Below are 141,173 nucleotides of genomic sequence, written 5' to 3'. Positions count from 1 at the left end.
GGCCTAGGTGGGGGCATCTCCTCATAAATGCTACACTTGTTGTAATGTCTAATGATCCAATGCTGATGTACGATCCCTGACAAATAAACACTGAAATAAAAACATAAATACAATTACAAAGCTGGAATTCATATTTGACTGATTCAAGTTAACAGAAAACAGTCCTGCTATTCCAAGAATAGGAGCATTAAATATTAATATATGCACACTAACATGTAGTGTGAGGGTATGTAATAGCAGAGAGCACACACAGACACATGGACCAACGTACACACCCATTTATGTTAATGTTCTTATTCCAAGATAGGCGTGTCTTTTTAAACCGTTTCCAATTCCAAAAGGCCTTTAATGGTTTCAGCTTTTCCTCCTTCAGCTGCCATGAGCTCAGAGAGTCCAAGTCCTCGTGTTTGTCTCGTGTGTTTACTCAGGAGGCCTTTCGTCACACTTGTCCACGTCTCCGCGTGTCCATTTAAGCAAGCCAGTCGTCGCTGCCAAAGTAGGAATGGGCTGGCAGGAATCTGTTTAATAACTGCTGTTGCAGTGCAATCGACGGACCTCACTTCATTATCCACTGGAGCAGGGCTTCTCGATTATATTACATTCTTCTTATTGTCTCTTCGTTATGCTGTTAAAGCATTCTTAAAGATTTCAATACATTACTGGGGGGTGGGGCACAAGCATTGGCGGCTTTCTGTTGTATAGGCTGGTGTTGGGGCCTGGGATGGTGTGTGAGAGACCCCCTTCCGGGTGTCATTATATGCCAAGTCACGAGATTAAAGGACCATGTATGAGATTAAAGGTGCTGATTATCAGATGCTGCTGATAGCGGGTAGCTTTGTGTACAGGCTGTACAGGAAGTGCCATGAACCAATGGGGCCTCACAGCCTTCTGCTTCACTTAATGGTTCATCAGTAAAGCCTCGAAATGCTGCCATCTTCTGTAGATTTTAATATATTACAAACTCTAATAAAAATCTGGGACTGTAGACAGTAAACAACCAGGCCGATGCGTGTGTGATGGAATAGTTCAGAATGGAACATACTAAAAGTCTCTTCCTGAACTATTCCATATTCTTGTAAATTTAATGAAAATAAATTCATAACTTTTTTATGTATTTGTATTTTTTTGTTTTTAATTCCAGTGCTTTTTTGCTCACTCAGAATTTTAAAAGCGGGATGTAATGTAATTGTTGCTGACAAAGGACCCAATGCAAGTAAAAGATTTAGGGAGTTATGATAGTGTGGTCTTTGTGTGGAGTCTATTTCATGTGTATATATCATTTGCTCCTACAGTGAATATTTATTTAATGACATAACTCATTTAATTAATTCACACCTTATTGTGAGAAAGCAATTCAAAAATATCCCCATACAGGGAAAGACTTTCTTTTTCTAGCAGGCTCCGTCTGGAAAAGGATATCGGTATATTACATCATGTTAATGCGGAATAATAGAATAGAATAGAAAGCCTTTATTGTCATTGCATTATTGGTGCACATACCAGAATAAAAATATTTTCAAAGTGTAAGCCTTTGAACATTTGCTCATGAATGCTCAGTTTCCATTGTGATTTTTGGTGAGTGAATTGATTGCATAGTTTACAAAATATGAATTTTGGAGAAAAAAACAACAAGTAAATGGAAAAAATCCAGATTTGTTTTGGGATCCAAATCACTCTCAAAATTTAAAATCTGAAGATGAGACTCAAGATCCATTCAGCAGATTTTCTATCATCCTGTTGCTAACAAACAGACAAACGCACACCAGCAAAAACACAACCTCCTTGGGAGAGGTAATTACAAAACTGTCCCATTTCATTTTGCTTTTTACAATTATGAAATGTATGATTTTGGATCCTAAGGTAAAAACCGGAAACACATTGTCTGATTTAATATAACCTGCATACGAGGAGTTATCCAGGAAAATCTAGCAGCTTTCCAGAATCTGAGCTGGACCCTGCAGCACTCGAATACTGTTATTTCGAGACAGGAGCACAGTAATTATCATGGTTCCTCCAAATATGAACAACCAGGGAGATAAGAGGATGGACCCTCTGCTCTCTGGCTCTGGTACCATCCTGGTTCTGAAAGGCTGAGCCACCCGGTCCCACTGGGTGAGGATAGCCTGACGCGCTCCAGCCCACTGTCCAGGTCCAGTGAGACGATACTGATATGGAGTGCAGGGACCAAAGAAGATCTTTGCCCAGAGCACAGGATCTCTCAGTAGCAGCGTCAGGAGATTTGGGCGAACACCCACCTGTGATTGAAATCTGTCATGTTTGTGTGTCCTGCATAATCCACAAAGAGTAACACAGCTTTAGGTGGAACTGAACCTACCTGCTCTGCTACATATTCCATGTAAGGGAGGTAATCTATCTGTGGAGTAGCTTTCCTTCCTTTAGAAGGAAAGCTAAGAAATTGAAGAGCTTATTTGATTTGGTTTCATTATTAAGACATATATTAGTCAAAAACCTGTTATCTACAGGAAGAGCATGAATGCCCAGCCTGCTCCATGTAAATAATGTGATGGTAATGTACCGTTTTAGGGTTCTTTTACTGTCAGACTCAATGACCTCCAGCATTTTCTTCTTTGATGGGAGACGACACAGCCCTTAAAGAGACAAAGACACCAACTAACATGGCTGGCTTTTTGATCCTAATGGTTTCTGTGGGTAGACTCAAAATTACTCACCAGTAAACACCTTGACAGCCCACCGGGCCTGCATTTCCACAGTAGTCATGATTGGCCCATTTGTTTTAAAGAGACCCATGATGGCCAGTGTAGGTTGTAATAGAGTAGGAGGAAACAATGTCCTGAAAAAAAAAAAAACAAGAGTTATAATTTAAAATTATATTATACGAAAGACATTTCAGATACAAATAAATAAATACCTGCAGCAAAATGCATGTCAAAGGTCAACTTTATTATCCCACAAGGGGAAATTCACTTGGCCATACATGTCTCACAGATAATATATATATATTTTTTAGATATACCTGTATAGTAATGGACAACAAGTTGTTCTTTAACCATTTATTTCAGGCCCAAACAGTATCTTTAGGCTTCAGCTAAAGAGACTCGAGTGAACAGGAGGTGCCTCCTCCTCCTGCGCTGACTTTGTCTCAGCAAACTCTGCTATGTCGCCTTGACATTTGCCTCATCTGGGTAAATTTGATTTCAAGTCGGGATTGTGAAAGATTGTGGTTTGTTGGAGTTTAACAACACATCACCAGAATTTGTACTTACTTGAACAAAGGCAACTCTCCGTGAGGCCCCTCAGATAGAGCTGGAGGCAAGAATGGGAATCCTGAATTATAACCAGTACAGAAGATGACATAGTCAATGCTGCCCTCCTCAGTGCCATCATCAAAGACAACTCCAGAGTCCTTGAAGCCCTTCAGATTGTGCTTCAGAATTACAGCTCCAGTTAGGATTTGACCAACAAGGTCTGAGTTGATCAAAGGGCTCTTGTCATAAAACCTGGGAATGATCGAAGATAGGTCCGAATAAACCATCTGTCTGCAACAACGACATTGAAATGACTATCATTTTATTAGCTATTTGTCACCCATACAATGTTTAAATAAACAGTGATAAAAATGGAGGTTGGTAAGTTTAGTGACATAGATAAGTTTGATTATGGCTTCTTATTTATTCCTTTTGAAGTGGTTTCAAGGCGAATGACCTCATAACTATAATATTTGTTGTGACTGAAGCTTGTCTGATTAAGATCCATCTCTTAGTGAGGACAAACGTTCTGGTGATGTAGGATAACGCATTGCTTATTGCTGTGTCTTCCTTATGCTTCACAAATACCATTTAGAAACACAAGTCTGATATGAACAAAATGATTTGAATTCAGGTTGGGTCACGAAGACATTTGAAACCAGATAGAAATGCCCAGAAGTGCATGTAGGATGGTTGAGGGAGACAAAAATCAAAAGATCAGCAATGCTTCATATCGCAGTGTTCTTGTGTGTCTGACGCCTTCCGTCCTGACCCTGACGCACGATTTTCCGCGGTGACGCACAGTGTCTTATCATCTACCCAACAATCATGACTGAAACTGAGCATATGCTACAATGCCAATCGTTATGATCGTTCTGGAGCGTATTTCAATTACAATAAGTCTAGTCATGTCTCCAAAAGAGTTAATGACACTCAATCCTCACAAAGAAGAGGAACCGCCTGAAAACGAAATTATTTCATTTGTAAATCCACCCTTGATGCTGCTGTTTGTGGTACATTTTTATATTCCTACATTTTAATTTTCTTTTTTTTTATGTTTCATGTTGCTCGTTGGCACTGAATAAAAATCCTAGTTTTGAAAATCCTTTTCACTGACAGTGGCAATAAAATCCATTCCGATTCTGAACGTGAGCACACAAGATAAGCTGATGAGGCTGGAATAATGAAGCAGAACTTTAAAAAGCACAGTAAAGCACATTAGCCTTTGGACCCTGAGGTTCATCCTCCTCTACGTGTGTCACCTGTGTTTGGGCTGCAGGCCATAAAGCCGGTGGTCACAGTGTTGGTTCAGGGCTCTCTCTGTTAACCAGTTGACCACAGAGCTGGGAAGGAGCTTTTTGATCATGGTGTTGAACCTGGTGATATATATCAAGTCCGCAGGTAGACCATTACTAGACATTCTGCCAACCACCCAGGCCCCCTTGCGTGTGCTGAGAAATGTCTGCAAGACAAGTAGCATTAAGATCGACACTAGAAGATGATCACAATATAAGCTTTGAACACAGACATTAAAAAACGCAGTCGTACATTTGTTAATTTCATTCGGTTACCTTCTCCGCCGATCTGCTGACCTCGACAGCAATGTCTCCTCCAGAATTACCGATCCCAATCACGACTACCCGCTTTCCTCTGAAGGCATCGGCATCTTTATATTCCCAGCTGTGAAAGCACTTGCCAGGAAATGTCTCATGCCCTTAGGAGATTGAGGCGATGCATTGAAGACAAAACATAAAATTGAGACGTATTCTAAAGCAAATCATTCAGTTACATTTCTGATGTTCTTTTGTTCATACCTGGAAATTCTGATAGAGGGAAGGCCATGCGTGTGAAATGGCCCGTACACACCATAACCGCATCGAAGACGTGGCTTTCTTCTTCTCCATCCCTGTTAATGGTCACTATGTCCCACTGACCAGACAGAACGGAATCTGATCTCTGCGTGATTCTCTTTACTGTCGTCTGAACCACACACACACACACACACACTTAGTATTCCCACTTTCCATGTTAAACTGACACGATGAAACTGGAAAATGGAATAACCTTGAAGCGCACGTGTCTGAGCAGGTCAAAGTGCTCTGCATAGAGCCTGAAGTATTGCAACAGCTGGGAGTGGCGCATATAATTTGGATATTCAGCCGGCATGGGGAAATCGCTGAAGCACATCATCTCTTTGGAGGTATTGACCACCAAGGAGTGATAGACGGTGGCTCGCCCTGGTCCAGGCGTCTCATGTGGATGAGACAAAAGCAGAAACAGAGGTCAGTTACTCAACAGCAGCTCGTCCTCATGGCTTATAAATGTTGCATGAATAAAAGAATTGTGCCGTTTAAGCGGAAAACCTGAAGCTCAGTAGCCAAGTACCTTGAAAAGATCTGCTAGAGCAGCGCCCCCCCCCCCCCGGAGATTCTTCCTGCCACAGACCGGTTTCATGACTTACAATTTATCCATGGACCGGGAGGTTATTAAAATTAAAAATAGTAAATATAATCGCTAAAGCTTATTAAACAATTATTACGCCAATAGCTACTCACCATAACGCACACATTTGTTGAAATTGTGGTCTTAATAATTGTTACTGTACTTCGTGTTCACATTTTTTTTTTTCCCTTTTAAATAATTCCACGGGCAGCAGGATGCCTGATCTATGTGCCGAAGTCGCGCGTAAGGCTTCCTTATCTTGTTTGCCTGTCTGTCACCACATATGGTGCAGAGCGGACTTGGTTGCATGAGTCACCTGTTGATAAACATGTATTTTAAATATGTCTCTGTGGTATTGTCTGGAAAAAGAAGCTCTCGGAAAACATTATTTTACTCATTTGCAGTAGTTTACGGGATAATTTCTGAGTAACGTGTTACGTGACCAAGACAAGCGCCATGTGAAGATTCACAGGTGAATGGCATGACGAAAACCTAGTCGTTTTTCAAAATAAAACACCCGTCAGACGCTAATAATCACAACAACCGAACTGATATAAATGAGTCGACCCGGTAACAAATGCCTCACAGACTGGTACTGGGCTGTGGCCCGGAGGTTGGGGGGGGGGGGCCCTGTGCTAGAGAATTTGAATGCAGTACTGGTGTTGATCCCTATACAGGGACCATCACATCATAGACAAATAAAGTAATACACAGTACACTATTCTGGTGCTTAACACAGAATTGTAACTCGGCTCCAGAATAAATCACCAGATTATTATGGGGTATACTCTTTAGAACATTGCTGCTACTCACCTTAAAATTCCAGACGCCACCAATGTCATCACTGCTTTCAAAGCAGACGGGCTGCAAGCCCTCATCGACACAGGTCTTGAGACAGGTGAGACCAGAACAGCCTGCGCCAATCACCGCTACCCGCTGCACCATTTTAGGTTCTGTAGGGATTGGCATGAAGAATTATTAAACTGCACCGAACACTAGACTCCTACAACATCCTCAGCAAGGTCCGACAGATGCTCAAGGACCTCAGCCTCCTCATAGCCAGCGATACAAATACGGTCGAGTGCAGACTAATTGCCTTCATTGCATGCTGATGACTAACGTTATCTTTTATCGGCATTAAGCCTGAATTAAAAAAAACTCTAGCCAGTTAAAACATCAGGAAAGCACAACGGTAAAACAAGCGCAGCTGCGCGTTCCAGATGTGCACACGGAAAGAATGACCATCCATACACTAAAATAGTGCACTAACTAAGACTCACTATTAGTTCATCCAACTCGATCAGAAAGTTGACTCAAAGTGAATGTAATGGGTGAATGTAATAGTGAATGTAATAGTGTGCAGCGCAGTGCTACCTCGAGGTGGCGCTGCACACTATTTAAACAGCTGTGTTAATCAGGAACAGGTGTGCCGCCCGGGGGCGTTGGTAATGGCTGGGCCTACGCTGTTTTCCTGCTGAGTGTTTTTATGGATAAAGGATGTGATGTTTTAATGGTAAGGCTCGGTCGTATGTGTTTTTGTGATAAGACTTGTTGGATGCCGTCAGGGGTTGGTGATTCCTGGAAAACATATTGAATAAACCTGTGTGGGAAGGCGTTCGGGACGCGCAGGTATTGTTTAGTTGTTTTAGGGTTTTAATATTAAAACCAGTTTTGAGTGTGTTTGTGATTTTGTATTTGTCCTGCCATCCTTGTGATTTGCTTATGTTTGTTAGTCCGTCCTAGTAGTGACGCCATACATCTGTAAAGGACGGACTAACTCCTTATTTTTATGTTTGTTTGTTTTGTGTGTGTCGGTCACTCCCCTAAATACGGTTCAGTCTGGTTAGGGGGATCTATTATTTGGGATCTAGTTTCTTGCAGTGTACTGTTTAAGTTTTGAATGTTGGCCTGCCATATGGTGTAACAGATCTCCATCACATCGGCTGAAGCAGTGACAGTGAGGGAACCAGACCATTTTTGTTTGTGCCAATAAATACTAAATATTACATTTATTTGGGATCCTCTTTTTATTTTGCATCTCGATACCGTATCATTTAGTTTCTACTTTTATTAGATATCACATGCAACTTCGTACTTAGATAGTTATTGTGGCTTATAGGAGTTAAAAGTAATCCAGACACCACAGTAGGCCAAGTCGATGGGGTTAAAACACTTAAGACGCGCAGGCAGAACTTAATTGGCACAGACCTCGACAGTTCTACTTGCTCCAGATCGCGTAGAGAACATGCTTGGGGACTTGGTTGCCAATAAATACCTCAATGCACAGTTCTGATCTTTCCGACATGTCTCATCACATCTGCTGCATCCTGCGGCAAACAAAAAGTTTCTTCCCACCACCGCAACCGGCACCGCGCAGGTGAGCGCGGAATAATAAAAGCTCCACTCCCGCGGTGCCACGCCCAATCACCGTGGCGTGGATGCGCGTACACCAAGCGCGTACACGTGCAACACAAAATTAAATCACACCGGAGAAACCACCAAATACAACAACACTCATGACCACACAAACAGAGAGCTTGGGTTTGGACAACTTTACAGGCCCCCCCGCAACGTTATCGATCAGCTGTACAGACCCAAACTAATGACGTCACCAGTACGCGCAACAGTTTCTCTCCTGGTCCAGAAACTCACTCGAGCTTCCCCAGAGCGGCCGCACGCAATGGACGTTATTAGTATTTCGGTGGCTTATAAGTGTAATCACGATGCGGTGGCGGTTAAACTTTATTACTGCTGCGCGTCTCAACAAATTGTGATGACATAACGAACGTGAAGCCAATGTTTCCTATTGCTCTCAGCACAGCAAAATAAGTTATTCGTATCGTTCAACACTATCTATCTCCGTTTTGTTTTTAGTTTGAGTTAGTTTCCCTGAATGCGTCTCTGCATGCGTAAAATGTTTTTTTTTAATCTTTTATCAGACGTTGATCAGCAGAGCACGACAGAAAAACAATACCTGTCTTGTTGGCATCTGGAAAAACTACTCTCACCTTCTTCAGTCGGACGATTGTGGGCCGTGCAGGTCAATGCTAGAACGCATTCGGGGGTTTCATGCGTAATGCTTTGGCAACAACACGACGACCAAGCCTTCGTGCAAGGGGCGGACTGAGATCTGTGGGAGGGTCTGCGCTGATTCGGGAGGGAGGTTGAAGATAACTTGGCGGAACAAAAGCCAAAGATAAGATGTGCAGATTCGGAATGTCATTTGAAAAGTGGCGCAAGCGCTTCTGCGCATGCGTGGACGATCAACGGGAGTGTGCTTTCTGCTGTCTGGTCTGAAAACTCTTGGCATTCGAGACTTTCATTTCGTCACCCAGACCTTGGGTGCGTGAGGAACAGAACATTCAGCGTTAATCACATTAACTGGAGAATATTCAGAAGCATAATTTCAAGTGATCTGACTACATTAAACTATCTTAACAGTGAAAGAACCTAAATGTTACATGATTAAGCACATATCTGAGCAAATATAATTATTGGACTAGGATGATTATATGATTATGGTTTAACAAAGTATATTTATATATATAAATAAATTATACGGTTGAGTAAATATCTTAACGGCGCTTGCTAAATTCCACTACCATGTTTCCTGCAATACAAGAGGGAACAGAACCTACAATCATCATGATGGAACTTGTCCTGAAGCACAATGTCGGTCCCTGCTGGCCCCACTTTGATGGTTGTCACTGCTGCTTTCACATGTTGGATGAGCGGGGAGTAACTGGGAATAACAACATTCAGGTCAGGTGATGACAGGTTCACAGCATATCCAGGGCGAATGAGAGGATGGGCATCATCAAAGCCAAACACTGCTATTGTGTTTTATTTCCTACAAAATTCAATAGAGAAAACCTCCTGTTTGGTTTAGTTTCGAGAGACTTTTATTGAATCCAAAACAGAATACATTACTTTAAACATTTACTTTTTTTTTTTTTTTTATTCAATTTACAAACTACCACATTACATTTTTCTACTTAAAGTGAATCTCTGTGGGATATTTCAAACGGTCACTTATCGCGCAAGGTTGGCTCTGCTCAGGGTTCAAACAAAATCACAGTCTGTCTGCAAATCTGTCCATCGAGACGTGACACTTGTTCTCCGTTTAATTGTAACGGATTACAATTAGATAAATCAAATAACCCTTAATGGAAAATGGAGTGCATGATGGTCCAATGTAATCAATGACCATATAAGGCAGGTGCACATACACTGAGAATAAAGTCTGGACAGGAAACGCACAATATATTTTACCATGTATAGCAGTAAAAAAAGATTGTTGTGAAATAGTGCAGTGGGATTCATGTTCACCCACAATATGTAACAGCTGAACAAACAAAATCCCTTTTTTTTTTCTTCTTATAAATATGGTGTTTTTCAACCCTGGGGGAAGCAAGTGACATGTGGAATGTGCAAAATCTTAATTGTAATCACTGTGAGAAAAAAAAAACTTTCTCCAAGGCTTCTGTATCAACATGTAAAACATCAAAATCAACCATAACAATCATTTGGATACAGCATTCACAGAGTTGGTCAAAGAGTTCACAGAATTTTAAACAGAATGGTAATGGAATAAAAATGCTGGCAGCTACCACCCCTCACTCGTGGGCCATTTTTTGTTAGCCTTCTTTGAAGATCACAGGTCGAAACCTCTCTGTGAGGTAGGATTATAATCTGTGCCTAAACCAGAGCCTCAAGACGACAGCTGCAGGATGCTTTCGAAGTTAAATGCCAGGCTACAGAAGAACAATATCGTCTTTTATAACCTCTCTTCTCTACTCAAATGACAATCTCCCCTCTTTATATCTCTAAAAGATCAAATGTGTGCAGGCGAGTTTACAACAAAGTTTGAAACCGCCGCGTTCCTTCTTCTCTTATCAAGCAAACTGTCCCAGCATCCCTTGCAGGGTTTGAGACGAGAGCCACAGCATCTCCACGAGGTTATACTGGCAGTACCCCATCCAGAAGCCAAACATCACGTCAGTCACGTTGTGCCTGCCCAGCATCACCCTGCTCAGTCCAACCAGCCCAGCCCACAGCAAGACCAGAACCCTGAGCGGGGCAGCCAGCACCAGGTGAGCCAGCAGGAAGCGGCCGCACATGGCGGCACGGGTGGCGTGGCCGGACGGAAAGGAGTAGCGGTCCACGGAAAAGGTGGCAAACATATCCATACGGTTGTGGGCCGGGCGCCGGCGACGCACGACTGCCTTCACAATGGCGACCAGGACCAGGTCCAACAGCAGGCCTGAAGCGGATGAAGCGGATGAAGACAAATTACAGTAATAAGAACTCTGCAAAGATAATGGACTTTATCAGCAGTATTTATATTTATCTTTCTAGGGGGGGGGGCTGCAGGCTCATTATGCATTCATTCAGTCAGGACAGAATAATGTATTATTGGATTACATCTCTTTCTTATGCTTATGCGTGCTGTCCGAGGCACATTTCTAGAATTCCAATCCATGCTCCTGACGCCCTCTAGCAACGTTCCCCCTAAGATGCGCTCGTGCGCAATTACGCACAGCTGATACGGTCTTCGAGCAGCGAAAATCTACGTTGCGCGCACACACACACACACACAAAAAATCCAACCTAAATTGAAAATAACAAACGCGTAAACACTCATTCCGTGCTATTTACGCACGGAGCTCCATCTAACAAAGACGGAGCGGCGGCGTACCCATGAGCAGGTTGAGCATGACCTCCTGCCCCGCGGCGCTGTCGCTCTTGTACAGGCAGTAGGCGCTGCCGGCCAGCCAAGGGATGCCGTGGCCCGAAATCTCGATCAGCTTCATCAGCGGGCGGACGCTGCCGCAGGACGCGTCCTCGGAGGCGCACACGCCGAGGCTCTTGGACATCCACAGGTCGATGGCGAGCAAGGAGCTGAGCGCGACGCGGACGAACGACGGGTTGAGCCGGATGCCGTCCTCCTCTGGCACCGCCTGGCCGCTCGCCGAGCCCGTGGAGGAGCTGGAGCCCCGGCGCCGGGTCGGGCTCTCCGAGGCTCGCAGCCGAGCGGCGGTGGTGTCGGAGCCTTGGCGGTGGAGAAGGTGCGGAGGGGAAGACCGGCCCAATGGCTTCGTTAGCGACATGAACTCGTAGCGGCCGTTTGCGCCTCCGAGCACCGGGCTGCCTCCACTGCGCACGGGGGTTTTAGCTTTCGGGGAAGGCATTTTGGTCTGTTAATCCAACGACGCAGACACCAAAGGTCCCCCGCAGTGCCGCTGGGGGTTGTCGTTCCTCCTGCGCTCAGCTGTTGTACGTTTCACAATTCATGTCACGTCCGTGAGCAGCGAGTTGAGTCACCATCTTTGATGTTCCAGTCTCAAAGCTCCCTGGGAAATGGTGTTTTTCCCGAAAGCATGATTACGCACGACGGTCTTGTTATTATTATTATTATTAAAACTGTAGGACTATTTCACCCATAATAGCAGTTTATCAGGGTTTCTATAGACAGACAATAATTGTTAGTAAGGCCAGAATTGTACATTTGTGACACAATAAAGTGATTATATAGTTTTACTGCTGCTAATACACGTCTGTGGATCCACTCCGGATCAATGTTCCCTCTAATTAGAGGGAACGTAGCTCCTGATGCTGTTTTTGTGACGTGTTCTGTACTCATATGTTCATTCATGTACTATTTCTATTTAATATCAAAGCGCCAAACGGAACAGCGCTCCGAATCTCGTTGTTAATAAAGGCTTTCTATTCTATTATTCTATTTCCATGTTTTGGTAGCTCTTTTCAAGACTCGTTTTCCATCCCAAAAACAATCGCAATATAATCAGAATCTGCTCAATGTATTTATTGAGTTGTATATTTACGTATATATACTTTAAACAATAAAACAAAAACTAATAATAATGCACTTTGCTGCCCTTGTCCGCGGTGATTCAAGGTCCCGCCCTTCTCTAACTCGGATTGGTTTGACTTGCCATCGTTACACCAACCGGAACCAAACTTCGCGCACATGCGTAATCTAGCCAATCCATTCATCGAATCTAACCAATACTGGCCAATGAGGGGCGGGCTGTTCCTCAGAATCGTAGAAGAAGAATTTGGGTTCACCGTAAACCACTTGAGTCTGACCAGCTGAGCCGGTGCGACCATGCCGGGGCTTCTCTTGGGGGACGCGTTACCGAACTTCGAGGCTGAAACCACCATCGGCACGATCAAGTTCCACGACTTCCTGGGCACCTCGTAAGTGCGCACTGCGCAGGCTCCTCGTGGAGACAGCGCGCTGGAAACGCTTTGTTTGTTTCATTCTGCGTAAAGACGACAAGCATTTATTGTTTCACCTTACGGGTGTTAAGTTGCGTTCTGCGTGACTGTCCGGTGGGAGTTGTTTTACGCGCTTCGCAGGGGTGCACTAAGAGAAAATGATTCAATGTCATGGTGAACGTCACGCCGCATGTTTGTAGCCTGTGTTCATTCATAATTAGGGATTGCTGCGATGGTTTAAGAACGTTTCTGGAGCTTCCGTGGCTCCAACATTTACGCACTGCTCCACTCTCACGTGGCAATGTTCTTCCTCTCAGCCTGGCATAGAATGAATGAAGAAAATCCATCCAAATTTAAATCCCTTAAATTTATTCTCGCCACATGTTTAATTATTGCCTCGTCTCCCCTTTCCCAACTTTTGACTGCTGTCAATTCCTGTAATCGGCTCTAAGACATAATATGAAGCTTGTGTTACCCCCCTAAGTGATCCGTGTTGTGCTTTTTCATGAGTGGCCATTGACTTTATTTAAGGTCAGCCAAAATGAAGCTGTTAAGTTGACCCTCCGGATGAATAACATGACCGACTGCAGGTGGGAGGCATACAGCAGCTGGAGACGCCTGCTGCTGGCAGAGCCACTGAGGATCTTCAGTCAATAAGAGCTCTATTTCCTGGGTTTGCATGCTTTTTTCTTTCTCTTTGGGAACACAAATGTGGAAATTGTGATTTTAAAAACATCAAATTAAACAAGGTTGACTCGTAACCTTCAGCTGAGTTAGAACTGTGCATCCTTTTGCTCAAATTTACAGTGATTAGTTCAAATAAAATGCTAATAATTATCCCCAATAGACGAGCAATTTTCTCGTTAAGGGTTTTCTGGTACGCGACGGAACCGATCTTGCCCACTCTGCTTCATCGTGGTATTAGACTGAAAACAGTCCCGTGTGTGAGCTGCTAACGGTGTGACCAATGTTTTAAGCCGGTGCTGCAAGACTGTTGAAGCCCAAAAAGCGTTGCTAATTAGAAGACCGTCGTAATAGTGCGGCGTCATTGTGATTTGGCACTAACTAATGCAATCAGTTACACAAGCATGATTCAGCTGAATTAGAAACCCTTGGATTCAAGGCATAACATGACAGCAGGGCTCGTCTGTTGGCTGTCTCTCCCCTGGTCGGCTCATCGGTGGGATGGGGGCAATCGGGACAAAGCCTGGCTTGTTTGTGTGAACAAACTGGAGCTGTGCTCCATTGTTCCTGCTGTTCTGTCCGTTCTAGGGTCAGAGAATCTAAATGGTCTTGTGTAACATGCTGCAACAATTTACTGCAGCTGCTGTTTAATTTAGTTCCACTTGCTTTGAATCTTGACCTTATTTACGTTTCCTGGATTTTCGTAAATCTGGATTAGCCAGCATAACTGGCTCAAGATTCGAAACCGATAGGCTGCAACTGTTTGGTGACAAATATTGGCAATGGCAGTCTAAAGAGTCACACAATGCCTCTCCTCTCCTCGGTGGTAAGAGTTGCTCTAATGTCAGAGGCCACCGTTTCTGACTGTCCTGTTTCTGGTCACATGCAGTGTCCGTGTCCAGGATGTGGTGCCGTTGAGAAAACTGGGGTTATCTCAGTCTAATCTGACCTTCCGCTCACTCTATAATCAGGTGATCGCATTGCAAGGCTTTAGTTGGCAGTGAAGCTGCTCTGCAACGCTCTGAAGAAGAGTCACGCGTCATGTGAGGCAGAGTCTCGTGCTTCCAGGGTGACTTCCAGAAAAATCCGTTCTGGTGATGCTTGCGTGTCTCATGTTTTTGCTGCATACACCTGCTGATCCAACCTCCTTAACTGGTAGCCCCGGGGTGGGAAATGCGCTCCTGCACAGAGATGCAATAGCACAGTGGCTCACCTAAAATTATTCATGCTCTGCATTCAATTCTGTTATGGAAGCAAGAAGACGGGTTTATTTTATTTAATCTCATTTCATTGACTCAAACATTTTCCCGGAAGTGAATGTCATTCCAGACTACGCACTCTGATCTTTGATGTAATGTCTTGCTGAAATGAGGGTCATCCGATGACATGAACACGGACCTCAGTGCTGCATTTTGTGTTTTTATTTTTCTTCTGGAGATGGGGTATCCTGTTCTCCCACCCGAGAGACTTCACTCCAGTCTGCACCACTGAGCTCGCCCGTGCCGCCAGGCTCTGCGGCGAGTTTGAGAAACGCGGCGTGAAGATGATTGCCTTGAGCATCGACAGTGTTGAGGATCACAAAGCGTGGAGCAAGGTTGGAAATGCAGACACACTTCTTATTGGCAGCACTGTTTAGTTTCAGGGGTAATGAGAGAGTCTTATGAAACCGGTTGGGCAACTGTGGAGTAGAGTGACTAATTTATGCACTTTGTAAAATGTATTTGCTCACTCTGTTGAGCCAGTAATGTCATGCTTTATTTAAATGTATTATGTGTAGCATGAAGAGGACATTAAACTGTTTTGCCATGCAACAGTGACGATAACTGAACTTGACCCTCTCTCCTCCTAAAGTCACTGTACCATTGTGCCATTTAATCTTTAACTGATTATGACCTTTGTTCTGCACTTTGAGCTGAATTCAGTCTTTAAAAGCAAACCATAAACACAAGAGGGCTGTAAAAAGTGAAGTTAGAAGTATCTGAGCTGAATGAATCAGTAAACAAAAATGTGTTTTTCATGTGGCTTGAATGTCTGATGTTAACCATTCACCCCTTTTGTCCATTTTAAGTACAATTATTCAAATGTATAATTGGACTGGATATAATAAATTATTTTACTTCCCTGAATTAAATTGTATAGCTACGTAATTCGATCCAGTGGTGGCTAAAACTTGCTTTTCTTATCTCTGAATAGTGTTTCATTGTGCTAAAGTAGAAAGCTGCTGAATAAAGTTCACTGTAGTTTCAACAACGCCCTTCTCATTCAAACCCGGGGAATCAGGATGCACTTTCCAGAACAAGTAACAACAGAAGCTAATTGATAGCTGTCCCAGGAGGTGACTTACTTATAAGTCCAGCTGCCGGGAAAGGTTTCAGACGGTGCAACAATGTGAAAGACGTACAATTTAGTTTCCGTGTTTGTGTTGAACCGTTGCTCGTCTCATCTAATGCAAAACTGAAAATCACTCTTCAAACCTGTGCTGCAATGATGTCAGGTTGAAAACTGTCATTCATTTATTTTCCACCGCTTTCTCGCTATGTGGGTCACGGGAGTTGCTGGAGCCTATCCCCCCTTGCTATTGGCAGAGGCAGGGTACACTCCAAATGCAGGGCCCCCCCCACACACACATACACGCGCACAAATATGGCTCGAACCCGCTACCTTCTTGCTGTGAGGTGACAGCACTAACCACTCCGCCACCGTGCCGCCTTTAAAGACAAAAATGTCAAAGCACAATTATGAATGCAACATGTAGCTTTGAAAGCTAACTGTGTCCGCTCCACTGTCTAGGATGTGATGGCATACAGCGGTGAGCCCGACAGGCCTCTGCCCTACCCCATCATCGCTGATAACAAGAGGGAGCTGTCTGTCCAGCTGGGCATGTTGGACCCAGATGAGAAGGACCAGCAAGGAATGCCTCTCACTGCCCGCTGTGTGAGAAACCGATCCTACATCATGACGTTATACGTTTACAGGAGAAGCATGTTGTTGGTTTTGTGCAGAACTGACCTCCATCCACTTTAGGTCTTTGTGATTGGCCCTGACAAGAAGCTGAAGCTGTCGATCCTCTACCCGGCGACTACAGGAAGGAACTTTGACGAGCTGCTTCGAGTCATCGACTCCCTGCAACTCACCGCTCAGAAGCAGGTCGCCACGCCTGTCGACTGGAAGGTAAACCGATCAGCCGTTTGTTCGTCAGTAGCGTGTGAGAACTAGGAAACGAAGCGCGAGACCCCATAAACGGATATTAAAAGGGACGTTACCTCATTTTAATTATTGTCGTTACTTAATGTTTCACGATCGCACCGGACAAAATCCCTAATCTGTGAAAAATAAACCGATTCTGATTCTGACCAGTGTGCAAATCTTTATCGTACTGGACAGATTAGGAGCTTTTAGTACACGTTAATGTAGAGTATAATATTGATGTGGCCAAGTCTTAAGAAAACACAAGCAAATGAAGAAAACTTCTGAATCAATTTGATAGCGCGTACAACATTTAGAAAACTCACTGCAAACAGCGCAACAATAAACCAAGCTGCAACACCGCAATGGAGGTGTTTCCAGAGGACATGCAAAAGCACTTTATAAATGGTTTAACTTGCAACTCCAACAACGGCAAATGTTCTAATCACTAAATGATGAGGGAGGTTGCGTCGGAGGAAAGCCATCCGAGTTGGAAGTCACTCTTTTTTTGTTTGGGTAGCTAATACCGTTGACTGACATCCAGCACCAGAAACATTTAGAAAGTGAGCTACAAGTTTTATTTGGGCTTAATAAAATGGATTAAATGTGCTTTTTAAGTGGCCGCTGGAAAACACTGTCATGGTTTTGTAGCTTTTGCCACTGAAAGTAGGATGACCCTGTCCAAAGTACAAACGAAACCACCCTCTCAGTAATCGTAAAACCGAGGGTGTGTCTAACTGATGACATGGACCCAGAGACCTTTTGTTAATCTCTTGAGGGACAATTCCTACTTCAGCTTCGTCTGGTTGTAACCTAGTGTACCGGTACATATGCCATTGGTTGCAGTCCTTTCATTCAAGTCTATATATAACATTTCTTATTTTCCAAAATATCAAGCTGTCCTCTTGCATTAATTCCTTTTCCCCTTCTTGAGTTTTCCCTTTAATTTTCCACTGTTGGATACAAATGTGGCAGTGAGAGAAAACTAGCCACGCTGGCCATCTCAGGAAATTGGACTGCCAAGTTTAAAAGTAAAATGTTCAAACTCCTCTCTACAATTTAAGGAACGATATCTTAAAATGACCTTTGTGAAATCCCAATTAGAATTAAATAATTTTCTTATTCACTTTAGCTGTACAGTGGTCCGTAATACTGTTCGAGAACCGAGGTTCCACTATTACTTTGATTTATCAGACGGACTTGTGCAGTCATATCCAAGTACACTGAACACGGAGCCACATGCTGCTGCAGCATAATCGTGATCATAGAAGTCTTCACAACTCTGCAATCAACTCGTGTCTGTCCTTGTCTCGTTATAGTGTGGTGACAAAGTCATGGTCGTTCCCTCGGTCTCTGAGGCCAAGGCCGTCGAGCTGTTCTCCAATGGTGTGACCACTAAAGAGGTGCCTTCCGGGAAGACGTACTTGCGCTTTACCCAAGTATGAAGTCACACTTAAGAAGAACACTGTAGTTAATGGCTCTTTGACCTGCTAACAATTGAGTAAAACATGGAGGTGACTGCTTTGTCTCCAGCATTGAATCGGGAGGATTTAAAGTTGTAAAGTGCCTTGCTTGCCTTCCTCCAATAAACAGTTATAAGTCATGCCCTTTCAGTCTGAGTCTTTCCACCTTTAGCAGTTTCATCCGAGGCACTTGGTAAACTCTTTATACCACCGAGTGTCCTCCTATACTTCCTTTAGTGCGTTTGTAGCTTGGTGCCAGTAGGTGGCAGTATGACAGCATTGTCTGACAGGGCCCATCTGTTTAAGTGGCTGTAACAGGGCCTGGTACCACATTGACTGACAGGAGTAGTTCATTTACGTTCCTGTTAATTAAACAGTTGATGGGTCACATCAGGGCGAGCCTGTTCTCGTTTGCTTATGCAGGTATTTCAAGGACGGAGGCTTCATTTTTTATTTATTTTTGCCAACTCTGCATTCTGTGCCGCTGACCCAGTCATCTAAATGTCTTAATGTAGCTTTCATTAATCTTTCAAATTGATGGCCCTGTTTGTTCAATGTCTCGTGTTGAAGGCCCTTTCTAAATGCCATTATCCTAATGAAACCCACCAGTGGGATGGATGTGGTAGTAGAAAGTAACCAAGTAGGCAAAACCTTCTGAAGTTCTGTACTAAGGTACTTGGGTCCAACTCTATCTTACTTTATATCATGTCATACACAAAAACGCTGAACTCCTGGGTTTGCTTATTGGAAAGTTACTGGTTTGTATTTATTTTTTATTTAGATAAGAATGAAATGCAATTTAGACTAAAACCTTTTTCCAGACCTTTTTGTTAAACTTATAGACTTGCACTGCTCGATGTCTAGGACTAGGTTGTCCCAGACTTCAGATTTCTGAGCTCATGGCTTTCTAAAAATACTGTCTAAAACCCATTACGATTAATGACCAGAGCAGTAACACATTACATACCATCAAGCATGCATTATGGTGATTAACAGATTTGTCTGTACTTCAGTTCATCTGAGTGAAAACAAAATACTTGCCTAAATAAAGGAAATGCATGCGTTATCGTCACTGTATGCAGACGGAAGAGATGCGCCGTTCCTGCTCCACTAAACGCATCTCAGCAAGTCAGCCTGAACTAGAGACGAGACACTGACGCCAGGGCTCGGGTGTAAGTTTCCTCAGTTATTCAACCCTCAAAACTGTAGCCGCGGCTCGTATTGATTACAGGGGTCTGAAGGTGAGCACTGATCTCGCGCACACGCATTTCTATCTCTGCATTCAGTCTGAGTCGGAGGAATGCTGAGGTCAAAGAGAGAAGATGGGACTCTTTGAATGAGGCGGCGTGTGCGGAGCCAGATAAAATGTCTTTGGTCCCTCCTACTTTTCGATCTTGACATGCACACAATGTGTTGTGGAATGTTACCCCCCCCCCGCCCCCGAGTTCACTTAGAACATTTAATGAAAGATACGGAAACATCACTGTACTTGAGATAATATTTGGGTTCCATCAGAGTGCTGAGCTTATGTGTATTCATTTATTTCTGAAAGTGGCTGAAATCTTCATAAGAAGTTGATGACATCTGAAATGTGAGATGATAGTACACGCATTCATCAGCTAATCCTTGCTCTCCACCTCCTCAGTCTCTTTACTGGTGGCTGTTTTGTCCTCGGGAGCTGTCCAAAATAACACGCACCAAACCGATCAAATGCATTGCTCGAATTCCGGCCTACAATAGCCTGTGCCAGAGCATGAGAAGTGCTTTGGGTGTCAAACGCTGGTTTAATCATCCAGTGCCAAACAGCCCCCCCCCCCCCCCCTCCCCTCACCAGCACTACAAGTAAAAGAACACCAACCAGGGCCTGGTCCCACGGGGTAGCGCACCAGATGCTCATCACACCGACACACGAGGCTGATCGAGTCGTAAACATTGGTCTGAGAGGATTGGCCTCCCACTAGAAGGGATACCCTTGAGAGAATTTGTACTCACTAAACAAGTTGTGCTATTGGCTCCTCCATTAACATTCTTGCTGAGGCTAAAACAAAGAGTGCTGGTACCACTCCGTTCTGTGTACTAAATATGCAGCTACAGCCAGCTTTCAGTTAGTTTTGCTCAGCAATAGTATTGAAAACTGCTGGAAGCAGCTGTTCTGGCTCTGGGGAAGTGCTAACAAAGTCATCACCTGCTCGTATGAAGCTGATTTATCAGTGCAGAAAACAAGGATGCCAATAATAAATTGTAGTTTGCCATGGTATCGGAGGACGGGATTAGAGGAAGACGCACAACCAGGAAATGCTTGACATTTTGATTTCGAGAGTAAATCAAGGTAATTGTTTATTGAAAACTTGCTGCAGGTGCAAAACGTGTGCAAAAAATAAATAAATCTAATTTAGCAAATCAAGTCTTTGGTCCTGCAGGATTGACTGAAAATCAGGATCTCATCAATGCACTGGACCACAAATGCTTAATGGCAAACAGTTCATCCAGATCCCAGCCGGGATTCCAATGCATGTATTACCTTTGCTACTCCTTCAAGGTGTTTGACGTAAAGAGCTAACCGTATGAAACATGCTCCGGTGTATGTTTCTGTGTATGTGGGGTTATTCGTGAGCATGTGCTTGCAGTGGAAGAGGTTATTATTCCCATGCTGTGTGCCAGGCATTGAAGCTGCCTGTGACCTGCGGGTTAACAAGCCAGAGACCAGAGGAGCAACGGAACACACATGCAAACGTGCTCGCACACATGTTGAGCTATGGCTTGATGCTTTCCAGACGTGCCCTCTCTTTCTCTCCCACATCGCCTGGCACTTTTGTCCCCCCTCTCCCCACATCTCCCAAAAACGCACAGAATCTAGTACCTCCCCCATCTCACTCAACCCTGCTTATCAAAGTTTTTGCTGCAGCTTTTCTTCCCCGTGCACAGACAAAACACGGCACAGCCAAGTTCCAGTTGTTTCCTCATCATTCAAAGTGCCGTTTGTTCCTTTTTTATGGTCCAAATGGGGAGAACTTCAGGTCCTTTCTGTATAACGGCTCATCAAGCGTGACAAATACAGAAATGCTGACAGTCAAATGGGAAAACCCGAACGAGTGAGTTGATCTCTGGCTTTGTCTGCAGTTCAAGGAGTATTAGCTGCGTCGCAGTCGACATTCACTGTTGAGCTTTCCTCAAGGCGTCGAAGCATAGGCCAGTGGGCCTCTGGACAGACGCGCGGACACACAACTAGCACACGGAGGCGAAGACATAACGATAAAAGTGATGAAAGTGTATGATCTGAGTGCCTAGATAAATGCCATTGTTTTGATGGCACCTCGTAAATACAACATCCAGACAGGCTATTACTGGAGAGCGGGTTAGGGCCCGCTAGTGATGACCGAGACGGTACAAGTGCAATCACTCTCTGTGCTTATCTTTATCTCTCTCTATCAATATTTCTGTCTTTTTTACTCGCTTTTTGCTCCCCCGTTCTCTCTATTAGAAGACACATTGATCAGCAGCCGCTGGCACATCACCTGAGTAATGGCTAAGGGTGTCTGGGCTTTAAGGCAACCTCAGTAGAGCGCCAACAGCTTTATCACTGCGACAAGGCAAATGGCTGTTCTTCTAATAAGACGTACCTGCGTGTGTGCGTGTGGTTTCTGTGTGAGCGCACAATCGCCGTGTTTTATCTTTAAAAGGAGACGTCAAAACACAAACCAGGAAAGATCACCAGAAGCGCCACAAAGCACAGCGCTACTAGACGCTTAATAATTAGTCATATCTTCATCGTATGCAAGCATGTGTTTTCGTATTCCATTATTTGAACACTTTTACTCAGATTATTTGTTCTTTTTTTTAATATAAATTTTTTCATTCAGCTAGTTTTTCCACTTGCTTGCTGATATTCAGATGAAATATACGTAAAAATAAAGCGACTGCCACATTTGTGTGTACAGGCGTGGCACCGTTGGATTTTCTTGTGTGTGTGTGTGCGTGTGTGTGTTGTGGTGGACAAAGTAAAGGACAAAGAGGGAGAGGTCTGGTGGAAGCTACGGAGGTGAGGAGGGAGAAGACGGATGAAGATGGCAAAAGAGGAGAGTCAGGAAGATTGAGAAACTATACCAGAGGTGACTCGAGGCTGCCATAGCAACTGTCTAGGCTTTGGATGATTCTCCCCATGCCATAATGGGCTAGTTTGGAGCATAATGAAACCAGTCTGGCTTTCCTGGCTCTCACACCCAGGGTTATGCGCACGCACACACACACACACACCCTCTCACACACCCCGAGCTGAGACAGTCACACATGTTTTGCTTTAGTACTTGTTTATGTTGATCCAACAGTGGGAGTGCAGGGCCATGGTTACCGATCAATTAAAGTCGTGATCATAAAACTTGTAAATAAACACTAGCAGGCTAGCAGAAAGAGAAAGGCAAAGGAAGACGGAGAGAGAGAGAGAGAGAGAGCGCTGTAATAACACAGATACGCCTGCCTGTTCCTGAAAAAGGGTTTCATAGTCAAAAAGAATACCAAGGTTCTTAAAGTGTTAGCACGAAACCCAAACGTTTAAATGACAGGCAGAAGACACCAAGCCTTCGCCTCACACAGCGGTGGGTCCCGGGGTTCAGACATCGTGTTCGGATGTAGGGGGCTTTGGGGGCTTCACCTCACCGGGGATCAGTGATTTTTCTGGGTTACATGCTTTCAATAAGTGTGCTTATAAAACTCTGTGTTCTAATGGGGCTTTAAGCCAGCATGTGCTACACATGGAGAGGAATAAGTCTGTTTGAAAATATTCAAGTGTGTATGCGAGTTAATATCTCCTCCGTCTGAATATAATGAGCTCCCTTGGGCCTCCCTCACCTTCGCCCCTCCTCCTAGCACCTCCGTTGCTCCCTTCCCTTTACCTTTTCCCTAAACTTGGCCTTATTAACCCTTTTCTCCCCCCCGCCCCCATGTGTTTATTTGAATGGGGGATGGCGGGGAGGAAAGGTGACTTGACCGCCTGTACACTTGTTTATTTACACATGGGCAGGGGAAAGGATCTGAGGAAGAGGAAATGGGGAGGTGGGGTTGTGAGAATGCGTTGGTACGACTTGTGTTTTGGCTCCAACAAACGGCCACGTTTGTCTGCTGGGAACGAAAACATTGGGTCAGTGACTTCACACCTTGCACTGACCCGTTGGCCACGATGCTGAGATCAGATTTGTCACCGACATGCTGAACATGAAGGTGCTGATGATGGCTGCTCATCGCCTCCAGTCTGACCTGGAGCTTTAGGGGATCAAGGGTCAGGCATTGCCCTTTGCTGCTTGTTGTTGTTGAGGAAGAAAAAGTACAAACAAAAATACAAGCTTTGCAGTTGTAGGTCAGGAAGTTCAGTCTTTGTGGACACATCTTTGTTTTTCATTTTGGAATCCTTCCTTTCAAATGCCATAAATAAATTCTTACCTGTTTGTTTTTTCATGCTCATAAAAATGAATTGGAAGGAGGAAATCTTACGCAAGTTACCTGCTGCAGCGCTGCTGACGGGCGACTTTTGTCTGCCTTAAAATTAAAACGGAGACCCTGGGTTGCTGTTGGGTCGGTGGGCGTCGCCTCACCGGTGACATCCGAGCTTACAGTATCTGTGACACTGAATAACAGACCGAAAGTCAAATATTTGCTCTCTGTGCTTGGATTATAGACCAGCCCACCTGATTCAGCGGCAGCAGGTGCAAGAAATGTAAAAAATGTGACCTGCTCAAGTGATTAGACCCAAAGACATTCTTTGCCTCTGCGCCATTTGTTCGACTGAAAGAGGACCACAGATCCTTCTGAATGCCACAGCTATCCAAGGGTTACAAATGTGTGTACAAGCCCAGTAGAAATATTGGTGGCATAGAGATGGACATGATTACATCTTAAAGGGGGCAGGGTTTTTTTTTTTTGTTGGGGACTTTTCATTCTTGCAAACAACTTGAGTCAAGCTTCAAGGGGTTAAGGAGTTGTAGCTGCAACAGGGATTTCCCTGCTGCACGACCCCATCTGCCCTCTTATCACCTGCCCAAGTACTCTGCCTCTCATAAGGCGATTAGTGCCAGTCTTCCACCTGATCTCTGAGTCAAACCGCACCCGCGATGATGACATCACAGCCATGCTGTCAAGGGATTTGACACAAAAACTACCGTAGTGAAAATGAGGCAGGGCAAATTCCCATGACTCTCCACAATTCCCTCTTTTGCTACCAATTGATTACTTTTTGACAGGGCAAGCTATTTTAGACAGTCAGGTTTACCGAGAAAGGAGAGAGGAATGAAAAGATTCATCCAGCCTGAAAAAAGAAAGCATTTACCTGTGGGAATGTATGTTACAGGCTAAAAAGGACACTGGGGGAACCTTCAGAAAGACAACAAAGCAGGAATAGAATAGAGGTGCATGGAGGGGAATAGCAGACAGAAAAGCTCTGACGTCTTTTCAAGCGTTTCACAGCGTTGTTTTAAGCCCCAGAGTCGCTGCCAGGTTGCAGTTCTGTTTGCCACTTCCTGCACAGTGAGGCTTTGTGATCCTGGTCCTCAGAGGCGCTGAGGGCTGCTACAGCTGGCCTGCACAGGCCCAGGCTTTCTCAGGTTAGGTCACTGATAATCAGGCATGGTTGGCTGGATTGGATAGATAGAGGGTCTTTTTTCACATTTTTTTTTACTGTCCAAAATAGCAACTAAGATCCAACTTGATAGCATTTACAGAACACTCCAGGCAAAAGCCACACTGCTCCAGCATTTTAACAGCAAACAGAGCCCATTTTAAAGAGAGGCCTTTATTTTATTGCATTCACTATGGTGACTTTTCTACTGGGAGCTCTAAATACAGGAGAAACAATACGGTACTGTATGATTTTGAATGGTGTTACATATACAAGTACTACTACACTGTGTTGAAAGAGTCACGCTTGGAAACTCAGAGTACTAAACATTTAATATGGAAGGAAAGTAGCATTCTAATCACAAGTACCCTCATTACAATTATTGAATAGCTTTTTTTTAATCACTTGTACTTTCTCCTGCTGTTCTGTTATTAAGGCTTAATGGATATTGATGACATATTTATTCTACACATAATTACTTGTTTGGGAGGATAATCCGTTTAAAGACGCCATAATCAATATTCGTATATCAGCAATGGATCACATGACTCGTCGTTTTTGGAGCGAAATCCACAGAGAATGATCAAATGACCCTGCAGTTGCCCCTTTTGCCAACTTTCAGCTCGTTGTTTTGGGTATCCGGCCCCTTTACTGTTAAGGCTCAGTTTCACTGCTCTAATTAGCCTAATTTTATAGCACGCAGCTGTTCTCCCACAGCACAAAAGCAAATAAATAAATTATCAAGTTGTGGAGCTTAAAGCAAGCAAAGAAACAGATGTTTCCATTAGTGTAGTGCAAAGCAGATTTACAGAGAATATTTGATCTATTTAATCTATCAGGTGTGCAGACACACAATTCCAAATTAAGGCTAATGCTGCTCCATAACCAGTATAATCTATAATCTCAGCTGTGATTCATGTAATTATATGTCCTTTGCGCTTCCATCATTTTGTTAAAAACGTATTATTGTTGGTTATACGCCATTAAAAAAATGAAATAGCTAGAAAACGTTTTAGAATATAAATAAACAGTTGTCAGTGTTTCTAAATATGGAACAACACTCCAATTTTTCCTTTTTCACGTTGTGTGCGTGGCCGCTGTACCCATTTTCTCCACTCATTTTGCTGTCCTCTAATTTGTAGTTTGTACCCGTACACGTAGATCCTGGCTGAGTTGTCTCAAAAGTCCGAGGTGACCCCAGCTTCCACAACAATAGTGACATTCATCACTTAGTAATCTGCCGTCCCCGTCTGTTTTGTCAGAGTTGAGAGGTGAATATAAATCATATCTTTAAAAGCAAGGAGGCAACGGGACGTTTAAATATAACCTTCCAGCTCCTGTCCTCCTTCTGCTCAGATGCACAGATAAGAGCAGACAATACACTTCTATGAATGCAGACAGGCAGGCGCGCGCACACACACACACACACACACACACACAGAGGCTTGTCAAGGGGTTTCTGACAGGCACATCTCCACGAGTGTGTTATCGTCTCTACTTTACGAGTCTCTGACAGGACGTATGGTTCTAAATTACATGTCTCTCGGTCCCCAATCCTGTCTGTTGTTTCTTTTAAGATCCTCTGCAGAACAAAGCCTTTAACATTTTACGGTCAAAGGAACAGGTTATTACAGGTACGCATGCACACAAACATACCGCAGCTTGCCCTCGCTGATGAGACTCTTGTGATGGAGGAGCGCGTGTGAAACAGGCAGACAGCTGAAAGGGCACTTTGCCACTTGGCATGCGTCCATTTTCCATTTACCGTCCCCTCCTTTCTCCTCCATTTCACCCTGCATGCATCAACCTGGAGCTATTTCCACCTTGCTTCTGCCTTTCTATGGAATGCACACTTGTAGATTTCACAGTGCATCAATCCATCAAGCAGGAGTGCATTTGGGAATGGTGGTGCCCTTATGTTAGTGTGTGGCCAGGTTTCTTAGGAAAAAGAAAGCGTCTCTGTTTTGGAGATCAGATCGACATCAGAGAAAGAATGAGGACAGATGTGGCGGGGGGGGGGGGAGCAGTGGGAAAGATTAGGAGGACAGCTGCAGGCGGAGCAGCTTCTCTTACAATAGTTTGGCAGCAGTTCAGATTTCAGCTCTGCACCACCCTCCTACTTCTCAGCCCCTCGCCCTCCTCTCCTCTTCGTAGAGATTTTCTTTGCCTGCACGAAACCTTTTGAATCAAGTATTCTTATTTTTTTTTTTGTCTTTCTTTCTCCACCTCCCTCCTTCATAGCCCCATCTTTGCCATTTGCCAAAACCACAACACACTCTTAAAGCTCGGCCTGCCGTCGGTCTCTGAAGGTCAGAGTTGACGTGACAGCGAGTGGGAGGCAGGAGGGTGGGAAAAGAGGGGGTAATTGTTTAAGCTGGCTGTGATCCACAAGTCCTTCACAGCATAATGCCATGATAAAAGAGAGAGAGAGCGAGAGAGAGCGAGGTGAGACTATTATCAGGATGTAAACATGAACACAGGCCCTACAGCTGCGGTTACCTGGCACAGAGATCAATGATCGCTGTTTCGCTCTTCTCAACCGGCCTCTGTGGCCAACATGTGCAATGGTGTATGTTTCACTTTGAACTTAAACACACGTCTCCAGCCAGCCGGTCGGTGGATGTGTTTAGATTATCATTTCAGAGAGAGAGAGAGAGAGAGAGAGAGAGCAATCCTGACCACAGAGTTTATGCAAGTGTGTACACTTTCTGTGCATTCAAGAGTTTGTGTATTCCTTGCTTCATACTGGATTTCCCCATTTTCACATTCACTTAATGTGAAAGTAAAACACTGAAAAACTTTCACTTAATGTGAAAGTAAAACATTGAAAAAAACTCAGGTTAAATATTAGATGCAGTTTGATTACAGAAAATGTTTTAAATTAATTTCCATATATAATCTATTTTTTTCATGGTGAGCTCTGAGGCTGAGTATGTGACATATTTTTTGTTTTATTAATTTATATGTCCACCCTGACTTAAATCTTGATTTTCCTGCTGGTCAGGATTACAGATCTTGGAAAATAAATTATTCTTTAAACTGCACAACCGCAGTGCAGGCCTCTGCATGTGTGTGTGTGGAGCATCTGGCTGTCCACAAAAGAGTCACACACACACACACACATATACATACGCTCATCATTTCCTCTCGGTGGAAACCGGATCTGCTTCATATTTGGAGTTTAAATACTGAAACAAATTATTGGGGAATACAATGTGGTGGAGAGGCTTTGCAATTCAAGAAACAACAGTGACAAATCCTTAAAGGTTTGTGGGAAAAGATGAAAAGACAGACCTGCATGTCAGATAGAATGTGTGTGAGTATAAATGAAGAAACTAGTGCAGTTTTCTTCAGAAGGAAATGCTTCTTCTGCTATTTAAGGAAAAAATGATCAAACAATCGTCCTAAACATCATCAAAATGCAAAGTGCTTATATTGCTTATTTATCATTGATGATTAAGGATAACTAAATGAGTTGAGGTTGAGAACCATTCTTTACAAAACATTTATCTTTGTTTGTTGGTAAAAGCAAAACCCTGATTTGTTCCCACTCAGCACAGGCGTGTGGCTTCAGTGAATCCATCGTGTGGGGAAAGACATGTGACTCAAATGAGTGTTTGTTTTCCTTTCAGATGGACACAGAGTCCAAAGAGGCCTGGAGGGATAGATGATGACTAGAACAGGGGACAAAAAGAAGAGCAAAAAGAACACAAGGGGAAGGATGGCGGCGCAGCCTTCAGCATATATCCCTACTAATCCCTTTTCGAGGCGTAGGGTCTTTATGCTTTTTAATATTCCAAATGTAGAACAACGCTCGGGACATAATTTATGTTTATTCCTCTCCATCAGCTGAATGGCCCTACACTGGCAGGTAGGCAGGCACTCTCTCTCATTGGAGCAGTGTGAGCTTGCCAAGCTATAAAAGCAGCCATAAAAATCACCTCCAGAACCAGCTCAGATGCTGGCCATATGCTGCGAGTTTAACAAGGACAAACTGCACCTCCTCACAGCTGCCTGCTCTCTGGGGTTCAATCCGTCCCGTTCCTGCTCGAACTCCCTGTCCATGCTTCTGGGATAGTTTCCTGTTTCCCGACCAGTCCGGAGTTTCTGCTTTAACCAGTTGGGTGTTGTTTCTGAATCCGTTGGTCAATACATGAAATCATTTCATTACATGTGTCTGTAGCTGCAAAGATCAGAGTTATAACCCGACATCTATGCAATAGCATAAAGACTTTTTTCACTTTTTTCATGGACTACTAAATTTCTGCTTTTGTCTGAATGGCAAAGTTCATGGAGCATGATGGTAACTCTTCATATTTGTTGCGCTAAATTGACCTGATGCTTCTAATTTATGCTTTTTAAACTTGAGTCCATCCATCCATCCATCCATGCATCCATTCACTCACTTCTAATCCTCCGTTTTAAATAATATTTAACGTTTTTCTTTGTGCTTTAGAAATGTCGTTGGTTCTTGTGACACCATTTTCATAGTGGTGTAACGTAGTGGTGTAACGTTACCGAACCCACACCAGGGATTAAGATGCCTGTGGATAAGCAAGTCTGCATTAGAGGAGTGTTAATGAACGCAACAGCATCTGCACAACAAACAACAGTCTGACAATTTTGTTGTGGTTCTGTCCACAGTCTGCAGGCAGTGTGTGCGAATAAGGCTGGAGCTGCGCTACGTGTACATGAAGCGTGGCGGTGACATCTGTTTCCAGAGGAGTACTTCCTGTTTACGCAACGATGTTAGGGTGGTGTTTTATTCATTCTTGTGTAACTGACCATCCAAATTACAATTTAAATTTTAAGTGTTTATTTGGAAATTTATTTTCATATAAGTGGCCCTTTTCATGGTTTGAGGAATTGTTTTTGTCAGCTTTTATTTAGTTTAAGATCTGTGCAGGATGTATCCCATTTCAGGGCTAATCCAATGTCATTAGGAATATAGGCTTCATCCCCGCCACGCCCATGAAAATATATATGGATGGAAATCCAGATCAAATGCACTGTTTTTTCAACAAATCAGTTGCATCTCAACAACGTCTGTAAGTACACCCATACAGGCAATTCTCCATCTCATGGGCCCCTTGTCTTTTCCGCCAGGCTTCGTATCTGCTGCCCTGTCATTAGTGCTGAACTTTAATTAACAGACACACCTGTCACCACGCTGCAGACAGACACAGCAGGTCACTCGGGGGACGCTGGGCAATTCCCGGTACAACTGCGTCGCGTATCAGATTACGGTGCCCAAATACAATTGATGACTGTTGAGCTTCAAAGAATCTTTTCTCCACAGGTGAGGTAGTTGGTAGTTTCATCCAGCGTGCTTGTGGGTGTTTGTAAAGTCAGTGCAGCATGCTGGATGATTGGATGGGTGGGTGGGGAGCCAGACGAATGGGGGGGGGGGCATCTGTGGGATTGGGACTGGGTGCACAGGCAGCAAGGAGCAGCAGTATTGTCGATTGTCTGCTGTGCTAACAAGCAGACTTAAAAGCCCAGCTTGACAGCCCTATTAGAGACTAATGGAGGCTGAAACAGCTGAGACCTTGACACACAATAAAAGACCACCACGCCCACCTGCAACCAAGTGACTCCCTTCTGGGGTCCACCGCCTGTCTTTACCTTCATCCCTCCTGTCCTCCCGCCCTGTAGTTAAAGATCTTTATGGGTGAGGGAGTGGCACAAGGATGGGGTGATTGGATGGGCTCTTGTGCTATCAGCCATCCCTGGAGGCAACAAAAGGTCAAGGACTCTCATTTTTCATCTCAGCCAATTACCCTCCGGCTGCAACCTGACTTTGCTTGGTCTCCCCATCTCACCCTCTTACCATACAATGCTCAATACAGTTCTCTAATTGCATTCATTCGGCCTCCCATGAGGATTCTCACACACACGTTACCCCTCACATGAATGCACACATGGTTTGGCACTATCCTTCAAATAAAGAGTTCAAATAAGATGATGAACTGCAACGGTTATAGATAATTCTGAACCATCCTCTCACAGTAACATTCTGTGAACACTAACCCTGTAGATGTCGTCCCCGTAGCTGGCATCCTCCGTGTGTGTGCGTCTGCATTCAGTTCTGCAGGGACGTGGGGCTATAATGTTGGTTGTGTTTTTTTGGTGACCCAGGGGTGCAGTCCACATCAGGCCCCATGGAGGAGAGGCTGGAAGAAGGCCTGACATTTTATCGCTCTGTGGCATGCTAAATATGTAGCAGGAAACAAGCTGAGTATCTATCTGTCTACATAAAATGGGGCCTGTTTGCCTGCAGGCCAGAATATGATGGGACGCTGCAGAGGATACAGAGCTGAGCCATTGTTGTAGTTATCAGTTTAGTGTGTGTGTGTGTGTGTGTGTGTGTGTGTTGGGCGGTTTCGAGGCGTGGGTGATGTTGGCGATTACTTCTAAGAGGGACTACAATTAACCTCAGCTTCTCTGTGACCCTTTCATTCCCATACTTACCCCCCCAGGGTCAGAGGGCAGCAGACTCTATGGGCGATTCACAAATGAATGTATGGCAGTGAGAAGACACCAGAAGCCCACAGAGGAGAAATCAGGGCTATAATATATCATTCTTTTCTGTACAATACAACGTACCAGCGACTATTTATTACTGTACCTGTCAGTCCCTCCAGCACTTTGGCTAAAATTGCATTAATTGTGGTGAATTGCAATCAATGCAACTTATTTGCCAGTGCAGATCTGCATTACAGATCTGCACTGGATGAATTGTAGCTATTTGTGCTAAGTCTCTGCTGTAAGTTGCGCAGCCAGAACTTAAACTTGTCTTTCTACAGGCCTCGTTTCGCTGAAGTTCGCCTGAGGTCTTTCTTACTACAGGGTTTGTGGATTTTACAAGAGGCAGCGTGAGCGCACATAGATAATTAGCGAGGGGAGAAGGCCTTTCCTCCCACTCTTCCCAATAACCTTCCTTTCCACAGAACAACACACAATGTCAGCCAGGATCATGGGTTTACTCTGCCTAATTTACTGAGCTCCTACTATGTTTACGAGAGCATATCACCTCCTATTCTGCTGCGATACCAGGGAGATAAGTGTACCTGGTCCACTTTGTGCAGAATACTGGAGCCAGGCTGCCCGATGTGGGTCCCCAGAGACCCTAAGGGGGAGGGGGTGCATGGAAAGGCCTCAACTCTAGAGTTAAGAATGTGGGGGGGGGAGTGCTTGGGCAGTATGATTTGTCAAACTGATACAGCAGACTGCAGTTTTTGACCCAGTGTGGACCAATCTGCAAAAAGCAGCTTCACTTTATGTCACACAATGTTGCTTGTTTTTGTGTGACGTCCACACACACACAATCCACAGCAGCGGTTGGAGCGTGGTTAGACTCCCCACGCAGTGTAAAGCTCTTAAAAACAGTCCACGCATGCTTTGCAACAAAGTAAGTAAGCTCTGACAGTTCAACGCAAGATGAACAATAGAGCAAGAGACTGAAGAAGGCGAAGCTTCCACAGCGTTTGAAAGAGCCTGTCGGCACATATTCTGAAATGAAAAGAAAGGCAGAACATAAGGGGAAGACGACAGGAACACAGCTGTTGGTGTGAGATGAGAGGATAAATTCTCAGCTTTGAGTTGTGAAAACACACTCTTGGTGTACTTTGAATACCCCGCCCCCTCTTGTGAGGGAAACTACAGTCCACCTTTGCTTCAGTGCATTTACACTGGCACCTTTACTCCCACTCTGGTTTGAGGTAACACAAATGTGAGCAAGGCTTCCTGTGCAGATGCACGTTCACAACAACATCTGGACTGAGAAATGAATAATGTTTTCATTCAAAATTATCTTTTCTTTTTTCTGACTTTTTTTCCCCAGGCCTTTCCAATGCAGAACAACGTATCTCTCTAAAAAGCATTTATTTTTCATTCACCCCCTTTGCCAACTGAAACTGTAGACTTCAGTCAGTTGAAGCTTGTTCTTGGTTTTCCTGGATTGTTATTCCATGGTTTTGATCCTTGCTGGCGCTGAAGAGCTGCTGACAGAGACAAATACGCCACTGTCCACAGAGATGTGGACAGACACTCATGCTGCAGGAAGACACTCCATGTTTGTAGAGACAACTGTGCTGGTTTATTGGCCAACAGAATAGGAATGGACGATACTACTCGGCTTCACTTTTGGCCTGTTTGACACCATAACAAAACCAACAGTAGGATGTTTGAATAACCCTCATGCTCAGGATACATTTGATTCACATTTAATGCAAGACAGATTTAATGTGTCATTGATAAAGGAAATAAAATCGGGGCAGAAGGCAGGAATCATTGCCTTCAGGCAAAACGCGAGGACTGTGATTACGGAGAAGATGCACGGCGTATTATTGTTTAAATTACATGAACATGAGAGCAGTGTTTATCTCTGCAGGCCTGTCATTTTCCCGGTGTGCAATTCTGCTGGCAGCATCATTATGTTGTACACAACCACGTGCACGTGTTTGCACGTGCGCACAGGTGGATGCACACATGTGCAGTGTGCAACCACAAATAATACGTTTTGCCCTGAAGGCAAGTAAATCTCATTACCTTAGCTCCTGATGAGTTAATGCAGAACCAAATTTGGACTTTTCCTCCTTTTACTTTGTAAATCTATGTAAAGTACGATTATACAGCTGTTGTGCATATTTTATCCTTTTGCTGTGCTGGAACTATAAAACCCAGCTGAGTTTACATGCTTTGACTGTTATGGTTATCCCACAATCTCTCTGCTGTGTGTGCACTCTGTCCCGTCCTGTCTCTTTTTCCACTTTGTCTTTATTTTCCTTTCTTCTATCTGTGTGAGTGCTGTGCTTGGTCCTGTCCTCTTTTCCTTTTTGTGTAATCCGTTTTCTCTCCATGTCTCTATTATGATGTAGAATTGCACAGGATTGTTAGGTGACACCTGAAATTTCTTGATGTCTTCCCATATCTATATTATCTACCCAGAATTCCTGAAATTTAGTTTCAGGATTTTCTGTGGACTTTTATGTAAAAAAAAACCCAAATTGTCGAGACGCCACTGAATGTCCTTGCTCTCTCTCCAGCGGTATGGCTTCCATTTCTCGCTTGGAATGGCGTAGTCGAGGTCTAGTTTCACAAGCTTATATTGAATCAGGAAAGTCAACTATGTCTTCATCCACATCTTTAATGAGCGAGGTGCAGGGATTTCCAAGGTGCTGCTCTGCCCTGTTTTCTTTAGAAAGGTCTCGCTGTTCTGGGAAGGAAGTTTTGAGAAGTGGATTAGCAAAGACCCAAAGGAAGGGAAGAAACGGAGACGCTGGACCGCGTCACACCGCGCACACATTCTTCTAGTGTAGAAACAAACCTTCAACGGTGCGACACAAAGGTGTTATAAGAGCGCTCGCAAGGTTCCTCCCTTTTCAGAATCAAATGGGACCCGAGAGGAGCGGGTAGGAGGAAAATCTAAAACACATTTGAGCCATTAGCCCTGACATGTGGAACCGGCACAGGGAGTGTTTTCTATTCATCTGGCTGTGATCGGGCTGAGGGGTTTCTACCTTGTCCTCTCTGGCCTCTCCTCCCAGGGGGGGGGGGAAGGGCTGACCTAATTATCAACCCGGACACCCACTGGATGAAAACGACCGTTACGGCTTGGATGCACAGGATTCACATCGCGAGAGAAAGCACGTTGCCATATCGCCACCTTGCAAGTGTGTGTGCTCTTACTGATGAAGCCTGGACATCTGATTTTACTCAGCCTCAGTATATTCACATCAACCCCCCAGAAACCCCATTTGAACATGGTCTTTCTTCCTCCTTTGCATGATCAGTGGTGTGTTTCACTGTAAAGATTAGGTTTGATCAATGAATCTTTTAAACGCATCTGGCTGTAACTAGACTAGAAAGGATCTAGTGTGTTTGAGGCAGGCGGGGGGGGGGGGAATCAAGAACACCAACTGCCAGCTGACTGTATTGGGCAGTGTAGGTGGAACCTTGACTCTGCCTTCAACTGTTCCTGCTCACTAATGCACAGTTTGACATGAGGGCTTTCCTCTCCCCCCCCCCCCCCCCGCTGCAGTTTCAGAACCCCCCCCCCCGCCACAGCTGAGAGGATGATGAGCCCCAGGCCGCCCACACACTGTGTGGGATTCGCCTTGGTGCTCTGCTGTGCATCGGGGACCCTGCTGGGTTTTGTCTCAGTGACGGGATCCCCTCTCCCACACTGCTCCACACAATGACAAATAAAAAAATCTGTTAAGCATTAGAAGTAAGGCCCGTTTCTCTTCTGCTGTCGGAGATCTGGGGACTTTAAGTGTAAACTAGAGTGCTGATTAAACAATTGCATTCTGTATTCTATAATTTCGACCCGAACGTCGGACCTGCGCTAATCCTTTACTTGTTTGCAGGTAGCATTTTACAAAATGTTAGGGAATCAATACTGAGCTGCTTTGGGAGAGGTTTATGAATTTTGTGTGCTGCCTAGTACAAGTTTCATTTCTACATAAATGGGAGACTACGTACGCATTTTGCATTTATTGGTGTCTCCCAGCATATGGGGGGGCATAAAGATCAACTAACCACAGCAACGCTCTACCGTAACCCAGGGCTGACTCATGAACGCCGAGAGACATACGACAGTGTGGGCAGGAGAAACCACAGGGGAGGTGGGAGGTGACAGCAATGCAATGGGTGGGGGGGGTCAAGTAACTGTGGACAAGCTGGGAATCCCTATCTGCCTGATCCAAAGAGGTGCGATGAGTTAGAGGAGATACAGATGAGTGCATAAGGTGAACTTCAGCACAGCTGCTGCAGAGGAGGACAGAACGTGTAAACCCAAAGGTCGGCAGTTTCTCCATTTGTTTTTTCTCTCTCTCGATGGTAAATTACAGCAAAACTCCCAGTGAGAATGATTCAGACAGCTCGTTGAAATGCAGCTCTAGTGTGCTCTACGCTCAGTCAGAAGTACTTTCCTGCTGCACATTCTAGCTTTATTTCTCATGTTATACACTCCAAGGCATGCTAAGCCCCATGAACTGAGTTCAGCTGATCTTATCATTAACATGTTATGTTTTATGATCCGCCTATTCTCTTCCTGCTGGCTTCTTAAATATGATTCCCTCTGTTCATATTACATGTAAACATATGAACTCGTATTACAATAACTTTCTGTGAGTGTGTGTGTGTAGTTTAAGTATTTTCTTTCTCAGTGACAACAGACACACACACACACTGCACATTTCACTCTGCTGAATCCGGACCTCCTGAAGCCGGAGCCACACTACGGGAGAACCGGGTGTTGTTGGCCTTCGGTTGGCCCAGATTACGTGGTAGCGTGAGGCGCTGACAGGTCCAGTCCGACACCTCCACATCTGCTCGTGGACACATCAAGACCACCTGAATGACTTTCAAGCATCTGCAATAGTTGGAATTTAAAATCAGTAAGACTACATATCTTCTGAGCCAGACCACCACAGAGAGAGACATCCTGGAGTAGTGGTTAGTGCTGCTGAGCAATGCTAAATATTGTTTGTCGTTGTGAAATTTCTCCCTGTGTCGGTCATAAAACCCAAATTCAGTGTCGGCTGGGATTTCAAAAGTCATAATTTTCACATGTTAAAAGTGATATTTATCGTACTAGATTGTGTCTAATGTGACTTTTAAAGTACATTGTGAGATAAATGTTTTCAATGCAGGGTGACACAATGCATTACACGGTTTGATAACCAGTTCAGTAGAGTTTGAATGTCTTCCAGTGAAAGTGGTGACAGGCAGGTTGGTCTCATGTTTCTCAGTGTTATGGCCTCAGGGAACCTTTGGACCTCTAAAATGGGGCGAGAAGACTTAAAGGCAGTGTGAGGTGAACCTCGTCTTCCAAGGCAAGTGGCTGAACTGGAGAAGCAGGCTGAGTGCTAATGTGTTTCTTTCTGAAAACAGAGATCCCTGCTGGCATTTGAAAGCTGAAATGCACATCCAATTTGCTTACAATCCCATGCAAGCACAGGCAGGCAGGCAGAAATCAAGAAAACCAGAAAGAAAGAAAGCACACGCAAGGCCTTAAACATGAAGAGGAGACGACATCCTCCAGTTCATACGTTGTGTGTTGTTGTGCAGTGTCCGTTTGGAGCAAACGTCTTCCTGATAGCTTGCTCAGACGTCTGGGTTTGAGCGTTCCGATGGAAAATCCAGAAGCCACAGGACTTCTTTCTTTCCCGCCCCTCCCAGCTGTGCTCCACCTGATGGATTTTCCCTCTCCTCAGTGTCCAGACGGACCACGCCATGAGCCAGACTGGAGCACAAACACAGGTGGGAGGGCAACGGTTGGCAGGTGTAAAGAGAGACAGCAGGGTGCAAGGGAGACTGAGGGGAAGATGGCTTTGGTTAGGGCTGACTTGAATTGTATTTGAAAATAAGGGAGGGGGTGTGAGACAGGTAGAAAGAAAGAGGAAAGGAGCGAGAGAGCGGAGGTGAAGGAACTGAAGCTGCTTGCTGTTGTATGAATGAGGGGAAAGGGAGAGATGGAAAGCCAGACACAAACATAAACACTGGCTGGGACTTCAATGATTCCACTCTGGTTCTCTGCCTCCTCTCGGGCCAAGCATAAACAAATAGAACATGGAAAGCATCAGACAGGCCCCATGCATCTCAGAGAAAGTGAATGAGAAGAAGGAAAATCGTCATGGTGACTTTTACCATTTCATTCTATAATAATAAAAAAGACCAGTTGGATTAGACAGTCTCTGCCGCTCCTTCAACGTTCAAATCACATCATCTCCGCGCTCGCGTGGCCACAGAGAAATGTCATCCCTTCAGACGTCCCGCCACGGTCATAAACCTGAACTCGAAAAGGGAAAGCAGCAGGACGGCCTCGTAAATCAAACCCCAGACGGGGACAGGAGGAGATACATAAACACACGCACACACTTAAAACTGCGAGAAAAAAAAGAAAAGGGCCCCCAAGGGTCGTCGTTTGATTACCAGCAGGAGAAGAATACTAATGAGGGGTGTGACTGATAGACACCAGGCACAGGAACTGACAGCATCCATCCACGTCCTCCACCACACATGCACCTAAATTATACAACAATATCATCAGTCAACACGATCACATAGTCAGCTGCAGCCTCTGATAAAACAACAAGCTCAGTTCATTGTGCAAGAGGGGAATGTTTATGTGCCTCAAAGCATGACTCTGCCTTTACTTCTCAAATGCAGACTGTGGTGCACAGGAGGCGACGGCGTGCATCAACCGAGGAGATCAGTAATGTTGAAATCATGCAACAACAGCGATGCTAGGCTGACAGGATGCAAGAGACGGTCGAACCGTCTGGTGCCAACAGTCTGTAATCCTGTCCCGTTGATCTCCAATCATATTTCTTCTGTCTCTTTAAAGGTCTTTCCATGCAGTTATTTACTGTCCATGTGTTCTTCATCTGCGAAGCAGAGCAATGAGCCTCTCGGCTGCAGGGTTCACACACAGTGGAAGCGTGCTAGACGCTCTGCACGGGGGGGCCTGATCTGCCACACAGACAGACATAACAAATGTTTAGTCAGCGTCTGTGTCTTGTCTTTGCTGCTCTACCCTGAGCAGACATCTTTATGTAACTGCATTAGAGCTTGGTGGAACACGAGCAGCAGTGTTGGTGCTGGTGGGCCGTAGCGCTGGGGCCAACCTGCGCCAGCTGCTCGGAGCTGATGGAGTGAGGCGCACACATGCTGATCTGTGACCTTAAGAGAGAGGAGGGGAGAGGAGAGGAGGAGAGGGAGCGAGGAAAGGAAGAAGCGCAAAGGAGGAGCAATTTGATCTTTTAAACTGCTGCAAACACTGATTCACAACAAACTCCCTGACTGTTTTCAGCTTTTAAAGTTTCTAAAAATAGAATGTAATTAAAAGTAGAAGATTACATTCTAACCAGATTTCATGTCTTTCCAGCAGCAAAAGAAAGACTATGAGATGCATGGGGAGAGAGAACCAATGAATGATTTTAGTTCATTTTAAAAATGAGATTGTTTCATTTTACCTGATTAGGATAGTCTAATAAAAAAAAAGCTTGAAATTGAATAAATATTTTAATAAATATAATAATAAATTCTGTGCATACATGATATTTCTTATGTATCACTGTTACTGCACCCTATAACAAAATGATTTTTAAACCCAATTTATTTTTCATTGCCATTCTAATGCTGTCATTCTGTTGTAATGCACTGGCCCATCGACTCATCGCCACAGCTGCGGCTCAGACCCGTGCCCATCTAATGCAAACCGAATATTGCTTATACATTGAGATTCACTATTCGCTTTTTGGATTATAATCTCAAAGAAGAATTAATCCCAAACATTTCATTTTTCCGGGCTTAAATATCTCAACTCTGTGATCAGAACTCAAGAGTTTGAGTCTGGTTTATTTTGATCCTACATCAAGAGGACTGTGGCGCTGCGCTGTAGCTCCTATAGCTCAAAAAGGCCTCACACAGAGAAAGACACCATCTCACCCTCGCTCGCCGTCTCGCCACCCACTGCATGCTGTTTGTTTAATATGGCATTTCAGTGCGAGAACAGTATATCCTTCTAGCGCCTTTAAAAGGGCACAGCTAAGGCATTAGTTGAGATGACACCGCGCCCCTTTTGCAATTACACCAAAACACACCCACACACACACACACATTGTTAGCCCAGTGCCAAAGGCTGCAGCCTCTTGGCACGGCTCAGATTTAACACTACCTCGACTAAGAAACGGCATCTGCTTCATCTCTCTTTTCACCCAACCACTCTACGACTTGCTAACAGCCTCCAAAACTGCTCACATGCTGACACAGACAAACGCGTGGACACACACACACACACATACGTTATTGGGGCTGGCACCAGAGCTGGAATCTTGTCAGTCTGTGACGGTGAAGTGCTGAAAAAGAAGATTTCCACTGGCTGACTCTTCAGACCCTCGCTTATCGTTGGATTGGCGTCATCGCTGCTGAGCGGAAAGACGCTGGCAGTACAGGGAATGGCGAGCTTTGTTCACTTAGTCTGTTCATAAACAGTTAATACATTCAACTCAAATTGTGGATATGCACAGCTGATGTTCTTAACAGGCATTAAGATGTGACTGCTGGCAGCAGATGTGCACTATATTTGGTTGCCTATGTTTTAAAAGCAGGCAGACAGAAGTTTATCTTACATGTGCAGACCGCATGCTGACATTGCCGAAGGAAATTTGGTTGGAATAATGTCTTTAGCCAGCGTGTAAGGCTCTGTTAGTATTTCTGTCTGTATTTTCAACAACCTTTTGATGCATCGCCATTAAAGTTTGCCTTGAATGTTTGTGCAGACATGACTAGCAATGCATGCGATCTAATTGAACTAATGTAAATGGAAGGTTCTCCTTTTCATTAGAGATAAAATAACTGATCCTTTCAGTCTTCTATTTTATAGAATAACAATTTGTATTCGTAGTGTAGGGCAAGAAAGGCTAACATGCAGTGAGAATGATTTTACAGATATGATCAGATTTGTTGTGTTAAAACTTGTATTGCAAACTGCAACCAGAGACAATATGCAGTATATTGTTCATCAGCACAGTCACTTTTTGTCATAATTATTTATTATACAAAAGCATTAGAACATTTGCTGGAGTAATTTCTGCAAATTTAATTTAGACCTTCAGGCCTTCTGGTTTGGTTCTTTTTGGATGCTGAAGAAAGCGAAAACAGATTTAAGGAACAGAGAGTGAATGAAGGAGTTTAGATGAAAGCAAATGTGCAGTGAAGCGAACAACATGCAGATGAATGTCTCTGATTTTGCATTTTGAAGTTTATCTCAAACGCTGAGGAGCAGGGAAATTCTGTGCAGCAGAAGAGAAGACAGACAGAATGAGTTGGCCCTTTCTGTCAGGACGAAACAGCGTGGGAACTGCTGCTTTCCACAGAAGGCCACAGTCAGGCAGCCCTAGAAAGACTCGCACCTGTTTCTGTGATTTGTGTATGAAATATGAGACTTATTGATGTCATAATTGCATGAAAAGGCCTCATTATATATTAGCCGCAACCAGAGTGCCAAAACTGAAAGGGCATCCCCACAGCTTAGTGATTGTAGAGAAATGCTCAGTTTCTTCAGCTGACCGCTCTGACGCTCAGGCAAGCCGATTACAGTTCTCTGAAGGCTCGTGGTGGGACAAAGTAGAGCTAAGCTGCGTGGCTTTTCTAAGATATTTGAATTCATATTTAGCGTAAATTACTGCTGGTAAAATGGATGTCAAATCTATTTTTAACAATAGTGAAGGATTACGTTTGTTTATGGCACACTGTATAAATCCCCCTCCTGCGGGGGGGTTCTTGTACCCAAAGGTTTCTAGTAAAAAACTGTTTTTAAAATCTCCCCTTTGTACAGAACATGTCGGATGAACTGCCGCAGATCTAGATCTAAATCTGTCTGATTCTTCAGCCACAGCAATCCAGGAATAACTACAATGGAACATGTCATTGTTGATCTAGTACAGAATAACTCAACAAAATGTGTTTCATGCCTAAAAGATGCTAAACGTGCAGACAAAATACTAAACTATTTAGATTTGGATGTAATAAACTTTAAAATGTCCCTATAAAAAAAACTGGATCATTAAGAGGATCATGTAGCACAGTGCAATACTTAGAAGTGGATTAACTTGATCTGCCATTGTGATATAAAAAAAGGGTCAAATCTGTTCCTTATAGTCCAGTTAATGAGTTAAACTAAAATACTGCAGATTTTGATGCACCAAACATCACGATAAGGATTGTATTCGTGTTCCCTGACTCTGACTTAGTCCTAAAACTGAACGTTCACAATAATCCATCCATGTGGCGCATTGAGGCCGCTACATCGTTCAGCTCTGTGTCTTCGGGGCTAAGTGTGGTAATTTGTTTTGTTTTAATAAAGCTGGTGTTTTTCTTGGATCAAGCTGTCAAGGAGCAAATGACTTTCTAATCACATCACATATGGAAAGTCCAGATGATGGCGGACGGAGTCGAGCGCCGCATCGCTGCTGAGCATGCGTGCGGCGTGAGCCCCTGTGCAGCCCTCCACATGCACGTATTAACACAGCTCTGTTTTCATTGCAAAGGAAAACATGTCACTTCATTTGCCCCAATTTAGCCCCAAATCACTGTGATGGACAGGAGCGGGGGGGTGAAGTGGGGGGGGGGGGGTGTCTCTGATGGCGAGTAGCGTGAGACTAACTGCAAGCGCACGCCTTATACCCATGTGTTTCCTGGGTTTACAATCATGAATCAACTGGTTTACATCTAACCAGCCCACAGAAAGGAGTTAGGATTAGTTCAGAGTACAAGAGAGTGAAAGGTTGCCAAAATAAAGAAGTAGATGTAAAAAATATAATAATAAAAAACTTGTGTCCTTCCTGTTGAACAATGCTCACAAATATGTTCACACAGCCCCACAAACAGTAAAAGCAGCCGTCAGGAAAGTGGCAGGCAGCAGAAGGGGGCCCGTGTGGCCATTCAAACAAGTAGCTTGTGGCTGCGGGCCTAGAACTGCCAGCAGCACATTTCCATAACAGGAAAGGTCAGCGTTGCAGCTCTAGGGGCTTTAGAGACGCTAACACAATCCATTCTGGGAGAGCTCTGCTCTGCTGCTCTACCTGTGCGCTCCGTTTGCTGCTAAAGTCTAATATTACCCACTGTATTGTATATCATCACTTATTTCTGGTGGATTATATATAGCACAGATTATTCTAAAGGGATTTCTTCTTGCAAGAGTGGCATTCTGATTTTGCTGTATCTTCAAAATAAAAGAGTAATAATAGAAACATTATTAATAGTGAGTAGTATAATCGTGCCTCAAAAAAATGCCTCAAGATGTATCGCTGACATATCTTATATCAAATATTAATACCAGCAAAGGCAGACCTTTATATTTATCAACCCTGCTGAGGAACATGCATTTTTGGTTTTTCATCTTTTAGCAGGAGCAGTTGAAAACTTGGACAGATTTCCATCACATTGTTTGGGGGCGAGTTAAGTTATGAAGTCCAAGAAATAGTCAATAAGAATTATTTAAAGGATTCAGTGGGACAGGGGCCCTTAAAATAATTTCACTTTTTACTTGGATGAGAAAACATTGATACAGCGATATCCTCAAAGGATCGGCTGTACCACAAACCGTCTGATCTGATTTCCTAATTTTCTAGAGCTGGTAAATCTGAATATTTAAATCTATAGGACTCGTGGAAAAGGACTTGAATCTGGCAACGATGATCAAACTGCAGGTGAAACTGTGAAGATTCAGTTTGGTGTCAAATTGGATCCATCTGTCTGTCTTGAATAACTATCAAACTAATAATGATACCAAAGTAATTCCAAGTCCACCGGATGGTTTTCCCATCCAAAGATATGACAGTGTCCCGATTATGTAACTACGTGGCCTTGTTGGAGGTTTGACACCTGAATGGTGTCTGGTTGTTACAGTTATTTGGTCCTCTCTCCACAAACACGTGGCTTCGTACTCTTATTTTAGAGAGTTTTTACTTTATAAGAGAATTTGTGCAATAAAAAGACAGAGAAACACGCAGCATGTGTTTCGTGCCTGGCCGTACCCTCTGACGTACAGTTTTTGAAGTAATGTTCCATACAAAACAACAGTAGAGGAAGTCGAAACAGCTTCTGGTCTTTCTCTTGGACCAGGTCTCAGTGCCTCGGGGGGCCCATAGGAATAAAACACTCCTTAGCACAGCCTCATATACCTCAACACCTGCAGCACACAAAAGCTCTTTGTGAGTGAAACAGTCCCTCAAAAGTCAGAAATGTTCACGCACAACATGGAAACAAGAAATGTTGGGTAACAGAATATCTTTAGTTGTAAGAGAAAATACAGACGTGATTTTCTTTAACGCTACAGTGAATTAAAACCTGGTGACACACACCTGTACGGACTTCACTTGAGTAGACTGCACACTGACATTTTATATCAATTTAACATTTATATTTCCAGTGACTTTTAAAAGCCTAATTAAAATTCAGTGTCCTTAAATCATATTGTAAAAAGGTAACTTTTTGTAATACAGTATATAATTTGCAATCCACCCACCTCAGTGCAGGGGTCTCCTCTCGTTCACTTGCTACCCTACCCATAGTATTTTCCCATGGGGTCCAGTGCGCTTAGGATTGAGAATAAAATAATATTGACTTTGGAGTGGCTGAAAAGGCACAACATAGTTAATAGACATAATTATCTCCAATAATAATAACAGATAATACCTCTCTGTCCGAGCGCATGTTTGTTGTTGTGTCTGAAAGGATCCTCCCTGGAAAGAGAGGCTGGGCCACATTCCCCCCCCCCCGCCTGCACCCACTCGGACCTCACCTTGTGTGGGTGTGGGAGAGTCGGATTGCCGTCTGTCAGGACCAGGTAAGGCTGAGATTTGAGGTCGCTTGCTCTGTGGCTGCATTCCTCCCTTGGAATTAGCATCTGTTGATTTTGCACTTAGTTCGCCTTGTCAGAGCCCGACAGAAGCTCGGGAGCTCAAAACAAAAGCAGCACTGAGTTAAAAGTATGAATAATCCCCATGCATGGCAAGATTTTAATAACATTTAGCCAAACTCATTAATTTAAGACTTTGCTATGACAGCGCTGGAGTCCAGAAAGTAATTTCTTCCATCTGGTCCAGCAGACGCAAGTCCATTTAGCTAATTAAAAAAAGCAACGCATTGGTCTCTGCAGCTCTTGTGTGTTTACTGCTGTGTGATGCAGATTATAAAACAAATCTATAAACAGCAGCACAAGCACAGATATGTGGTAGAGCGAAACGGAAAAGTTGGACTTGGAGCAAAATCAACATTAAGGAATGAGATTATAGAAGTAGCACAATGGAATCGTGTTAATAAACTATCCTATCCCAGCTGGCTACAGGTGAGAAGAGCGGCACACTCCGGACACGTCGCCAACGCACCACGGGGCCACACGAAAGACAAAACACACACGCTCGCACTCACACCTGCGGAAAATTTGGAGTGATCTATTCGGCTGAAGTTCATGCTTTTGGAGGTGGGACGTCATTTCTACTAATTCTTCTGTTTTTGAATCTATAAGATATTTTTACATTAGTGTTTCTCATTTTCTCAATAATATGACTCGGACAAAAAAAACAAAAAGTCACGTAAAGGACCATGATGTGGAAGGATAAAAGGAGGAATACAGCCACAACTTCCCCGAGGATAGCAAAGGATAGAAGTGTGACGAGGCTGCAGGGGGGGAGATAGGGTGATGATGCTGTGTAAGTACAAGAGTCGATAAAAGCTGCAGGGGAGGTGACCTGAGTGTGTCTTTGTTCCCGTAAGAGGCTTACTGCACTGCCCGATGACTCACCTGCCGTAAGACTGCATCACCCACAGAATGAGATCATCAGGTTAATCTCACCCTGACCGACGACAGGTAGACACAGTGAAAACAACACACACACACACACACACACACACACACACACAAACACATACATGAAAGCATTATCGTCTTAACATGCCGATCCACTCAGCCGGCATCAACCCATTATAATATCAACCACACTACACATCACCAGCATCAATTATTAAAGATCAATACTCGAGGATAGCTAACACTAACCTACTTTAATTCACTTAATGTTGACTTCTGTTTTTTTTGTTGTTGAGAAATTGATCAGAGGACAAAGAGAGCAAATCCTCAGGTTATAGGAATCAACAGGGTCTAATGGATGTATAACTGTCGTTTACCACAAATTGCATTTAAAGCAATAAAATGAATTATTAATTTGTTTAATCTGGGTTTGTGCTGATCGTAAGCTTCGGTTAGAGCATGCAGAGTACTCGAGCTGCGGTCCAAACAACACTTTAGCGCTGCGGGACAAGCGTTGGGTTACAGGAGAGAGGAGTTGTCTTCGGATAGAGAGAAGTAAAGAGGCAAAAAGATAAAGAAAGATGGAGACAGAGACAAGCAGGTATAAAACTGAAATACGCTGCAGTTTAATAAAACAAATGGTTTCCAGATGTCTGATTTATATTGGACTGCTCTGCGTTCTGTCATACAGTAACGTTGGCTGACATTTGATCGTATAGCAGGCCGGCGTTTGGACAGCTGACTCTTTATCACCGATGCGCTGAAACTGAACCCACCGCTGGATACGTGCGTTTCAGCTTCACAGCATATTTAACTATACAGTATTGACATAACACTAGCAGATTGATGCTGATAATCCTAATTCTTTTACTGCAACATTTTGGAGATGACAGCAGCAGCTCCATGGCTTCCTTGCCCTGCCCACAAGCCCGGGACGAACCCATCCGGAACTAAAGCAAACACCAGATTGCCATCGGGGACATATAAACTAATGTGCGGATGTCCTCCAGGGACCCCAAACCGACCTATGCACATGGAAAGTATTTCACGTCTTTTCCTGCCGAGTGCATTTGTCATCCTGTGCTTCAAAGCCTTTAGGTGCTGCCTCCAGAAAGGGGCCATAAAGTCCATCAGCGAGCCGTGCAGTTATCATTGCAATGTGTTTGCTGAGTTTCACTCCCTGAAAGCACGGGGCTTTGGATGCTGCTCGGACAGCCTCGGCGCCAACTTCAAATTCCATTGTACTTATAAAAATAAAAGAATTGATCCATTTTATTCATCAAAGTGCTGCTGTTTTGGGCTACCCACATTTTGTTTTTAAATACTTGAAACATTTTTGAATTATTTTAATGCTTTAAAAGCAGACAGACGTGTAAAGGGCATGCTCTTTGTTTCTGAATGGTCCCATTAAACAAATCAGGTTTAAATATTAGTGTATATAATTTTTTTAATTCTGTTTATAATCTGTGAGTGTCAGAATCCCTTAATGTGATGTCACTTTATCTCGTGCCAAATGCAACTGCTGCACAATTAAAATCTATAAAGGACAAGAACAGGAAAGGTTTTGCGCACACACACAAACACACACTTCTGGGAATCGTTCTCATGCAGCAGGGTGCTTTTCCAGTCAGTCACGTGACCGGCTCTGTTCAGGGATCTCCCGATGGTCATGTGATGCACTGCTCGCTCTCTCCGTCTTTCTCCTCGTCTCCCTGTATCACTATTGACAATGCCTGATTGAACACTGCTGGTCAACATGATGCTTCGCCAATACATTTCCCATATCTCATGGAGTAAATTATCCTCTGTCCTCCCTCTTCATCCCTCTGCCTCCTCCTCCTCCTCCTCAGGAACTTAATCCACCTGCTGTCCCCACTGGCCCTTTGAATTATTCAGTGGAGCACTGCTGTTCACTGAAAAGAGCCATCTCTGAGACACTGAGACAAAAAAGAGGGCAAATGGCAGAAAGACAGGATGGTGAACGGGCGAAAGGGAGGGAGAGGGAGGATCATGGAGTGATGGCAGCAGATGTCTGACTGGGAGCTTCTCAGGAAACCCCACACTCACCTTCCTCACTCTCCTCTTCCTCCTCTCTGACAGTCCTAATCGCATAACCCTGGTGTAACTAGCTGTCACGGCAGGTCAACTGGAAATAGATGCCGTGCTTGGCGGTGAGCGTGAGCTGATACAGAAACCGGCAGGGTGCATGCTGTGAGGAGGATCCATCATGACTCTGTCAGGTATTTTATTGATCAACCATGCACAAGCTGACTGAGACTGATGAGTTATCCTCTAGTCAGGACACTCCAGAAGAAAAGCTAATCGGGTTATATTCTGGTCCAACAAAATCTGCAGGGCGCTTTATTGCAAATGAAAGACTATGGCAGTGAAAGTCTTCGAGGATATTTCTAGAGGTCTTGTTGTAAACTTGTACACAAGGTGGCGATTTCTCAAGCGATGACAGGAACATTACTGCAGATGTTTTATTCCACGCCAGCTCTGCTATCTGTCCCTGATCAACGTTCATGAAGACCTTCAGGAATGAATCATGTTTGACAGTTAGAGGGTTGAACTGCATTCTTTGGCTTCAAGGGACCATTCATTTTCTTAACAGGTCAGTTCATGTGGTGTCTGTGGGGAAAAAAAACTGTCAGTAAGTGCAATGCAAATGCTGAGGGGAAAGGGTTTAAAAAAAAAAAGCCCCTCCTGACCTCTGAGATAAGATGCCTCAGTGAACACGGGAGGGGGGGGGGGGGGTAAAGTACAACGGTGATGCAACGTCACAAACTAGAGGCTGAGGAACTCCTGACCTTTCATCTGCACTTTCTGTTACTCACACATCGAGCAGCACCCCCGCAATCCTGGGGGGCTGTTAGGAGGAGGAGAGGGGCTTCCAGGAAACCCAGGGCATGTTGGGGCATTGATTTGTGTGCTACTGTCAGCGCGTGATAGATAGACCGAAAGAGAAATCAAAACAGGGCACGAAGGAGCAAAGAGAGACGATTGGCACGTTGCGATGAGGGTGATTGTGGTTGACCCCGGAGAACCCCCCCCCGGGGTCAAATGTGGCTGCTGCGATCCAGTGGGTAAGAAAAGGGTTCCTGGGTTCTCCAAGGTTAAACATAGTGAGAAGGCATTCAGAAGCCACGTCATTTATAAATGGGTTAACGTGATCTCGTGTGATATAGGTGGATGAGACAGTGTTTATGTAAATACCACAGACGGGCTATTTCTGTACAATCTGTAAATCTGTGTGTGTGTGTGTGTGTGTGTGTGTGTGTGTGTGAGAGAGAGAGAGACAGAGACCCTGTAGAGTCAGTCAGTCTGTCGTTAGGCTGTGGGGGATTCCTGTTGAGTACTTCAGTGACTGTCTGGGGGCTCGCTACGAGGTGAGGGCAGGGAGGCTGCTGGTGGGGTGGGGTGGGGTGGGGTGGGGGGGGGGGGGGGGCACAAACAGCTGAACTCAATGATGTGACTGATTCTGTTTGTAGTCCTTTTCTTTTCTTCGCTCTCATCCACCCTGAACCCCAAACCAAACATGAGTCCTCTGCAGTCTGTTTTCCTATTTGTTACACAAACAGCATGGGGGGGGTTAGGGTTAGGGTTAGGGTTTCCAAAATACAATGTTTACAGTATTGTTTCTTGCTTCCCATGTTGCCTCATACATTTTTCAACCCATGCTCTTTCAAACGCAATGTTGCTTCGTGTAAAGACAGTTTAGCAGAAGGATCCTTCTCCATTTCTAGCCTTCTTTTCAATGCAGTGGACGCACGCTCAGCATATTGACGGAGTCCTTGATCGCAGCATGTCACACAAGAATAAACGAAATACAATATACGAAAAGATGTGCACAACTCGAACGATCTATCCCTGAACCTGCCAGCGTGTCATTTTTAAACTAGCTAACCCACATTCATCTCTGTGTTCCTCCATCTGATCCTAAAATATCAGATACATGCCATGTGTTCATAGTGGCGCAGTGGGTTGCGCTGTCCAAGCAAAAAGGTTTGATTCCTTTCTGTGTGGAGCGAGTATGTTCTCGTGTCTGCGTGGGTTCTCTCCGGGTTCTCTGGTTTCCTCCCTAAACATGCAGCTTCGATGAAATTGATCACCCCAAATTGCCCATAGGTCTGAGTTTGTTTGTCTTTCGTGTGGCCCCGCGATGAGCTGGCGTCTTATCCAGGGTGTGCCCCGCCTCTCGCCCGTAGCCAGCTGGGATCGGCAGTAGACCCGAGACCCGCAAGGAGGATAAAGCGGCTGTAGATGAGACGATGGTAATCATCTCGTCTACGAGTAAATGGATGGATGGATGTTAGGTGTCTACATCCACCTGACCTCGAGAGACTACAGAAAGGTCAGAGGTGAGGGGCGGGGCATGCCTACTCGACTCTCATGACAGCTGAGAGCAGTGTGTGAGTTAATGTGCGCAATTTGACACCGTGGATAAATAAACCATAGTATGTTCCGTGGAGAAAATGTTTATTTGAAATGGAGGCAGACCTGTTTTTTTGAACGTGTGAGTTAAAATGTGTGCGTGCGTTCATGCGTGTGATATGAACATATGAGCAGGGAAACAAATGGGTTCAATAAGGGCCATTCTGACAGGAAGAGGATCTGCTCTGGACGCGAGGGAGATGGTAATGTCTTTGCATTACACTTCATGTGAAATGTTTTGCACACACAACACACAAACATACACAAAACAGAGAAGTCACACATATGCATGCATTCCTGTCAGAGTTATTGTTTTATTTTCATTGTCTCATTGTAGAGTTTTTAAGATGGAGGAAGCCACGAGGGTTTCTCTAAGAAAAATTCCTTTTGTCTCTAGTTTTATCGAAGGGGGTAGGGATCTATGTAAATACCTGAGAACCACCTACTTTCACCGTGTTAATAAAAGGGCCGTGAGGTCCCGGTGGGGGGGTCTCTTGGTTGCAGCCGCTGGGCGAACAGGGTCCCTCCTTACCGGTAAAGTATCGAAGTTTGTCTGCCTGATTCATTTTGTGTGCGTTTAATTATTTCTTACACAGTGTGTCAGGGAAAAACCCCGACAATTCCCATATACGCACACACACACAAAGAAGCCCTGCTGTCAATCACAGTGGTAGGAAACAGACAACCTATTCTGTCGCCTGGCACAAGTCCCTAAAACTGTGGCCCGCTGCTGCAGAGAGAGCGCTGTGTGTCACACGCTACTGATACAGGCTAGCCTCTGTCACACACAGATGAATACACTCTCTCACACACACTCACATGTGCACCACAAAGACAGTGTTTACGTCTGCACGCAGGCAAGTGCAGAACTCATTCATATATGCTGCACATAAATAAGCTTGAAAACCATGTTAAACTAGAAAAGCACTCAGAGAGTGCAGACCTCCGCCAAGCAGCTCCTTTCCCTCCTAACTGGATTCACACCCTCCACATGGTGACCTGGATCATCATCAAAAGGTTCTAAATTGTTCTTGGTATCTTTATACACCAACCATGAAAAGTAAAAATGAATCGGAGTTGATCCATAAATTGGGTTTTCAATGTTAAAATGTAATATTTTTTCTTGACTTCATTCTGGGTCTGATCCAGATTCAATTCAGTGGTTAGATAGAGAATCCCACCCTAAATGACTGTGTCAAATTCCATAAACATCGGTCAACAATCAACCGAGATATTGAGGAACACATCTTGAAGCTCAATTGGGTTCTGCTTCTACTCTGACCTATCCTCCCAGCTGGACTTGCAAGTGAAGTAAGACACCTGGGAAGCATTCCAAATGAGATTCCCAAACCTCCAAACCACCTGTCCATTTTCAAATCACTTGTGAGCAAAACATCACAATACATCAACTCCCCCCACGTATAGTAAGTCAAGCCTCAGAGGGCACGTTGACATGAGAGGAGGGACCAGAGGACGAGTGATTCGGAGAGTGTGGATACAAAGAAACGGCCCATTTGCCCCAGCAGAACCCACCCGTGACCCACAAGGCAGAGGAGCGGCTGGAGACGAAACGATTGAGCTCATCTCGACAGAAGCTGGTTGGAATGACGTGAGGACCAATCAAGAAAATGCCAAAATAGGTCTTTATTTATTCACTCCAGCTAACTGCTATTTTGAGTTTTGAAAAAATCACCATCCATTTATATTATATAATTCAATCAATTGATAAGCAAATCATCGCTATGATCAAATAGATTGTACCTAGAAGTGAAGCAATTCACTCATCCAGTATCCATTCCGGGGCTTCTTCTCATCGATGGCTCAGCTTCTCACTCCTCCTCCTTCTCAAAAGTGAAACAGTGGTGAAGCTGGCACTGACCTTCAAGGCAAGCCTTCCAACTCACGCTGAAACCATAATGAGGCTTTTCCTTCCAGAGGCTTCACTGCTGTCTCTCCCAAATTGACAGCAGGAAATGGAATTTTCTGAAAGGATCAAAACAAGTTGGGAGTTGTAAACGGTTTGGGTTTCCGACAAAGACAATGTGCCAGATTCCAGCGCCTTAAGGGACAGAATCATACCACAAAGGTTCCTCTGTCTGCCTAAAATGTGTGCACAGGCATATACCCACTTGTTCACACAAAGAAACACACACATATCTTTACGCATCGACAGTGTTCCCACACACAGTGTCTGCTGCAAGTTAGGAGACCCTGGGAAGTGGCACAGCATTGCAGCAAAGTTTGGGTTGAATCTTTGACATACCTGTATTTCAGGGCTTAGTGGGCTGCATGCCTCTGCATATCCTAAACCGCTGGCTTAGAGTATGTGTGTGAGACAGTCTTCTGAGCCTTACATGCAATAGTAGTCTCCTTTTGTTTGGGGAAAGGTTCAGAAATGTTGTTTCTCTGTGTGTGTGTGTGAGTGTGTGTGTGGGGGGGGGGGGGGGGGGGGGCAGCCCATTAGTGAGACATCCACTGATCTAATTGTCTCTTTCCAGCACAGTCTGACAGCACTGTAATCTACAGTTACCCAAGCACTCCCCATGGTAGGTTTGTTTTTGTATGAGCATAGACAAGTGTGTTTGCATGTGTACTTATATGTGTAAATGTGCGTTTGAGCTGACATGGCGAGTTACAGATTAACCACCAGTCTTCCTCTGGAAGTTTCTCTGCAGTCATGAACATATGCAGAGTGTAGTTTTCAGCTGAACAGAATGTGATTGTTGTGCAATAGATGATCCCCTGTTTTAGTACTCCACGTATGATAATATGAGTGATGAGGAATTCAGACAAATACGAATTAGACATTTGTAATTATTCTCGGACCTGTTTTGGTATGTGTCTGCTGATGGATGGCAGTAGCTTACACCCCAGTAACTTTTAAAGTAAGTGCAGTTTTGTGCCACCTTAGTGGTATTCATTTTGTTTTTGGAAAAAAGGGGCAAAAGCATAAAATCAGTGCCTGTGGTTCACACAATTCCCACATTATAGTCAAAGACTGTGGGAAAAGAGACGGAGAGTCAGCTCAGAGAGAATGCTTTCATCTCTCCCACAGGCAGGCCGAGAGTCGTCTTATCTCAGAGGCTTGGCCTGGCTATCTAGAGTAAACCACGGTGTCTGCACAAAGAGCTCAAATTGATGGTGCAGTCCAATTTCACCCTGTTAAACATTAGTCCCGGAAATCCCCCTGGGCCGTGTGTGTGAATGTGTGTACATGCATGCATGTGTGTGTGTGTGTGGGTGTGTTGCAGGGGTTACTTATAACCATAAGGAGATTTCCAGGAAGACAGCACCTGTTCGAGGAAATAAACATTCCTTCAGATTTTTTTTTTTTTTTCAAATGGACACAAATCTGATCAATTATTCACTTACACGTACTCAGCAGTCATGAAAGTGAAACTGCCGAAGCTTAACAGAAGTACAAGCTGGCAGACATTGACAGACAGCAACCAAATGTCTCTCTCTCTCTCGTACGCAAACACACACACACACACACACACACACACACACAGCCACACACTCCATCAGGAAGACAGGAGACCTTTGGCTATGATAAACACTCTGAAAAACAGTTCAATCAGAAAGAAACTTCCTCCATTGAACTCATACACACACACACACACACTCACGCCTGCATGCACCAGCAAGCCTGAACTCCTCAACCCTGCATACACACTCACACACATATATATGAACATACACCATGCCGCACATACACAATTCACTGAAACATAATCAGCAACAGATTTCCAAACTAAACAATTTGTATTTCTTTACATGAACAAACTCATGCTGGACGTGAGACGCAAGCGCAAGAAATCTGACACAGCACAGTTTATGTGAGTCTACAGGTTCAACCAGCGCATTTTCCCAGGACTCCCAGGAAAACATTGTTTTCCAGTCCTGACAGTTGTGTGTGTGTGCGGGTGTGTGTGTGTGTGTGTGTGTGTGTGTGTGTGAAACACACCGCCTGTTTCTTTTAGAGACTGCAGCTTTCTGAGTTTGTTTTATTTTGGCCATATCCTAGCAACAGAGCTTTTTCTGCTTACTTCTTTCTCCACCCTCTGGCCCAAAATGCTCCAGGCTCTCTCCCACGTGTGTGTGTGTGTGTGTGTGTGTGTGTGAGTGTGTGTCACACATCTGCTTTACATTGTGGAGAATCTCTAAGACCGTGATTTTGTGGGGGGGGTGGGACGTGGCAGAGGTATCGGTGGTGTGGTTAAAGATGTGAAAGAAAAAGCAAAGAGAAGGAAAGAATAGAGGGCAAAATAAAAACAAGACAACAATGACAGCGCGACAATAAATCAGAACATCTGCGGCACATGCAGAAAGAATGTCGCTGCTTTATATAAGCAGAAAAAGGCTGAGAGGAGATGTTTTATTACTATGAAGCTATAAAAGTTTTCTTGTGTTTCATGTGAGCAGCTGAGCTTCCATACTTGCCCTCCTGTTGGGTTGGGTGAGCAGACGGGCGGGGCTGGACCATGATTGGTATGCTAGGTGAGGCTGAGAGAGGACAGGCAGGGCCTGGCCGGGATGGAGACAACTTGCTGCTGCCAGAAAAGAACATCAGAGACGGAAAGCACTGGCTGGAGGAGGGGGGGTCATTGGGTTTGCTTGGCTGCAGCAACCACTGCTGTTTTACTCCGCTCGGTCTACCCTTTCATTCTCCACTCCGTCCCTGCATATTATCCCATTCCTACGGGCATTCCCTCATCTTGATAGCCCTCTCACACCCATGCCAGCTAATTATTGAGCCTCACTTTGCAATTATTTATTGCATGCAGCGAAGGGAGAGTGCGGTTGAAAAGTGTAGATGAGGTGAGAGAAAGAAAAAGCTTACATGAGAAGTGGCTGCAGTCAGTTTCCCCATTGCAGTGAAACATTTGGCAAGGCTGCATATGGGTGTGTAAGGGTGTGTACACGTGTGTGTGTCTGAGAGAAAGAGAGAGAGAGAACAAGTCAGTCCAGCATTAACCCAGAATATCTACAATAAGCTGTTTGAACTTTAGGGAGCTGAGACACAGCCAAGAAAACATTGTGTGCACATAAAAATTAGTATACAACAGCTGTTTTTCAATGTGTGTGCACTGGCATGCACATGTGAATCTGTCCATGCGTTTCATCCAAGCCATGTTGGAAACTTTGTCTACTTGAGAGTCTTTTCAATCAAACTAAAGTGGAGAAGGGCGCGCCAAGAGAGCACTTTAACCTTCTGATGAAGAGTGATGAGAATAGACCCATAATTATACTCGCGAATCCTCTCAGTCCACAACCTCCAGGCTGAAACACTTATTGTGTGTGTTTGTGTGTGTGTGTGTGGTCACATCTAACAACCTTTGTATGTTCTCAGCATGTGCCTCATGTCAACCCTGAGCCTGCGTCTCACATATATGCTGACACACACACACAAAAATCAATTATCATCTAAAGACCCAATAATAAGCTGATCCTGCAGCAAAATAATTAATTAAGAATTAAACATCTCATTGTTTCTTTAACTCATATAGTGGTATTTATTTAGACAGAAATGTACTCCATGATGACCAGTGGCACATTTAGTATATGTCCTTTGATTGATGGTTTCTAATTGAACTGGTATTTCATCACATAACACATTCACGCACCAACTAACATCCCATTCACAGAGCGAGCTTCACACTAGAGCCGCACCAGACTTCATCCACGCCTGGCCAACTTCTATCTTATCCCGTCTTAAATTCTCCAACACCTCAACCTGAATTATGTGGAGTATGAATGTTACTGTTTGTCTAACTTTGATGGGAGATGTATCTGAAGAAATGTAAAATGTTGTAGCTGATGTTAATAATCGTCCAACATTTTATATGCACACACATTCAGGCTCAGGCTCAGGCTCACATGGACACATGGATTCTGAGAAGGTCTAGTTCAAAACAAAAATCTGGTCCTTGTTCCTCCTTGACCTTTATTCTCACTCTCTCTCTCTCTCTCTCTCTCACACACACACACACACACACACACACACACACATGGGCCAGCAATATCAGAGACAGTTGGTGTTTTTTTCAGCACTTAGCGGTGGAGTATTCTCTTACCACAACAACATCCAATCACCTGCCAGCTCCTGACCTCTGACATCTACTACAGAGCCGGGGATCGAGGGGGGGATTGAGTGCATACCAGTTGAGGGTAGGGTGGTCCACGAGCCCCCAAGTTGAAAGGCTTTGGTTTGCCTCCAGGCAGGGAGACCTCAACAAAGCCTGTAACCTCTGCAAATGCGACTGATTATAGAGAGTGGCGTGCGTCGATACACAACATTAGGCGGCTACATGGATGACTATCTTTTCATTACATATGCAGACAGATGAACCTCCCTGTGGGAGTTTCCCCTCCCCTCACTCTATCTCCTCATCTTTCTCCACTACTCGCGGTCCCATCTCACCTCACCTCCTCCCCCAATCTGAAACCCCTCATCTTCTGCTCCTCCACCTTCTGTTCCCTCTTATTTTTCAATGCTTGGGGACAATGAAGGAATGTATGTGACTCCGATTTAGCCATTAACCAATGTTCCTGCTCTTTTTGTTGTTACTTCGAATCGTCTGCAGTCATTCAAAACAAAGCTTTATTAAAGGTCGGCAATCTATAGGGTGGAACTTGTAGCATCAACAATTGGAATAAAATAAGGCTTTTAATTTCATTACTGATATATCCAAGGGTATACACACACACACACACACACAGTGTGAGAGAGAGATGAAAATCAAAGCTCAGATGCCGAAGGGGAAATGAAGATCGAATTTTATGTCATACTCATGACTCAGTAGTTTTCCTGTGCATTGGTCCTTCTGAGAACTAAGTGCAGAGAGAGAGGGGGAGAGAGAGAGTATCTGTTTGTGTTCTCGCCGGGTACTCCCACCAAAAACATGCAGCTTAGGTGTATTTATCACACCAAATATGTGCGTGAGTCGTTTGTATTTTGTGTGGCCACGCAATGAGCTGGTATCTCATTCGGGGTGTGCTCCGCCTCTCGCCCGTAGCCAGCTGAGATAGGCTCCAGCAGACTCGAGACTGTAGACGAGACGATTGGATTCGTCTCGTCTGCAAGAAAATGGATGGATAGCTTGATGTGTGTAACCCAGTAGCATCTCGCTCAATGTGTTACGTGTGCTCTGCAGGGCACTTTGTAAACGCTGAGATAACATGGCAAGAGCAATCATCGATCGTCCCTGTTACATGGCTGGTCTCAGATAGATCTTGTACTGTTTTTCTTTTTCCTTTCATTTACCTGCTAACTTTCACTTGTTCCTTTTTACATCTCCTGGTTGTGAGCCGCACCCAAAATGCAGCATCAAAATGCCCCAATCTTTTCCTGCCCACTGTTTTAGCATTGTTCCTCGCTCTTCCATCAGCACAGAGGTGGAATAAGGATGAGATTTTTACTTTTTTTACCAAATCGATGTGACATGGTGAAGGTGAAAAACAGCTGTAAAAATGGCTATCGAGGGATCTGCATGCGTTTGTGTTTGCCAGGCAGACAAGTGAGGTCCAAGTGAAGCTTGGACTGTCACCCTGGAGCAGCAGCTGTCTGTCTGGTGACCTACTCGCCGGCTCCGTGTCCCCAGGCCGACGTGTCCGAGGACGAACAGAGGTTAACTGGATATAAATGAGGGATTAAGAACCTGCATGTTAAATGTGACGACTGTCATCACCTGGGTAAGGGATGCGTTGGGCAGTATGAAATCAGTATGATGTTCCTGCCAGGATGAGACTAGAGTGTGGTCGATGAGTCTATGTCCATAAAGCATGGGTAAGTAATAAAGGGGGGGGTCATGTCATTTTATGAAGCCGAGGCTCACACCTCGGTGCCAGATTTTGTCCTGTGGTTTCAGCATAATTGCTGCTGGTCTCCTTCTTTTCCTGTTTCTACTCATGCCCTTTCAACCCTTTCAAACTCAACACCACAGAATAAGAGCTCAGTCGTGGTGCAGCAGATCTACATTGGAGGAGTATTTATAAACTAAACAGGCTTCAGCACAATAGAACTCTCCCTCCTCACATATCCTGTCGACACAACACAATGCCTGGAAAGCCTGTCTTCAGCACCCAGTCTCCACCTTTCTGGGTTCACAGAACGTGACTCAAAGGTCGAAAGTGGCATTAACTGGGCTGCTTCGGGCTCACTCTTTGTGCATGAAGTCCTGTGTTTGTGTCTTAGCATGCTGCTCGCTAGTCCAGAGAGCATCATAAGGGTGGAGTGGAGTTCGCCTATAAAGCAATGCTGATAGCATTTTGTAGATATTACCATATTCATTGTCAGTCAGTGAAACTAGAAATAATTGTCAATAATTTTTTTATAGCATGAAAAAAAAAAACATAACCCTTCTAGTGAAAATTGTGATAGGATCATTTTCCTTAGTTAATGTGTTTATTATGCAAACATGCACACAGAGACACACACACTGCAATCTAAATATTTGTTACAGGCGCGTTAGCATGCATGGGCATTGATCTACATGTCTATGAACTGGTATGTGCTCTTGTCTCTCTGCTTGTTCTAACAACGTCCAAGGCAGAACGAACCAGGTGAACTGCAGAAGGAATTATTTATGGTTTTGTTATTGGTATGTTACTGCTGAGTTGCTCAATGTTAATAGCTGATCCTTCCCTCCATGGCTGCTTGTGAGAGAGAGAGAGAGAGAGAGAGCAGCGGGGAGAGTTTGTTTCTGGAGCATGCATTTAAAGCAGATCTCAAGACGTCCTTTAGTTTACCGTAACTGCAAGCAAGCGACAGAACAGAGTTCAAATCAATGTACACTGTCAGCAGATCAGATTTTGGACACAAAGCAATGTAGAAACAATGCATGTGTGTGTGTGTGCATGTGTGCACTAGCGCATTGTGTGTGTTCCATTCTACAGTGGATCGCATGAACAGCTGTCACTGACAGCAACGGGCATATGCACACAAAGGCGACACTGGATTTGACCTTTCCTTTTCACATTCAGTGTTTGACTCCCAGCCTTCGCATGGTCTGATTCACGCCGTCTTTAATGTCAGCCCCTTTCTTCCTGTGCACTGTTGCAACAGAGGAGAGGGGACGCCTCTGTAAATGTTTACGGTATGAGAGTTTGTTAAAGATGTGATTGAAGAGTGATAAATACAAAACATCTGGACACAGACACAACATCTGCTGCCTTGAGGGAGGCGGATGGAGAGAGAGCAAGGCCACAGGAGAAACGCAGAGGGGGGAAAGAAGGAAAGAGCAAAGGCAAATGAAGCCGAAAGTTGTGGAAAGGGAGAACTTAAGCTTGCAATGAACAATTAACACAAATAAAATTTGCTCATCTGAAATGACTACAGGGTTTCCCCCTTCCACACTTCATCTCTGCTTTGCCCTCATTTTCAGCAGAAGAGCTTGGGAGTCCAGCACCCACGACAAAGGTGGGCTATGTAGAGGAGGAAACACAAAGCCAATGAGGAGCAGATGTTCCAAAGCCTACATATACACATAGAAACTCACTGACAGAAATGCACCACGTCTTCCACAGATAATCATGGACTCATGGCGCACACTGAACACTTAAAAGCATCCTCACAACATGAAAGAAAACTTTGGAGAAACTATTCTTCCCTTCTGCCCCTTTTTACATGTTTTGTAGTCTCTCTGAAATCTCAGACCATGCATGCATGTGTGTGTGTGTGTGTGTGTGTTTCTGATCCATAATCATCAGAGGAAACAGCTGCATGGACCTGTGTTGCTTGAAAGGGTATAGCGTTTGCAGATAGCCTCTAACTTGTCAGACAGGAAGCTTGGAGAGAACCTCAGGAAGTTGCTCTCAGGACCGACGTACAAAACAGAGCTTGCATTTGCAAAGGCAGGGAAAATAAACACAGCTTTCAGGTGCGCTAGTACAATGACTTGAGTGTTTGCAGTAACTTCTAGCAAAACTGCACAGAGTGTAGAGAAAACACAAGTTTGTGCTTTGGAAAAACAAAACAATCGCATAAAAACAGGGTGTGTTTTTTAAAATGTGCTAATGTAGAACCAGAGCAGCGTTGACAAACAAGGCCATCAATCAGTCAGACGCCGATCACGTTGTTTGCTATGTATGTTCACAGACTCTTAAAACCGAACCTGAGGCGAGAGGAGAAGAATCTGGCACTGCGCCTCATTTTCAGTGCTTCTGCACAGAGAGGAAACTGCCTGAGAAATGTCATTGTACGTCCTTCCTGCCGTTCTTGAAAGACAGTGCTTGCTCCACTGAGGCCTGTCCTTGTGTCACCCACAACATATATGTGGCACACAGTCGTAACTGAGACATGGGAGCATGTCGACTGATGGGTGCACAGACCTGGGCGGCATGCACTCTCTGTGATGGTCTGTAGCACTAACAGGTTACCCTCCTGCACAGCAGTGACTTCCTCAAATGTTTTATTGTTCTCATGTGCAACATCTAAAATGTCACTGTAAACATACAGCCCATAAACTGCCTGCAACATAGAACAGACTCATCAACAGAAACAGCAGGTTTGTGAGGCGGTTATAGGTGACGCCGCTTTTTGGGTTTTGTATTTCACATTATGGTTGAAAGAGAGGGGACGGTGCTGGGGCGACACTGGTTTCACTTCTGTGCTGTGCAGAAACACACAAGCACACACACACATGCACACACTGCTGAAGGCGGACAGACGTCAAAGACAATGGAATCCTGCTCCCCTGTAACGTCATGCGCCCACTGCTAACCGGCATGGCGCCCAGACAGCTCTAGACAGCAGGGCGTTTGTGATAAGCTGAATGTGAGTGTGTGAGTGTCTGAGAGCTTCTGCATCTACTGAAAGTGACGTCTGCCTCTTCTCCCTCTCAATTTATCCATTCCAAATTCAAGACTCCAACGTGCAGCACGTGAACAAATATTAAGATGAAGGCAAATATATCCTTGGGCCCAACAATAATAAAAACAGAGTCGTTCAGTTCCAATGTAATCGCTGCCAGACGCAGGGGAATAAGAAGCAGCTGTGTTATCATAGGTGTCGTAACCTGGCCTGTCAAAGACTCAAGCTGTGACTCGCATACCTTCACAATGGCTAATTAGCGCCAGTTAGCCCAGTCATTTATTACAATTACACCAAAACTACTTCCTCCACTGCCTGTTTTAATGCACATCACTCTACCAACGTCGTTGAGACATGTGGGCATGACAGGCGAGACTAAATTAAGCTATTATAGTAAATGTATTGATCAGAACGTTTCACTTAAAGGTACATGCTTTGATTTGTTCACAAACAGGAGCTGAAAAGTCCCAAAAATATAAATATACATTGCTTAACACATCTGCAACCTCAGGTTAATAACAAGTTAGTAATTAGTAATTCTGTAATTCAATTTTGATGAATGTATCATACATTTTATGAATTAATTAAACACTAATTTTGTTTGAAACTTTCGGTCGGATTCTTAGTTATTCATACGAATGAATAAAAAACAAATCAATCTGTTATGAACAAACTATTTATCTGTAGTCCCTGGACAGGTGAACAAAACAGCAAACCCAACACAAATATAAAACAAGACAAAAACATCCATCCAGTAAATAAAAGCTAGCCGCCGTGGTGTAGCATCAGGTCTATAAAAAAGGGAAACCTTTCACCTTGCTGAAAGTAATAGTTGTACGTCTGAGCCTCACTGTTCCAAGTCTTTAGTTGAAGGTAACGAGCTGCTGGCTGCAATTCCATAATGACTGTACAGATATGAGCATGATATCAACTTTGCCATCTAACGCATAAATGATAATAAGGGTATATTCAAAAATATCAAACCAATATTGTGACTGTTTACATTTTGAAAAGCAAGTCTGCAGAGGTAAACCTGCTCCCACTGAACCCCGAGAGACAATTAACAGCATCCATCCATTTTCTTTTTCTAGGGAAAAGCAGGCCTGGCCAGAAAACCGAGATGTAATCCATATCGTGTTGCATATGACCAGAGTTTCTACAGCTTCTTGCAGCTTATTTGACACAAGGAAGTGATCAAAGAGTTGCTCAAGGATACTTGTATATTTAGATATCTCTGGGTGCACAAGGTCTAAAGCCTTGGACCCTGCAGGGTGGCCAGTCTCGTAGCAATCGCATCCATCAGACAAGCAGAACTGCCGCAGGAATTATCTTGAGAATCACCAAAACCCTCTGGAAACTAAAGAAGAGACAGGCAAGCTTTCCTGATAGGTTATTCATCAGGAACACATATAAACTCAAACATATAAATATATCTGGGCCCCCTGGTCAGACCACCTGACCTTCGACGCCATGGTAATGGCCTTCTTGACAGAGTAAAAACACAAAACTTGAGCGGTCCCATGAGCCAGTCTGTGTTTTGTCAACCATGCACACACACATATACAGGGTTATACAAACACACACATATCGGCACACAAATGTGTACACACGCGGTATCAGTATGCGATAAGAGTCACAGCTGAGGCCTCAACCTTCTGAGATCGAGCCAGGACAGAGCGGAGAGGTTTCCAACTCCCTCAGTCACTGGCGTATCTTTGAATGTGAAACATGGACAGCACGTGCGTTTATGTGCATGCACTATTCCGTATTGGTTACGATTTTCTTTTCCTCTCTGACAAACCAGTCTGACTGCGCACATAGCCACACACACACAATGGAAACACACATGCGCAAGTGTACTAAAGTAGAAGCATGATTTTGCAAAGATTTCTCATGGCCAGAGTGCCCAGAGCCACACTGAGCAAATACAGATCAATGATTGGTCGAGAGACCGGAAGGACATTCCATAGATTTAGCTCCTGATTGCGGCACCTTAAACTCATAGTACGTCCACACATAGTATGTGCTGCAAGATTGTTATCTTTTCTTTGTAAGAAACTACCACTTAGAAATGAAGCACTCCCACCAGCGTTTACTGCTATAGCTTGTACAGTATATGTATGAGCAAAGGTCCACAACACCCACACAGAGTGAAACACAAAGGTGTGGAGTGTTGGATGGTGGCCAAGTGTAAACACAATTAACAGCAAAGTTCCTTTAAAGGGACTTTTCATTTTTCTAATTTCAGCCATTTAGATATTCTTATTTAGAGTCAGTGAAGGCAACACTTGTTTATGCATAAATCACTGCTGAAAATAAGCTCATTATCACAAATGTAGCCAGACATATTAACACAGAAACTCAAACACATACTCCTTGAGCGGTGGTAAGGTCCCCGAGCCTGCAGAGCTAAATGGAATGGAACAGGTTAGCGCTGCTGCCATATCGTGTCCCACCTGTACAAACACAGACCTTGATCATGACTAAACAGACTACACACACACACACACACACACACTCACACATATTCACACACAAATAGCCTTCCATCTGGACTGAGGCATGGGCGGGTTTTAATAGCTATCGATCATTTTCCCTGGTGGCACACTGACACACTCACCTCCCTGTTACAGAGAGCCAGCTGAGGACGCATACAGGTCTCTGAGTGTACAGACAGACACACACACACACACACACTTGCACAGAAGCTCCGTGTGCGCACACAACCTACATACAGTGTTAGAAAGTCCCTGTATTTTGTGTGTGTGTGTGTGTGTGTGTGTGTGTCCTGCTCACTGCCTTTTAGATTGGGTTATTTAATTTACATAATGAGGCCCAGACCCACTCTCACAGATTAAATTACACTGAGACAACAAATGAAAACGCATGCACACACACACACACACACACACACACTCCCTACAAATATACTGATCTCACTCTATGTAAACCTTTAGCTGAAGTTGTTCTCTTGTCTTCACCAAGATAAAAAGCATCTGTAGCTCAAATGCAAGAAGTCAAAAAGAAAACCCTTCAGTGTGCCCATCTGTACCCGGTGACGTCATTGCCCGAATGAGTTACGGTGCGCTGAAAGGTTCAAAATGAGAGAGAGAGGCAATCAATATTCCATATGATACTCAGGAATAAATCTAAGATGTGATTAGTCTGGGTACTTAGCGGCGATTAATTGTCAAAGCTAATAAAGTCTTTTGTAGCTGAGGGTGCCAGAGAGGCTGCTCGGAATCAGGGTTCATTTTATGGACATATTAATTAAAACAGCGCCTGGAAAGCCCTGTCAAAGGCCGGCATCAAACATTCATCCCACAGTTGGTGAAGGGCAGAACAATGAGACATCACTCAGGGAGATTCAATCTGTGTGTGTGTGTGTGTAGGTGTGTGTGTGGGGGGGGGAATCAGACACAGTGATTCCTACTTTTACATCATGTCGTAAATCAAGAAGGCAAAGAGGTACATTTGTCACTTAGTTGGGTCTTTCCTTTTTCATTAGAAAGATGGTAGCCCCAGTATAATGATAATGACAAAGGTGCAAGTGTGTGTGTGTGTGTGTGTGTGTGTTCACTATATATAATTTAAGACAAGAATAGACAAATGAAACACAGAAATAGCCTGTTATGACAGACAACAACTTCAATAGTCAATATCATATTTTTTTGTCCCAGAAAATAAAAAAGGAAGAATACTAGATATTTACCTCCGGTGAGGTTCTAAACTTAAAATGCTGTGTCTCCCTGCCCCCCGCAGCCTCCTAAAAACATCAAGGGATGTTCAATTTAAGCTGTTTTTTCATGCTTCAGTTTCTTTTCACTAGCGCATGTACGGGGAACCATGCAGTCTTTTGTCCAATGTCATGGTTTGACATTAAATGACACCAGCACAAGCAGCGTGGACTCTGAGATTTGGCTGAAATGAACTGCTGAAACAAAACAAGTGAGCCACAGCCTGTTTCCATCACAGGGGAAATCCTGCTGCCTGAGCAGTCACTGATAGGAGTAAGATGAGAGGGACGAGAGAAAGAGCGAGGGAGGGGGGGGACAGGAGGAGGAGAAAGATAAGAAAAAGGCAACATGTGAGAGGGTGTAAGTGGACAATATTTGGAATGCAGTCCAGAGGGTAAAAAAAAAAAAACAGCAATGGGAGAGTGAAACAGGGAAGAATCAGGAGAAAGTGAGAGGTAACAATAAAAACTCCAGCAGGAAGATGGAGCCGATGCGAGGAAAGAGTGAGGATGAAAAACATACAGAAAGCAGCAAAGTAAAAGATATGCTGCTGACTATCCATCTACTATGTTTGTTTATTTCATAGTAGTGAAACCTCACTTTCCAAAATCCCCAACCAGAAACAATTTCACAAGAGCAGCAAGTCTCAAATTAGTCTCACTAATCAGATGTTTTCATAAAAGAGTTTTACTGTTTCACTGCTGGCAATGAATCCCCAAATCAACCAGCACCCACATCACTTGTGCATGCTTGTATGAATTAATCATACATTATTACAAATACCCACCTTGTAATTAAATACTTTAATTCTAATTAATATCGGTTGAATGTGACATGAACTGGTGTCTTTGCTCCAAGGCCTCTGGTTCTATCCGGCTACATATAGGTCAACACTGAATAGGTTCTACACGTGATCGCATATCCAGACCCTGAACCTAGGCAGCAAAAGGATTTCCCAACCTCATGTTGAATATCCATTTAAATAGCCGGTTTTCTCAAGCTACTTTTCCCATACATTCCTACACAGCGCATTACTTTGGCAAGCTACCACCCTGTGGTTGCCCCCTCATAACTTACCGCATGGCGGCCAAGGAAGAAAAGCAGACCCAATCCATTCTAGCCACATTGAAACATTTAAGGGCCCTGTATCAAAAACAATTTGAACGTGTATAAAACAGAATCCACCCAGGTCTGACTCCGGAATGGGATTTGCCTCTGAAAATAACTTTAATTTAAATGACAGAATAACTTTGAATGACATCATATGTTTTACCCTAACGTAATTCATATATTATGGACATTGGGTGATCACTTCACTTCACTTCACTTTTATTTTTTTGTCCCTCGGAGGGCAATTTGGTTTACAGCAGTTCCACACGCTTTATACAACGTTTAAGGGACATGTAAGACAAGAGTTAAGAGCAGCATCGTTGTAAAGGTGCATAGTATACATGATAAAAACAGTGCAAACATGCAAACAGGTTACATCCATACATAAACACAGGCAGGGTCACCTCCTTTCTGTGTCATTCAGGGCCCTGATGGAGAGTGGGACAAAAGAGAACTTATATCTATTTTTAGTGACCCCGGGGAGTGCCAGTCGAACACCCGATGGAAGCAGCTTATATTCCAGATTTAGGGGAGGATTTTTGTCCCTGCGAATCGACTTCGCTTTCTTCAGCAGGTGAAGCTGAAAAACTTCATCCAGACAGCTGAAGTTCACCCCGGATCCAATGAAGGCACAATAAAACATCTTCATCAGGCTCCTGTCCACCTGGAATTTAGCGAGCTTCCTCAGACAGAAGAATCGCTGCTGGCCTTTCTTGCACAGCATCTCACATTTGAGCTTGTTGTCGATTATGGTGCCCAGATATTTGTATTTGGGCACCAGCTCCACTGGATGGTTGTTAATAATGCTGCAAGGAGGAACAGGGGATGGACGCCTGAAGTCATACATGAGGAGCCCTGCTGGCACATTTTGGCCACCAGACCACCGACTTCTGATTCTTTCATGTACTGGGCTTCAAAAAGCAATCATGAATAGATTAATGAGTTGAAGTGGATAAATATTTCAGAACATTCCAGTTGAGCGCAGCGTGTAAACAAGCTGCAGAAAGTTTTAGCTTCATTATTCATTCATTTATTTTCTGAAACTGCTTATCCTGTGTGTGTGTGTGTGGGGGGGGGGTACAGTTGATAGACATAAAAAATAATAATAACACTCACATTCATGCCTGCAATCCCTTTAAAAGAGACAAATTCACCTGTATTGCATGTTTTTGTTAGAGAGAACCCATCAGATGAGGGAAAAGCTTTACTATGTATCCTTTATTACATTCCCTGAGCAAACGTTGTTACAAATATGACAAGCAAAGGATACAGACATAGACAATTAAGGAATTATTGAAAGTGAGTTTGCCTTTAAATGAATTTAATGTTCACCAAACTTAACCCTGGACTAGTGAATCAAGGGGTTTGTAAAGTCGGTAAAGAAGGTGTTAATTTGCACATCTGTAAAAAACAAAGGATTTAAATCATAAAAGAAACTACACTGGATCCAAAGTTAGATTATATCTGACTTTATTGATTGCCATTGATTGGCTTTACGTATGCATCAGTACATAAAGACAACATTAGGAGCTATAAAATGTCCGACTGAGGCGGTGTTTTATGATCTGGTTTGGCCTCCGCCGGTGCTTCTCTGGCCAGCCAGCGCCATATAGCCTGATTTACTTGTCACACAAGGGGGACATATTTAGATGTGGTGTGCTGGGGATGGTAGGTAGTAAAGCTGCCAGGGCACAAGATGACCCAGACAGTGGGACTGTGGAAGGCTCGGGGGGGTAACACGCAAGGCGCACCAGTTAACCTCCTGCCATTAAACCAGCTGTGATTTCTGACCGAAGGCCAGGGGACAATGGACTGCACTACACTAATTACACACGGTGACATGGATAATAGGCAAGGTGCTCGCTCTTTATGACTATGAACAGGCAACTGTAAATGCAGCTTTTAAAAAATTATAGTTGGAGCTGAAATTAAAGGTCTTAAATATAGCTTTTCTTTTTTTTTTTTTGGTGGTCTTTGCAGTAGATAAAGCAAAAAGGTCCCACTAAATCTGTATCCGGCAATGAGTAAAGGGAGGGGAAGATTGGTAAGCAGGAAAGTATCCCAGTGCTACACTTCAGGTAAATGACCGACGTCATTAGGTCTATCAGTGATAATAGCTTTGCTTCTATTAACCTGTCAAATCTTATCTTCTTTTCCACGCAGTCCTAAACTATGTAAATGTGGAAAGTGTTATCTACGTGTGCAATAGAAGACTATTAGATCATCACCCAAAACCACATCAATATCTCTAAGGCCTTAACATGTCACAAGGAAAAATATATATTTTGTTTTCATATAATAGTTTCATTTTTCCATGATTTTTGAGCCTACAATTTTTTCCACTTGTATCCCACAGACATTAGAGCTCTATGCAGCAATGCATTTTGGTCAGATATATGTAGTACCATATTAGTATACCGTATGAAATGGAATACAACAGAAATTTTTGGTGCAACATCAATTTTACTCATGTTGTGCCGTTTTCAGTTAGTGCTTGAAACTTGGAAAACATTGAATGACAGTATGGAATTGAATATATTATGAGACTAATTTTCTTATATGGCCATTGCAATAAAAACATCTCCTTAAGACAGATAAAAAGTGATAAACGTATTACATCAGTATATAATATAATAGTGTATTTTCACTTAATCTCCAATCAGTGTTGATCAGCTGTTTTCAGATATTTTCAAGAAGCTGAAAGATGAATTCATGAAACTGAGAGACTATTACAGACTTCCAGGCAACGCTCCCTCTACGCTGCGCGCGCGCGCAATTACGCACAGCTGATGCGTTCTTCGCGCAGAGAAAATCTCCGCAGCGCACAAAAACAAAATCCAACCTGAATTGAAAATAAAAGAAACGCGTAAAAACTCATCCTGTGCTACTTTTGTGAGCCAGCGAGTGACCGGTGACCAGCTGCTGCAGCCAACGGTGAGAGGCACGTGCGTTTTTACGCAGCGAATCTGGAAGTTCCAGGTTATGTTTAAACTGAATACTTCTACGCGTACTTTTTCTTCTTCTTCTTCTTCTTCTTATGCAGTATAGCTGAAGCGCATCGGGAGACCTGCAGCTTGAACACTGACAGGAAAGCGGGTAAGCAGATATTCAAAAACAAGACGTCATCCCATAATACAGCATTACCTCATCCCACAATTCAACGCGAGTTTAAAGAATCTGGTCGTCAAGGCAACGCTATTTATCTGAAGCATAAGCCCCGCCTGGGGGACACGCCCTCCAGCCAATGAGCGAGCGCGTTTATGACATCATGGCTATTTTTAGTTTCAGACGGGCAGCGGCTGCAGATAAGGTTTGCCTCCACGCTGCGTAAAGCTCAGAGTATCTGCACGGCCACCCGGAACGCTGCCGACAGTTCTGGTGCCTGACAGACAGACGCAGCGTTACTTTACGCACCAGATTACAAGTGTGGATACTTTGGCAAAAGCCGAACAATCGTCGCTGGCTGATAGAAGTCAGTCCTGTGTCAAGAAAGTGCAACACAAAGTTTGGAAGTTTGTTTTTACGCGCGGAAAGGACGTTTGGAAACCATTCTTTTTTCCTCCGCTGATAAACCCAGGAAGGAGAGGAAGTTGTTTCGTATCAGACCGTAAAGTAGCGCCGGCTTTTCTTCTATGCATACCAAGATGGAAACTACTTTCTACGACGACTCCCTGAACGCGTTCTCCCAGCACGACAGCGCCGGCTTCGGCTACAGCAACCCCAAAGCGTTGAAACACAACATGACCCTGAACCTCTCCGACCCGACGCGCGCTCTGAAGCCTCACCTGCGCGTAAAAGCCAGCGACATCCTCACCTCTCCCGACGTGGGCTTGCTGAAACTGGCCTCCCCGGAGTTGGAGCGGCTCATCATCCAGTCCAACAACGGGCTCATCACCACCACGCCGACCCCGACGCAGTTCTTGTGCCCCAAGAACGTCACCGACGAGCAGGAGGGCTTCGCGGAGGGATTCGTCCGAGCCTTGGCCGAGCTGCACCACCAGCACATGCCCGGCACGCCTGTGCGCGTCACCTCGGCGCCCCAAGCCGGCGTCGCCGCCGCCCAGCCGCCTGTCGCCGGTGCCACCGGTTACAACAATAACGCCGCCATGCGTTCCGAGTCGCCGGTTTACGAGGACTTGAACACTTTCAACCCGGCGATCAGCACCGTGTCGGCGCCGAGTTACGCCGCCTCGGCTCCGGCGATGTCCTTCCCCGCTGCTGCGCCTCAGCTCCCGATCTACGGGCAGGCGACCTCCGCGCAAATCCCCCGCCTCGCTGCGCTCAAGGAAGAGCCGCAGACCGTGCCCGAGATGCCGGGAGAGAGCCCGCCGCTCTCCCCGATCGACATGGAGAGCCAGGAGCGCATCAAGGCCGAGAGAAAGCGCATGAGGAACCGCGTCGCCGCCTCCAAGTGCCGAAAGAGGAAGCTGGAGCGCATCTCCCGGCTGGAGGACAAAGTGAAGAACCTGAAGTGTCAGAACTCCGAGCTGGCGTCCACCGCCAACGCGCTGCGGGAGCAGGTGGCGCAGCTGAAGCAGAAAGTGATGAACCACGTGAACAGCGGCTGTCAGCTCATGTTAACGCAGCAGCTCCAGACCTTCTGAGGGGGGGTCAGAGAGGGGGGGATGGGGGGGGGGACCCTAAAGGTGAAGGAAGCGGACACTTCCTGTGAAAGTGACTGACCGTGACACTGACAGGCCCCGTGGGTGGGTGGGGGGGTTCCACGCGCGCCCCTTCGGCGCGGCCCAGAGATCCACTCGGGACAGTAGCCATAAACCACAGGGGGGGGTATGGCGACCAGCAGGAGCGGATTCTGCCTCTGGTTCGTGCAGAACTGGACGAGACTGTTTTCTTGATTTACACCCAGCTCTGCAGGAACCATGAACTTCAGTATTAGCGGATTTCAACAGAGACGTATTTCTTGCTGTACGCGTAATGGCCTCAAACCTGGGCTCGTTGGCGCGGATGTAAGCTGCCTGACTTCTGAGTTGCAGTACAAAGTACTTTTTCTTAATTGTAAGAAATTACGTTAGAAAAGCTTCAAGATTGACTTGTTTTTTTTTCTAAAGTCGTTTAATGGGGTTTCACTCATTGTTATATGTATATAAGATCAACACGGAGTACTTAAGTTTACCATTTGTCATAAGAATACTGTATAATTTTTTTTAATGTTTGTTTTTCTGAGCACTTCAGAATCTAATCAATATTTAAGAAAAATAAACCAGATAAAATGAAGCAACCTCGCCTCTGTGTTCTTGGGTGGGTGTGCCATGTCAGAGCTCAAACAATAAAGCATGTTGCAACGTGTTACAAGAGCTGCTTGTTCCCAGTACCTCAAGGTAAATTCCATTAATGCAAGTATTGATCCGGGCTCAGTGAATGTGTTTCAACTGACGGGTCAGGTTCACTTGCTGACTAATGAAGGCCAGTACTCCAAATAAGACTTTTAGATCACATGGTTATCGCTATATGTCTTTGCACACAGGCCTGGAAAATTCATCCATCCATTGAGTATAATACACAAACTCGCAATTTCTTCAGAGTTAGTACAATGGTAAAAAAAAAAATGTTGTAATTACAACAGGTTGAAGTATGCAAAACAAATTCTACTGCAAAAAAAATAAGGAAATCATAGCACGTCTTAAATGCAGTTACACCACTGAGTTATTCAACATGACTTCCTTTCCGGTTGTGAATAAAGACAAACACAAGTATGCCAAGCAAAGGAAATGACCGGACAATGATTTTAACATTGTGTCTATTAATATGTCGTCACCATAGAGTGTGCTTACAATTATAATAACTGTAATGAGTCTATTAAAGTTGGAAATCTAAACAGTCAAAACAGCATCAATACCACATCTTTAATTCCAGATAACACAAGATGTAGCATCTAATTATACATTTCCAAAGATATTCAGTTTGCTAGTAGTCGTAGTAGTAGTAGTAGTAGTAGTAGTAGTAGTAGTAGGTCTGGCTTTCATACCACTGAGAGCATTTAGGCTTAATATGAACCTCTCTTGTGCATATTCACTATTTACAGGTGAATGAGGCGAGGCGCGTCACGCATGGCACACAAATCAACCAGTCCTCCAACTCCCATAAGCCACCAGTGCGCCATGCTTACAAAGAACCAGCAGGGGGAGACACAGACTTATGTTCCTTTGTGACGAGACGCTGCCGTTTCAATGATTATTGATTTATCAAGTGACAAAGAAACAGAAGAGGCAATGACCTTGCAGGCTTAAAGCATATATTGGTCGTATTTTAATGCGTAATAAGGCAGTATTTGATACAAAAGTGACCTAGAGCTCTATTAATGCGTTTAACAATTTTGTCTTTCGTTTGTTTATTATTCATTTCTTCTACGTAAATATGTTTTCTTACTATACAGAGGTTATTCATAGTTTGCTGCATAAATGTAGTTTATTTACAAATTTCATCCCTTAATACGTTCATAAACGAATGTCTGATATATTTTTAATTCATAATGAAAGGATGGAGTGGGTTTGCGCCTATATGCGTATTAGTTAGTACTGCTTTTCTGTGTCTTTTATTATGAAGGGAATTAAATCCTCATTATATCTACCTCCACCTCTTCCGATATCTCAAACTTGGGTCAGCGTGACATCATTCCGGAAAGCAGAGTCATTCTCTACCAAATAAGGAGAGGGATCGCTCGGAAGATCTACGTCATGACGCAGGAGGCGTGTATTCCGGGAATTTAGTCGACTCTCTTCTCGGCTTTATTCAGTCCTGAGACTTAGAACCAATGTTCCCTCTCAGTTTTCATGCGGCTGAGCAAACACACAAACTCCCTGAGCAGTCCTTTGGACAACACCATAATAATACGTTTTATTTTAAACGCACTTTACATTTGAAAGCAAATCTCAAAGTACACAATACAAATAAATAACATAAAGGTTGGTTTTTCTTTTGTGCGCAACGTAGATTTTCGCTGCGCGAAGACCGTATCAGCTGTGCGTATTTACGCACGAGCAGTGAGCGCACCTTAGAGGGAACGTTGCTTAAAACTATTGCGTCTCACCTGGTTACAGTATTGGAATGATAATCTGCACCAATAATGATAATTAAATAATATGTATAATAAATACATTTGATTTGTAAATGTACTCACTAAGAACCTGAATGCACTTGTAGTATTTTCAATGCAAAGCGGTGTTACCTTTACTGCAATATTTTAGCAACATCATAAAAAATATATTTTTATTTTATTTGATACTTTGTATGTAAGATAAAATGACACCGATATCTGGTCCTCTGGGGAGCAACACCATTCTACTCCCTCTGTGTTTCTCTTTATCACACACAAACAATGAGAACACGGTTTGTCATTTCCAATAAGAAAAATCGCAGCACAAGCAGAAGCGCACTTTTCACTTGTTGGTCTCGCGAGATGTTAGTAACACGTGACAGTAAACACGGATCACGTGGTGTTGTTTTTCTTGACCAGCTGCCATGCGACATTTACAATGGCAAGAAACGAGGAGAAGCAGCAAGGGAGACTGAACAGACTGTGGCTCCAGAAAGAAAGAGACGGTGAGCAGTTAATATTCATAATATATATATATATATATATATATACGCTATTTAATGACTATTTGGTCCTTATACAAACATCCTGCTGTACGGCCCGCTGGCTTTAATACATATTAGTTAAGGTAATTCTAGGTACACAGCCTAGCAGCTGAAAAGATTTTACAGGAACACAACAAAGCTTCTGTCCACAATGTTCCCTTACTGCCTTCGTCATCTGCACAGCAACTATCTCCCATCTTTCAATTCAATTTATGTACAAAGGACTTCCAACGGAAACAAGACTGCAGAGGCTTTTTTGAAATGCTCCTCTTAGACAGGATGTTTGACCGTATTTGTACTGTAATACATGCTACTGTGTGACTGTACTTGTATTCTAACAATCTATCTAATAAATATATTCATCATCATCAATGTCTCACCGACAGAGGGACGCCTCAGGGATGTACACGAGAGAAGACCCAAACTGGTAATAAATGACGTCATAAACTACTGTTGTTATTGTTATTACTTTACTTTTTACTCAGATGTGTTTCCCCGCTTTGTCTTTGCAGTCTGCCCTTAATTCAGTTTCTTCTGTAAAAAAATGGATCCCCAGTATCAAGAACGAGATAGAGTACTATCTTCAGGTGTGTTACTAATAGGTATAGCGGATGGTTTCCATGACAGCCAATAAGCTGCCCTTTCTCTCATTATTAATATCTCTTTTTTTATCGTGTCTCTCTCAGCAGTCTCAGCTGTCTCATTACCCGGAGAGGAAGATAGCCGAGTTCCAGCTGCGCATTGACTCTTTAGAAAAGGAGTACAAAAACTACATCGCCAAACTACGAGTCCTTGACCCCTCTTGCAAGCATAAGCCATGGGCTCCTCGAGCGTACTGCAAGAGACGGGCAGACACCCAAGACGCTCCAAGTATAGGTCAGTGTTAAATGTTAAGTCTAATTGTCAATAAACAGTGACAGAGATTATATAGTTTGGCATTTTTACTGTGTCTTCATAATTATTTTTCATAGTGTGACGTACAACATTATATTCTGTCCATTGTTTACGTTACCTATTGTCGTGTTAATGTGTGTCTCATTAGGATTATCCTTGCTGTGTTTTTTTCTAAACGCTGCTGCTTCTTTTTGGAACTGCAGTGCTATCAATTTGCTCTCATTCACAGTGAAAACCCTTCGGTCCGTTGAGTCACACCTGGGGAGTCACACCAAGCATCAGCCCGCTGTCCCCGCCCACACCAACCCCCCAACCTCGGAAACCTCGGACGCCACCTGCGCTGACCAGGACCGGCCCCTCTCCTTCAACCACACAAGGCTGGCGGTGGCCGCTGCTGCGTTCAGAGGACCTTCCGCTCAGCGAGGCCCCTCTCAAATACAAAGCCTCGCCAGGGTGCTGATATCTGGCCTGCCAAACCTCGCGAACGCTTCAGTCAGGCAGACATTGCCAACGCAAAGCAGCGATACAGAGCACGGTGATGGGTCAGGGGTGGGATCAGCGGAGAAATCACCTGGGGAAGCTCACATCGTGGGGTCGACCGAGGACCGAGCAGGTCACGTCCTGGGACTAGACTGTTACTCCTCTTCTGGTGAGGAGGGTGACGCATGATGTTTTTGATCATCAAGTACTATAACGTGCATTTTTATTAATTCAGACTTTTTTAATGTCTTCATGATTTTTGCGTAATGCATTTTCAGGTGTTATTACATGTATATAAGCAAGACCACAAGCATGTCCATTATGTCACAGAAAGAAGGGCGACTGTGTGATAAATAGTAATTAATAATGATACTTGCTGGTTCAGTGATTCATTTTAACCTCCCGTGTCTGTGGAACAGCAGCACTGGTTAGACCCCCACCTCACCCGTTCTGTGCTGCTGTTGTAGCTTCTGCAAGGCGAGGGCTGCTTTCAGCATGACACTTCTGGGAAATAGACCCATCAGCCTGTTGGGTGCAGACACCGTGTGCAGTACACGCTAAGTTTGATGCAGTTACCCCTTTAATTAGCTTTGCACAATGCAAGGTGGGTTTCCTTTTCGTCTCTACAGGGATCTGAAAAAAGTAATTTCGCATTTACAAGTCGTCCCATGGTAAAATAAATTCTAGGTGATGCATAAGACTGGTGTATATTCACTATTATAATAATGAAGCAGTTAATCCGCCTGTTTGTTGGAACACTTTTCACCACAAGCATGGTATTGTCTTGCATTAAAACACGTCTGAGGATGGAAAGATACCCGTTATCAAAAACCACAAAGGCTCGCTAAGTGAGATTTTTTTTTATATTATTGAACCAATAAGATAGCAGCACGATTGCTCCTAATCCAAAGCAATGAACCCCAAAGCGTAAGCAAGACCACAATGAACTGAAGTCTTCCCTGAGTGGGTAGGAGAGCGACAGCTTTCCTGTAAGCTCGCCTCTGAGGGTTAGCGTTCAGTTCTCACTCAAGTAACCTCTGTCTCTCGCTACCAGCTGTTTCATAAGCAGACAGCAGATGTGCATTCTTCTCGTGGTGGCAGCAAGAGACGCTGCGTGTTCTGAAACTGCGTTATCACCGTTTGATAGAGATATGCAAGAAAAAGCATTTAAAATAAATAATATGTACTGGTGCACTAAAGATTCAGGTCTTCAAGCATCCATGTAAGACCAACAAGGGAGATTTTGTATAAAAAAAAATTTTTTTTATATATATAATGCCATTTTGTGTGGTTGTGCATTCTGTCACTTCAATGCAGTTCATGAGATGCTTCCTTTCACTAGAACTGTCTGGTGCAAATTGCAATTAATTACCTGGTGGGATTAATAAACACAGAAAAGTGTTTGTTGAAACTTTTATTCCCTCCTTAGAGATAATAATCTCATTAACCAAGTACTTTTAAATACTGAAACACTAGTTTCTCAGCACGTATAGGTCTTTAAATGACTTGCATCTGTCATCAGTCCAAGTCATAAGTGGGAGGGTTTGTGGTTGGTGAATAACTTGACAGCAGAAGTTCTTTTTTTTTTCCAAGTCAGAGGTGATGAGACAAAGATCTCCAACCTCTTCTATGCTATGATAGATGCACGCGCAGTTGGCCTCACCACAGGACCTGCACCATGAGCTGTGACGGGACTTATCCATTCCCACAGGTGTTTGTTGTGGATGGAGGCGGACAGCCACCGCAGCCTGCACATCCACCAAGTCTCGTACCCTGCTGGTCCCGCCAGCCTCCCCAGAGAAAGAGGGGAAAGAGCTGGGGCTTCATGGGAGTCAGCGCTGGCGTGGCCCTGGGAGTGTTGATGCTGTTCCTGCTTGTGTTTGTAGCACTGGGGTTTGAAGCCTCCCAGATTTATGGCATGCAGAAAGAGCTGCAAGAAATGAAAGAGGTAAGGAGTCAGAGCTGGGAAATTCAGTCAGTTTTTTTTTTTTTTGAAATAAGTCAACAATGACTGAATAAATGTTGGATGAACGGTTTGAGGTTGAATGTAGGAGAAACATAAAAATGCATCAACAGCTGTAAATTATTTTTGTATGGCTTCAAGAAAGTAAGGAATTAATAATTGGGTACCCAGAAGCATAATAATGCCAAATATAAGTAGTATTAATGTGTGTAGAATATTCATTCTTATACAGTTTCACAGAATGTGGAGCAAAAAAAATGCGTGAGAAGTCGCACCTTTATTGAAATGAAAGGCAGAAAAATGGAAAATGGAGTTGAGGAGGAAAGTGTGCAAGCATCACAGTTCACATGCCTCCGCTTTGCTGTGACATTTACAAATGCACACCAAGGCCTAATTCGCTCTGTGGTCACCAGGCCAGTAAGTCAGGATATCCTCTCGTGCGTCTGTGTGATGTGGCGCTGAGATTCCTCTCTTTCTCGTTTGTCTCTCTGGAGGTGAAGCCTTTGACTGACTTTGATGCACCACAGAAACAAACTGGTGAGTATGGAGATGTCTCGCGACATCATTAACAATAAGCAAATTAGTAATAATAAGGGAGGCGCTGGTTAACGTGTGATGGGTGTTTCAGGCCTGAATGAACCCGATGAGGTCACAGACGACAGACCTGCTGCACACTTGATGGGTAAATCAGCCTCTTAATGAAAAGATAAACATTTACTCTGTGGCTTTCTATTCTACACCAGACTTGAAGAAACAAATTCATTTCTGTCCTCTTTCAGGGCGCATCGAAAAAGAACAATTCTCCAAGACTCTGCGATGGGAGCCGCAGGCGGGCCGAGCCTTCCTGTCCGGAGGAGTGTCCTACCGGTTTGAGGACGGTGCTCTGCAAATCAACGAGACTGGCCTCTACCACGTCTACGCACGAGTGGAGCTCATCTTTAAAGACTGTTCTCCAACATCCTTCTTTGTCCATTCTGTGTTTTTGAGGAGAGGGGTGCGACGCACATCTCTGACCCTAATGGAGGCGCACAGAGCAGGTTTTTGCACCCAAAAGCCGGGACACCCCTGGACCACAGAGAGTTACCTGGGCTCTGCCCTACAGCTGCAGAAAAACGACAGAGTTTTTGTGAATGTTTCCCACCCCAGTTATCTTAGCCATGCATCTTATGCCAACTTCTTTGGTCTCTACAAGATCTGAAGCTGAAGGGGATGACAATGACAAACAGAATAGTGTAATATGCAATGATTTGCATTGCCAAGCATGGAAAAGGTATCCTCTCTTCATTACCAGCTGTTAAAGTGGAGTTAAATGAACTGAGCAATAAAAGAATAATAGAGCCTTCCCTCAGATAACACTAATGAGCTGAAATGACTGCAGCGTCTTTAAAGTATTTATTTTAGTGTGGATCTGACGCATTGTTCTGTGACGGTTGTTTCTGAAATAAAGAGATAATTTAAGACGGATTTTGTATCGTTTCTACATTTTTTTTGTGTATTAAAAGTGTATGATGGTTTGTGTGAGCATTATACCATGTAACCCCCCCCCCCCCCCCCCCCCCACCGCCACCACCCCCCATCCCCTCCCACCACCACCACCAGTGGAAATTATTAGATAAGGAAAACAACAACTCTAATTTGTTTTTTGTTTTTAGAACAAATGCATAGTTGCATTTTGTAATACGGATGAATACTTGGTATTTATCTTATAGGCCGTTGCACGTGCATTTTTGCTCTATTTTTTTTCTTTTCGTTTAACACCCTCATTTGTACCGTTTGATTCACCACAAGCATTCGGGTTAGTCGAGACGTGTTGGCTAGGCAAAGGCAGGGGGACGAAACAGTAGCAGGTTTGGCGTGCGTTTCCTTCCTGTGCAACAATCTCAAGGGTCTCGTTGTATCTGCTGACTTCTGCGAAAGAGCCTGCGCTTCCTTTCATGCACGTCTCAGGACCCTGGTGTGAATCACAATGGTGATGTTGTTTCCATCAGTTTGTTAGAGCAGCAGGTTGATGCATGAAGGAAACTGTGTTGAGCCGTGTTAGTGAATATTGTTATTTTCTATTACTAATCAACCCTCAGAATAGAATGTTACATCACAGGAAGGAAATGAGCAAAACATCCTAAAGGCAATATTTGCGTTTAGTGTTGAATTAAGCAATTTATCTGAACAATATTTGATCTCAGCACCAGATGTGAAGCTGTTTCTTTCATTATGACTCATTAGCGTCATTATCTTTTGTTTGAAGTACAGTATCATATTCTATCTATCACAATAGAGGTGATTCAAAGTCCTAATTCTTCTAAAGTATCGCTTTTTGAATGGGACGTTTGCTACTAAAGACAGTGATGCAAGTTGGCAGCCAGAAAAGCTCCAGGTCACGATTGACATAAGAAATAATTTTTCTTTTGATAGAAGTACAGTATAATTATTTGAAAGATTTATGTTTGAATGTACAATTTCTATGCAAAGGACAAGGTGAAGCGGAGAAGGTAGATTTGCTGCCAAAAGTACAGTAGTAGAAGTACATGATCTAATCTGTCTTATTACAACAATAGCATGCTCTGATTCACATTTAAAGAGGCTATTGGGTTATGTTTTCACGGCCATTTGCTGTCCATCACTCCCTTTTTTGTTTAGCTGAATATCTCTAAAATATTAGTTGTTATGTATCGGTATTAAAACTGGAATAATATGCACTAACTTGCTCAGTGGATTTTAATGAGTGTTTGTGGAGAGGTGGCTTTTGGGGCGGGGAAAAGGTGAGGAGGAGGATCTCAGTTAATGTGCAGATGCAGGATATATATTTCAGTGCAGTACATTCAGGTCTGTGTTCTATTCGTGTTTCTGTAGGTTTCTTGGGATGAAAATGTGGACTTAAAATCTGCATCTGCAAGAATTGTATGCAATATTGAATATTTGTGATGATATAAAGAATGCTTAAAGTTTAACACTCTAAAAGTCTTTCTTTTTCTGCTTCAATCAGACCGTGGTCTATATTTTCATGAGATCCGATTGCTAACAAACAGACAAACAGGTAAACAGATAAACGCCGTCAAAAACAGAGCCTCCTTGTTGGAGGTAATAAATAAATGAAGTTATGGTTTTATATGTGAAGGTGCCCTATTTATCATTTGCAATAAATTCTAACACTCACCATGCAGTTTATGCTTTTACCACCAGAGAACGCCAAAATATTATTTATACTATATCAGCAACGGGTTACCCAGAGATACAGCACAGTGACGTCAACGTGTTTCATCATCAGAGGAACCCCTGTGTCATTAATGGTTGCTTTTCGTTATCCAAGAGAAAATCCATTGTGATAAACGATGTACAGTTTACAATTTAGGATTATTTTGTTGTTTATTCAAGGCCAAACAAATGTTTACTGGTAAACATATTGCTGTTTTGTTAATAGTTTGTAAATTGTTGATCTGAACAAAACGCAAACCCTGCTAAATGTAACTTCTTTAGGCTTTCAACATGGATTTCTTCTTTGATAATGACACTGCATATTTCTTCCAAAGAAAAGTCACAGGGCAGAATCCAATTGTTCAGGCGACTGCACCAACAAAATAAAAAGGGGGGGCGGGGGGTCCACCAGTAGCTCTTAGTTTAGTCAGCACATGCATTCCTGGAATTGAAAAGTATAAATTAAATCTCTAAAGTTTAAAGCATTCTCAGCTACCAGCAGAGCACAGCTCTGTGAGTCTGTTAAGGAAAGGCGAAGAACAGCATGGCCAGCGGAAGACAAACGGCCCACTCGTGATGCTCTCTCGCTCTCTCTAGCTCGTTCTCCTGTGGTATCCCCCTGACGCTATCCTCTCTGGTGCATGTACAGGTTCACAATGACTCTAGCAGCAGCAGAAACCTGCTCCACATTGCTCCCACTCCCCACCACCATCACACTCACCGTATATAGGAGCACAGTACCGAAAAGAAAAGAAAGAGTAGGTGTATTGTCCAAGAAATGTGCCCGTCTTCTCCCTGTGTGAATGAAATGGAAACGCTGACTTTACCAGAAATGTGGGCTGCAGACCACAGATCGTATCAACAACTGTATCAGCAGCTTTTACTTTTAGGTTAGACGCATGCAGAGAAGATCACCACAAACTTGACATCATGGCTCGGACATTATATGTGTGTGTGTGTGTGTGTGTAGGTGTAGGTGTGTGTGTGTGTGTGTGTGTGTAGGTGTGTGTGTGTGTGGGTGTGTTTTGACTGAGAGTATGAATGGACCGATTTATTTATTCAGCATCAGTTATGCAGGAAACCAGTTGACCCGTGTGGTCTGAGGGGATGTTTGTATGCCACAGTGGGAAACAGACCAGTGACATTTCCACATGTACATGAAATACACAAGTAAAGGAAATTAATGAACGAATGTAGGCGAGCTCTGCAAGCGCACACACACACACACACTGTGAAGGTGAAGGGCAACCTGATGGAATGTGGTGTATATGGAAGAATTTATGGTTTAGTGACGTACAGATGAACACCGCAGACAAATACACCAAAAGGGGAACAACTGTCCCCGTTTTCCATTTATAGGCTCAGATTGCACATTATTGTTCTTCGCAAGAAGCGGTGTTTTAACGCCACCACGTACACATGGATAACACGTATTAGGCTGTAGAATGTGTCCGGTGGTCACAGTCTATTCTTTTTTTAAGTTTGTTCTCGTTCATGTATAATTAAAGCATATTACGGTAAATTGAAATGTGGATTTGGGCAAAATAGTCCTGCAGTCCTAAAATAGCATTATTGTTGTTAAAATGTCACTTTAAAATATTCCCATCAGTCAGCTTCCCTTGTCTGTTGCCGTCCGTAGCTGTGCATTGACTAACAGATCTGGCTCACTGCGACAAGTCTGGCAAGATTCTGAAGCCAGTAAACTATTTTGAAAGCGACACTCCCTTTTTAGGTACTCCCACCTTAAAGGAAACACAAGCCTGCGCTGCCAGCTCCTGTTTGAATGGGCAAGCGTCGCTTCTAAATATCCCCACTCTGATGTAACCTGCTTGTATGGGTCGCAATCTCACTTTAATCTCACTCACTGCAACGCTACCGATTAGAACCCCATTTCCTGCGCCCACCAACAACTATTTCCTTGTTTTTATTTTAATTAATCTCAAAGATTGTTTTTGCAACCATAAACACCATAGTTCCAAAAATTCCAAGATACCTAAAAGTCAACGCTACAAATAGTATCCAGTCTCTCTTTTGCTCCTTCTGAGGGCATGAATGTGTTTATTCAAAGTGTCCGTCTGCAGGAAGGGCCCCGGCGTTGCGTTACTTGAAGAACAAGCATGAGGACGACCCAGACTAATGAAGTTATATCAGCTTTTATACTCACTGCTGCGTCATGCAGCAAGCCTCATTGTGACAACATTACTTTAGACATCAATCCGCAAAGAAACAGATCATAAAATATTTCATTGCTTTGCTGCCTGCAGGGTGTTCAGGCTGGGAATGTCACAGGCACATCTCATAGTGGGGACAGTTTTTGGTACATTCAATACTTGCTTCCATACTTTCAGTCCCATCACCACCCCAGCATCCACCTGCAAGCTCGAATTGAGGGCTCAAGATATTTCCAATCTCTCTCCAATATCCTCACACAAACACATGGATGGAGAGAGATGAGTTGTTGCATGTTCCCAATGCCAAAAGTAAGGTGCCAACATTTAATTTACCGGTACTGTCGTCACAGAGGGAAACCCCAGATTTAGCAGAGAGTGCTATACAGTACTAAATATGAAATGTTTTTATGACAGTTAATGATCAGTGACTTGGTGAATGGGTGGAGCCCATTACGTTAGAATGTGACAGAAACCTCCACGCAAAATGAATTGTTTTGATGTTGGACTTATAAAAGCTTTTTTTTTATCTTGTGTTGATTTTGTCCTGATGAAGCAATACTTGTGTGTAGCGTGTGGGTGGAGGCGTTAGGCCCGGGGACTCAAGGAGGAAGTGAAAGGTTTCAGACTTTCTGTTGTAATGATGATGCCATCTGACTTTTCCTCAGGTAAACTTTCACGTCTTACTTTAACAAACAATTTGTGTCAGAAAGTAGGGCAGTGTTTCAGCCCAACAACAGAGTCATGCAGGAAACAATCTGAGAGGTTTGCCTTTAATTTGTAGAATAATAAGTTCAGTATGTTTGCTTTTCTTTTTTTAATATAGATTGTTGTTTGGACGGCTTTCTTAATGCATATTTCACTTCATGATTTATTGACGTTAAAAAGACGTAGCTGCTCTCGCCATATTGAGACTGAATGAAACATTAAAGCTTGAGATTAAAACATAGAAAATATATTTACAACTCGTTCGTTTTGAAGTTGGATAATCATACAAACACTGACCTACAATCAATATATTAGGCGCTAAAAAGATATTAAAATGACATTGCAAGCACATTAAAAAAAAAGGAGCTTTGGCATATTAAGGGTTAAAGTGCAAGGATCAGAGTCCAATGGGTTTCTCAGTAGCAGAAAACTTGATAGCAAATATATTGGCCCGCAAAGCCCGTTTGACAGATATCAATAAAACGATCTTTATTAAGGACCGGTGACTTCCTTTGCGGATTCCCTCCGCTGCTCTAATTAAGGCGTGACTGAGTGTGCACGGTTGCTTGTTGATCAATTGTCTCCAGCCCTCCCACAACCCTGCAAAGGAAACGCAGAATAGATAAAGGATTGATAAACGTTTTTATTGTGTGTGCAATTTACATGTTGCAGGGGCGAAGGGCATGAAATATAGTAGGCTACTTAAATGAATAAAATCCATTCTCAAACTACGTTATCAGGTTTGATACTTGTGCTACGAAAGGATAGCGATGGAGCATCCAAGAACAAATCTGCACAACTCAAGGCAAAATAATCATCCTTAGGGATTATAGAATACGTTCTGACATTTTATTTGTTCATTGCAGTAGTTTGTACAAGATGACATCAACATTGAAAGACCATTTGTTGTCGTGTTGTTAATCGTGAAAAAGAATGCAGGAAGCAGGTTTGTGTTTGTAGTGAGCTTTGAGTTCTGTTTACATTTGTAGAAACTGTCGGAAGTGATTTCAGTCCGTGCTGAGTTCATACAGAATGAACATGCTGTCTTTGCAGATGGAGTTGAAGTAGATTCTTATTCTTAAATCCTTGAACACCGTAATTTTATTTGAAAAGAAGATCTCCGTCATGTTTGCTTGCTTCCTTTGGATGGTTACGTTCTTTCCATTCCGTTCTTGCATGAGCGAAACCTCCTCGCTGGGAATGTCTGCGAACTTTACCCAACCGTAGATTAAGTAGGTTGCAGCTTTATCTACAGTGAAGATGTCGTATCCTTCCTTCCCATCACTCACTAGAAAGACAAGGACGCATTTACCATCAGTACACAGGAAATGAACACCAGTAATTAGTTTGGGGGAATAGAATTGATACATACCGTTTAGCTTCTTGACAATGACGGTTTTTGGTGTCTCATTCAATGGCGAAGCATCCTGCAGACACACAAAGAGGTTATAGACGCATGCACACATCCAGATAGAGCAGTGATAGAGAGAGTTACATCCCGTTGAGTTTCTCACCTGTTTGCAGGATTGCATGAACATAAAAACATGCACGACAAAAAACCCCACTAGTGCAACAATAACTAATCCCAACACTGTTCCGAGAGCAACAACATATTTGCAGCTGCAACGGCGGTCCATAAGTGAACCTCTGGACAGATGAACTACGTCTGATCCGTCCATCACCACCATGAGCTTCACCAGTGTCTCCTCCTGTCCTGCTTGATGTCTGTCCATAATTCACTCTAATGTTCGTGGAGACTTTGTGCTCTTAATATAGTCTAGATCTTCCCACTCATATAGTGATAAAGCCTTGCACAAGTTACCACCCACACTCCTAGAAATAAACAGGGACAATTGAGGGAAGCCCTTGACGCCCACACACCAAAACTGTTGTTCCTGAACTGCTTCTCTGTCAGAGATCACACCTGGATTTGCAAAACTATTATATCTGCCAAATTGGCTTGCGAAAACTCACGTGGCAATGAAAGTGGGTGTGCGTGCGTGATTAACATTCTGCAGAAACAGAAATGCTCACACCGCTGAGGTCAAAAGACATCGTGGTATTTGGTGAGACATTGGTAAAAGAAACCTAAAAAAAATGGACCTACATTTAAAAACAATGATATACATTTAAGTGTGCACTGTGTTTGGAATATTTTCACCACAAGTCATTCTACCTATCTCTAAGCAACAAATCGGTGTTTTCTGTGATGGACTGATTCTGTCAAGCCCGTTTGTGTCGATGAGCGTGTCTGCTGTACGTGCACAGGCCAGCGCTGCGCTGCCCTGAAGGCTGCTCATCATGCAGGCAAAGCACGAATGAAGCTCTGACTCCGCTGAACTCTCATCTCCAGGGTCTGCCTGTTATGATTGGAGCTTTTTTTCATTCTTACCACTTGAAGACATTTGATGCTCCTTTTCAAGCACTGTATAATTTATTATTGCTATTTTTGTGTACATGAACTTTGGTGGTTGTTTGGACATATTTGTTGGTGTTTTTTTTTTCTTGTACACAAAAAGGTATAAGTTTGTTTTGTTAATTTTTATTCTGCTTGAAACAAATTAATTAATAAATAAATAAAAATAAATAAATAAAATGCGTGCAGCACTATTCTCAACACGGCAGCGCCAGGCTGATACTGCAGCACTTTCAAATCCAGATGTGCGCTTTGCTTCTATTCATGAAACCAGTTTCACTCAAATGCAGGGGTGGCAAAACACGTAAAACGAGATGCCGAATGAAACGTGAAAGTGGAGTTAGCTTTCTCTCTCGGTCAGCGTTTCAGTCCACGTGCTGAGCTCGAGGCGACTCGACGGAATTTCCTTCATGAGAGAAACTGCTTTCCGTTGCGTCACTGTCCCGCCCACGTCTGCAGAGCCGTTTCACGCAGTCCTGTCTGCTGCCAAGTTTGCGACACGTTTCTTATCTCTTCGGAGAGACGTGTGTGCTCGCCTCCGTTCAAACACGCTGCTTTGCCTCGGGACTCGCCGGTGGTTGAGGGAAGATTGAACTGTCGACCGAAGTGTTGCAATGTTATGACTATTGCTACAAGAGCTGCGGCAATGCATTACGTTAAGCTCCAACGCGACCCCGCGCGAAACGCAGAGGGCTGGTGTGTGTTGGAGTCTATTCCACTTAACGATGGGGTCGCTCCCCTGCGCTTTCGGGTCACTGTTGTTCCGGACTACGTGTCAAACAGCAGTGCAGGGTACCCGGGCTCCTCGGAGTCCCTGGGAGGGGTACTGTATTGTGGTCTTACTGGGCAGTGGTCCCCAACCTTTTTCCTGCCACGGACCGGTTTCATGCCGTGATTTTGTTTCGCGGACCGGGGGGGTATAAATAAATATTTAATATCAATATCTACTCACCATAAATTGTGGTCCCAATAATTACTTCTGTCCTTCACGGTTTTTTGTTTCATAAATTCCACATTCTTGTTTTTTAATCCGGGTTCTTGGTCTCTGTGCCGAAGCAGGTTTTAACCCTTCATTGCTCGTTAACGGAGCCAGTCAGCTGTTAATACCCGAGTTTAAGTCTTAGTCCCGGTTTCTCTTCTTGGAGGTCGTCGGCGCCCCTTCTTCCTCCCCAGTTGGACTTTTTTCCTCGGTAAAGAAGCTCTCCAAATACTTTTGTTTCTTTTTATTAATTTTCGCGAGTTCATGGCTGTTTTTTTTCGCAACGTATCAAGACGCGATTGTTACGTTGGAGAAAATCCGGCCGTTTTTCAAAATAAAACACCTTTTAGACGCTAATAATCGATACAACGGAAATTGTATCCATTAGTTGTTCTTTCTTTGCGGCCCGGTAACAAATGCCTCACGGACCGGTACCGGGCCGCGGCCCGGTGGTTGGGGACCCCTGCTACTGGGGACTCCGTTTCTCTTCGGGGGGGGGGGGGTGCAAGCGAGTGGGATGAGGATCAACACCTCCAAATCCGAGGGCATGGTTCTCAACCGGAAACAGGTGGTTTGACCCAAGTGGAGGAGTCCAAGTATCTTGGGGTCTTGTTCGTGGGCGAGGGGAAGGATGGAGCGTGAGATGGACAGACGGATCGGTGCAGCAGCTGCGGTCTGAAAGGCAAAGCTCTCGATTCTCCGGTCAGGCTACATTCCTACTCACACCACCGAATTATCCGGATCGGATACAGAATGCCGATACTGTCGTGATCCTGATTTTCCCATTTACTTATATAATGGAGGCTTTAAAAATATATATATATGTCTTGTAAAATATGCATTCAGTTCACTCGCCGAAAAATCACAGTCATAAAGGGGTCCGCTATGCACCATCAGGAAAAAGATATTCTGGATCTGATCCAGAATGAGGTCAGGAAAAAATATTACATTTAAACATTGAAACTGAGGGTTGCTATGGTGACTTCTGCTGCAGGTTGATTTCTGCCCCTGCACAGCTGCGGAGGCATCCTTGAACTGAACGAGACACACCTGTTGCACATCTCACCTGATCAGCTGCTGCCTCTCTGGACAGTTCTCTGCCAGAACATCCTCTCTGTTTCCTCAGTATATTTCAGGCTCTCCGTTCTATGTGTCATCCCGTAGTCTCTAGTTCTGTCTTTATTGCCTGAGGAAACAGATCCAGTTGACATCGGGGTAAATGTTTACAACAAAACAATTTTGTTTGTGGACCCTTTCAATGATATCTCGCTGATTACCTCCACAAATGAGGTTCTGTTTCTGCTGGTCTTTACCAAGAGTCAAGACACTGTGGAATTAGTCTAAAGCGCACCTGTGCAATAATCATGCTGTCTAAACAGCATCTTGGCATGCCACACCTGTCAGGTGGATGGATTAGCTCAGCCCAGGAGCGCTAGCACAGATCTAAACACGTTTGTGAACCAAATTTGAGAGAAAAAGGCCATAGAAGAAGTCTTAGCTCTTTGATTTCAACTCATGTCAGTGAAGTTTAAAACAGATGTTGCGTAACTTGCAGGCGATTCTCACGTTCACACTCCTGCCAAAAATAAATCCCGGAGTGTCGTAAGTGCCGTCACTGTTCCAGCGTACGGTCCTTGTTCCTGATACCAAAATAGGAAACAAGTAATTCTTGTACAAAGCATCCCCGTGTCTTCATGGTAGTCTGAATGCATCCTGTAGAGCGCGTGAACGAAAAGGAGTTCTATTATTAGAAATGACGAAACCAACCCGAAGCCCATGCTGAGGTGAACAACTTTCACCTCTTCTTTTATTTGAGAGTATGCATAATATATGACCCAGACATTACGTTTATGTTGTTCAGCCTTCCAGCTGTGGAAATGCACAAACCAGCAAATCCTCGCGGCGGGATGTTGTTGTGTGACGTGAAAGTATTTTCTTCCAATCACTTTCACTTTCGGGTGAAACTGTGGCCTCTTAGAGCCAAAGAGAGAAAGAGCCAAGGGACAAGAAGGAAAACAAAGAGGTGAATCTCATTTTATTCCTGTTTATGACCAGTGTCGAGCTGCATGAGGAAGCGGCACAGCAGATCCTGTGGGCGGGGGGATTCCTGTCATGCATTTATTAAGCTGACAAAGCTCCTCCATGGAAAAAGATTCTGCACAGTGCCCAATGTATTAAATATTATAGGCTATTTATGATGAAATATAAATGATTAATTTAAAATTGAAACATGCATTTATTTAAAACTCAAACCAGCAAATTTAAACAATTTGGACATTGTCAACAGCCGAGAAATGTCTGTATTGTGAATTACAAAAATAAAGTAGATCATATTTTACACTATACTTAAAAAATATAATCTTCATTGTCACAATGTTTCTTCAGTGGAAAAAAACTAAATCATTACTTCACTATTACAGTATACAGTACACAAGGAACCTCAGAGGCACCCAACAAAGGAATAAAAAGAAACACACACAAAGGTGTGGTGCCGTACGACATCGCAAAGAGCAAATACTCCTCTCTGGTCTTTTACTATGTTGTGTGGGAGGGGAGGACTGCAACATCAAACCTGCCTCAACCGTAAACAGACATGCAACACTCAGCGTGCCGGACACAGACTCCGACACAGCCAAAGGTCAGACAGGCCGGAGAGAGCGATCAATGCTCCAACGACAAATACATTCAGTCGGTGCCAGAGAGCTCGGAGGCGAGCGCAGTAACGGGCGCTCCTTTTGTAGCAGGCGTGTTTACAGCATGGACAATGAAAGAGAGAGAAAAAAGTGCCTTTGCATTACATTTCAAAGCGTTTTGATACATTCAAAAAGAAGCTTGTGAAATCAGAATTATTTGCAGCCATCCTGATGCTCGAGGGAACTGTGACGATCGTCAACAGCTTGTTGACAGACAAGCAATTTATTAGATATTCAGATGACTAATTGTAGAGGTTACAACATTTGCAGATGTTTCATGATGGGTGTTTATACCGGTAATTGTGTTGGACATTTTATTGACTCGGTGTCAACAGAATGAATATTGCAAATCTTTTGAATTTCTTTTTCTGATCCCCAAATTGTCGGGATGTCTCATTGACAGTTTCAGTAAGAGGGACAGAAGTCTCATTTGTGGAAGTATCGTGCCTTCAGTGTGAGTCCTGCATAGTGTCTCCTCTCCACTCTACCAGATCAGCTCCATTCCTCTGGACCTTTTCCCTCACGGAACTATTTGGTTGGGCCTCATCAGAATTCACACCGCCTGCCCAGCAGATAGTTCAGGCCCACGGTCACATTCCTGATTTTGAGCTTTTCTGAAGAGTAGAAGTGCAGACTGACTTCCTCGTTGGCCTTGAGGTAGGCTACACTTTGGTGCCCCCTGCAGACACCTTGTAAAGCGGTCAGGGTGAAAGAGATGATGGGAGTTTCCCTCCCCGCCACCTGCAGCTGCAGCATCCCCCGGCTCTCCCGTTGGCGCAGGCTCTTGTAACACACGTCCATGTATAAAATGTAGGGCCCGGTGCAGTTGACGTAGATCTTGTCCTTCCCGTCCAGCAGTCCCATCCTATTGCTGCTGCGAATTTCACCAAATTGCAGCGTGCGGTTGTGTGAGAACCCTGGTAGGTGAAGGAGCGATGGGACAACGGGTTAGAAAGTCAAATGTTGAATAAAATGAAAGATAAAGAGGAGATAAGAAAATAAAGGATGCATCTGCTGACTCACCTCCAATGACCACGAACTCTATGTGCACGTTATCTTCAAAGGTCTGTCGAGAAAAAGACACGCACGAGCATTAACGTTTGGCAGCTTTGTTCAGTGACCTTCTGGCTTTCCTCCTGCTTTCACTGCCATTATGACTCTCCCCATTATGAATGTGTCACATTGTTTTTTTTAAAGGTCATGCATCTGTGATGCCCTCGCAGGGTGTGAAAATAGGCAGGCTGACAGAAACCAACGAAAAGGCTCCCTTTCATGTTTGGTTAAAGAACCGGAGCAGCAAAAGCTTAAAGGTGGAATAACCAGGCAGAAAGAAAGAGAAATCAGGTTAAATGTGGAGAGATGACCGGATTTCCATTCCATCGCACTCGAGAAAACGTGAAGCGGATTTAACTGTGATTCTGGAAACAATGTCAGAAGACGACAAGAAGAAGGAAGTCATCTAAAGATTGTTCCTTCTGTGAATGATCCATGTGCATCCCGCCATCATTTGAAACACAAAGCTTAAGGACTTAGTGGTTCTCTCTATACTTTAGTCTAGATTTCCTAACCTTCATCGTGAGGAAGAGTGTCATTCCAAAATCACTGATTGGGTCAATATTATTATGATTATTAATCAAGATTGTTATATTTTTGATGGTGTTTGTCTGTTGGTTTGTATGAATGTTAGCAGGATTATGGACGGATACCTGTCTGGATACAAAAATCATAATAATACAGATTTTGCAATTTACTTATAATGGAAGCTTTTTCTAAAAAAAATTATATCTTGTAAAATGATGAGGGGAATGAGCTGCTTGGAGGAGGTCTGTGCTCTCTGAGTGCTTTTCTCGTTATTATTATTACTACAGTGAACATTATATGAATACTTGGTTAAAAAATCCATCCCAATGGAATAGCAGAAGCTCCTAATTAGTGATTGCACTTATCACCTTACAACCTGTGGTGCAGCAACGCTTCATCATGAAACTGACACGTGACCAACATCTGGTGAAAACAGATGTGAACAGCTCAGAAAAGTCACCCACACTAATCGGGTTTGAACTTATCCCGTCGCCAACAATCTGATTAGTGTAGAATCCGACTGAAATCGGCTCTCAGGCGTCAAAGAGAAAGAAGAAATGCAACATCTGGAAGGCTTGAGACACAGCAAACATCTGCCTGCGTGACCCCCCCCCCCCAATCACTGGATTTCAAAAGGTTTTTGGAACTTTTTTAAAACATCTTAGAATAGACAGATACATTCTTCGCGTCACGTTTCACGGCTCACTCACCCTCTCTCGCATGTCCCGGTAAACCTCCCGGTAAACGTAAAGCGTGACCAACAGACACGCGCCCACCAGCAGGTTCTGGAAGGCGACGACCACCGCGAGCTTCCCGGCGCGCTTGTCCCGGCGGACCCCTCGACCTCCCTCAGCATCCATCGCGCTCCGCGCCACCAGAGCTCTGCGCGCTTTGCGTGCAGCGGAGACGCTTTTAACGCGAGTGGGTCGGTGAAGGAGGGGGATGACTGGAAAGTTCAATTGTCTGCTTGTGCGTTGGTGGGGGGGCTTGAAATTCGCGCGCGCACACACACACACACACACACACACACACAAAAGATGGAGTGAAACTAGCGCACGGGCAGCTGATTGGTCGATTGCAGTGCGCGGCGGAGATGATGGTCCACAAACACAAAGGGAAACGTCCCACATCACGCAGCCCACGCGTGTATGCGGAGATAGTCGTTCATCACCACTTATTGTCCTTAACGACTGTAACAAATAATAATGCGACGGACGAAGTGGGTGGGGGGTTTAAGGGATTTAAGGGAAAATGAGCCACAATTTATTTCAAGGAAAACAACGTTTTCATTTGGAAAATAAAATAATTGTAATTGATTACAATAAATGAAATAAATATTAAAACATTTCATTCTAATAAGGGAGTAAATAAATAATGGATAAACACCATTTGATTTCGTGCGTTCATATCCCGGGTGATGTGTGCCTTAGATGATGCTTTGTGGATAAAACAGCCAACACAAATTCTACTATAGGGATGCCCATTGTCTGTCGTGTGGATTAAAAATAATTTTACTTACTAGTACTTTTTCATTTGTGTTCTGCTTCTAAACCCTGGATCATTAAAAGTGAGGCAAACTTAAGAATAAAACATATATTGATGTAAAAAATAAAGAAATCAGAAAGTGTAAGGCATGATAGCACCTATAGAATTAGTGCAACACATTCTGAAGATAGACGCATGCCCCGACATGCTCAACACATTAAAAGTTGAGCCTTTCATCAAAGTTTCAGTGTTTTGGTCCACGTCTCGAGCAAAACACCCGACAGACCAGGTGCAGTCTGTTTCACACAAACACACGGAGGTCAGATACGACCACAAGACAAAGCAGGGTGATGCATCTGCATATACAGATGGGTTCCATCTTCAGTTTCCCCTCTGTGGTTGCAGGTGGAACAACATTCACTCACGGCAGCCATGATCACCACTGCAGGGCGAGATCCTGCGGTGAAGGGTGGTCTGGCACAGAAGCACAGGAGCACCTACACTTTCTTTTCTGCATATTTGTCACACAGAAATGTTTTTCCGACAATCTACTTTTGCCCACAGACAACGATGACCTAAATGAATACAAAATGCAGTTTGGTATTTATGCTTGGGTCATCATTACATCCTGTGACAGCCTACAGCCAGGGCTTATACTGCCGACCCGCTGAATCAAGTATACTTAATTCTACCAGAAAATCCTGAGGGAGAATATCCAGCCATCAGGTCGTGATCTCAAGGTCAAATGCACTTTGGTAATGTAGCAAGACAATGATCCAAAAGCACAGGAAGTCTACCTCTGAGTGACTATAAAAAAAAAAAAACGACAACCAAAAGAAGGGTTGGACTGGCCTCCTCAAATTCCAGACTTGAATCCACCTGAGCTGCTGTGACATTAAACCGGCCGATGTGGCCGAATGAAAACTATTCTGAAAACTGGAGCCGAGGGTAAAAATTCATCCACAGTAATTTCATTTTTAAATCGAAGTGATTGTGATAACTTGAAACATTCAAGACAAGAAAAAAGCAGAAGAGATCAGTAACAAGTCAAACACCTTTCCAGCCCGAGGATCAGACGCTCCACTTTGCAGCTGCTCAATAAATCTGTGTTAAACATCTGGATGCTGCCACCTGACGCTCAACGGAAACCTCCTTCTCTGGTCATGACTTTATTTTGTCGTGATGAATCTGTGATCAGGCCTGTGCCCCAGCAGTGATCGCAGCTCTGATGGGGAATACATTTGGTGCACGAGAAGTGCTTCGAATCAGGAGAAATGAAAACCAATCTTGAAAGAATGTGAACGATAACTACTGATGGTAATCTAAATGTTAACGATAACCGCCATGCTTCTGATATGACCGGTAAACCCATCTCAGATCCAGCGTGACTAAGATAAAAACATCCGAGTGACTGAATGCCAGACTAAGTGAAAGTCCCTTCCTGCATGAACTCAATTCTTACCGTCGGACTGACACCTTTTCAAAACAGACTGTGCTAATTTTCCTTAAACAGATGTGACAAAGGAAGACAGAGACAAGATTTGATCGATCATAATTTAATGCTGAAGATGAACCCACCCACTTCAAGTCTGTCACGTCAGTAGCTTCTTTATTTTATGGCACAATATGGCACTCTTCCACACACACACGTACTCTTACGTATTTAATATTATTATCCACAACTTTATACTGCTTTAAGTCTATGTAAATACTTTGTTTAAATACACAATGATGAGGATCTGTTTCAGTACATTCTGTTTTCCTTTCAATAATAATAAAAAAAGAAAGAAACATCAGTTCTATAATGGATTTAAGTTATTTCAACAGGAATCTACTCATCGCAGCCTGAAATCGTCTTTCACCGATGCATTGTGGCTCATTTTCATCTTCCCTCTCGCCCCCTTTTAGTGCCTACGTTTCTCCACGCTCCGGCTTTCCTTATTGGCTGAGTCATAAGGAGAGGCCGGACAGGGACGGAGAATTTGGCACAAAGCAGGTGCGTCGTTTCAACCAGTAGTATCAGACGGAGTTCTTTCGGTAGATGCCGTCCCTAGAGCGTCCAACAGTCCTGAGAAAGCACATGAAAGAGACACCACTCTGGATCCAGTGGCTCCTTCACAAGAAGCACCGCAGGAGCGGCAAACATGTGAAGGACAAAGCGGGGAATAAATATACAGTCTTTGTCCCACCCTGTCCATTAATTTACTCACTCGGCACCGTTTTATTTGAACCTCATCCAGCTCCATTCTCCGTGTTCAGGAGGTCACATCCTGGTCGTTCACGTACCTCTGTGGTCCGTCCCGTGTTTCTAGGGATGAGGGAGGTTCATTCGGTCCTCTATCAGAGTGTTGTCTGAACCCTGTGCCTCCATACACTGCTTGACAGTAGCTATGATTCCAGACAGACGTCTGTCCAGAGCTGCGAGGTGTCTCTCGTCCAGGACGGGGTGGATGGGATCAAATCCCAGCGCCTGCCGCATTGCTGAGCTCAGTGCTCCGCTTCTCAGCAGGTTTAATCTGTTCCATGTGGAGACACGAATCCTGACAAAGACAGAAAACATTTATGTTGTAAAAAAAATAAAAATAAATACATGTCAATATAGGAAACATAGGATTGTGAGATTCCTTACATGCAGCATTGATAAAGTGGAGCAAGGATACTTCGCTCATCCAGAGCTGCGTTCCCAAAGCTGCACGCAGAAAGAAAGGACATAAAGTAGAGTAAAAACTAAAGGATAGACTAAAGCCGGAAGCCTGCGAGCACTGCTGTGGAGAGAATCATCAAAATGCATCAATGGCCACGACTGCAGCAGTCGAGACCGGCCTCGCCCACAAAAAAGGGGACAGAAACAATGTCGAACTGACTTCAAGCTTTCACCATTCTCACGCCGACAACCAGGACAACTAGTTTTTAATCTACCAGCGTCATCTGACTGTTCATGCTCGCTGCTGGAAGCTACCCGCCTATCTGCTTGTTGTGTGTTGGAGAATATTTGGACCATTTAAAGAGATAAGATTTTTGCATGTGTGTGTGTGTGTGTGTGTGTGTGTGTGTGTGAGGGTGGAGATATCTGCGAAGGTGTGTGATGAAAAGTGCTGCAAAAGATGCACTGAAATCAGTAACTTTTCACCCTGATGAAAACGAGGAGAAAAGAAAAATGCATGAATATCTCATCATCTACTTGATTTTATTTCACCTGAGAATATTAATTTGTGTTATTGTGTACTTCACTCACCTCTTTGCGTTGTCGAGGAGGATGACCATGCTGGCGCCACCGTCATCCTGGAAACTCTCATAGTGATGCCGATCGGCGTTTCCAATGAGATAATCGAAGACGGCCGTGTCGATGATGTCCAGCAGCCTCGGCCCGGCGTCGTACGGAGGCATCTTCTTCACCGCCTCGCAGTAGCTCTCGTCATACTCCCATCTAGGCGGTTTACACACACACACAGATTCATTTTGTGTTTTGCGTGAGCTTCGCGATCCGAAGCCGGGCGCGTTCCTTATTGAGCCGCGCACGCTGATGGGCGTCTTCAATTTGTCTCAGATGTCTCATCTTAAATTTGATAGAAATGCCTCCGGCATGTGATCAGAGGAGACGGTTTTAGGAGGTGCGCAGCGGGGAGCGTCATCGCCGCTCTGGCCTTCGTGCGTACTCAGCCTCGGCTCAGCGGGCAAAAAAAAAAAAGAAGCCGAGTCTAATTTGAAGTGAAATTCTGTCTAAAGTCACGCCTCAGTTATTCTGCAAAGTCAGCTTTCCTTCAGATTTCATGCCCACTGAGTGAACGAGAATCTCTACTCTACCCCCCCCCCCCCACCCCCACCCCCCTCTGGGAGCTGTTCTGCTGAAAGTGTAAGACGGTCCCTTTAACAACCACTGACCTAAAATACAGTCATTATGAGGCTCAGCGCAGCAACGTTTCCATTTACTTTGATAAACATCAACACAAACATTTCTGTCAAGTTACGGGAAAACTGATCGGCGGCATCAAAGTCAGCCCCCACCTGGCCAGCTTCCCCTCTCTGTAGGTGCGTCCCCAGGGATGCCGATGTCTCTGCAACGGCCAGACATCTGGCAGCCAGAGGGTTACAGACCCCTCGATTATCTCTCCCTCGGCACAGGCCGGCTCATTCTGCCGACAGTAATAACACTTTCCATAGAAACACGTGTTATTACCTGCAGAGAGAGAGAGAGAGAGAATCAGAACGTCAGCATCTCTGTTTTGTCCTTGCACTGAAGACAGAAGAACGCCGTAGAAGAATAGTTTGATGAGAGGCGAAACGCCTTCACCCAAACTTAAACAAGTCCAGTCGATTCTTCCTTTCTGCTCCTCGTGACTCATCGTGACATCGATGATGTCATCTGGGTCATTTTCTTGCCCTTCATAAAACCGCATAAGGTACAAAAGTACTTTTTGTTGGTTCGCCCTCACTCCTTTGGACGGGTAAATAACCTTTTACTGCAGGAGTTCCCGTTGGGCAGAGGTCGAGCGTTTGTTTTACTCAGGGAGCGTATAACAATATATCAATCTAGTCGGCTGAATAGCATGAAAAGATCTTCTTGTATCAATATTGTTACACGACTATATCAACTTTGCGGCATCGCCCTCTAAACAAACAGGACTTTGCTCCATCTGGAGCTACAAGGTGACCAAGAAAGCAGGAAACCGGATGAGAAGAAAAGGACCCAAATCCAGAATAGAAGACTGACATTAAAAACGGGAGATAATGAAACAAAAAGACAGGAAAATCACTGAACATCCAAAAAACACAAACTTCTAACTGACCCTGCATGAGGAAAGTATTCAGCAGCTGGTCAGTGGCCACGGGTTTAATCTCTGTCCGCAGGTTGATGCGCCTCCCGACCACTAGGGGCGCTCTCCTGAACCCCAGGATCCTGAGCAGACGACAGACAGACAGCCAGCTATAACACATGGTTATTACACGGTAGTCGTGGTGAGCAGAGATCCGGCCAGGCACCTGTCCAGGTGGAACGCCGCCACCTCCGCGTTGTGTCGGTCGTAGCCCGCGTACGGCTCGCCTTCCACCACGTAGTCTCGGTTATATCTGGGGGGGGGGGGGCAGGAGTAGGTTAAAGCTGAGGGGGGGGGGCAGTCCCACCCTCGGCGCCCAGCGCTCACCGTTTGGGTTTGAACACCACTTTCTGCCCCCCCTCCAGCACCAGCAGGGCTTTGAGCTGCGTGCCCTTGTAGCCCAAGTCGGCCCTTTCTATCCTGGCGCCGCTGAGCGAGGTGAGCACTGCAGCCAGCTCGGGGGTCTCCTCGGGGCACACCTCCCGCGGGCCCACCCACTGGCTGGCTATCTCCCACGGCGACTGCAGGGTGTGCGTGAGGCGAGCTCCGCGGGACAGAGCGAGGCCGGCCTCCATCTGTTGGGTTACACCGATTCAGATTCACGCCGGACCCGAGTCCAACGGGATTCCTGCGTTTCATTCATAAACCCAAATACGGCGTGCTGACCTTGCGGAACGCTCTCAGGTCCCGCCGGTTGGCTGCCGAGCCCTCGCCGCCGTCCAGCAGGAAGATCTTGGCCAGGCCCAGCAGGAGGAGCACGGCGCACGCCACCACCATGCGCTGTTTGAGCTTCATCTCCCCCCCCCCCCCCCCCCCCCCCCCGATGTCGAGCGCGTCCCCCACAGCAATCCTCCCTCACCCCTGTTGCATGATCCTCGCAACTCGGGGGGGGGGAAGTCTTCTGCTCCTCTGTTCAGGAGCGCCGCCGCTTCTCTCTGGAAACTACAGTCTGTGTAAAAACAAAAGGCAGAAATGAAATGTGAGACGGCTGGAACTGAAGGGGCGGAGTTAAGATAAGATAAGCCTCGGAAAGGGAGCCGAGCAGGATGTAGAATGTACGGTCGACAACGACCGACTGATTCGCTGCCTCTCTCCCACATCTCCCTTCGGGGCAGTCGATGACCCGGTTCTGGGGCAGAGCGGCGTCCGGCCCGGCATCAGGGCGGCACGGGCCCATCTACCGAGGACGTTATATATTTATACATGAACGAATATTGCATGTACTGCTAACCTGTCAGTCACTCTCGCCTATCATTAGCCTCATAGAGGGGAGGGACGACGACAAGCAACTTGAAAATAAGAGAAGTTATCGTCTGAAGTAACTTTTTAATAACAGGTGAGATGCTGTTAATTTACTATGAAGTAGAATCCACCACAAGCAACGTCCCCTCTAAGGTGCGCTTGTGCGTAATTACGCACAGCTGATACGGTCTTTGCGCACAAAAACAAAAACAAAAAATGCAACCTAAATTGAAAATAACATAAACAGGTAAAGATTCATTCCGTGCTATTCTCCACTGTGCGTCAGTGAGTGTCCGGTGACTGGCTGCTCCAGCTAATGATGAGATCCACATGTTTTTACGCAGCTAATAGACGCCATTGTAAACGGAGTTCCAGAACTCTCGCGGGACCACAGAACACACATCCTTTGCTTGTTGATTTTATCTGTTTTATTTGTTGATTTTTATCTATTGTTTTTATGTTATTTATTTTTATTGTGCACTTTGAGATTTGCTTTCACATGTAAAGTGCGTTTAAAATAAAATGTATTATGTTGCTGCTCAAAGAGGGACTGCTCAGGGAGTTTGTGTGTTTAGAGGGATTAGAGGGAGGAACACTGATCAGGAGTGATAATTGATCTCACGTCCTCCGAGTCCATCCGGACTGTCCCCATCGTGTTTACAAAGCCCCGCGTCTGACATTAAACATCACGGGCACGCACAAGAGGAGAGATGAAAGGCGGAACGCGTCACGCCGGCTCCGTGTTTTTAATCAAGCCCGAGACCTGCCACGTTGAACGGATACGAAACGTAACGCGGCAGCTCCATCACCGGAGCCACGCAGCCGGTCGCTCCGGACACACAATCGGTCTTTCATGGTGTCGCCCCCCCCCCCCCCCCAAAGGGCGCAGGATCCACCAGAAATGTCTCCGCTGCGCCACTAACTCAGAACATTCCAGCCGACATAGCCCCTGCGCGGCTATAACAGGCGACATTGTCTGTGGCCGCAGCGCTGACGCGGCTTCCAGCCGTCCCGACACCTTGCTATCGGTGTTAGCCACAGCGGCTAGCCGCGTCGGCTGTTGTTCTTACGAGCCCTGCAGTCAAGCCAACTTACCTTAAAGGTAATGCGTCTTTCATCGCGCGTAAAGGCGCGCAAAGCGAAGATAAAGTCCGCCCATTTTGACGATAACGGCAGCGAAAAACGCGCCTCTGCTACAAATGACGATGATTTACCATTTTCTAATTCACCCCGATCGCTTCCTCTCATCCGCCTCGTTCCTCTCCTCTGGCCTCCTTTTACGCGCGGCTCGTCGCCATCAGGCGGCGGTGTTGAGCCACGCGTGCGTCATTTAAATTGCCACGGAACAACTAGAACAAATGATTTGTTTTGAACTGTAGTTCAGAACGTATAGCTCTTTGCTCTCTCCACACGTGCATCCAAACGAAACTCAGTTTCAGGTTTACATTATATATTGTTTTTACAAATAAGAAAGTTCGCCTCTGTTGTTTGACGTTAACCTATACCGGTATGCCGTTGCTTCGTAATTCAACGTGTCTTTACGCTTGGGAGTTCTTGCAATCGGCGGAAGATGTTCTCGGTCAAGGATCGCCACTGGCGCGTCAGCACTGTGTCGAGTGCGCATGCGTGGAACCCCGGATTGGTGCGTATCGCTTTAACAGAAACCCACGTGACCGACACGTGTCGTTCGGATGTGCCGCGACGAAAGGAAACAAAATGTATCGACCTGTTGCGGGTTCGCTGTCGCTGTGCCGACTGGACTTCCGCTTTGCTCCCATTCATGGATCGTTCTCGGAAATGTGTGAATGAATCCATTTTTAGTGTTATTTCATTTGATTGAACACTTTGGTTAACAAAATCCCGCATAAACATTTTAACTCTGAATTTTTGTTTACATACAAACTTGCTATAATTTAAATGCCAATTCTTGAGCATTTACACAAACAAGCAAAATGTGAACCCTTCACATGAACAACTTCACTCGGCAAACAAGGAACACACAGAAATGAATCCGTAGAAGTCAGGCAGCAGTTCTTGAATAACTGGTGGTCTTGCAAATGAAATGATTAAATTAGCTTCAAAAATTCAACCACAATTAAATAATTTTCGGTATGCAGTACAACCATTAAACAGGAAACACGGATTTCTAGTCATCTCTCGCCCCCTCTGACTGAAGCACACGCACAGCTTTCAACAGACCGGACATGAGACGGAGGTTTGGAGTAAAAAAAGGCCAGAGTGTTTATTGGTTCTTAGTCTTCACACCAGGCAGCACATCACTCAGCAATGAGGTCACAGCGCTCGCCACGATCATGACAGGCAGAGACAGACACGCAGGTAAAAGGTGAGGGTCATTTAAATGTCACCTTGAGTGACTTGAAGGTTATTGTTGTTGTTGGTAAACAGTGAATGATGCCTGCCCAATGTCTGTCTGGGAGGCACAGATTCACACCGATTCTTTCCTCCAATGAATCAGAGGGTCGACATGTCGTCAAACGACACTGAAAACACTTCCTCCGTCTGAACCCTTCGATCCCAACTATCGTCACCTTTAAACGGAACGAGTTCAGAGAGAAGATTCAGGCCCGACAGCAGGCAGGGCAAGTTCAACGGAAACACAACAGGATTTACAAGCATGTCATTGAATTTCTCTACGACCACCGACAATTGTCTGAAATGAGGAGAATCCTCCCCGCCATGTGTTTTTCTCCATCTTTTCCCAAAACAGATAATAGGGTCATCTTATGTTAGCGTGTGTATGATGGAAATCAAATCAAGAAATTAGTCCAGTAAAACCACAAGACACATGTGTTTCCGTTACTTTGACCATGCACTGTACGCAAACTACAATTCAATAAAATAAAAATAATGTAAACTGATTACAGAGAGGAACACTTCATACAAAGCAGTGAACGTGAACTATGTTTTTTCTGGAGGGAAAGATTGTTAAAGCCAAATTGATTCAAATAAAGACGACAAGAGTCCCTCAAGAAAGCTGCTTGAACTCGTAACTCAGGAAATCAACATTTCATGTCTTTTGCTCGCGTTGCCAACAGAGCAAAGGGAAATACGGCTGTTGCTTTTGTCTACAGCCGACAGCTCTACCTGCTTATTTGTCAGTATATTCCAAGTGATAATGGGTTCAGCGCATCAGAGTATGTATGTGGAGATAAACCAACCGCCGTCTGTGAATGAACACACGTAAACGGGGACTTAACTCCCGGCATAGCCTCAAACTCTCCTTCACACATTTCATTTCATTCATTTGCAGACCGTAACCACCAATCTGACAAACACCTGTGCAGACAGGCCTCTGCAGCACCTTCCGCTCAGGGATTGTGTGTGTGGACACGCGAGTACAGTGTCCGCCCACGTTGCATCTGCGCACGAGTTCTCCTTTTCCTCATGCTGGCGGTCAGTCACAGGACCGGCGCGCTCCTTTCTCCCGCTCCTCGACAACAAACTTGACTCCCCGTCGTCGTATAAAAATATAGAATGCACAGGCACACCAGAGAACACTCACATGGACGTCTTTGGCTTCCCAAATCATTCCTCCACAGCTTCACCCACGACCGCCTCTCCTTCAGGACTGGATGTCCCCGTCATGACCACCGAATTGTCTTTAGTCTCAGATTCCTGCCATTTGTCTGACCCTAAAAATCTGAGTTGTATATTGGTCTGAGATCAGCTTGCTTGCTTGGACTGGACTTCATAAGTCCGGTTAAGGGGGGTTGATTGAAGAACCTGCGGTTCAATGTGATTGATACGCTCACCTCTACGTCCCACGACCGCGCTTTCCAACAAATCTCGGCTTCGATTCTACCGACTTCAATATGTCTCCCTCGGTTTATTACAAACGTGGAGGAGCGAATCGACTCATCTTGGCAAAAATATTGTGTGAAGAGCGGAAATCAACTCATTTAACAAAAAAAGAAAGAGGGGATTTTGATGAATATCGCGGGGTGAGAAAGTCTCCAACATCCTGTTAATGTCTCGCCATGAAAGGTAACATTACTTGTATCCGTTATGCCCTAACGCTTCATCGCTCTGAAGAAAAACAGCAACGTGACTTCACTTGGCACTCAGCATAACCAAGGTGCTTGAAATACGGTATTGGCTGAAACTGAACTGGGTTCTTGAGAATAAGGGGCACAAAAGAAAATCACAACAAAATCATTCAAAATAACCCCCCCCCCCCAAAAAAAATGGATAAAAACACCCAAATGTAACATTCAAATGTAACAGACAAAACTACATTGATGTGAAATCATCTACTACATATTAATACTGTGAAATGCAACATCCCTCCCAAGAAATAAAAAAAAAGAACACAACCTAACACAAAAAAATAGAAACCAGATTTCAAATAGTCTCTGCTTGGCTCCCGGGAGCTTTGAACGTCTGCTCCAGAACAGAGGCTCGAACCATGTTAAGGAGCAAGGGAAGTTAGAATCATATATTCTCCCTCTTGGACCGTTTCACAGTTTAAAGTCTTTAATGTTTAGCATGTGTGCGAGCGCCTCGCCTTTCTGGGAGCAGAGAACACTTGGAGTATGAAAAACAAGAGTTTGTAAAAGGGATTGGATTTCTATTTCCCCGACTGTAAACACGTCTCATCTTAGAGTCTGTGATTATCGTACCAAGGTGGAACACGGACAAGATTCTTGCCGGGTAAGCAAATTATTTGCCCTCCCACCGCTGCCCCTCCTCACCCGATGCAGTTATGCAAACTGACCCACATACTGTCAGCACAGAACGCTGAGCAAGTATAAAACAAAAAGGTCTGTCAAAAAAAAAAAAAACCTGAACACATTCAAGAAACATGGGAATTCTGGAGAGCCCTTACGTTAACGATACGCTTAAACAGGACTCGTAAATAATCCTACGACGCCGAGACAAGTCAGGTGAGTGAGAATTTAAAGTGTGAACAGAATAACTAAAAGAAGAGTTGAGACCGACGCAGACGTGGATGCTACACATTTGAGTCCAGGTGATCAGAAAGGTAGGCGTCTCACCTTCTAGCCTGAGGCGACATTACAAATGGTTGACCCTTGAAATAAACTTTCTGAAGACGGAGGGAAGAGAAGCGAAACGTCTGCCGAAGGGGTGAATGACGAAAAACAAAAGACTCCGAGGGCGACGGGAAACGATAGCAGTGGTGCAGGTCCTTGTTCAGTAGTCAGTACACACACACACACACACACACACAAAGGGCACTCGGGTACTCTGGTCAAGGCAGTGGTGGCGGTGGGGGGGGGGGGGGACTACAGTGAGGTCGGGGGCTAAAACTGGGGAAATAGTGGTCAGGGCTCATGGCAGTGAAAGCTGCCACTCAATACTCCTCATCCTCCAACGTCTGGATCTTCATCTCTCACACTCGCAGCATCATCACTCGAAGGACATCAGGTTGGCTGGAACCTGGGGACCAACACAAGGCGTGTCAGACGCAAAGAACGGCGAGCAGCGTAGGTCGGCGGTCTGGGCGTTCACGCGGCTGCGTACCTGCTGTTTATTGCTCTGACAGGCAGCGCTCAGATGTTTGAACCAGAGTAAAGCATTCGCTCTGTTCCCCGCTTGGTACTTGTAGGTGTTACCTAGGCAACAGACAAAAAAAAAACAGTGTGAGATGCCAAGCCACTTGGCTTTCTCAACTCTATACAGAACCGTGTGTGTGTAAAGTTATAAAGTCACCAATTATACAAAATTCTACTGACACGGCAGCTTTTTACCACAATTGTTTTCAGAGATATTTTCATGTACTGTGTGTGTGTGTGTGTGTGTGCGTGTGCGTGTGTGTGTCTCACCGTGCTCTGAGTCTGTAAGCAAGAAGAGGTCAGGATGCTCGGGATCGTCGGCCATCATTGCCATTAGACCGACCACGCACCCACTCTTACTGGATGTCGATTTAAACTAGAGGGAGGACAAGCAGAAGAGAAGCTGAATTTCGTTCTTCATACCGACCCCTTTAGCGCTAGCTGCATATGAACGTGTGTGGGGCCCCTTAGCGCTAGCTGCATATGAACGTGTGTGGGGCCCCTTAGCGCTAGCTGCATATGACCGTGTGTGGGACCCCTTAGCGCTAGCTGCATATGAACATGTGTGGGGCCCCTTAGCGCTAGCTGCATATGAACATGTGTGGGGCCCTTTAGCGCTAGCTGCATATGAACGTGTGTGGGACCCCTTAGCGCTAGCTGCATGTGACCGTGTGTGGGACCCCTTAGCGCTAGCTGCATATGACCGTGTGTGGGGCCCCTTTAGCGCTAGCTGCATATGACCGTGTGTGGGGCCCCTTAGCGCTAGCTGCATGTGACCGTGTGTGGGACCCCTTAGCGCTAGCTGCATATGACCGTGTGTGGGGCCCCTTAGCGCTAGCTGCATATGACCGTGTGTGGGGCCCCTTAGCGCTAGCTGCATGTGACCGTGTGTGGGACCACCGGCGCTAGTCCGCCAGCCTGCCGCTGCGCTCCACACGGTACTCATTACCCTGTGAGCGACACGCAGGACTGCAGTGATGTCACCAGTCTCGTTATTCAGTGAGTGCTACCATCTGTCTGCTGCCTCGATGTGCCAGACCCTGACCAGACTCGGACCACATCCAGACCCCCCCCCCCCCACCACCACCCACCTCCCCAAGCCCCCATTCATCAAAACTGCATGAAACACATACGCCTCATAAATATTTTTGCTCATGATTTTCCTGTTGGCTGAACAAGCATAAAAAAAGATGGTGAAGAGGAATCAGTCAAGTGTTCTTTACGTAATCACATGGCCATCCATCACATGGCATTAACTTTCACGTCAGTACTCGGTGTATTGTGGGATCATTTGGTCCGTTTACTCTCATCGCAGTCCACATTTAATTGTTCGGAGAAATTCTAAGATCTCAGTGGGGGTGATGAACCATCCTTTTATTGGCCCCACCTGCCTAAACAAACAAACATATTAAAATCTCTGCAAATATGCACGGCATGAATGTGCCTTCAGACTGTTAAACAGATGTGGGGATGCTCGCTCTGTGCACGTTTGACTTACATGCTTCCTCTCGGTGGCCTTCAGCGACTTGGCAGGGTAGTAGTAAAGCTGGGTTCCACAAAGAGCGACCCAGTATTTGGTCCACGCCGCCACCTGGAGAATAACGGACAAATCCATTTGTCAATTCCACATCTGCATACATGAGTTTACGAAAACCTACATTGTGGCACTCTTGCTCTCATTTTCCGCTTGTTGAATGGACCGTGGGATGCTTTCACGATTCAACAAGTCTGACTGGGACAGATGAGAGGCAATCGCAAAGGTAGAGACAGAGAGAAGAACCGTCAAAGACCGCAGTTTGCAGAACTTAAAGTCTGCTCGGGTGGAGGAAAGAATGGAAAGTCTCCGACTGCGAGGCCAGACTGAGAAGCATTTGTTAGGCTACATCAAAGATCAACATAAATCATGAGCGCCACCTATGAGAGCTGAACATTATTCCCATTACATAAAGAGGATAATGTCAGTGCAAATACGTAAAAAGGCATAAGAGGCACAAGACAAACAAAAGCAGTGGAAAAATAAAATGAATGCACGGTCAGAGAAGGACAACCCAGCTGAGATAGAGATGATCTGCACGCTAAGGAGCCTCTGAGGTCCTATCTGCACGCCACCCTGTGTAGGTGCAGGTTGATATATGAGTGTGAGCAGCACATGGACAGGGGTAGACACGAATGTGTGTGGTGCTCTCACCGTTGGTTTCTTGCCCTCCTTGAGCACAGTCTTCCGCCTCAACACCCCCTGCACCGTGACGGCACCGGGATACAAGTGAACCGCAAGCTCCTCTGACTCCGCTGAGCTAAAACAGGACAAACAGTATAAACTGTAGAACAAACAAAGTGGGGAAAACATGTCGTCATGCATGCACACATGGATCAACCCAGAGGCAGCAGCAGCAAAAAAAAAAAGACAAAACCTGCAAAGCCACTTTGGACATTCCTATTTTAACTTCTAATTAAATTTTGCAGATATACGTGTTGACAATGAACTCTGTAGAAAAAGAGAGTGGTGTGCAGATTGTGTCTGTCTGGAGGACCAGAGCAGGAAGCCCAGTGCAGGGGCCCAGCGAAGCCCGGTGGAAAGAGAGAGAGAGAAACAAAGAGAGGGAAGCCACCATCCCTCTTTGAAACAAGGGACACGTAATATGTAACATCTACTGGAATAGTCTTTAATAACCCTGAAGTGTCTTCTCCTTTCCACCTCAGGAATGAGGATGCAGCCGCTTATTTCCAGTAACATGGACCTTAGTCGGACTGTGGAAAATCATTTTTGCCTCCAGGCTGTGAAATAACTTGGAAACTTATTGCGACAATAGGTCCAAGTTAAAATTGGTGTGTGTGTGTGTGTGTGTCTGTGAGAGAGATATAAAAAAGAGGGGCAGAAATTTGAGAAAGCAAAAGGCTGATGGTATGCAGCAAAAGGTGAAGAATAATAACCACAAACCCATCATTTGCTCTCCACCTGATTTGTAATTTCATCAACAAGCACACACACACACACACAGACACCCTGGCGAGGACTGAGGGGCATGAAGTGAGGATAAGAGCGGGTTTGGTTGAGGTTAGGTTGGTTCCGGTCAGGGCGCGTGTACCTGCTGGGCCTCAGGACTCCTCTGTAGGGGATGCGGGCCACACGCGTCACTGGGCCCAGAGAGTGATAGAACCGAGTCCTGTTCAGAATAGGATAAGACAGGATAGGATGGGGTATGATGGGGGAGACCATTAAGGCTGTGTGGGTGTTTATTTAAACTGCTTTTCTCCTTCAAACTGCATCGTTAGGGCTGGATGAAGGATTTATTGATGAAGCTGTGTTCGTAGGTCGATTGTGCTTTGGAAGGAAGTTCTTAATGCAGGTCTGGTGGCTTCAGAACCGGGCGGCGATACTTGTTGGGTCAAGGGATTTTCAGGTGAAGTACTACACAGTGCTACATTTTGATTGATTCGTTTATTATTTATTTATTTATTGCTGATGATGACACAGGATGAGCCTTTAAGCTGTGCGGCTGAGAGAAAGGCTGGATACGATTTTAGTGGGCGAGTTGTTTGACCTATTATTTCACAAAAAGTGCGTCTTGAGGCCAGAGCTTTGAAAATTATTGTCGTTGTGGTCTTTCAAGGAGGATGTGATGGGAAAACAGCAGAGCGGACACAGACATGCTAACTTTACCTCTCAAATGTTGGCCAAGACACCTCCTCACTGAGCTCAGAGCCCTCGCTGCTGCCTGTATACAGATACAAACCATCACCCAAACAGATAAATAAATAAACCACAACGCATCGTGGTTGTAGGAGCGCCGAGATGTGTCTCACCAAGTGAAATGCCACTGGACAGAGTTGAGCTCTCGGCTTGTCTGCGGGACGGACTGTGGCTCTCCATGACGCTGTCGTCCAAGAGATGGCGAGAACCCGCATTGGGGAATGTAGCGCTTTTAAACTCCACAGCATTCATCCTATGAATAAAACTACGGACACAGAAAACATCAGGGATAAAGAATTGTTCTTTTTTTTCATCACAATGACATTTTCCACAATAACTGACTCGTAGCCCAGGCTGTGGCACTTCCTGTGTCCATAGGGCAGAAGGTTCCTGGGGGAGGGAGGAGTAGCAGGGACTTGGGTTCCTTCGGCTGCGATTGTACATTTACGGCCACAGAGGGGAGACGCCGATGCCTCCTGGCCTGTAGGTAAGAGTGGGAGGGATGGAGAGACTGATCGGCCGACAACAGAAAGAACGAGATGAAACAAGAGGTTCGAGTTTTCATTTAAACAATCTGACATACTGGCGAGATCCTCCTTGGAGGCGTTTGCTCGTGGTGTGCTGGTGCCTGGCTCAATCTTCTGTGACAACCTGAATAAAACAGTAAAATTAATATGAAACTATCCACCAATAAGAATTATGATTTCTTTTCGTCTTCCTCACAGGAAATTTCACTAAAATTCTGATGCAACTCCATCGGAGTTGGTCAACAGCCGGGCTTTGACCTGCAGGATATTCAGACGAATTTTTCTTACTTGTAATTGTCGTCCTCCACAAACTTCTGCAGCTCCTCGATATATCTGCCCGAGTTGAGATACTTCTGGACATGAGGCAGCACTGGTATATCTGACAGAGGGGAACATAATGACAAGCCTCAGCAAAACTGCAGACACGGTATCAAGGATATAAAGTGAGTCCAGAGTGAGGATAAAGACAGAGAACAAGTTTATATGAACATCTGAGCAGCAGCTGGAGTTAGTTGGTTATAGCTCATGAAGAAAAATAAATGTTTCATGTCATACAGCGGCGCTGCCAACGCAAGGATGTCGGATTTAATATTCACAAAAAAGTACAAACTATGCTCAAAACCAAATGAGCGTTTGATAATTAGATAATTAGTAGATTATTTTTATGTCAGCACACAATTAATTGACCGATGATGCAGTTTTATTAAAGCATTTATGGAGACTTCAACATGTGTGTTAATGTTTGTTGGTGCAGGAGCTGGACAGGATCCCATCTCAGGGATCTGCTTCAGTTTCAACACAACCCTCCATCCCATAAATGTGTGCGCTCACACTCATACCATAGGTACAGGATCTCTGCAGGTCTGATACGATTCTGAGAATGTTGTTCATCAGGTTAGACCTCGGCTCGTTCTCCAGTATGCTTCCCTTGGAGGGATAGGCCGAGTCTATGTATGTCAGATCGGACAGGTACATCCCTGAAATAAAGCAGAGAGGAAGAAACCGTCAGGTCACATCATCACCTCCGCTGCCAGTGAGTCGAGGTGCCCCAGCGCGAGCCCGACACAGATGACCATCTGCTGGAGGTGTCACATTTAACAGTCGTAGGGAGCACGAGTGTTTTTGTTCCCACTGATTAGAAAGAAAACAGACACAAAAAGGGAGAGATTTCAATGAGCGCAGTGGAGCTGGAGGTGACTGATGTGAAGACCAGGCCAGAGAAGACAGGAACAAACACTCTGAACAAACTCACCTATTCACATTAAATACATTTGAACCTGTAGAGTGTTTGTTTTTGTTCTCATCGGTTCTCTGTCGGTGAATGCCTTAGAGAGGATGACAGATCATCTCTGTGGCCTCTCCAAATGCTGGCCATTTCTCTTGCACTCCCGTTTACGCAGATCTTTTTTAGCAGACTTGGAGGCGAGTAATGATCTTCGTCTCGTTACATAAATATTAACAGTAAGAGACAAGGAGAAAAACGCGTTTCCCACCATTCTAAAAATGGAGATTACAAGCTTAAGAAATAAACGGATGAGGTGACTCAGTCCATTCTCTTTTCTCACTTTTGTTTTCACACGCAAATAAAATGAGTTGTTGCACTGACCAAATGACAAACCTCCTCTTCTTCTTCCTCTTACTTGGTAAAGGTGTTGCACTTACAGATGTGCAAAGTCCTTGTGCACACAGATTTTAAACACGGTAAAACTATAAAAAAAAAAACAACAGTTTGTCACACCACCATATAATGGAATCACAGAGACAGACACCTATAAGTTTACATTTAGAGAGAAGGGGAGGAAAGGAGGGCGAGGAGGCAATCCTTCACCACTGTCGCTGCTCTCAGGGATAACTGCAGCTAGTCATGCACAAATCCGTATGGCCTGGAACACACACACACATACTGGCACATACGCCAGCTCAGAGGACATGTGGTTAAGGATGCACAGAGGCTTTGCATGCGTTTAAAATTTGTATAAAAAGATTTAAGTTTGAAAACATGGCAGGAGGGAAGAAATACAGTCACCAAGTATAGACTTCTTAATGACGTATCCAAGCAATAATTTATTTAATCACTACTCATTTGCCCACTTCTCGCACGCCTTAATGACCTGAAGCAAATTATAACACCAATAGGGAGCAAACAAAGACCAGATGAACTCATACACAGTATCTAAAGGATTCTGCTTCACTTAAACAAAAAAAAGGTGTTTTATATGACTTCTTTTTTCAGCAGCTCTCACAGAGGAAGCTCTCTAGGAACTGCTCAGAAACCTCAGCAGCATCATAATCTGTTGTTCCTGCTGCTAAGACAGAGAACATAAAGGGAGGGGTACTGTGGGCTGTAATCAAAGAAGGGGTGAAAGCAGCTCACGTCTGAGCCCCAGACTCACTCCTGGATCCAGACCGGTCTTGTTTTCTTCCATTTGACTCACTTCTTTACAACAACCATGACCGTGCTCGATGAGAATGGGAAGCTATTATTCTATTTTTTAATTAGTGACATCACAAGTAGGTTGGGTCACAAAAAAAAAAAAACAGAGGAAAGACAAAAAAAAACTCCCATACCCTAATCTACCTCTCCTCCCCTTCTCTTCCTCCTTCCCCTCCCTCTCTCGTCTCCCCTGTCCTTTGTGGAAAAACTCAAGGCATCAGTCTAAAGAGCTCAGTCTGTTGAAGTGGCCGGCCATTCTACCATGCGTCCGCCTGAGCCCCGGCACTGAGTGCACTGGGAAGAGTACGTCTTTGGAGAAGCAGGCCTTGGTAGGGGAAAAAAAACAACAGCAAAAAACAACTTAAACTGAGATTTTCTGTTGCATGACGGACGGAGTCAGTGGAGGAGAACACCTCAGAGGACCGGGACAAAAAGAGAGAGAGAAAGAGATGAGTCCTGAGCACTGCAGCTCGGGGAAGACGATACGATTCACAGGTGAAACTATAGCCGCAGGAAAACAGAGCCCAACAAACCAGAAAGGTAAACCTTACCCGAGCTAATCCTTCCAAATCGTGTGTGTGCTGGCGTGAATGCTCGAGTGTAACAGCAGCTGTGAGAGTTCTGGCGGAGAGGTTGGAAAGGTTAGAACGGATCGTGACTCGAGGCTGCGGCTGCAGGAAGACTCCTTTAGCATGCTGCTTTGGCTTTGAGGCCCGACACGTACAGACCTCCGGGAAATGTAACATGTATGCGCATTAAACACCAAATATATGTATTTGACTGTGTGTTGACGATGTGTAGAGACCAATTCAGAAAAGGGTGGCTGGGAGTTCTGGCTTCTGTTGTATAGAGAGCACATTAAATAGAAGAACATAAAGAAGAATTAAACCAGGATTTAACAGGGAGGGACAACCATGAACATCTATCTAAAACGATAAGAGAAACTGAAAGCTTAAGAGAGAAAGGCAGGAAAAAACTGAGGAGAAAGAAAAATAGGGCATTCCAGCTAAACACTTGAGGGAGGGCGATCTGATCAGATGAAGCGATTTGAACTCTGTAGCCGGGCTTGTTTATTTTTTCTTGCCTTTTAGCTTCCTAATGCAGCGCCATACAAGCCTGGCTGCAAAAGGGGGTGCAGGGATGAAGGAGCGTTAACCCGGTGGCATTACGCCTAACGATGCGGTGACATGCTTCCCCTCCTTACATACCAGGGTCGGGTGATCCGCGTACTGAGACACACAGAAAATCCATTGTTGTTTCCAAAAAGTTGACCCTTTCTGGGGGGGCAGCTGTCAAGTAAGCCCTCTGGACAAGCTTTGAACACGAACAACACCAATTTGTTCACAATCACAACTATCTTCAAATAGTTTCACTTAAATCCTGGTCTGTTGGTGAGATTAGTGTAAAATATTATGATCCTTACAAACACACATCAGTGAATGCAGTAAAACAACATGAGGAGAGCACGCAAAAACACACTTTGCAATCTCCTCATTCTTTTTCGTTTTCCTTCAAGCTCCAGAAAACATAAATTTGCAAAAAAAAAATCAGTATTATAATAAATCATCATAATACCACCAATAAGTCCGCCTGGAAAAGAAATAAAAGTTCACAGAAAGGGAGATTGATAGAGCAGCTGTGAGAGAAATATTCAGAACATGCCGTGCTAGCGGGGCAGTGCTTGGCCCTTCGGTTCCCCAGAAACTCAGGTGCATGGGGACTGAGTTCACTGCTCCCCACAGCCGCCCCGTCACAGGCACAGGAGATTGAGAGCCCCCTCAGTAAGGCCACAGCCAACATATTTTTCTTTCTTGTTTTTGTAGGCGATGGGCAGTCTGGACAGTTAACAAGTAGCTTCGCTGATCTCATCAGGAAAAACACAAGAAGCAGACACGGCAGATTCCGTTCCAAAAAAGGACACTCTTCTTCTGTGGTTCACTCACTTTTTCGTTTTTTCATAAAACCTACACTATGGGCTACAAGGTTGACTGTAGTGCGGTCAGATTTGGATTAGTCTCTCGCCGCAGTGCAAAGCTCAATTAAAATCGCTCTAATGAGAGCTTAGACACAGTTCAGCAAGCGGGTCGTCATAGGGAGGAAGCGGTCAGCCAGGATATGGAGGCATGTAGGCAGTAGACAACGGCCGTAATGCTGCGTGTTTGTTCTGCCATGGGGGGAGCTAAGAGGATGAGTGTCAGGGAGCGATGGAGGGTGTTGGAAGGCTGAAAGTCCTTATCTTGACTAAATATGACAGATGGAGAGGGACGGCCTTGTTTGAACTCTGCCTGCGCCCCCCCCCAGGATACCCCCGCACAAGAGTGGTGCATTTCTTGCACAAAGGCCAATTGATTTCAGGGGTTGTGGAAGGAATGGTGTGGGGTGGTTGAGGTAAAGGAAGGGTGGGGCTGCAGGCTGCACCTTAATCCCACATGTAGACCTCTGACCCCCAACATCAGCCCATGTGTTTAGAGTTTCATGTGAGAAGAAGGGGAAACAGATGGGGAGCCGTGGGGCCTCAAGGAGTCTTTGGGGGCTCCCTCATCAGTATTACAACGTCATGAAAGTACACAATTCAGTAGAACGATAGAACCACGAAGCACTTCTGGGCTTTTGGAGTTGGATGCGTTCTAACCACATGGCAATGCTTTCCTAAAGAGGGCCACTTAATCCAACACAGCATCTTCACTTTACCACCTCATCACTAGTTCCGTTTCAAACAGCAGACAGGATCCTTTTTATAACCGTCTTCATTTTTTTTTAGCTGTTGGTTTCACTGAGTCATCTAACATCAATGGAGTGCAGAGCTAAGCTGAAGATCAAAGTGAGCAGCTCATGCAGTTTCTACTTTTTGTGTATGCCTGTGTGCCATGTGTTGAAACAAATTTTTTTATGTGTGTGCAGTAAGAAGCAGCAAAGTCATCCTTCAGCACAACACTAATGTCTGTCATGACTATTAGATAAATAAACCAAAGGGCAGCAGCCTGAAAGAGTCAAAGAGCCGCGTGCCTCAACCAGAACACCTTTAATCTGTAAAGACAGAACAAGCGATGTGAACAAGCAGCACTAACAGCAGAGTAATGACCGCAAAGGAGGAATTAAATCCTGAGGACAATAACTAAAAGTATAATCCATTACGTCTAGACACAGTCATGCTCTCATGTAGGCTTTGTGTTTAGAGTGTAAAATGGACAACATAGATTGATTCTGCAGGCAGCACTTTAAAGAGGTCAGCAGCTCCTTAAGGGGAAGAGGCGAGACATCAGAGAGCGAGAGGAGAAGGCGAGCGATGCCAAAGAGTCAAGCAGCTGTCCGCGGAGACGTTTAAACTCAAATCTGTTTTACGCTCAATAACAAGCCTCCCAAGTAGCCGCGTTAAGCTTTGGTTTGATGGAGTTTAAAAAAAAATGAGACTGAGAAACACTGTCAACCTTTCACCTTCGAGACACACTGGTGGCCATGTTCCCTGGAATGTCCTTCCATATGCTGTGGTTCGATGAAAGAGGCAAAAAGCCCGTCCTACTCAGAGTCACCACTATCACCACAGGAGGAAATCAGGCACCAGGAGACAGGAAAGAGAGGGGGAAAGAACGGCAGCGAAGGAAACCCAAGTCAAGAAAGAGACTGGAAAGGAAGGGGGTGGAGGATGGATGGATGGATCATGGAGCTCATTGCAATGGTAGAAAGCTTCTTGAAGTTTGGACGAGATGCTGCCTTTTAAAGTCATTAGCAGCTCAGGTGCGTCAGGTCAGCAAGGCTACAGCACCTGGTCAGCCTGTCCTCCTGTCACCCGTGGAGCCAGTCTCACAGGAACCTGACCGGACCCAGGGGGGCAATATGCTTTACTGAAGAGGGGCAACTGTATAACGTTAAGCTCAGAGCTCTCAGGAGGGAAGGAGGTCTTTTGAAAAAGTGTATTCATAATAAAGTGTTGATAAAATAAGAAGATAAAAATGGAAACATCAGATGCTCGGGGTACGTACTGTGCAAGACAGCAGAATATGAATTTGTTAGGGAAAGGAATAAAGTCGTACCTCAAATAAAGACGACCAAGTAAGATTAACGGCAGATACCAAAAATAAAGCAGAGCACAGAGCAGAACTCTTAGCAGGAGGCGTCTGTCAGCAGGGGAACTAACCGAGAAAGAAAGCAGACCATGTCCCATGGATTCAGAGATCTGATCAGAATCAGACATCGTCTGTGATTATTTGTGCGTGTGCGTGGTGGGGGCAGTAGGTTCTTTTGTTCTGGAGAGGCATACAATCAATTCTCCTGCCATTAACATCCTAAATCCTAAAATGATTCATTCTTGCAGGGAGGCCTGGGGGAATTGGCAGGGGCGGCCAGTAGCTGTTCATCCATTCGTCCAGCCAGCCAGCAGCAATGCAGGGGCTTATGTGGAGCCTGTGCGCTCTGCTTTCCCTCTCCCTCTGGGAGGAAAGTTACAGCAGGAGCTCCAGGGAAGCCCGAAGGACCAAAGAGCCTCCACTCCACAGAAGTAAAAGAGCCCCCCTCAACAATGATGCCAAAAAATGCTCCTACACCTTTCTCGTTCCAGAGCAGAGAATCACAGGTTAGAACCATATGGCTGAATTTAAATAACCCAAAAAACGACATTGTGATAAACACAAATTACTCATGTCTATCATCAGGTCCAATCTGTGCCAGCACAAGTGGCCCTGAACCAGACAAGGACAGGGTGACCCGCATGGACATTGCAGACGTACGGGACGTTCTCAGCAAACAGAGGCGTGAGATTGAGATGCTCCAGTTGGTCGTGGACGCCGATGGTAATTTGGTAAATGAGATGAAGCTGCTGCGAAAGGAGAGCAGAAACATGAACTCCAGGGTGACCCAACTATATATGCAGCTGCTGCATGAGATCATCAGGAAAAGAGACAACACGCTGGAGATGGCCCAGCTGGAGAACAGAGTCCTCAACGTGACCTCGGAGACGATGCGACTGGCTTCACGGTACAAGGACCTGGAGGCTCGCTTTGCCACAATGGCTGGGGTGGTCAATAACCAGTCCGTTCTCATCTCTGCCCTGGAGGAGCAGTGTCTGAGAACGCTGGGACGCAGCGAGCTTCCTGTCGTCCCCCCACTGGTACAGGTGGTGCCGCAGGATTTGCCGGTCAACAGTCGCTTCACCAATGAGATACAAAGGGACAATAACAGGGGATTTTTAAGAGGCTCCCAGATGAACACCCCCACTGCAAGCCCATATGGAATTCATCCTCCTCCACCACAGGGAACACTGACATCAGATGGTATGTACCAATATTAAAGTGGGGGGGTTGATGAGGAAATGAGTGGCCAGATCCTGCAGTCTCCAAGGGTCCAATAAGATTTTAGAAGGACGTTGAGCAAAATTAACATCCTTTTAACTGTCAGAAAGTAATCAGATCTGCACCACAGTTAAATTACTCAGCAGCACACCGAGTTCCTTAACCCACTTGAGAAAACCATCTTCCACAGACCTTGAAACGCTGGAGGCCCTTGAAGAATGCTGGTGTTCCCATTAGTTTAATATACTGTACATTCTCACCAGGGAAAAGAGAGGAAATGTGCTGCAATTAGTTTCACCATTTAGTGCAGGACTGCCACAACGCTCCATTTGAACACATAACCAAGGTGACCACTCAAATATGCATATGCATACTATATCTATAAATATCACCCTTCAGACAGATATTTGGATGGTCTGAGCAAAAAAAAAAAGAAGATATTTTCCAAAGAATGTCTCCATGGGGAAGATATTCTTTTCCTACTCTCGCTCCCCTTTTCACTTGTATGGTGTTGAAAGCCCGATGGTGATGGCTTTAGCATATGCAGAGAAAGCAGCTTTAAACTGCAGTATTCAAACAAAAACAATAGTATCAGAAAATCCAACTGGTGTATTCTTCTTGCAACAGACTTACTTTTGTATCAAAGCAGCAGCATTTGCGTAGTAAGTGTTTTGGGTGATGCATGTCTCTTTTAACCCTATTCAACAACGTGTTGCTCCCAGGGTTAGCAGAACCATTGCTGTGGGAGAATAAAGTGCTCACAATGATCAAATATTAAACTGCAGATCACTATTGATATACATCAATCAAATGTGAATAATACAACAGGAGGATTTTTGACAAATCAGACATACTAAATCAGAGCTACTAACCCAATCGTTGCTCATTTAATCTTCCTCCTTTTCAACCACAGGTCCCTACAGGGACTGTTATAAAGTGCGGCAGGCAGGATACACCACGAGTGGCATGTACCTGCTGAAGACAGACGGCAGCGACCGCTTGATGCAAGCCTGGTGTGAACACGGCCTTGACAATGGAGGATGGACAGTTTTGCAAAGGAGGAAAGATGGCTCCGTTAACTTCTTCCGGAACTGGGAGAATTACAAGGTATGAGGGAACGCATTCATTAGTTTAAAACTGCTTTCTTGGTGCATATGCTGAAGCCATCACCATCGGTCCTGGGGCTTCGTTCTCCCGTTTCCTTCCACATCCAAAAACATGCAATTTCTAGGTTAAATATCTGAATAGTCAATAATGCATGAGTGAGTGAGTGAGTGAGTGGTCGACTGTCTCTGCGGCCCTGCAATGCACTGGTGACACGTCCCACGTCCTAGATGTACCCCGACTCTCGCCCACAGCAAGCTGGGATACGCTCCAGCAACTCAAGTGGCCCGCAAAGCAAAAAAAGCGGCTGTAGATGAGTCGATTGTTTCATCTAGAAGAAAATGAATGGATGGATGGATTCTTGCAAATGGCATTAGGATCACTAGATGGGGCTATAGTAGTCTGTTTTTCCCCCACAGATGATCTATCTGGTTGATTTCTTCAAGGACATAGTGAGAATTTCAGAATACTGTAACATGACAAAGGAATATATACTTGCTACATACTGCAGAGACAAACTGAGACCATCTGATGTTTCTAGGAAAACATCCAAATAGCTTGGGGTCACTAGGCAGACACTTGGTTCAGCTTAGCTGTGCATTCCCTACGATCATATCAACAGCTAAGATCTGCAGCCAGAAATCTACAGACAAATATAAGCAATCAAATCTGCGTTGGGCTGAGTAGGAAAAACAGATCACCCTCGTGGAAATGATCCCCTCGTGCCTTTTCTCCCATGTGTTAGCCTTTACAATCGAGATGTAATCCAAGGTCTAACAGAGCAGACAGAGGACAGGGACAAAGGGACATTATTTTTCAAACTAAAAGAAAATCAGCAAGAAGATGAATAACAGAATATGCTGTGGCGTTTGTTCCTTCACAGAGAGGATTTGGAAACATAGATGGGGAACACTGGCTTGGGCTGGACAACATCTACAATCTGGGGAAGCAAGACGACTATAAGCTGATGATAGAGCTGGAGGACTGGACAGGAAAGAAGGTGTATGCCGAGTACAGCATCTTCCACTTGGAGTCGGAGAGCGAGGGGTATCGACTCAGGCTCGGCACCTACCAGGGCAACGCCGGGAACTCCTTCAGCAGCCACAACGGCAAACAATTCACCACACTCGACCGTGACAAGGACGCGTTTTCAGGTGGGTCACACCCAACTGCTTTCTGACTTGTATTAGAACTTCTCTGTCTTTCCACATTGTCTCATGATGCACCCTTTTCCCTTAGGTAACTGTGCCCACTTTCATAAGGGTGGCTGGTGGTACAACGCTTGTGGACAGACCAACTTGAATGGCGTATGGTACAGTGGGGGTATTTATCGCAGCAAATTTCAGGATGGAATCTTCTGGGCAGACTATGGAGGAGGCTTCTACTCCCTCAAGACAGTCCGCCTCATGATCCGACCAATCGACTAAAACCTCGGATTGTGATAGGCTTCCTCATCTTTATCGTTCCATAAACAAATATGGCTCCCTGCTGTCGTACAACAGTACGACGTAAAGTACAAAGGAGAAAGAGAGGGTGGCATTCGTTTATGGCCAGACAATTAAGATTCAAACAGTCTGAACCGTGACCCAAGTTGACTTAACTTTGAGATAAATCTAATGCCGTCCAACTCTAATCTAACCCTCCTAGCGTAGCTACTCGTCTCATCCTTTCCATCTGGAAGGTAGTGGTCCTAAAATACCTCTGGGACCATTCCATATTACTAGTGTCCCATCTTACTCGTGCCGAAACTGCATATGTAATAAAGGGAAACAGTCATTTACGACAGACATGAGAATCCCTCCGAGCAGCTCATGGAGACTTGTTGAAGGGGATGTTGCCCATATCGAAAGGATATGTGATGCACTGGGATGTTTGATACAGTTTGAGATGTTGTCAGAACATGTGAGAAACCTTTGAGGACACGGCTTGTTAAACAGAGAGTCCCACTAGTCTCTGGATTTCTGGGGTTTCCTTCATCTCTACACAAAATGAACTCAAGCAACACTATGCTTGTCCAAAGAGCCTGTGGCTGAGCTGGCTTTGCTATGTAAATAATCGTTGGCTTTATTTGTGAAAAGTAATTTAAAAAAGGTGTGATTTTACTCAGGCCAAATGTTCACATTGTTGTCACTCCACCATTATTTGTTATTTATCCTCGTATTTATAGTAACGTTATCCTTTATCTACCCTGTAATAACCAAAACCTTAATATGTTTATCCCATGTATAAGTCACACTTGAACAAAGGAACACAAATCCAGAGTGGATGTCGACTTGACTTGAATTCATTTAAACACGTCACTTCAAAATGAAGCTTTGAATGTGACCTAATATTTCAATGAAATATTAGTTATACTTTACATGGTCATTGACTCGCATAAAATAATACTGCTCGTTTCTCATGGCCAAAGGGAAAATGTAGTCACTATTTGAGATCACACAGATTTAAGGAAGTTGGCAAATGATTTATAAATGGGAAAGCACAGCTTCACAGAAGCAGACTGGACCAAAAAAGTTGCAGGGTTGAGAAGGAGGGGAACATTCTTTCCACAAAAAAACATTTGAGATTTTCTTTCCTTAAAATACAAATATTTTGAATTAAAAAGGGGAGTGGGGTTTTGTCACAGTGGAGACATACATTTCTATGGACCCTTTGTCCTCGCATGACTGGTCAGAGAAGAGGAACATGTCATCTGAGCATTTAACAAGCTGGTCCAGTCAGGAGACTGGTGTAGACAGGACGGGGCTGTGTCTGTCAAACCTAATAGCAGATCAGAGATCAGCAGTCTCTCTCTCACACACATCACTGTGTTGAAATCCAATCCTCAACAGCAGACACAGGGCTCTTTCTCCAGCTTTGTCGAAGCTGAAGATAAGCATCACACCTACAAAGATTGAAACTGTACAAAAATGCCACCGACACGTTTTGTAGAAGTTAACTTTCCTGCAGCATATGCATCACATAAAAAAAGCTTCTGCTGTGGTTAGGACATCGATACAAGCTGCATGATTGCATGGCTGGGGACGAGAACAGGACAATCTCATCTGCCCATTTAGCAGGCTAGCATGTATGGTACTGTGTTTAGTGACCAGGGAGGCAAACTCATCCACAAGCACAGCCAGAGAACCCCGCCAACCCACATTCACACACACACACACACATTTAGTTGCGAGTGATGGTCTGGAACAAGAACTGTTGTTTTCAGTCACTCTCATTGAATAATCATTCATTCATACTCTCTGGGGAAGTTGATGGATTTATGATGACGGACAACATCTGTGAACAGAGAGTGGCTCTTTCCTTCCCGAGTGCCCATTTGGCTGGGTCCAGCCCCGAGGCCAGCCAGCTGGTCACACATCACACATCCGCATGCATCACTGACAGGCTCCGACTGTGGAGAAACATCGTCTGAATCACAGAGAGACCCCACCCAGAAACCAATGATCATCATGTCATCAATGAGAGCTTTATCGATTACCACAATGGAAAGTGGAGGCTTTCTGGTAATATATGCATGTAATTCACTGACCGAAAACTACAGTCATAAAGGGGTCCGATGTGCACTATCATGCACAACGTCTTCTGGATCGGATCCAGAATGAGTTAAATCTTACATTTAACATTGAAAACCCCATTTGTGATCCCATCTGCTGCTTGGTGGAGGTTAGCACTGCCCAAGTGCTTTCCTCGTTTATATAATTGATTCATGTTTTTTTTTGTTACTTTGGAACTCGTCTTCTTGGAGTAGCAAAATGACGAGATACGGACTTACAGGAGGAGACAATTAGACAATGTCTGACTTACAACACATGGCGCTCAATGGTCTGTTAGATAATAATACCAGACACACAAACGTTTCCTCAGCCCATAAAACAAAACAGCTAGTAAGGCATTCTCCAAAGATCAAACATTTTGGCGTGTGTCTATTACCTAGGTATGGCATGCATGACACCATGCTCTGGCTGCTCGTGAAGTCCCTCAGACGTTTATAGTTGTCTTCTTTGGACATCAGGTAGTCGAGCCGCTCAAACGTGGCCTTGTCTCTCCGACTCAGCAACTGCATTGGGAAGAGAGAAAGAATAAAAACGAATACAGAACCGAGTGGGTTCTGCAGAAAAGTGCAGAACACCGAGGCTTGCAACTCTCCAGGTTGAGGCCAATTTAAATGCATGGTTTATCCGTTTGTCCATTCACGGGAGCTATGGATACGAAATCCCCCCGCCGTCGGTGTGTGGAAACACAGCACAGCTGATCTGCTTATATAACTGTCCAGGTTTCTCTCTGTCTGCTGTCAGGCCTGTCCTGGGGAGCTACAGTGCGTCATTGTAAACCCGATGTAAACTCTGCATCTTTAGTGAGAACAGAAACAGATCGGACCCCATTCTTGTCTTTTTGAACTGATATTGATACTGGATTCAAGGCATCTGAAATATCTGTAACTGAAGGATGCGTTCAAAACTAAATCTCACGAAAATAGTGTCACGGTTCACTGCCATCTGTTTGAAAACCTCACAAGTGTTCGGGGGTTTGTCAATTTATTTTTCCCACAACATGAAATAAAGCAAAAACTATCGTTTCTCTTTATTTAGATTTGCTGAAAGTCCATCGCACATCTTGTCGTCCACTTGTGTGCTCATTTTAATTTGTCTGTGTTTATGTGTCCAGACCTTTGGTGCAGATCTGGGGATATCCCCGGGTTTATTGACAGCATTCTACTAATAATCCAGACATTTCTTCAAAGAAGATGAAATAACTCACCGCCCATGTTTTGGTAAGTCTGAAGATGGGAGCACTCTGTAAAGCGGACACCACGGCCATGACCGCGTGGAGGTTGTTCATGTCACAGAGTTTCTAGGGAAAGAAAGGCCATGCATTAATTCACGCTTCCAGTGTCGACATTCATATGGATGAGACAACAATGCCACGTCGCGTACCTTGGCAGTGCGAATGTACATGCTCAGCACTTCAGCTCTGATCTTCAAAGTTTGTGCAAGAAGGATCTCTCGTACCACCCAGAAACTTGTCTGAGAAAAAAAAAAAACCCACAGAGATTACAGCACCAAGCAACACTTACGAAACTCAAAGAAAACAGAACCGGGATACAGCAAAACTGATGTCACGGGAAGATTTATTGCCGCCGTGTTACATGCTTCAAAGCGCAATGAAGATTTCAAGTACGTACAAAGTAAGACAGGGAGCTCTGCTTTACGAAATCTCTAATGCGTCAGAGATGTGGTCTGGAGGAAAGTCACAGAACGTGGTGATGAAACCAGTCGAAAGCACAACAGGGAAGCCGCGGGCCAGACTGCTAAAGGGAACGCTGCATTTGAGAAGATTACAAAATAGTTCTTCAGGAAAAACAAAGTAATTCCATCTGATTACACCTCAGATACACGCCATAGCTAATACATCAAGCCAGACAAGAATGAGGTCACAAATGTGCTTCTTTCGGGAGAGCTCTGGTAAAAAAGACAAGTCAATGAATCAATCGGAGTGCGAAGAGGAACGGGAGGAAAGTAAGAATGGATAAGTTACAGAAAGGAGACGCTGGGGAATGAATGACTCTCAGCTGTCTGCACATCGTCTCAAGGATAAGGCCGGCCCCCGACCTTTGACCATCTTCACCGTTCCCTCTAACACAGTCACACCCATCGTCTTCTGAATCACTCTGATTTTACGCCACACCAACTCTTCCCTCCGGTTAAACCTTTGTGATTGCTGATAGGAATGACTTTGGGGGTCAACATTCCTTCTTTCAAGCCACAAACCTCTTGGCGTAATCAAGTAAACAGAAAACGTCTGTTTACTCTGCGGAGTTCTACATTCTTGATGTGTGCAAACTAACCTACAGCTGACTTTGCCTGCATTTTCCTGGAAACCGCCCAATGACTTAGTTTTGTTTCAAAGATGAGGTGAAGAGCTGAGGAGTGAAGAGATAAATTCCAGCTTCGGTGTCTCCCCCACCATCTTCTCTTATAAACATACGATACAGCCGTCAAACTCAGTCTATGAAAGGGCTGCATCACCAGGAAACGGACAGATGTGTTCAATTTTCATCAGGAGATGCTTTAAAGGAGAAGAGGGAGCGGCAAAAATGGAGAGAAGATGAACAGATGGCCGATTTCCACGGGCTTCTTCTTCTTTCAAATTAGAGTCTTGAATATTAAATGTCTTCCTTTTACCCTCAGCTTACAGTGTAGTTTTTTACAACCTGAACAATGTGATTCCATTCAGCTTCCTTTGCGTGCGTGTCCCCCCCCCCCCCCCCCCCCCCAGGGGATCATTACAGGCTTGTCCGTCTAGGCCTCTCAGACTGCGTAGTGATGAGATCACTCAGACTGCCGTTCTCCCCTTAAGCAGATTCACAAGTGTGTATGTGAGAGAGTGAGGGCTTTGGGAGTTGTGCAGACAAATCCTGTCTTAACAGATCTCATGTTACAACCTGGAGCAAAGATCATGTCTTCGGTGCTGCGTTTATGAACTCCAGATGAAGCTGTGTGGCCCCAGCAGTTCACCAATCACAAATAGTGGCACCCCTGTGTTTGTAATTGTGTCAATGGTGAGAGCGTCTAATGGGTTGGGTTAATGCTGGCTTGTGTTGAAAAGTATTTTGAGTCATTAATCAGACTGGAAAGTACCAGTCCATTTACTGAAATTCTAATGACTTCTGAAAGAAAACTTTCATCTCTGTACAAAAACCCAGATAGAGAGCGTGGTTTGACCATAATATGCGCTGAATGAGTTTCCCCTTGCTGGCTTTGTTACGTAGCCTCACGCTCCTCTGCTTCACTGGTTCCAAAGGAAGGAAGAGTAATGTGGCTTTGGCTCATGCCCGGGAGCTTTCTGGGGTTCTCCGCCGTCTCAGTCCAAGTCCCATTATACAAGAAGCTCATTTTCCTTGGCTCCCAACAGGTGATGTGTGTGCAGCTAGCGTCTTGAATCCCAGTTTCCACAGCAACAAATTCTTGTTACCTCATTCCATATTTATATTAGGGCAGTAAAGTGGCTCTAAAACACTGGCAAATGCACCAGAATGGGTCTTAAAATGTAAGAGGGCCTAGTTTCCCCTCCCGTTCTTTCAGTGAACGAGTACTGAATGTGCGTTCATGATCGCCACGTCTCACCTGGTTGAATCTGCGAGTGAAGGCTACAACATTCGGAGCCAAGCTGTGCTTCTCCTTCTTGTTCCAGCCGCAACTCGACAGTTCCTGAAAACAAAGAAGAACAGGGGCCTTCGGATCAATAACATGAAACCCAGCCATTTGCTTTGACTGAGAAACAAACAGATAACATCATCTGCAGGAAAAGATTTTCTCAGCACTCATTCCTGGTTTGAATTATTTGTGACATAAGCGTTGGGAAGATGTTGTTCCAGCTCTCCTCCTAAACCGTCCAACCAATTTGGACAATATGAACACATACACACTCACAAGAACGACCTGACCTGGTAGTCCCAGGTGACCCAGGTAGGTGGCATCCCCACCGAGGCACAAAGACGGCTCTACATTTTCCTCACGCATCAAAACTACGCTTCAGCAACCTACGCAGACCATTCTATACTGGGCTAACCGGGATCGTCTCCCAATCATTTAGTCCTGCTAGTTCAAGCCGGAAGTCATTTAGGCCATATAGCTTTTTCCTTTTTAAATAGAAAGTGTGTTGGCAGTTTTCTGTAAAAGTGTGTTTCACCAAACCAGCCACTAAATTCCACATTCTGGTCTGCCTGAGGAGCAGTTTCATTAAAACACAGTCCTGCTGGGACGGGGCTGCTGGGAACCGACTACATCTGCACTGTTGGGTTCTTATCTAATGAGTGTTAAAAAAAAAACCACACAAACACAGACGGAATATTTTGACATAAATTACCGGGACCTTAATAACGTGTAGATAGAAATAAGCAACAACTTTTGGGCATTTTCATTTCTTAGCCAGTCAAATATATTAATAGAAATTAAATTCCTTCCAGCAATCAATACACAAAGTTTCCATCAACAAAAAACATCTCTAATCTGACCTGAAAATGGCCATTTCTACTTGTAATTATCCCCAACCGGATGCAGCCGAGTGATGACCTAACGTAACCCACACCGGAGCAATTCCTCTTGCTGTGTCCTCGGCGTAAATGGAAAGCTGAAGCGTTGCAATCCTCGAGAATTCCAGGGAGGCCACAGGCCAAGACATGAAGATGAGGGATGCAGTAGAAGAAAAGGGAGGATGAGAGGGGGTGAGTTTGAAAAGGAAGGCTTGTCGTGAGAAGAGAGGAGACCATGGAATATACCGACGGCGAGAGGAAGGAGCACGTCTGAGTTGTGTCTGTTGGTTTTTACTTCAGTATGTACTGAGAAGAAAACTGAATGCCAGGTTATTCCAGATTTATGATGCATCTGCAGTGCCTTATAGTTGTTTAAAAAAAAAAAAAAGAAGAAGAAAGCAAGACACAAGCAACAAATGGAATGGAAAAAAGGGAACAGAGCGCCATAAAATGCACTGCCGTCTCAGCCGGACAATGAAAACTGCAGGCTCGGGTGGGCTGTGCTCACTTTGGAAATAATTACCGTTCCAGGAGCTCTTTTCATACATTTTGTACCATGTGTGATTCGCATGGTAGTACAGCATTAACTGCATTATATAACTTCAATAAACTTTACTAAACATGCAAGCATGAGAAAATCAATAGAAATACAGGATCGTCATACAATGTGTTTTGATCCAGATTTAGTGCTTAAAAAAAAAAACGCCTCTTTGACAAGAGGAAAGTCCCAATTGGCCTTTTTACCTCTACTTTTTTTTCCTCCACCTTTCACCACAGTAAATGTGTGTTGACCGCCGCGCTGTCAGGCCGCTGTGGCTGCCATTCCCTTCAGTCTTCACTGGGCAGCATTTACTGTGCAATCTCCATCAGAAAACAAGCATGGGCTGCAAAGATCAACATCCCTTGCCTCTCTTGAAAACCTGCCGTGTCAGAGCAGCGTGTTTACAACTCTGAACTGATGATCACGAGATCACAAATTATTTACAAAAGATATTTAGAAAGGCCAGCCTTTCCAGTGCGTTGGAGATGGAAAGCAAATACAGAACTATGTTTCCTATCCAGAGGGGTTTGCCAGACGTGCAAACTCTTCACAATGATTTTCATGCGTCTATCCACAGATGAGGTGGTTTCCTGCGTCTAACCAGTACCTTCCCCAGCTTGGTGTAAAAGTATGTTCATTTGTCGGCATGAATTAAGTTGTAGCTAGCCCATGGGCATTCAAGAAAAGAACAAAATACATTTTCAAATTAGAGGATCTTGAACATGACGAGTTGCAGACGTATTCAGGTTAGGCAGGGGGTAACATTTGCACTATGCAAATATGACTCGAGTGTAAGCTCAGCTCATCAGCAGTCACTGAGCTGTGCCAGCATTCACCGAGTAAATCATTTTGGAAATCCGTACAACCACAGGCCAGCAACACTTGGAGAATCCGGTGGAAAGTTTGAGTCGTCCTTTGTTTGATACAGAAACACAAAATGTCAAATTTAAGCCATCTGAAAATCTGCTGGATATGTCAAAGTCTGCTAATATCTTCTAAAGATTTAATATCTGCTCGGTGCCTTCAGATCTATTATTACTATGAAACAACAGGGAGCCAAGTGGCACAGCAGACACTCTCCTGGTATGCACACACACACACACACACACACCCCTCTTGCAAAGAGGGTAAGCCTCAGAGGTAGTGCCTCCCTTGAGCCGGTCCCAAGCACAGATAAATGCAGAGGGTTGCGGCAGGAATGGCATCCGGCTTCAAACTTTGCCAGAATTAATCACGCAACATACTAGAAGGTTAATTTCCTGTGGCGACCCCTGACGGGACGAGCCAAAAGAGGCAGAGCACGTTTAAGCACGGTGGGAGGAGGTGCGGCCTCTCGTCCAGAGCCCGGGCCAGGATGCTGCTGGGTCACTGCACACTGTTCCCCTTTATTCCTCCAGACTGCAGCCTTCAACACCTCGTCAGCCCTCCACCTCTATCAGGCCAGGGATTCCTCTACTATTGCTCACTTCTCTTGTTGCATCTTCTATTACAGGTCTCTCCAAAAAACAAAAAAAAAAAGAATCACATCATCTTAGCACAAAACATTTAACTCCCTTACTTCTACCCATTTGCAGAGTTGCAGCACTGGACAGTAAAGAAGAGACCGCTTCATAAGCAAGGTCAGTCAGTCAGATCAGATTAAGCACACACCCATATTTGCATTTATAAATGCTTTAGGTTCCCATAGCAACACTTGGCCCCATGCAGATGACATAAATGACTTTGTTCTGACTGAAGAAACAAAAACATTCTTATCATGCAACCACATTTGTTTCTCATTGCAGAGTTTGAGATGTGATGTCGTATGTCTCAGGCAGTCGTGTTTTATCAGCCCACCTCCGGCTGGATGTCTTTGAACACAGGAGCATCCATGAGCGTGATCTGGCCCTGAAGGAGACAAATGACAACAGAAGAACAGATTATTTAAGTAAAATGCACTTAAATAATAATAAGTCAATCATGAAAGTGATACTTTGAAGGAAGGAAGAGAAAGTGTACCCTCTGGTGGCTGAATGGGGCAGGCCAAGGGATAACCATCAGTGTTACAGAAGGAATGCAGACATGATGATATTAAGCTTTGGTTCCTTTCATTATTGCACAACTCAGCAAGGTTAGTTTTTCCAAAAAAAAAAATGTATTTCTTAAAGTACACGTCGACTCGTCAAGGACAAACTCACAGAAAGACGAGACGCGACTTACTGCATATTCTTCTGGGGTGACCTTCAGCACATCAAACACAACAGCATCAAAACTCTTCTTCAGATCTGAAGAACCCTTGTCAATGAGAGAGTCTGAGCTGCTGCTCTTCTAGGAGATGAAGACACACACACACACACACACACACACACACACACACACACACACACACACACAGCTGAATAGGAATGGTAGCCGTCTTTGTAATGTAATCAGTGAACATGCACCAGGAGACCGTCTGAGACGAGTGGGAGGGGGTCCACTGAGCCTCACCTCAGAGACTGTTGCAGCGGTGCTGGTAATGCCTGATTGGCCATTAGGGAGGTCCATCATTCCACACCATTCAGCACCGGCGCAGGAGATCGTTCATCATCCTCAGCTGCAGCACAGCCCACCTGGCCCTCTAAACACACACACACACACACACAAACAGCGTGCACATTCTACTCCACAGCTTGACCATTATCACCTGCAGGCTTTGCGAACAGACCACTCGGCGAGCTCGCGTCAGTAGCGCCGCCTACTGGCCATTCATGTAAGCTCATTCAGGCTACTCGGTGTGTCCGACATCAGACAAGCTGTTGCGACTGAAATGGAGGAGTTCATTCACACCTGTTATCTACCAAACACGGGAGAGGAGAGGACAGAAGGCGCTCAGGCCGAGCATTAGGAAGAGATCCTCTGTGAAAGGGAGAAAGCAGCTGTCACTTACAGCCGCAGACCTAAACAGCTTAGCCAGACATTAGCGAGTTACCCAGAGTCCCTCAGTGACGGACGAGGCACAAAGATAACTGCTTTGTTTGTGTTATCAGCCATCACAGCAGAATGTTCATTACAATCTGAAGTTTGTTAATCAGTTATCGGTGGATCGCTCAATAAATAGTTCATAAGGGAGCCTTCTGATGCAGACTTCCTCATTTTATCTACCTTATACAGTATTTGGTGTGTGTACATTAATCACAAGTTTCTTCAGGTCTTGGTTTTTACGGTCTTCTCTTCTTCCCAAAACCTGAATGTCTCCCGAGTCCTTTATTTCACCCCTCCAAAAATATCGATCGCGTTACCACAAGAAAGTTTACGTTCATCCCTGTTAATATCGTCTTGTAATTTTAAACCTTCCTATGTGAAAACACAGCGAGACATTACAAGTTCAGGATATCTTCTTCTCAGCCTATGACTGACTGACAACTAGACTTTATGTGTGTTTGTGTGAGAGAGAGAGCGACTATAAATTGGCTGGCTTGGGGCTAAAGCTGAAGCCTGGAGCCATTAGCTACCTTTGACAGCATTGTGCTAAGCCAGGCGTCATCAGTGCTGCATCATGTCAACCCTCGTGCACCGTTCGTGACAGCAGTGCATTCACGTCACAGCAGGCAGTCTCTGTTTGCAGTTCCCAGCCTGCTGGATGTTCTTGTTCTTGTTTGAGGAGTCCTTGGATCAGATGCAAAGTGTCCCTCCAGACTCCTGTCTGGGACCGTAGTGCAAATCAAGTCGCTGCTTCTCACCGTCTTGCATTTGTTCACATATTCAGCAGCTTGTTGTACCTTATATTCCCGTCTACGCAACGCAATAAGCCTTCTGCAGCTACAAAGCTTGACTATCTGAATGCGTGCAGCAGTAAAGATACGACAAGACCATTAAAAGACATCCGTCGGCGTGTTAGGCACACAGACACACTTCTAAAACACGAGCTGATACCAACCAGGCGCGCGTCAGATGTGCATGGTGATGGACGCGAGGCGAGCCTGTCCTGTGTTGCCGCCTCCGCCTATCGCGTCGCGTCTCTCTCTGAAGCAGGCGCCGGCTGTCTGAGTGAAAAAGCAAAAAGTGAAAGATGAGGGAGATCAAGAAAGGAGGTGACAATGATTCTCAACACGAGCACAGCCCCAAATCAAACAGCACCAAACATTGCATTCATTGCAAATCCTCCATCACATTACAAACCTTTGGATTGCAGCGGCAACACTAAAAGCTCGTGTAAAAATAACATATTACTTAAAATCATATCCTTTAATCGAGTAAACAGTCATCAAATGCCATTATGTGTCTGTACAGCATCTCAACAACAATCAGAGAGAACACACACGAGCTGCAGGAAAGTGAACACCCATGTCCTGTATGAGACGCTACAGTCCAGGCGGTGCACAGCAGACGTCACAGAGGATCCAGCGTAAATCCCAGCACTGCCTCTGGATTATTTGTGACGCGACGCAGCTCACATTAGCCAGTAGGTGTCTCACTACTCAAAGACACAGAGGCCCGTGTGCTGATTTGTGTGGATTCTTCTTGGACGTGGGACTAAATGCTGCACGCTGGCAGACAGTAAGCCGTCAGGTAGGGGGCCAAGATCTTCTCTTCCCTTGTTATTGCTCTGGACGGTGGGACAAAGCTCGCGGGTAAAACAAACACTAAGACGTCAACGACTCAAAGTACACGTTAAACCTTGACATTTGCTTGTGCAATCCTTCAACAACTACATCTGACCCAAGACGGCCCAAAACGACTTTATAAGTCTTTACGCTTCCCATTCCTCAAGCTATCCTAGTTTAAAACGACAGAGAGACTCCCGAGTCCACTCCCTCTCTATCCAGTTAAATGTTTCTCCTCTTACCAACCTCCCTGCGGTGACCGAGTTCAAATGTGTCGTCTTGTTAATGCGGTTGGAAGCGGTTGCGTCATCCTGATTTGATAACTGGGGTTCAAGCTATCCTTGCCATGAAGAAGGAAGCTCACCAGAACAAGCGTTAAGGTGTCGGTCTGATGAAATTTCAGCATCCCGAGGATAAGACTTCAGGAGGATTAGAGGAGGGAAATGGAGAACAGGAGGAGAGGGACAGCGAGCGGAATTACTCATGCTGGCGCTCGTCACGGAGGATGTGTCATTTTCAACTTCCACAGTGACTCATTGGACGAGATGGCAGGCGCTGCACGATCAGGACTCGCTGAATCCATTGCCTCCCCCTCTCTGCGTTCGTCTCGTCAGTCTGATTTTTTACATACAGTCTGCAGTTTAAACGCAAACCAGGGTCGGCAAATTCCCTCGTCACCGAGGGAAACGGTCTGAAGCGTTTCCATGCGTCCTCACGCACATGTCGCCATATTTGTGCAGGTGACGGCGCATTCCACATCCTGACCTCCTACATTCCTGTCTCCATGGCTTCCACCACCTCCATCTGGCCCCCTCCTTCATTAAAGTTCAATAAAAGGCTTTCAGCTTCTGGACATACAAACAACTATAAAAACTTTCACCTGATTATTATTATTTTTCTACACAAACATTCTACTAATATTTCAATGACCAAGATCATTATCAGATAATTCGATGATAACTAATATAATCGGCCGATGCAGTCCTTGAAATACTGCAGTAAAGGCATCCCAAAAACTTTAGTCAATTAATATTGATTACATGATGCAAGTAATGATTTTGGTTGGTTCAGCACAATAGTAAAATGCATTTGAGAAATTTAGTCGTCTTGACTAAAATTTGTGCTAACTGCAGAGGCGACATCATTCATTGATCTTTGGTTGCCGGTGAGAAACCGTGGCAGTGCAGCACAATCTACACACTCCGTGTGAGACCACTGCCTGAGACCTTCTACTTTAAGCTGGGAGTAAGACTGAGAAAGGTCACGGTGATGAACGGAGTACACAAATCCTGACCTTTTCACGGTACAAACCTCTTCAGGCAACAGGCAGGCCCCCCACTCTGTCGCTCTCTCCGTGTAGTACATGCACAGTACACGTGCTCCCTGTTTTTCTTTGCCAGGCAGAGACTGGGCTTGACACATTTGAAACGCGTGCTGCAGATGCACCAATGTCACGGAGACAAAGTAGGTCAGTGTGTTGAACCGAGAGCCCATCGAGCTGTGCCCTCCTCTCCTCTTTGATACACGCTGCACACATGCACTCAGGGAAACCGCGTACTGCAGGTCTCCCAAGTTAAACCTTTTATCTCTCGGGCAAACCGTGTTTCGTAATGCAGCCGGGCTCACTGTCGCATGTCGGGGACACCTTCAACAAAGTCAAAAACGTTTCTACAGAATAATAGGCTTTAAACAAACAAAAGCAAAGCAAATACTTCTAACACTGAAGACGAACACAAACCTTTCCACCAGGAAAAAAGAAATGGCAAAATTAAAAATAAGGTGGTTAAATCTAAAGAAAGGGATAAATTCATTCCTTCATCACTACCCTTTAAAATACAACAAAACGTTTCTGCGAAGTTGTCTTTTGTTAAAACAACCCTGTTGGTTTTCAACAGCTTGTTTAGAAGCGCTTTGATTTTTTTTTATTTAGTCCTTTCTGCATGGAGGATGAAACGCCGCCACCAGATCTATCAGCTGGACGACCATTGTGCAAACTAAAAGGTCAGCGGGTTCTTCCTCTGATCAGATGACGTGGATCAGTGAGAAAGATGCGCCCACGACTCAACGGTTTAGCTGAATTCCTCGCCCGCTCTATATTGGTAGCAGCAGCCTGCTCTGTGGGGTATGATTAGGCTTTATTTAGATACGCCTGTGCGCCTTCTTCCTGCTTTCTCCCCTTCTCTCTCCCTCCAGCCCAACAAAGTAGTATAAATAATATACAATTTAAAATACTATAAAAGGGTTAAACTGGTCATGATAACTGGTTACCCATCAAATGAACCAAAGAGAGGCCACGGTGCCAGGCTCTCGTGTAGTGGCATGTGTGCATGCCCCCCCCCCCCCCCTGGGCAGCATGGTGTCACATGTCAGCAGAATGTGTGTGTGTGTGTGTGTGTGTGTGTGCTGGCTTCAGCCTGATTTGTGGCCCAAATGGGAGCATGTAGGCAGCGTGGCCCGAGTTGCAGATGAGTCTGCGGGGAGGAAGCGGTGGAAGCGGGGGCCTGGCAGCAGCACCGACGTCCGTGCTCGTTCCCCGCACGGACTATTAACAAGGAAAGGGTACGCTAACAAAGGGTACGCTAACAATGCAAGGCAACGGAGCGGTCAGTCAGCAGAAATGCGTAGAGGAAACTGATACGATCTTTATGTCTTCCCCTATAAGCCCCTGAGGGTTTACCCACAGCAGTAAAGAGACGCGGCATGCAGGACGTATCCACAGACCCACCGCAACGCGAGCAGAGCAGAACCCTGACGATCTACAGTGAGCTGCTGGGGGGGCTGAAATAGTATTTTCAGAACACGGACTTTGTTCGGCTATACTGGCCGTTATGAAAAGGTCGTGATGTTTCTTCCCATCCTGTCGGCTCGACGGATGAGATGCTGGAACAACAAGCAGCAAGTGGAAGCTGCAACGGTGAGTCAGTAGTCCTGAATGAGAGCCCGTCACGCCAGTCAACGATTGGGCCACGTGGCAATTAGTGGAGAGAGTCTAATATTTTCCCATTTCCGGACGTACAATATGATGAGCACAACGATCTGCAGATATTTGTTTCACTGAATTCCTCAGAAACTGATCTTCTATCTGGTTACATACTGTAAACGGATAGAAGATACCTGCTGCTCTGAAAGTTCACAGCACCGCAGGCGAGATGGAGGCATGAAACGGAACGCTCGCACAGAGACCAAGAGAAAACACAAGCTACGGGAGGAGCTGCAGAGAAAAGGACAACGAAGACAATGAGACGGCGTCTGTCCAACAGCGGAGACGTGGACACCACAAGAGAGACGATGAAACGTTATGAAAACAGAGAGACAGATTTAGCCTAATCCGGCCATCGTGCCTTCCGAGAAGTTACAATTCCCATCTGATAGCGGCTGTGAAAGAGCGATCCTTTCATCTTTCCCGCATGACGGAGGACACTGTGTGCTTCTTCTCGTTCGGGTGGGAGGGCGAGGGGGAAGGAGGGGTGGGAAAGGAAGAGGAGCAACAGCTGAGACTGGACAAACAGCTGTATCTCCTCAGTGCCAGCACTGCCCCCCCCCCCCCCCCTCTCCACCGTGCAGCTCTGCTCTCAGCACAAACAGACACTCAGATAAGAACGTGTACCTGATTTAACACCGGCTGAACCTACGGTCTCCTCCGAGGCGAGCACAAACAGGAAACGCGAGCTGCTGAACTTTCATCCGTCGTATAAAAACAGGGGCAACGTTGTTTCCAGGGGTAACATCACCCTGACGTTCCTCAGCACAAACCCTGCCAGCCTCCCGTTTTATCAGATTCAGCTGTGAAAGTCAAGAAAACAAAACATTCACGTCATTTCAGAGCTCAGCCGAGGCCTGCCCAAGTTTTTTCTGGGTATTTAATCAATTGTTAAACTGTCGCACCTACATAACGTGTATAACGTTTGGTGAAGCGATCTACCGCAGGAAAGGGTTCCGTTTCAGAGGGCTGGTACATTGGCTACTTTTATTTCCTGCCATTTTTAACCAGACAGTTCCTACTCCAAACCGCTTTCCTGTCGCTTATGGCCAACATGAATCATGAGCGCTAATCCTTTAGGCAAATACTATAATTATTGCTCTTCCATGTTTGGACTCAAAGGTGTGAATGAAATGAATAAACATGTAGTTTGACAGGTTGGTGCAAGCCGCCATCTGCATGTCGAGACTGGATCCGTGTAAAACCAGACAAAGGAGTCAGGAAGCGGGTCATCGGCGCCATACGAATATAAACCATCATTTAAGATGAGTGGATCGGCGCTATTCAGTGTCACAAAAAAGAGGCAGAACCCTACAAAGAATGTCAAAGACCAGAGCAGGTGCAGAGGAAGTGGCTTCTTATTTATACACTGGACTGCTCAGAACCCCCCCCCCCCCCCCCGCAGTGAGGAGAAGAGAAGATCGACCAAAGGAGAGGGAAGAAAAGAGCAGCGGAATCATGTTTATCTGCAGCTGATCTATCGTCTTTGGCAGAGATCAGGAGCAAGTTCGCGAGTTTTCCGTGACATGGCAGCGGCTCAGCTCTCAGTCGAGCCGTCGAGCCGAAGCTCTCGGGGTGTAGCCGGGTAGACGGGGCTTCGCTGTGAGGAGACAAAGCCCCGTCGTCTCCTGCAAGCTCTCTGATACAGACTGGCGGATCCACACAACGAGCGGGGGAAGTGGAAGGGTGCAGCGTCTCTGTGTTTATACATGGCCAGTGGAGGGGGGGGGGGGGCTGTCGCTCCTTTTCTGTATCGGTAGAATAGAAAGTCACAATAGTTTCTCCAGCCATTTTACTCAAACTGCAAACACACCCTGCTTCGGTTTTAGAAGGTCATCAAACATATTCTAACTGATAAAAATAAATACATTAAAGTGGTCCTGTGAGTGCATTTACCCAGCACACACTGCTCCCGTTCACATGTACACATACACTTACTGGTTTGTCACAGTCTATCATTTGACGCCATCATACCATGAACATTTGCTACATCCTGATCTAATCCAGTCCACTTGCTGCAATGTCCTTCACATCAGTGGCTAAATTTGGGCTACAACCTCTTCAAAGCTCCAAGCCTCCTGCCCCCCCCCCCCCTCCCCCCCCCCTCGGCCTGTAGCGGTGTGCATTTGGCCGGGTGCGTTTTAGCTCGTCTGCGGAAGAGACGTTGAGCATGAATCTTCGTTTAGATTCTTCTGCAGCTTCAACGTCCGACAGCTCTTCTCGGCCTCAACTTCTCCAGCAGACATGCGATTACAACACAGCAGGAAACACATGGTAAATACATTTAAACCAATAAGCAGTTTCGCACAACTTCCTCAAATGTTGTGTACAACAAATTGAGGCAACAAAAAAAAAAAAGATAATTGTGCAACTCAAGGCAAAGTAGCATCAGCATGCCTCTGAAACCGCTGAACTGAAAGTTGGGGAATGCGTTATCCTTGTGTTTTATCATCAGGTGCTCACCAAGCTCACGTCCACAACGCCCACTTCACACATCTGCCAGCTACACTCGAAACACCTCAAATATAAATCCTTTCAGACACACAACAGTGTTATCGGTGCTGCGGGAGAACTTCTCACGTACACGGACGTGCTGTATCACTGCAAATGATGAAGAGAAGCCGGACGACTAAAATGTAAGGAGGAGGCGATTACAGATTACTTGCTTTATATTCCTCATTGTTTTGTAAGAGTACAGCTCACTGCTCCATCAGATCTGAATGAACATGCCGGTTTCCCCTGGCAACAGTGCAGGCTGGAGGTCAGAAAGCGAAAAGGATTGATGCCAATCAAAAAAGCTACTAGAACACGCATAGCACTCAGAAGGCCAGAAGATGACCACTTCTTCAAACTGCAGATTGCTGCCCACACATTGGCTGCGTCCTCAGAGCATTTCAATAAACTGTCGCCAACGTGATGCGATGCAGAGCAAAGAAACACAAGCAGAGAAAGACCAGAGACGGAACCTGATGACGCAGAAGTGCTTCAGAGTTTTATCCCTTTCTCTTGTAAACGCACGCCTCTGGTTTGGAGAGGGGGAGCTTCACTTCACACACACACACACACACACACACACACACACACAGATGTAATCTCTAACTGGCCTTGGACAGCGCTGAACAGATGGACCTACGTACGAAAGATATCCCCGAGATTAACGGTAGCTAAGGCTAGAAGGTGGAGGTGGGATTACCAAAGGGCAGTTTCTAAAAGGTTATTGGTGCTAATATGATTTCAAATAAAGAATAATTTCCTCTTTGAAGGTATATCTCCTGTTCCAACTAGAGCCCAATAGTTATCTCTCTCTGATAGCAACACGTCTTTCAATTAAAAACGGTTCATCCCTACAAAGACAAAGCATTGAGACATAATAATGCGTTATACAGAAAGACAACGATGCAACTGGAAACAGCAACTGCACGCCGACTGTGTGTGCTTTGGCACGTCTCCCGGGCACTCGCGCAAATCCCGTCAGCAAGCAATCGACATCAGCGCGACGCTCACAGGAAGAGAGAACGAAGAACAGGATGAACCCATAAACACACAATGACAATTCAAGCCAGCGTTTCTGTAAACAATAGAGCAAAAACAATCTGCAGCACTATCCTGTCATTCTGTTATATTTTAATTATCATCCCCTTTAGAATAGATCTTATCTTTAGTTTGATCTTAGCGCTCAAACAAAGCCGCCAACATCAAATGAAACACGTTCCATTTTTAGTGCCTAACATGACACTTCAGCAATCTAAAGGCATGCCAGTCATGAGCCTGAACCGGTGACCTCTGGGTCAAGGACAGGAGCTCCAGACAGCCATGCTAAAATTGATACAGGACATTCCTCAGAGCCCTTTAAAATGGGTGGCGAGGGGGGGGGGGGGGGGGGGGGGGGCAAGCAACAGCCAAGCCACACGGGACACTCACAAAGAGTGTCTCAGATTAGAGCAGAGGGAGGCTTTAATTCTGCTTGATGGCCAATAGAGCTGGCAAACTGAGCGTGCCCATCCCGAATGCACCGCGCATGCATGTGGTAACAGCTCAGGGGCTTCAGCACGGCAGACTGTAAACAGAGCATTTTTACACCGACCACTATCAGGTTGATTTGTCGTGAAAGCGTTCATCTCAACCTGCGATACAGCCTAAAGCCTGCTAGGTGGTAGTTCAGAGTCTGGCGTGGAGAGTGAAGACTATCAATCACTTTAAATATTATCGATCAACAAATTTAATTAATGGAGGCATACACTTATCAGACACAGCCTGCTATGCGCTCCTCGTTTACCTATTACATAAACAAGGGATCCCCCCCCCCCGGTATTGTTCGTGGGAGGACCCACGCCACACCCAGAGCAGCACCCACCGAGGGGGGGCGTCTGTGCAGGGGGGGGGGGGGGGGGTTCGCTATGGTAAATTACACAGTTTTCCTAAAACAAAGCAAAGCAGCGGGCTTCTCAATGGGTTCCACGTTAGCATGCTGCACATCTCGCTAGCTTGAGTAGTGAGCTAACTTAGCTCGGTATGGCTTGCATGGTTTATTATTATTTACATTAGCATTGTGTTCCTCGGAGCTGCTGATCGGCGTGTGGCGGGCGATAGTCACGTGGGCGGAGAACAAAATAGAATTGTGGCTAAAATAAACTTCTCCACGGAAGTACAGCTGGCCTGAAAAAAACAAAAACACGTTCCAACATTCATCGGTTCTCTCTCGTTTTATTACCCGCGGGCGGATAACGAGGTTCCCCGCTCAGAATAGGGAACAAATCTTAACCTCGGCGGTTGTTACGGTGTTTTTTTCTTTTTAACGCGATATGAAACGCTAACAAACTTTCCCACACCCCACCGTGACTCACCGGAGTGTCCCGTTTTCTTCTTCCTTCTGCTGCTGATATTCCAGCGTGTACATCAGAGGCTAGCCGCGGAGCGCTAACGCTGTTATGCTAACAACAGCTGTGTTGTGTTTAGAATGAGCACCGGGACGCGCGGCCGACGGGCGGAGCTTCGGACCAGCCACGCCCACAAACACACCGGCTTCCTTTTGGGTTTTGCTATTGTCTACCCGTTTGCGTTTGAAGTCTCTTTCAGTACAAAAGTGATTCTCGCCTCATGTTCATGTGACAAAAACCGCCACGAGATTTGAAAAGGGCGCCCAGTTGATGTCTTTGATGCTGGCTCCCTCTACTGGCCCAACCATGCAGTGTCCGGCCTATCTTAGATCTTAATTACATCTAAACGGGTTTTTTTATTTGTGATGCGTTGAGTCAAGTATTCCACAGCATTAAATGTTCACATTCAGCTGCAGACACTGCATGTTTCCAGCGGCCCAGAGCATCCCGGAGCCACAATCATGTCTAGGCTATACAATAAATCATAGATTTCAAAATCCTGATTAAAGAGTACACACTGTGCATGAAGAACTATCGATTTTATTGCAATCACATTTGCATTATCTTACAGAGCTCTGGTTTGCTCCCTTGGGCGTCAGCGTTAAACACCACCCAATCATTCTTTCCTCTCCTTTGAACACCCTGAACAAGTTTTGTTTCAGACAAACTTGTGTTTGCAAACCAATCAACAAAAATAAACGTCAGATTCATTCCCCAAACTTGAGCTGCCTCTCCATCTCCGCACCACGCAGCTGCAGGGCCCGTTTCTTCAGCTCTTCTGCTTTCTTCTCATCCTTCTCTGTACCTTCCCCGAGCTTGTACATGCGACTTGCATTGGCGCAGCCCCACGCATGGCCGAGCTCACAGGCTCTGTTAGCATACTTCAAAGCCTGAGTCATATCTTTCGGCAGTCCTGAGCCCTTAATGAACAAAGCGCTGAGGTTGAAGCAAGAAGCGGCGAAGCCACCAGCACAGGCCTTTTCATAGTACTGTCGAGCTGCTACGGGGTCAGGGGTCCCTCCCGTAACTCGTCCGTCATGGGCGAGCAAACCAACGTTATGGCATGCGTCCATTGACCGCTTTCCTCCCGCAGTGCAGGAACGCATAAAGTAGGAGGAGGCTGTTTTCAGACACTGAGGCACTCCACCTGGTGGGACGAATCAAACAAAGGTGTGTTTGAATAAAAAAAACGGAATTAACTGAGATATAGTGCTGGAAGCTAATCAATTGTGCAAATATGAACTATCCAATACCTCAAGAATATAAAATGAAAAACAACGCAAATAAAATATGCATTAAAGTTGCATTTGCCAGATGGTAAAACACCAAGCTTTTGAACTTACAATAAAAAAACCCACAAACATTTAGCAGTATTACAGAAATATGGTAATTTATTTAAATCAAATGCATTTTTATAATCCATGCATAACACTAATTTATCGCAATGTTTTACAGTTACTGGTGATAAATTAATACAACACACAAGAGACGACGCTTTTACCTTTCCCTGCGATGTGGTAACTTCCAAGTTTATAGCAGCTGTCTCCATGTCCATTCGTCTCACAGTTCTGCTTGAACACACGTGCTGCAGATTCGCAGTCTTTCCTCACCCCTTCCAAATACTCCGCAAGCCTTTGGCATCCTGGAAGAACCGTACCGTTAAGGTCAAACTACGAGCCGGACATCGCTATAACATCCGCTCCCCCACTGAACCATACCTTCAGGGTCATTTTCGCTGTGGCACTGAAAGCTGTACTCAATTCCCAAGTTCTCCAAAAACTGCTTCACTTCATCTTCGTCTTCAAAGTTTATAAGGCCAGCCATGTTTCTGCTCGCACGTCATTCCACTTGACTTTAATCACGCTTTCGCCAAATACACCGTTACGTGTGACCTTGGTGAAAGGTAATTAGCAATTTCACGAACTAGTTTCTTTTAAAATATAGTTAAAAACAGTTATTATAAACCATATAAGTGCTAAAAATCGCAACAGCAAATCTTGTGAATATACACAGCGTAATTTCCCCGTTAATGCACGCGTCTTGTTGACCGCTTCCGGGTTTCATGACATTTCCTCACCGGCTTCCGTAGGCCAGCCCCCTCGCTAATGTACTTCCGGTGTTGTGACCTTTGTTTACTGTCTGTGTTTAGTCACAAAAAAAAAAAAAAAGACCGAACCGCCCGCTGCGCAAGCTAGATCTGCAATCGGTTCCAAATATTAGAAGGTTGGTTCCTGCAGTGACTAATCGATACCTTTTAAAACATGAATTCGGCAACACCGGACAGCTCTCAGCATTTTTGCATGAAGAGCGATTTTCCACTACGGAGGCAACAACAAGTGAGCTAGGCAGCGGCTCCTGTAGCTGTTGCTCGTTCTGTTCCGTCCCGAGTTACTGTGCTGTTAGACGGGCCGCCGTGCATTTAAAAGATATCCCTAATCGATAATACACCGGTCTAAGTTGCATCAGCTCAAACTATTTAATTCAGCCATGGCCATGGCCAGGAGTTTCGTTACCACGGTAAGCAAGTGATAAATGGGTTTTTGGCTGTATGTGTTAGTAAATGACGCTAAATCCGTTTGGATCGACACGTTTTCCCCTTCGTGTTTTCAGGATGAGGCGTCCCCCGCGGCTCTGACAGACTTGTGTCTCACTTATGTGAGCCAGAATCTGGAGTGTTTCTGCGTGACGTGCCCTGACGGCTCGCTGTGCTTCAGAGAGGCTGTCCTCTTCCCACAGGAGTTGGCAGACCAGCTGCTGGCCAAAATGGCTACTGAAGGTAAACCTGGACCTAAAAAAAAAAACCATCCTTAGCCTTTTTTGCCGATTAAAATGATGCAATCCTTAATGGCTGAAATCACCACTTGGTGAAATTAAAACAGAAACCTGAAGGTGAATCCAGAAAGTAAAACCATTTCAACAAGGACTTTGGACTAGTTCCTCAATATCTTTAAAAAAAAAAAAAAGTCTGATGATTGTTTTTAGTAAACAAAGGCAGTCGTATTGTGCAAAGCTGATTCCTGCAAGAACCCAAAATCAAACCTCAACTCTCATTGGCTCCACCTCAGGCCCATTGAATGACAGCACCGTGGGTGTTTTTCGGAACTGTGAATACCTGCGATTGAGGCGAGCCTGCATCCGCACAGCGCGGATCTCTGCAGAGGCCTTCCAGAAGGCCCTTTGCCCTCACAGACTGCTGGAGCTGGATGCTGCAAGGGTCAACGCTGACCTCACTATTCCTGATATTCTACAGGGCTTGGCCACCAATAAATATTGCCAGGTAACATTCTCAGCTTGTTTGAATAATTAACAAGACATGCTGTCAATCCACGCTTGTCTCCTTTGAGATGGAAAAAATGTTCTATTTTAAATTAGTGTTTGTTGTTTCTCAAACACCCTGCAGGAGTCCCTCCAGCGACTTGTCTTGACAGGTCTCACCATGTCCTCTCTCGAGGAACCAATCCGGCATCGCTTTAATTCTCTCCAGGCTCTGCGCTCCCTCTCCTTAGCCAACGTCGACTTCTATGATTCCGGGCTCATTGACGTGTGTTCCCTCCCTCGGCTGGAGAGCCTCGATCTCTCCAACACTTCGGTTACCAACCTGAGCCCGTTGCTGGGCCTGAAGGAGCGTCTGCGCTCGTTGACGCTGCACCAACTCAAGAGGCTGGAGATGAGCACTGCTCAGCTGCTGGGGGTCATCGGCCAGCTGGAATTATTGCAGGTTCGATTGTTTCATTCATTCACGCACGTGAAATCTGGCGTGCTTATTTGTATTTTAGTGAAATGACACCTGTGCTTGTTTAAAACCCTTCCTGTGCAGCACCTGGACATCAGCGATGATAAGCAGTTTACCTCTGACGTGGCTCGCCAGCTTCTCGGACAGCCAGGGATATTGCCTGCTCTTGTTTCCCTGGATGTGTCGGGGAGAAAACAGGTGCGTATTCAGATTCATCATTTACACTCAAATGAAATATTTTTTTTATACCACGATATGCTGTGATGCTGGTAAGTGTTACCCCCCCCCCCCCCCAAAATAAATATTGACAGCAGAGGCAGGTTTTAATGTCTTAATTGTTTGCCTATCTCAGGTGACAGATGCAGCTGTGAAGGCATTTGTGGACGAGAGA

General features: G+C 44.8%; 11 protein-coding genes and 1 long non-coding RNA gene across 14 annotated transcripts in view; 6 read left to right on the top strand and 6 right to left on the bottom strand.

Moving 5' to 3' along the window:
• Positions 1-1,925: 1,925 nt before the first annotated feature.
• On the bottom strand, positions 1,926-6,614 carry LOC137899497 (flavin-containing monooxygenase 5-like). The gene is made up of 10 exons (XM_068743533.1): positions 6,483-6,614; positions 5,292-5,477; positions 5,042-5,207; positions 4,799-4,941; positions 4,490-4,689; positions 3,246-3,479; positions 2,691-2,812; positions 2,537-2,609; positions 2,336-2,408; positions 1,926-2,255 (listed from the first exon to the last, which is right to left on the bottom strand). The coding sequence occupies exons 1-10, from the start codon at positions 6,612-6,614 to the stop codon at positions 1,926-1,928; spliced, it is 1,659 nt and encodes a 552-aa protein (XP_068599634.1).
• Positions 6,615-10,564: 3,950 nt separating this feature from the next.
• Positions 10,565-11,921, bottom strand: plpp6 (phospholipid phosphatase 6). The gene is made up of 2 exons (XM_068743786.1): positions 11,368-11,921; positions 10,565-10,932 (listed from the first exon to the last, which is right to left on the bottom strand). The coding sequence occupies exons 1-2, from the start codon at positions 11,858-11,860 to the stop codon at positions 10,565-10,567; spliced, it is 861 nt and encodes a 286-aa protein (XP_068599887.1). The 5' UTR covers positions 11,861-11,921.
• An 831-nt stretch (positions 11,922-12,752) lies between these two features.
• Positions 12,753-18,378, top strand: prdx6 (peroxiredoxin 6). The gene is made up of 5 exons (XM_068743314.1): positions 12,753-12,890; positions 15,033-15,189; positions 16,386-16,529; positions 16,620-16,766; positions 18,101-18,378. The coding sequence occupies exons 1-5, from the start codon at positions 12,799-12,801 to the stop codon at positions 18,224-18,226; spliced, it is 666 nt and encodes a 221-aa protein (XP_068599415.1). The 5' UTR covers positions 12,753-12,798; the 3' UTR covers positions 18,227-18,378.
• A 50,247-nt stretch (positions 18,379-68,625) lies between these two features.
• jun (Jun proto-oncogene, AP-1 transcription factor subunit) lies at positions 68,626-69,884 on the top strand. The gene has a single exon (XM_068743140.1). It carries the CDS (start codon positions 68,898-68,900, stop codon positions 69,867-69,869), a length of 972 nt encoding a protein of 323 aa, XP_068599241.1. The 5' UTR covers positions 68,626-68,897; the 3' UTR covers positions 69,870-69,884.
• Positions 69,885-72,758: 2,874 nt separating this feature from the next.
• si:dkey-86e18.1 (uncharacterized protein LOC557342 homolog) lies at positions 72,759-74,900 on the top strand. The gene is made up of 5 exons (XM_068743868.1): positions 72,759-72,825; positions 73,251-73,291; positions 73,377-73,451; positions 73,551-73,740; positions 73,988-74,900. The coding sequence occupies exons 1-5, from the start codon at positions 72,759-72,761 to the stop codon at positions 74,425-74,427; spliced, it is 813 nt and encodes a 270-aa protein (XP_068599969.1). The 3' UTR covers positions 74,428-74,900.
• A 1,016-nt stretch (positions 74,901-75,916) lies between these two features.
• faslg (Fas ligand (TNF superfamily, member 6)) lies at positions 75,917-77,399 on the top strand. Its single transcript, XM_068743857.1, has 4 exons — positions 75,917-76,186; positions 76,696-76,738; positions 76,830-76,883; positions 76,981-77,399. The coding sequence occupies exons 1-4, from the start codon at positions 75,917-75,919 to the stop codon at positions 77,397-77,399; spliced, it is 786 nt and encodes a 261-aa protein (XP_068599958.1).
• A 5,498-nt stretch (positions 77,400-82,897) lies between these two features.
• LOC137899876 (uncharacterized) lies at positions 82,898-85,904 on the bottom strand. The gene is made up of 3 exons (XR_011105654.1): positions 85,638-85,904; positions 83,642-83,696; positions 82,898-83,557 (listed from the first exon to the last, which is right to left on the bottom strand). It is a non-coding gene; the product is annotated as an uncharacterized lncRNA (long non-coding RNA).
• Positions 85,905-92,972: 7,068 nt separating this feature from the next.
• On the bottom strand, positions 92,973-97,032 carry fam20b (FAM20B glycosaminoglycan xylosylkinase). Of its 3 annotated transcripts, none has more exons than XM_068743662.1 (9): positions 96,904-97,032; positions 96,565-96,812; positions 96,404-96,490; positions 96,211-96,320; positions 95,429-95,600; positions 94,659-94,850; positions 94,053-94,112; positions 93,710-93,963; positions 92,973-93,536 (listed from the first exon to the last, which is right to left on the bottom strand). In XM_068743662.1, exons 1-8 carry the CDS (start codon positions 97,030-97,032, stop codon positions 93,732-93,734), a joined length of 1,230 nt encoding a protein of 409 aa, XP_068599763.1. In that variant the 3' UTR covers positions 92,973-93,536; positions 93,710-93,731. The 3 variants fall into 3 exon arrangements, with proteins under 3 accessions (XP_068599763.1, XP_068599764.1, XP_068599762.1); XM_068743663.1 differs by having other exon boundaries at positions 92,973-93,491; XM_068743661.1 differs by having other exon boundaries at positions 92,973-93,963.
• A 5,735-nt stretch (positions 97,033-102,767) lies between these two features.
• Positions 102,768-127,156, bottom strand: ralgps2 (Ral GEF with PH domain and SH3 binding motif 2). Its single transcript, XM_068743152.1, has 19 exons — positions 127,097-127,156; positions 126,827-126,934; positions 126,464-126,514; positions 123,179-123,262; positions 120,989-121,078; positions 120,813-120,905; positions 119,985-120,111; positions 108,071-108,208; positions 107,520-107,610; positions 107,288-107,355; positions 107,047-107,185; positions 106,818-106,969; positions 106,675-106,729; positions 106,100-106,177; positions 105,202-105,307; positions 104,512-104,604; positions 103,284-103,389; positions 102,982-103,073; positions 102,768-102,897 (listed from the first exon to the last, which is right to left on the bottom strand). Exons 1-19 carry the CDS (start codon positions 127,154-127,156, stop codon positions 102,868-102,870), a joined length of 1,761 nt encoding a protein of 586 aa, XP_068599253.1. The 3' UTR covers positions 102,768-102,867.
• angptl1a (angiopoietin-like 1a) lies at positions 114,046-117,481 on the top strand. Its single transcript, XM_068743371.1, has 5 exons — positions 114,046-114,235; positions 114,315-114,932; positions 115,864-116,057; positions 116,938-117,208; positions 117,294-117,481. Exons 1-5 carry the CDS (start codon positions 114,046-114,048, stop codon positions 117,479-117,481), a joined length of 1,461 nt encoding a protein of 486 aa, XP_068599472.1.
• Positions 127,157-137,588: 10,432 nt separating the features above from the next.
• On the bottom strand, positions 137,589-139,091 carry coa7 (cytochrome c oxidase assembly factor 7). The gene is made up of 3 exons (XM_068743803.1): positions 138,768-139,091; positions 138,551-138,691; positions 137,589-138,196 (listed from the first exon to the last, which is right to left on the bottom strand). Exons 1-3 carry the CDS (start codon positions 138,871-138,873, stop codon positions 137,757-137,759), a joined length of 687 nt encoding a protein of 228 aa, XP_068599904.1. The 5' UTR covers positions 138,874-139,091; the 3' UTR covers positions 137,589-137,756.
• A 445-nt stretch (positions 139,092-139,536) lies between these two features.
• Positions 139,537-141,173, top strand: part of zyg11 (zyg-11 family member, cell cycle regulator) — a 5,361-nt gene continuing 3,724 nt past the window's right edge. The window contains exons 1-6 of the mRNA XM_068743429.1: positions 139,537-139,566; positions 139,660-139,825; positions 140,115-140,326; positions 140,450-140,767; positions 140,867-140,980; positions 141,135-141,173. The exon at positions 141,135-141,173 is cut by the window's right edge and continues 78 nt beyond it. Coding sequence (XP_068599530.1) covers positions 139,537-139,566; positions 139,660-139,825; positions 140,115-140,326; positions 140,450-140,767; positions 140,867-140,980; positions 141,135-141,173 — 879 coding nt within the window. The remainder of the gene's footprint in view (positions 139,567-139,659; positions 139,826-140,114; positions 140,327-140,449; positions 140,768-140,866; positions 140,981-141,134) is intronic.

This window comes from Brachionichthys hirsutus, chromosome 9 (genome assembly GCF_040956055.1).
Source record: "Brachionichthys hirsutus isolate HB-005 chromosome 9, CSIRO-AGI_Bhir_v1, whole genome shotgun sequence".
Taxonomy (NCBI): Eukaryota; Metazoa; Chordata; class Actinopteri; order Lophiiformes; family Brachionichthyidae; genus Brachionichthys; species Brachionichthys hirsutus.
The sequence above is the reverse complement of the archived record's forward strand: the minus strand, read 5'-3'. Positions and strand labels throughout refer to the sequence as shown.

Coding starts and splice junctions, on each gene's coding strand:
- prdx6 (XM_068743314.1), top strand. CDS start 12,799: ATGCCGGGGCTTCTCTTGGGGGACGCGTTACCGAACTTCGAGGCTGAA. Junction 12,891..15,032: donor CACGACTTCCTGGGCACCTC/GTAAGTGCGCAC, acceptor TTTCTTCTGGAG/ATGGGGTATCCTGTTCTCCC. Junction 16,767..18,100: donor CCACGCCTGTCGACTGGAAG/GTAAACCGATCA, acceptor GTCTCGTTATAG/TGTGGTGACAAAGTCATGGT.
- si:dkey-86e18.1 (XM_068743868.1), top strand. CDS start 72,759: ATGGCAAGAAACGAGGAGAAGCAGCAAGGGAGACTGAACAGACTGTGG. Junction 72,826..73,250: donor GCTCCAGAAAGAAAGAGACG/GTGAGCAGTTAA, acceptor TCTCACCGACAG/AGGGACGCCTCAGGGATGTA. Junction 73,292..73,376: donor ACGAGAGAAGACCCAAACTG/GTAATAAATGAC, acceptor TTGTCTTTGCAG/TCTGCCCTTAATTCAGTTTC.
- coa7 (XM_068743803.1), bottom strand. CDS start 138,873: ATGGCTGGCCTTATAAACTTTGAAGACGAAGATGAAGTGAAGCAGTTT. Junction 138,692..138,767: donor CAGCGAAAATGACCCTGAAG/GTATGGTTCAGT, acceptor CGGTTCTTCCAG/GATGCCAAAGGCTTGCGGAG. Junction 138,197..138,550: donor TTACCACATCGCAGGGAAAG/GTAAAAGCGTCG, acceptor TCGTCCCACCAG/GTGGAGTGCCTCAGTGTCTG.
- LOC137899497 (XM_068743533.1), bottom strand. CDS start 6,614: ATGGTGCAGCGGGTAGCGGTGATTGGCGCAGGCTGTTCTGGTCTCACC. Junction 3,480..4,489: donor GGCCTGCAGCCCAAACACAG/GTGACACACGTA, acceptor GATCATTCCCAG/GTTTTATGACAAGAGCCCTT. Junction 2,813..3,245: donor GGAGAGTTGCCTTTGTTCAA/GTAAGTACAAAT, acceptor TTTTTTTTTCAG/GACATTGTTTCCTCCTACTC.
- fam20b (XM_068743661.1), bottom strand. CDS start 97,032: ATGAAGCTCAAACAGCGCATGGTGGTGGCGTGCGCCGTGCTCCTCCTG. Junction 95,601..96,210: donor GAATACTTTCCTCATGCAGG/GTCAGTTAGAAG, acceptor CTCTCTCTGCAG/GTAATAACACGTGTTTCTAT. Junction 94,851..95,428: donor AGAGAGGGGAAGCTGGCCAG/GTGGGGGCTGAC, acceptor TAAACCGCCTAG/ATGGGAGTATGACGAGAGCT.
- jun (XM_068743140.1), top strand. CDS start 68,898: ATGCATACCAAGATGGAAACTACTTTCTACGACGACTCCCTGAACGCG.
- angptl1a (XM_068743371.1), top strand. CDS start 114,046: ATGCAGGGGCTTATGTGGAGCCTGTGCGCTCTGCTTTCCCTCTCCCTC. Junction 114,236..114,314: donor TCCAGAGCAGAGAATCACAG/GTTAGAACCATA, acceptor GTCTATCATCAG/GTCCAATCTGTGCCAGCACA. Junction 114,933..115,863: donor GGGAACACTGACATCAGATG/GTATGTACCAAT, acceptor TTTCAACCACAG/GTCCCTACAGGGACTGTTAT.
- faslg (XM_068743857.1), top strand. CDS start 75,917: ATGAGCTGTGACGGGACTTATCCATTCCCACAGGTGTTTGTTGTGGAT. Junction 76,187..76,695: donor AGCTGCAAGAAATGAAAGAG/GTAAGGAGTCAG, acceptor GTCTCTCTGGAG/GTGAAGCCTTTGACTGACTT. Junction 76,739..76,829: donor TGCACCACAGAAACAAACTG/GTGAGTATGGAG, acceptor TGGGTGTTTCAG/GCCTGAATGAACCCGATGAG.
- ralgps2 (XM_068743152.1), bottom strand. CDS start 127,156: ATGATGGACCTCCCTAATGGCCAATCAGGCATTACCAGCACCGCTGCA. Junction 126,515..126,826: donor TCACCCCAGAAGAATATGCA/GTAAGTCGCGTC, acceptor TGTCTCCTTCAG/GGCCAGATCACGCTCATGGA. Junction 105,308..106,099: donor GGAGTCCTGAGGCCCAGCAG/GTACACGCGCCC, acceptor GTCCTGTTTTAG/CTCAGCGGAGTCAGAGGAGC.
- plpp6 (XM_068743786.1), bottom strand. CDS start 11,860: ATGCCTTCCCCGAAAGCTAAAACCCCCGTGCGCAGTGGAGGCAGCCCG. Junction 10,933..11,367: donor CATGCTCAACCTGCTCATGG/GTACGCCGCCGC, acceptor CATCCGCTTCAG/GCCTGCTGTTGGACCTGGTC.